General features: G+C 42.7%; 1 protein-coding gene and 1 pseudogene across 4 annotated transcripts; one reads left to right on the top strand and one right to left on the bottom strand.

The window, feature by feature from the left end:
- Positions 1-3,398: 3,398 nt before the first annotated feature.
- Positions 3,399-4,339, bottom strand: LOC132016393 (glyceraldehyde-3-phosphate dehydrogenase-like; annotated as a pseudogene).
- A 73,407-nt stretch (positions 4,340-77,746) lies between these two features.
- ACTN2 (actinin alpha 2) lies at positions 77,747-143,554 on the top strand. Of its 4 annotated transcripts, none has more exons than XM_059397373.1 (21): positions 77,747-78,047; positions 103,458-103,572; positions 104,478-104,597; positions 105,413-105,499; positions 110,576-110,663; positions 112,191-112,269; positions 115,041-115,122; positions 119,555-119,640; positions 121,050-121,142; positions 122,904-123,134; positions 126,095-126,242; positions 127,821-127,971; positions 131,168-131,276; positions 132,164-132,304; positions 133,831-134,013; positions 136,413-136,547; positions 137,471-137,650; positions 138,233-138,379; positions 140,336-140,401; positions 141,187-141,345; positions 142,895-143,554. In XM_059397373.1, exons 1-21 carry the CDS (start codon positions 77,922-77,924, stop codon positions 143,051-143,053), a joined length of 2,685 nt encoding a protein of 894 aa, XP_059253356.1. In that variant the 5' UTR covers positions 77,747-77,921; the 3' UTR covers positions 143,054-143,554. The 4 variants fall into 4 exon arrangements, with proteins under 4 accessions (XP_059253356.1, XP_059253355.1, XP_059253357.1 ...); XM_059397372.1 differs by lacking the exon at positions 119,555-119,640 and adding an exon at positions 118,313-118,398 and having other exon boundaries at positions 77,836-78,047; XM_059397374.1 differs by lacking the exons at positions 77,747-78,047; positions 103,458-103,572; positions 104,478-104,597; ... (1 more) ...; positions 112,191-112,269; positions 119,555-119,640 and adding an exon at positions 118,313-118,398 and having other exon boundaries at positions 110,626-110,663; positions 142,895-143,552.
- Positions 143,555-144,179: the final 625 nt, after the last annotated feature.

Here is a 144,179-nt window from a genome sequence, read left to right as displayed (position 1 = left end):
TAGAGTTAATGCATTCTATATATATTTTTTCCATAAAATTTTGCCTTCATTTCAGCAAAATTACCAATCACGTTATTTCACCCAAATTTTCATAAATTGTGTTCTATTGACAAAAATGATCAAATTAAAAAATAAAATTTTATTCTATTCCAAGTATACAAAAATTGAATATATTTTCATAAAAATATTAATTAAGTAAAAAGCCAATGCATTTTATTTTTCATTTGTTTTCAACAGTTTTCTTTTGCCTTTTTTTTTTTAAAGATTTTATTTATTTATTTGAGAGAGAGAGAGAGAGCACATGTGAGAGAGAGCACAAGCAAAGGGAGTGGCAGAGGGAGAGGGAGAAGCAGGCTCCTGGCTAACCAGGGAGCCCCATGTGGGGCTCAGTCCCAGGACATGACCCAAGCCGAAGGCAGATGCTTAACCAGCTGAGCCACCCAGGCACCTCAACAGTTATCTTTCTTTTAAGAAGGCAAAATATATTATAATTAACGACAAATTTTTAAATAAGATTAAATAAAGTTGAAGTTTTAAATTTTTTGTAAATATTATTACCTTATTAAATATTTTCCCAAGGGACACCTGGGTAGCTCAGTCAGTAAATTAAGTACCTGACTTCAGCTCAGGTCCTGATCTCAGGGTCCTAGGATGGAGCCCCCTCTTGTGCTCCCTGCTCAGTGGGCAGTCTACTTGTGCCTCTCTCTCCCTCTTCCCCCTCCCCTGCTCATCTTCTCTCTTTCTCTCTCTCTCTGTCAAATAAATAAATAATTAAATAGGAAAATTTTTGCACAAAAAATTGTGAGTTGGATATTCAGAAGCTTGTCGTTCAATGTCCCTCTAGTTGCCAATGTATAGAATCTGTATTACCCTTCATTCATGTTACATTTATTTCTACCTTTTTTCAAATTTATGTGTCATATGAATTATTTAATACTGTAAACAGTCTTGAGCTATCATATCCAATTGTTGAGAACATTTTGCTGGTTCATGAGTACATCCAGACCTATGAAGTAGAAAACAAAAGGAAACAACAAGGTACCTTTGGAACTACTTAGAAATAACACTTCATTATGCAAAGTCTGTTATGTTCATGCAGTCTGAGAGGAAGAACGTGACAAGTTAATTACTTTGTCTTTTCTTTCTTGCCTAAGCCCTTTTACATACAAATCTTCCTTACACTCTGACACAGGGTCCAAAAGCAGTACAACTCATAAGTCTTCCCTGCATTCAAACAGGGTTTTCTTTTAGTTGGGGACACAGGACAAAAGACCTGTTTCCCTGACACTTAAACACACAAATCAGAGATTGGATTTTTAGGCTCACAGGTTATGCCACAGCAGGGCTAAAAGGCAGATTTTGAGAGACAGCCTCCCACATTTTTTAAAAAAAAATTTTTATTTACTTATTAGAGAGAGAGAGAGAGACACAATGAGAAAGGGAATACAAGCAGGGGGAGTGGGAGAGGGGCAAACAGTCTGCCCACTGAGCAGGGAGCCCAATGCAGGCCTCAATTCTAGGACCCTAGGATCATGACCTGAGCCGAAGGCAGCCGTTTAATGACTGAGCCACCCAGGCGTCCCAGCCTCCCACATTTTTAAAAAAATTTTATTTATTTATTTGACACACAGAGGAAGAGAGATCACAAGTAGGCAGAATGGCAGACAGAGAGAGAGGGGGAAGCAGGCTCCCTGATGAGCAGAGAGCCCGCTGAGGGGCTTGATCCAGGACCCTAAGATCATGACCTGAGCAGAAGGCAGAGGTTTAACCCCCTGAGCCACCAGGCACCCCACCTCCCACATTTTTAAGCAAATTTTAAAAATGTGTTTGTGATATGTAGGGTGCAGATCTTACCCTGGCCCAAGGGTGGTCTTGAAATCAGGGCTTTCTCATGCTTACTTCTAAATCACTCCTGTGAAGTAACATGCCTGGGGCGTGGTTGACAGTAAATATTTACTGGCTGAACAAATATGTGTAAACTGTCTCTGTTTGTATCTCCTTCCTGTTCAAGAAATGTATATCAAATGTAAGTAAATGAAAGTAGTATTGTTATAAGAATGACTTAAAAATATTCTAAAAGTAATAAAAGGTTATTCAGAAGCTTTCAATTTTTTTTTGTTTGTACATTATTTGCATCATATATCACAACACATGGGACACTATCTACCTGAAAATATATCCATTGGTGACAAATGAAATAAGATGCATGTAATGAGCAATGTCAATTCAGCATGTGAAATTTACACTTTAGTCTAGTGGCAACAAATACATGATTAGTTCAATAAACCGAGAAGTTAAATATTTGTTCTTCATATTTTGTCCCAAACAAGGTTATTACATTATTATTAATTTGAATACTCATGGTCCTGTCACTGGAAATGGCAATTATTTTTCTGGTTATTTTGAAATGCAGTCAAGGAGAACCGGGAAGTTAAAGGGGAAAAAAAAAAAAAAAGGATTTGGCAAGCAATTAGAATAACTACCTGATATAGCTCTAGGAACCAGCAGATGGCACTGAAGCATTTTCCTGACCCCAGAAGGCATTAAACAGTATCCCCAGGAACCGTGAAGCAGCAGCTTTTGAACTTTTTAAATTTGAAAATTGTATAAAATTATATAAACATTGGTTCATGTAATTTTGGATATATTATTAAAGGCAATAAAAGGAAGGCCTTTAAACATATAGAGACCCACAGGATTTGAAAACATTTAGATTTTCGTAGTACATGAGAATTATGCAGTCATCTGTTTAACAAACACACGAAACTGTAAGTATGGGTGTCTTGAATTCCTTTCTCCCACCCCACCACATTCTAAGTTAATTTCCACTGAATGTTTGTTAGGGGGAGATTTTTGTGTTGAATAGGGTCCCAGAGAAGTAGAGAACTGGGCAGTGAAGTAGAGACCTAGGAAAACCAGCAAGGAGAAATTAATAGAAACATAATGACAAAGAGTTACGGGAAAATCAAGGCAAGTTTAGAAGATTGGTATGAAGGGGAAGGATTCAGCTCTCTGTGAGTTGGCTTTGGAGAATTAGGGGGTAGAGAAGAGGTTGGGCGATAAATTGAAGAACAGAGGAGCTCCATGTGTGAGATGGTATTGGATAGGAAGTAACCAGAGAAAAAATTTTTTAGATATTTTCTTTGTGTTACATTTGTATTCTCCTTTCGGTATTCTTCTTTTTTTTGGCTGGGTAAAGTATACTTTATTGATGGTACATGACAAGGTAGGACTCTCTGAGACCTCCCCCCACCTTCTTCAGGGGTCTGGGATGAAAACTGTAGTAGAGGTCAGGAGATTCTCAGCATGTTGGGGATGAGTTGGGGTGAGAACTCTCCAGCAGCTGAGGGCCCCTCTCTTCCTCTTGCTCTCACTGGGGCTGGTGGTCCAGCAGGCTATTACTCCTTGGAGGCCACGTGAAACAGAAGGTCTACCCCCCTGTTGCTGTAGCCAAAGTAATTGTCATACCAGGAAACAAGCTTGACACAGTGGTCACTGAGAGCAATGCCAGCCCCAGCACTGAAGGTGGAAGACTAGGGGGCCCCTCTTGAAGTCACAGGAGACAAGCCTGGTCCTCAATGGAGCTCAGCATGCCCTCAAGGGTACTCTCTGATGCCTGCTTCACCACCTTCTTGATGTCATCGTACATGGCAGCTTTATCCAGGAGGCAGGTCAGATCCACCACTGACAGGTCAGGGGTGGGGATACAAGGACCATGCCAGTGAGCTTCCCATTCAGCTTACAGATGACCTCATCTACCTACTTGGTGTCAGTAGAAGCAGGGACGATGCTCTGGACAGCCCCTTGAACTTCCCAGAGGGAAGTTCGTCTGAGTGTCATCTGAGTGTCAGTGATGGCATGGACTATGGTCATGAGTCCTTCCATGATGCCAAAATTGTCATGGATGACCTTGGCCAGAGGGGCCAAGGAGTTGGTGGTGTAGGAGACATTGCTAACAAAACCTTGAGGGAGTTGTCATACTTCTCATGGTTCATGCCCATCACAAACATGCGGGCATCAGCAGAAGGGGCAGAGATGATGACCCTGTTGGCCCCACCCTTCAAGTGAGGCCCAGCCTTCTCCATGGTGGTGAAAACCACAGTGGACTCCACAAAACACTGAGCACCAGCATCAACTCCATTTGATGTCGGCAAGATCTCACTCCTAGAAGTCGGAGTTGGAGTTTCTGTTGAGGACAAGTTTCCCCGTTCGCAGCCTTGACTGTGCCATTGAACTTGCCATGGGTGGAATCATACTGGAATATGTTGAGGTCGATGAAGGGGTCATTGGTGGTGACAATATCCACTTTTGCCTGAATAAAAAGCAGCCCTGACGACATGGTGTTCAATACAGCCAAATCCGTTTACTCCAACCCTCACCATCGTGTCTCGGGGAGGTGGCTGGCACTGCACCAGAGGATGCCCTTATTTGTTCAATGGAGAGGGGCAGAGAGCCTCCCTTTGGTATTCTTTTTTTTTTTTAAGACTTTATTTATTTATTGGACAGTGAGAGAAAGAGATCACAAGTAGACAGAGAGGCAGGCAGAGAGAGAAGAGGAAGCAGGCTCCCTGCTGAGCAGAGAGCCTGATGCAGGGCTCGATCCCAGGACCCCAAGATCATGACCTGAGCCGAAGGCAGAGGCTTTAACCCACTGAGCCACCCAGGCGCCCCTCCTCCCTTTGGTATTCTAAAAAGACTTCTCTGAAGATTTAAGTTTATTTTCAGTTCTATATGGGAGCTGGACTAATACTTTTTTGTAGTATAACTAGTTTCAAGACTCCATAAACCAGTTTAGTTTAATGTGGGTTATTTAAGTGTTGCAAATAAAGAAGTGAAAATACCATTATTTCCCAGTAATATGATTAAATACATACAGAAGCCAAGGACTCAGTTCTAGAGATACATGGATATAGTATGGAATATAGGAAACTAAATAGGCATGAGTATAAGCACACAGACATACACTACATGCATGTGATGTCCGTAGGTTTTTTTTTTTAAGCTTTTATATATTTGACAGAGTGAGAAATCACAAGTAGGCCAAGAGGCAGGCAGAGAGAGAGAAAAGGGGAAGCAGGAGGCTCCCTGCTGAGCAGAGAGCCAGACGTCGAAGGGCTTGATCCCAGGACTCTGAGATCATGACCTGAGCAGAAGGCAGAGGCCCAACCCACTGAGCCACCCAGGCACCCCTGTCCATAGCTTTTCATCTGTAATTGTAGGAAAGCAAACTGACAAAATAAAGGCCCATTTCCAGTAACAACACACAAACACTAAGTACTTGAGAGAGAAATATATAAGATCTTTGTGAAAAAACAATAAAAACTTCTGAAAAATTAACTCATTTGAGTGAGTAGTAAAGATTGATAGGTATATTACACTCCTGGATAAGAAGACAAATATTATATAAAATGTCTATGTGTCATCTCCAAGTTAATTTACATATATAATTCAGTCTTAAGAAAAATCCCAGAATGGTTTTAAAGATTTGACAAAATGTTTTCCAAATGGATGTAGAAGAATAAGTATAACAGAATACATTTAAAAAACTCTCAGAGGGTGGGGTGCCTGGGTGGCTCAGTGGGTTAAAGCCTCTGCCTTCGGCTCAGGTCATGATCCCAGGGTCCTGGGATCGAGCCCCACATCGGGCTCTCTGCTTAGCAGGGAGCCTGCTTCTTTCTCTCTCTCTCTCTGCCTGCCTCTCTGCCTACTTGTGATCTCTGTCTGTCAAATAAATAAATAAGATCTTTTAAAAAAAAACTTAAAAAAATAAAAATACTCAGAGGGAAATTTAATGGAAAAATATAATAAGGTAGATTAGCATTATCAGGTATTAAAAATATATGACAAAGAAGCTCCAGGTAAAAGAGTATAGCTCTGGGGCAAAAATGAGTAATAGAGCCACAGTACCAATGAGCTAATGCGGAAATGTACCCCAAAATATAGCACAAGGTAAATATCAAAGACAAGGAAGAAAATATTCACTAGAGTTGATGTTAGGGTAGTTAATTTGGGTGGAGTAAAAAAAATCAAAATAGATTTTCACCTCAATCCATACACAAGAATTAATTGCAGAATACCTAAAGAAATCACAGTTCTCAACAGAATGGAGTAATCAGGGACTATAGTAACAATCCCACTGGAAACAACCAAAGCATGGACAAAATGTAAGAAACAATGTTTTGTTTTGTTTTTTTAATTTTTATTTATTTTTCTAAAATTTCTTTCCAGTGTTCCAGAATGCATTGTTTATGAACCACACCCAGTGCTCCATGCAAAACAATGGTTTTTAAAACACTGTGCACCAGGCAACTAAGTTACCAGTGATCTCAGAGAGATGCGATAAAAAAGAAGTGGCCCATTGTTGTCCCAGTGTACCTTCTTGGGAGAGTTTCCTGGCCAGAGACTGAGGATCGGAAACCTGGGAGGTGAAACCCAGGCAGAGCACAGTGGGTTCTCTGAGTTGAAGATGAGAAGCTAAGAGTCTGGGAGAGCAAGGTGCCTAAAGTTTACTGATGAAGAGAGACCCTGCAAGAGAGAGGAGAGAGAAGAGAGAGAGAGAGCTGTGGAGATGTGCAGGGAATCCCCCTTGAGTACTGGTCAGAGTTTGCTAGTTTGCTAAAGATGAAGAAAGAACCATCTGAAGGGATTGAGGGAACACTGCCCACATTCACACAGCACCAAGAATAGAGCCTATTCCTCCCAGTGAGATGAAGGCCTCGTGACTGGGTAGAGTTCACAGGAGAGTCTTGCCTCAGAAGTGGCGTAACTGGAGCAGCTGGCTGGACGTAAGCACTGCCCAGCGCCACCCAACACAGCAAGACATGACAGAGAGAACTGATGGCAAGTGACCTAGCTATATTCCAGAGTAAGACTCAATTATGTCTAAAGGAATACAAAAATATCCACCACCCAACAAGGTATTTTCACAATACCTGGTATTGAAAAAAAAAAAAAAAAAAAAAGATGAGGCCCACAAAAAGGAAGAAAATAGGACACATAATGAAGAAACATCAATTGAAACAGACCCAGAACTCTCATAGACATTGGAATTACCAGACAAAGACAAGCATCAATTATTATAACTATATCCTATATGTTCAAAAAGTTAATAGAGACATAGGGTTTTGTTTTTTTTTTAAACTCACATTGAGCTCTAAGACCAGAAAACTGTGATGTGTAAGATGAAAAATCCACTGAATGGGAGGAATGGCAAAGTAGATGTCAGGGAAGAAAAGGTTAGTAAACTCTAAAGCATAGGAATAGAAACTATGTAAAACAAAATACCCACAGAGAATTGTTTTTTGAAATGAACAAAGTACCACTAGATTATGACACAACATTAAGTGGATGGATTTATTTGCAGTTGGAATCCCCAAAGGCAGGGGCAGACAGAAAAAAAATATTTGAAGAGACAATGGCTGGACATTTCCCAAATTTGATGACAAATGATGAATTCATAGATTCGGGGAGCTCAATAAACACCCACCCAAGAAACAGGAAGAAAAAAACACTAAGTCTTATCATAATCAAAATGCTAAAAATATTATATAAAAACTCGACTAGTAGAAGAAACAGAAAATGGAATTTTTTTTTTTTTTTTAAGATTTTATTTAGAGAGGTAGGCTAAGAGAGGAGGAAGCAGGCTCTCCATGGAGGAGAGAGCCTGATGTGGGGCTCGATCCCAGGACCCTGGGATCATGACCTGAGCTGAAAGAAGAGGCTTTAACCCACTGAGCCACCCAGGTGCCCTGGAATTCCTTATTTAACAACTTGAGGGATGATGTGAGAGAGAACTTCCCAGATGCTTCAGAAAACAATTATTAGAGGGAAAGATCAGCAGATATACTATAAATTCAAATATCTGATGCTTTTTAAAAAAAATTATTTTAAAGATTTATTTTTTTATTTTAGAGAGAGAGAATACACAGAGGGGGTAGATGGGGAGGGGAGGGAGAGGGAGAGAAGCAGACTCCCTGCTGAGCATGGAGCCTGACTCAAGGGCTCCATCCCACGACCCTAAGATCATGACCTGAGCCAAATCAAGAGTCAGGCACTTAACTGACTAAGCCACCCAGGTGCCCTGATGCTTTTCTAAATAATGCATAAACAAAAGACAAGCAACAGAATGAAAAAACAAATATACATAAATATAGAAGATGTTCTTCTACAACAAATGCAGAAGATAAAAGGATAATATTATATATATACGTAACACACAACTCATAATAATAATAAAAACACTAAGATTTCGATGGCTAGGTAGCCAGAAAACATAACCAAAGGATTCGCACACACAAAATCTAACTCAAATTTATGGGAACATATTCAACTTTGTTAGAAAGTAAACAAATGTAGATTAGAATAATGCACCTCATACCTACTAAATTAGCAAAATTTTATGAAAGTAACGTTTATTCCTCAGAAAAGCAGATTTTAATTCATATTTTCTTGCATTACCAATGATACTGAGAAGTGGTGTCACCCTTTCCGAAGTAATTTGGAAATATGCACCAGGAACTCAAAATATGTTCATACTCATTAACTTAGTAATTCCATTTCTGGATGCCTGTTAACAATCCAACATTCCACAGCCATAAACAGACTGTTATCACTTTATCATGTGGGATGGTGGATCTTTAAATGTACAGTTATATATAATGAAATGTAAATTCAGTTCATGTAAGAATGTATTTTAAATATAAACTTTTGAAAACTATACTTTGGTAGTTTTAAACAGAAATAATCAAGATCTTTTTCTGATTTATCTATGCATTCCAACCATTTTTACATGGTATTTTCCATTTAAAATCGGCCTCTAATATTTAAACCTTAACAAGTATAGTCAGCATTTTTCTCCATAAATAACTTTGTATAACTAACTAGAGATAATATACTAACACCTATTTAAACACAGTGAGTATTTGGGGTTTTGCTACTTTAAAGGCTTTTCTCTTGCCTCAGAACAAAGAACATACTTTTTTAAAGAAGACATTTAGTTCGAGAAGTTAGGTTTCTACAACAAAGGGAGTAATGAAATGAATTCACTCTGTTTAATATTCTTATACAGACATTGGGAAATTTTTCATTATGTATCTCAGAGGATCTCTCTGTAAAAGTCAATGTAATTATAACAATTATAGGCTAAAACTATAATTGTAGATGTTAAAGAATCTTAGAATTAAAGGATGACATATTTATATAGAAGGCAGTTGTTTTGATGTTAGGTAAAGGGGAAATGTATTTCCAAAATCAGTCAGGTCAAAATTATTTGAACATTTTGAAGGTTGGAAAGAGGACATTATACCTTTAAAAAATTAATTAAATGAACGCTAACAAAGTCAGTCACATTACACTTCACACATGTTGTTAGTCTTGTCTCTTCATTGAAGGTGCTTTCAAACATTTCAGAAGGTCTCAGAATCTTTAGGGAGCCATGGCTAGTGTACAGGAAGGACAAAGAACACTATAGAAATAACAGAACGAAATCTTTCTCATACCTCCTTCCTATAAGGACCTTGGGATCACTGTGCCACAGACCGGGATCATTAGTAGTTTGTGCATTTGGTGAGTGTCCCTTCTTTGATGATGCTTTGTTGGAACTTATGCCAAGATCACCAATAAAATGAGTTTCCAAGTAATATCAGATTTGCTTTTATGTCATGCAATTCAAGTCACTTCAATTAACATTAGAGTTTCTCTGCAGTATATCCCACCCTTTGATAAATGCTGGAAAGATGACCAATCCAGAGGGTCTGGATTTAGCCAGCAGGAAGCACTAGCAGAGTCCAATAAAGAAGACAGCCTTTTAAAATAGCCTCTACCATTCTGTTTAACAGGCAGGAGACCAGAGATTGAGGGCACAAAAGGGTCAGCTTTCCCTGGAGAGTTCCTTTTCTCAGAAAAGCTGACAATCCAGCTGTATCTTGAAAGGTCGAATAGAGACAAATAAGGGGATGACACGCTTGGGGACAAGTCCTTCTGGGCAAGGGGACCACCCATGAAAAAGCACAGATATGAAAGCCAAGTATTTGGGTAGCTGTCAGTCTAAGTGGAACATGGGTTGTGCTGGAGGGAAAAAGGCAAGGAAGGAGGTGGAATCCAGAGACTGCAGTCAGATATGAGAGACGTTCTGAGACAAATCTGCTCTAAAGGGCAGGGACGTTGTAGGTGGTGACTCTGGACTCCAGTGGAGGTTGGGTCAAAAGGGTCTCCACTGGCTGCGGAGACCCGTATGAGATCACTGCAATAGTTCAGTCCTGGGGTTATGTTAACATTTTAATAATTGTCCCTACAGATGCCATTAAGAAATTGTTTCCTCCATTCTTAGAGTATAATTGACTGGAATTTTATTTATATTTTTAAAGGATTTTTATTTATCTATTGACAGACAGAGATCACAAGTAGGCAGGCAGAGAGAGAGGAAGGGAAACAGGCTCCCTGCTGAGCAGAGAGCCCGATGCAGGGCTCGATCCCAGGACCCTGGGATCATGACCTGAGCTGAAGGCAGAGGCTTTAAACCACTGAGCCACCCAGGTGCCCCTGATTGGAATTCTAAAAGCTGAAAGATTTAAAACTGCACAAGGATTTTATGAAGTAAAAAGGGCTACCGGAAAGGAATCACCAACCAACCAACCAAACAAAAAAACCAATGGTAGGTAATTAAGACCTTAACTTTTACTTACATTTGGAGCTTGGGGAAACTCACTAACTCTAGGAGATGGTTTCTGAATTGCTATAGAAAAGACACTGTAGCTCTTAATGGAACAACTGAGTGCTGCAGCCAGAAGGTCACATCAATCAAACTAACCTTCCCCTGGTAGATTTTCCACTGCTCTGTCATCGTCTTTTTTTTTCCCCCTAGGGCTGAAACTGAAAGTTGTGTTAACGTTAGCATAGAATCTACATGTTTAAGTAGAATTTAGCCAGAAAGAAGACATGAATGGAGAAAGTTTCATCAGTGGAATTATTATCTATAGTTACAGAGTCCCTGCTAAATGCTATATTTTATTTCATTTTAAAGATTTATTTATTTATTTTGAGAAAGAGAGAAATCATGAGCAGGATGGAGGGGGATGGGACAGAGGGAGAGGAAAAAGCAAACTCACTGTTGAGCCTCACTTGGGGCTCGAACCCAGGACCTCGAGACACCCTGACCCAAAGGCAGACATTTAACCTACTGAGTTACCCAGACACCCCCTCCCCACCCCAAATGCTATATTTTAAATACAGAGCTTTTGTCCTTGTTCTGTTACATGCAATACTGAAGGAAGGTTTATGTTTTTAGCCTTTTGTTCTGGGTTTTGTTTATTTTGTTTTGTTTTGTTTTTTCCCTTTTAGTTAAAATTGTTGAAAATAGCCACCTTTGTCTTTCTTTCAGATGAGGTTGATGGAGAGTCCCCTAACTCTAACTAGATGTCCTACCACCTCTGGAATTCTCAGCAGAAACTCTCAGGACTGTGCATTCTACTTTTGCAGAAGGGTCAGAAATGGCCCAGAAAAATCCATTATGAAACCTCACATGTATGTCTTTAGACAAAGCAGTTTTGTTTTCCACATGTAGCATTTTAGAATCCAAATGTCCGTGGAAATCATGAAACCCAGCTCTATATTGTAGCTTAAGAAAATTTCAGCAAGAGCACCTGGGTGGCTCAGTGGGTTAAGCGACTGCCTTTGGCTCAGGTCATGATCCCAGCATCCTGGGATCAAGGCCCACAATTTCATTGGCCACCTGCGTGGGGCCAGGCCCAACCACATGGCCTTTGCCCTTAAAAGCTAGTCTGTGAAGCAGAGAGAGGTAGCCGTCTCTGTAAGAGGCATGGCCCTGAACATTCAGTCTGATTTTTGACGCTTGGTGCCGAATAAAGCTTTGCTTGACTTTCACTTTATATCAGTTTCGCTCCTTTAATCACGGACCCATTATTGGGGGACCTAACAATACTTAAGACACAAAAAGCAAAAAACTTCTAAAGCTTGGCCCTTTATTACAAAAGCAATACATTTTGTTATATTTTGTTATGCAGCTAAGTTAAAGGAAGACACATAAAATCACCCATTATCCTACCCACCTAGAGAGAATCACTTTTAACATTTACACACATAGATGCATATATTTAAAAGAAATCAATTTTGAAAGAGCTACTGTTATTTAAGCTGTTTTCTCCACCCCCTGGAATATTTTTCCATGCTAAAATCTCTGTTTAATAGCTACATAATTTGAGGGTACTCTAATGTATGGGTATCATAATACATTTAAGTACTTTCCAAACATTTAGACTCTGGAAGACATACCATGTGTTTTTAAAAAAATGTATGCAAGAAGGAGTTCTGGATATGTGTAACCCAAGTGAGGCTCATCTGGGACCTTACAATCTATACCTCACCTGGTCCAGAGAGTTGTGGCAACAGTGAGGAGAAGTAGAACCTTTTTCCTCTATAAGGTTTAGCTGTCTTTGGGTGCCAGGGAAGGGAGACAGATAACATCAGGAAACTCCTGTGTGAAACACGAAGGAGAGGCTCCTGGGAAGACCAGGTCCTGCCAAAATGTGTGCCCCCTCTGATGGTAGGTTGACTTTGAATTCTTGAGTATGTTTAGTGTCCCTGGCCCCAACATGTCACAAAGAAACTTACAGCAGACAGACTATAAAGCGGCCCCACAGCTCCTGTACTAGCATTTGTGCCTTTATCCAAATCTTTTCATGTGGTTGAGGCTTGGGGCTTGAGTCTAACCCATGGAACACAGCAAAGGTGAAAAACTTGTATGTGATTCCATTGCATACAACCATAACACCAGTCTCATCAGAAGACTCTCTTTCTTGCTGACTATGAGGAAACAAGTGATTAGGGGGAAGACCCACATGGCAAGGAACTGAAAGCAGCCTCCTGTGGACAGCTAAGAAGAAACTGGGACCCTCAGTCCAACAGCCCACCAAGAACTGAATGTTGAGGGATGCTAGGTGGCCCAGTCAGTTAAGCGTTTGCCTTCGGCTCAGGTCATGCATGATCCCAGGGTCCTGGGATTGAGTCCTGCGTGGAGTTCTCTGCTCAGCAGGGAGCATGTTTCTTTCTCTGGCTCTGCCTGCTTTTGTGCACTCTCTCTCTCTCAGACAAATAAATAAATAAATAAAATCTTTAAAAAAAAAAAAAAAGAACTGAATGTTGCCAACAATCCAATGAGCTTGGATGCAGATCCTTCCCCAGTTCAGTTTGGATGAGTGCCCACCGACCGCCTCAGCTGACCCCTTGATTGCAGGTTTATAAAATGCAGAAGGGGATGACCAGGCTAGCTGTCCCTGGATTCCTGCCCCACAGGAAGTGTGATGTAGTTAATGTATGTTGTTTTGAACCACTAAGTTTGCAGTAACCTTGGTACATATCAATGATGCCCTGAGTCTTCACTTATCCTGAGCCTCTGAAAGTAAGAAGAAAGCGAGAACAGAAGGACTGTGTGATCTACATCACGGTTCACCTGCCTGCTTCACATTGCCAGCCCACAGGAGTAGAGATACCTCAACTTTTATTATACGAAGGATCACTAACTACTTCAGCAATTCAACATAAAATCAGAGTTCTAACGAGTCAACAAAGAAAAATACATTTTATTTAAAAAAAAAAATACTAGCCAGGGGCACCTGGATGGCTCAGTTGGTTAAGTCTTCAACTCTTGATTTGGGCTCAGGTCATGATCTCAGGGTCCTGGGATCAAGCCCTGTGTTGGGCTCCACACTCAGCATGGAATCTGCACTCTCTCTCTCTCTCTCTGAAAGAAGGAAGGAAGGAAGGAAGGAAGGAAGAAAGGGGAAGAAGGAAGATAGACTAGCTAAAAAGAAGTGTATAAGTCAGAACTAACAAAATATGTCTAGCAAGTTGGAGTTGCTGAAGATGACAGACAACACCATGAATTTAAAAAAATAATAATAAAAGAAGTCTCATTTCTATTACTCAGTAGTTAAGACGGACTATTTTTTTTTTACAGATTAGATTTATAAAATCTTCAAAAAATATGAAAAACATATTCAAAATATGAAAAACAATAACTTAAAGTAGTAGAGAATGACCCTGAAGCAGGGTGACACTGGAGAGAAGTTGACTCTTGAATAATGAGCTGTGAGCCAGTAAGATCTCTCAGTGTGATCTCAGCCTTCTTCTCATTTATTAATTGTCTTCTGGAAGTCAGCCAGACTCAGTTGAACCTCTGTGTCTTGGTTTGTCGATGGCCTCCCACATTTTCACCTTTCCCTGAATCTTCTTGTCTCTGTGGACTCAGGATCTCAGTGCCCCAACCCTCCAGCCAGCGAAGCCCCTGGTCTTTAAGTATGGGTCCCAGCCCTTCCCTTCCCATGGTTCTTCCTTCTTTTCCCTCAGGGCTGCATTAAGCTGTTCTTAACAACTCTTAAATTACAACCACCTCACGATCTAAACACACAGTGAACTTGGCATCTGAGCAGCACTATACCAAATTAGTATAGGCCTATGTCATACTGTAGGTCAATGACCTATAAAGCTTACCCATCTTAAACCTATTTGACCTCTTCTCTTATTTCTCTGCTTTTCTCTCTCACCTCCAGCTATTCTTGCCTTTTTGATACTCACTGTTTTTCTTACACAAGAGCTACTTTGACCACAGGATCTTTGCACTTGCTGTTTCCTCTGTCATAAATGTTCCTCCCCCCCCAGGTATCATCTTGACTCTCTTTGTTTTTCTGGTTTTTGCTACAATGTCACCTTTTCAGTGATTCCTTACCTAGAAATCTTGTCTAAAACTATGAACCCACTACCACTGTCATGACACTCCTTCCTCCTTTCCTTAGCACTACTAACATGCTAAAGGTCTTACTTAGCTTGCGTGCTACTCATTTCTCCATCTAAAACATAAGTGCCATGTGTGCATGGGTTGGTGTCTTCTTTTTTCATTTGCTATTTCTGTAGTGTTTGGAACAGTGAAAACACATATCAGGCACTCAATAATTATTTGTTGAATTTCTCAATTTGGCTTAAGGGTGTCATTTTCTCATAGCATAATTTCTTTCACAGATTAGGGGCCTGGCACTAAATTGCAGAGGTATCTTGGGTGATCCATAACCATGGCTGTAATGTTCCAGTTCTCTTCAGCTAGAAATGGTATTTGATCCTAAGTGACTAAGACAGAAGGAAATAGAGTACCTAGGACTGCCCCAATGCACAGGGTGATGAGTTCTAAAGTTCATGTTTAAGTCAATTGTTTGGACACCCTGAACTCTTCTTCAGAATACGATTGGGCACAGCTAGTTAACTGCAAGGAGCCTGAGAAGACAGGAAAGTGCCAGAACTTGGAACCAGATCTGCTACTGGGATGGAGCAAGCTTCTGGAAGGACAGGAACAGGTGCACTGAACTCTGAGGGTATTCAGTGTAGCCAACAAGAGACATTGTCCTTGTTGGTAGCATTAGAGAGGGCCTAGAGGAAATATTGTGACCCCCAGGAGGGGAAGTAGTTTAGCAACTGGCCACCTAGGAGCACTGATACTTAAAAAACAAGTTTATTGAAAAACACAAGACTGTGCAAAAGCAAGCCAAAGAATAGAGAAAATATTTGCGATCGATCTATCGGACAAGTGTTTAATATTTAAGGAACTGAATATTTAAGGAACTGTTTCCAATGGAAAAGAAAGACAACGCAAAAGACTTTAATACTCACTTCAAAAAAGACAACATCTGAATGTCTAATAAACATATAAACACGTTTGCAGCCTGTGGTCGAATTCGGCTGCAGCGAAATCTTACTACACACTGCCAGTAGGGTTAAGCCTAAAAGGACCAGCCATGCCAGGTGTTGGTAGCGATGTGGAACAACTGAAATTCTCTTATGCTGCTGGTGGAAGTGAAAATTGGTACCAATGCTTTGTAAAGTCATTCTTTTGTAATTGCAGAACTCTCAGGTATGATCTCAACAGCTACGTGTGCCCAAAAGGCTTGTCCAAGAATGTTTGCTGCAGCATTATCTGTAATAGCTTACCGTAGGAACAATCTAGATGTTTATCAACTGAAGAAGAGACACATACATTGTGGAATGGTCGTACAATGGAACACCATGAAGAAACAAAAATGAAGAGGTGCCTGGTGGCACAGTCAGTTAAACGCCCAACTCTTGATTTTGGCTCAGGTCATCATCTCAGGGTTGTGGGATTGAGCCCCGCATCAGGCTCCCTGCTCGGCACAGAGTCTGCTTGAGATTCTCCCTGTCCATCTGCCCCTCCTGCTTATACTCTTTCTCTCAAAAAAAAATCTTAAAAAAAAAAAAAAGAAACAAAAATAAATAAGCCACTGTTATACATAGTAATATGACTGATTCTTTTATGAATGTCAAGCAGAAAGGAGCCAGGTTTAAAAAAATACACAGAATTCTAAGTATATGAAGTGCAAAAATAGTCAAAATTAATCTATAATAAAGGAAACAATAGTAATAGTTATCTTTGTGGAGCAGAGCTAGTAACTGAGAAGGATCATGAGGGCTTCTGGGAGAGCAGTAATGTTCTATTTCTTGGTTTGAGTAGTAAGTACTTCTTGTAAAAAAAAGTCTTCAAGCTATACACTATACTTTTCTGTATGTATAATATATCTCAACAAAGTATGTATTTAATTTTTTTAAAAAGAAAGAAAACACAGAACCAGCATTAGGAAACATCTTAGGACATAGCAGGGCCCTAACCCTGGGGACAGGGTGAGGAATTAGAACCTAATATGGATGAGGGGAATTGACAGGAGTTACAGTGCCACAATTCAGGAAAAGAGAAGTAGAGATTTGGAATTATGCAGACAGCTTTTTTTTACCCCTCAAGATTTATTTATTTATTTGAAAGAGAGTGCAGGGGAGTCAGGGGCAGAAGGAGAGGGAGAGAGAGAATCTCGAGCAGACTCTACACTCAGCAAAGAGTCCAAATGTGGGGCGTGATCTCAAGACCCTGAGATTATGACCTGAGCCAAAACCAAGAGTTGGACACTTAACCGACTGTGTCACCCAGGTGCCCCTATGCAGATAGCTTTTAACCCAAAGAGCCTAGGCTCCAGTCCCTGGCATCCCATTTGCCACCTTGGGCCACCTAACTAACCCTTCTGGATCTCAGTTTCTTTATTTGCAATTCAGAAATAATGAAACGCTCTCAAGGTATGCTTGGTACTGAGAACGGGTTTCATACACATTAGCTATTCATAATAATAGCCATTTTCACCTCAATAAGAGCAAGAAAGAGATTTAGTTAGCATACCCGTGACAGAGTTCAAGCTAAAGTTGTCACATTAGGAGCAACGTAGAAACCTATGAATACAAACCAGGGATCAAAGTCAGAGCTGAAACCTGCATCAAAAGGAACTCAGAGGAGTTCCTGAGTCCTCACCAGAGAATCTCAGAATTCTGCAAGGCCTTAGGGGAGGGAATAGGAGGGATGCAGAGGGGAGGCTGGACCTGATGGGGGAGTTGTTTCTATAAATATGGCTACTAACAATTTCTTCCATCTGTGCATGCTCCTCCCATCTGTTTTTCTTCTCCTAGAATCAGTGTTGGTTCTGGGACTTTCTTTGACCAGTAGAGTCAAAAAGCAGTGATGTCGTGCCCGGTAGTTTGCACTTGGCTTTCTTGGAACCCAGCAGCCATACAGCAAGGCAGTCCTGACTATTCTGCTGGAAAGAGAGGCCACGTGGAGAGGCGCTGGGGGATGAAATGCCACATGGAGACAAGGGCTACGTGAAGGAGAATGGTCAGCCCAAGGCCCCAGGCATATGAAAGGAGTCTTCTCTCCAGGAAACTGAGTCTATGAGCTGAATACAGACACATAAGTGAGATTTGGCCAACAACTTGGAGAGCAGAAGAATTTCTCATTCAACCCTCACAATTCTCACAGAATTGTAAGAAATAATAAACAACAGTTGTTTTGAATCATTAGGTTTGGGGCTGTTTTGTCATGCATCAATAGTAACTGCTACAAAAATGAGTACCTGAAAATGGACTGCTGCTGTAACAAAAAACTTAACATTCATGCTGTTGGCTATGGTTTCAGACAGGTGGGGACCATAGGAGTGGTGATAAGACCATGATGGAGGCTGGAAGAGCAATGAAGGAACCACCCTGACAGCTGGAGAAAGGACAGTGTGTGCTACAGAGGGGCAAAATGTACTAAGCTAACACATGTACCTAATGTATTTGTCAAGCTTGCCAAAGAGATTTTCTAGTGGAATGTGGAAAGTGCCAACTGACTTATTTTAACTGTCTGTGATAAAGAAAGGAAAGAGAGAGATGAGCTAAAGAGGGAATGATTCAGTTTCAAGCACAAGTTAGGGGATGTATTTCTGATCCAGGAATTGATGAGTTAGGAGGTGAAACTCTTTCTTATTTTCAACATGTCCAGATGAACAAAATATTCTTTTTTATTTTATTTATTTATTTAGTGAGAGAGCACAAGCAGGCAGAAGGGAATAGAGAGAGAGGGAGAGAATCTTCAAGCAGATTTCCCAATGAGCACAGAGCCCCACACAGGACCCTATCTCATGATCCTGAGATCATGACCTGAGTTGAAATCAAGAGTCAGGTGCTCAAATGACTAAGCCACCCAGGCACCTCCAGAAGATTCTTAAAATAAGAATAGTCTCAAGACAAAGATGAAATCCAGGGTACTGCTAGTTAAGCATGGTCTTAGGATCAAGATAAAGACAAAAATTTCTCTAAGACTCTTTGTTAAAGTCTCATAAAACTATAAGGTGATGCCCACCCACATCCCTTTATTGAGATTTCTGGGTAACTTAAGAACATTACTCCACAGCACCCTGACTTATAGCCCCAAATAGAGAGGAGGTTGTCTTGGAAAGAATTGTGAATGTGGTTTTTGTTTAATGAAATGGATTGTAATTTGATAAATGAGAACCCACAAAGAGTTTAAAATAATTGTACCAGTTTAGACTAAAGGTGACTAAGTTCAAAATGGAATAAGACTTTGGAGCCCCACTTTCTTTGGATGAGATGAAGGCTGAAAGCAGAACCAGCTCAATCACCATGTAAAATGGAAGATGACACAGACGGCAGAATCAAGAGCTCAGAGGATGGAACCAAGAGCAATGGGAAATACAGGATCAGGGAACCATATCGCAGACAGGAGAATGGGGCCATAAATGAAGACCTTCTTGTGCTCTTTCAGTCCTGCAATGGAGTCGAGGGAGCTCATGATACGTGTTTGGATGGATTTCATAATTGCTATGGACCAGTGACTGTTGTGCATCAGAAATAGCAACAATCTCTGTTTCATTATTAGATATTAGATGCAGGGGAGGTAGATAACATATAATCCATGGATATCTAAAGCAAGAGGAGTCATATCTGAAGGGCCTCTTCTACATCCAGATCTGAAGCAAACCACAAGATAGTAGACTTCAAGCTTCGTACCATAATTGGATGAGACTCTGAAGAGTATTAGGGGGGAAGTGAATCATTGTGGCCAGATGGAGGATGATAATGGATGGGTCCTGAAGATTTGTGCCAACAATTTACCCATCCACGTGTGCCACTTATCTCATCAAGAAGTAGAATCTAATTGCCTTCCTTTGATATAGGCAGATGTGGTAGAAATGACATTCTCAGACTTCCAGTCACAAAATTTATGAGGAATTGTAGCTTCTGCTTTCACCCTCGTGGGATCAAGTTGCTAAAGAAGAGATCAGGGTAGACTACTAAATCATGAGAAATCACATGGCGAGTGAAAGACCCAGCCAATCCCCATCCATCCCAGCTTCGTGGCTGAGGTGTATGGTCCCTAACATGTAAGCAGGGAAGCTGTCTTTGTTGTTCTACCTTGAGGCAAGCCCCCAGCTGAGTGCAACTGCATTCATGACCTCAGCCAACATCTCAGAGAGTAGAGTCAAGTTGTCCCCACCAAGCCTTGCCCAACTTACAAAATCATGAGCAAATAAATGGTGAGAGTTGTTGTGAAACACTAAGTTTTAGACACTTGCTGGTGTCTAGGCAGTAAGAGACAGCTGAAATACCTACCACTAGCCAGCACACAGAAGGTAACGAAGTTTGTACATTCCTTACCCCAGTGCATGAGGCTCTAAAAGATCTGTTTCCCTGCCTGCTAGTCTTACTTTTTCTGGTATTACCCCCTGTGTTAGTCAGCTTGGGTTGCCATAATGAATAGCATAGGCTGGGCAGCCTAAACAAACAAAAATATACTCTCTCACAGATCTGGAGACTGGAAGGCCAAGATTAAGGTTCTTGCACGGTTCAGTTTCTGGTGAGGATTCTCTTCCTGCCTTGCAGATGGCCACCTGCTCACTGTGTCCTCACATGGCAGAGACAAAACACACAAGATCTCACATGCTTCTTTTTCTTTTCTTTTAAAAAAAATTTTAAAAAGATTTTATTTATTTATTTGACAGAGAGAGATCACAAGTAGGCAGAGAAGCAGGCAGAGAGAGAGGGGGAAGCAGGCTTCCTGCTGAGCAGAGAGCCCGAGACGGGGCTCGATCCCAGGACCCTGGGATCATGACCTGAGCCGAAGACAGAGGCTTTAACCCACTGAGCCACCCAGGTGCCCCTCACATGTCTCTTCTTATAAGGGCACTGATCCCATCGTGAGGACCCCATTTTCACAACCTCGTATAAACCTAATTAACTCCCAAAGGCCATCTCTAAGTAGCAGCACATTGAGAGTTAGGGCCTCCACAGATGAATTTGGGGGACATAATTCAGTCCACAGAACTCCCTTTTCTCCAGCAACACTAATTTCAGCTTCTCGAACATGACACGCTCATTCTTACCTTGGGCTGTGTAATGGCTGTTCCCTGCCTGGAATGTTCCCAGCTGTTCACCATTGCCTTCCTATGACTCAGTCTTAGAGTAAAAGTTACTAAGATTTCCTCAGAATGGCCTTCTCTGCCCCTCAGTGTAAAGTATGTCTCTCTCTCTCTCATCTGCCTGCTGTATTTCATTCACAGAATTGAAGACCCTCTGAAATGATCGCATTCGTTTATCTCTTTACTTGCTTATTTGCCCATCTCCTACCATGGGATGTCCATGACTATAGGTACCTTATCTGCCACTTGTATGGGGCTTAAGCTTTGGTGTCTAGAGTAGCTTCCAGAATGTGGTAGGTGTAAAGTTGCTTTTGTTTAAAAGTAATCTATAATACACTTCCGTCGTAGAACTGATAAATGATGTGTCATATATTTGACAGTTCGTCAAACACAGCAGTTTACCACACACTAGTTCCTTGGACATTAAAGATGGTTCAGATATGTTCTTTGGCCTTCCAAAAACTTCCTCTGGTGCACACTGTGTGTGGAGGAAGATAAAGCATACACAAAGACTTAAGTATGTGACAAATGCTCTCATAGAGGGTATAGGAGAAGAACAGAAATTCTGGTTAGGGAGCAATATTTTTGCCTGGAGGGAGAGGGAGAATATGGTCATGGAGACTAACAGAGAACATTTTAGTTGTTTCTTGAAGAATGAATAGCAAGTGGGCAGGAGGTAAGAGGAGGAGAACACGTATCAAATGGGTAAGAGGGCAAGGGCAACCACTCCAAACACGAGAAAGAACATGAGCAAAGTTAGAAGTCTAGTGGTAGCTTGAACATGCGGTGGGGGAGAGCAGGAAGAAGGGAAGCCAGATACAGCCAGGGGAGGAAGGTTTTTAGGTTATAAAAGGCACAGGATCATAGTGGGATTTATACTTTATCTTATAGGCATTGTGGAAATAGAGCAAACTGGGCTGTGAGAGAGTCCTAACTTTGGACATCAAGCACTTCTGTCTCTACTGCAAGCCAATATGAGCAGTATATGACAGGAGCAACCTGACAGTAGATTCTAGGCTGTTCTACCACAGTGACTTCTGAGGTTCTGACAGGCTCCTCCAAGAGTGGCATTGGCCTTTAGTAGAAAGAATGGCCCCCATAGGGTATGACCAAGAGAGTATAAATTAGAGAAAACCTTGTTAGTCATTTTCTTTTTTAAAAATATATTAAGCTTAAAGAACATATTTTGAATTTTCTTTTAAGCCTTTTCTCCAAACTTCCAGAAAAGATCTGCTTCTATACGTTATTTTTCTAAAACAGCATGATAAAGATTTGGGATTACACACTCCCCTTCTCCACCACCATCTCATTCCATTATTATAAGTAGCTGTTTGAATTTAATTTTTAATGGAGTCAGTTTAATTATTAAAGCCTTATAAATGAATAACATTAGGTAAAAGTAACACTTGCAGATATTTTAAAAGCTTTAACATATGGAAATAATTCAGTTATGAAACACCAGTATTTTTTCATTAAGTTGAAACATCGAAGTACTTTTTGCCTTGGAGAAATCTTATACTTGATCATGTTCTTAGCAAAATTCATAGGTCTTGTTTTCACTTTTCTGGTAGAGTCAACAGCCAAGGAACTCCCCTCATGTATCTTGGACTCAGTGAATTTCCCAAATTTACATATCCTCCCTCCCCAGATCCAGGATGAGTTGGTGGGCATGGTGTGGAAAACCAACCATTTGGTTGCAGAAAGCCACAAATGTATAAATGGTGAATTAGAGTTTCTTCCTTTTGTCTCTCCCTATAGAATTTGCTGTGGAGTAAGAGAGGATTCTATACTTACCTTACAGAATCATCCATTAAGACATCATCTGTCTGGGATGTCTGGGTGGCTCAGTTGGTTTAGCTACTGCCTTTGACTCAGGTCATGGTCTCAGGGTCCTGGGATTGAGTTCCACAATGGGCTCCTTGCTCAGGGGGGCACCTGTTTCTCCTCCTGTTTGCTGCTCCCCCTGCTTGTGCTCTCTTTCTCTATTTCTTTCTCTGACAAATAAATAAATAAAATAAAAAAGACTTGGTTTTAAAAAAAATCACCCTACTCTAGAGCAGCATTATCTATAATAACCAAATTATGGAAACAGCCCAAGAGTCTATCAGTAGATGAATGGATAAAAAAGAGGTGGTATATATACACAAGGGACTATTACTCAGGCATAAAAAGGATTGAGATCTTCCCATTTGGGGCAAAATGTATGGACCTAAAAGGTATTACACTTATTTCTGTCTGAAATAAGTCAGACAGAAAAAGACAAATACCATATGATTTCACTCATATGTGGAATTTAAGAAAGAAAACAAATGAGCAAAGGGGGAAAAAGAGAGAGAGAGAGAGAGAGAGAATGGCAAACCAAGAAACAAAGTCTTAACTAAAGAGAACAAACTGATGACTACCAGAGGGGAGTGGGGGATGGGGGATGAGGATCAAGGAGTCCATTTGTTGTGATGAGCACTGAGTCATGTGTTAAATCACTATATTGTACACCTGAAACTAATGTTCTGTTGTGTGTTAACTAACTGGAATTTAAATAAAAATTTTTAAAAATCAGGGTGTGTGGGTGGCTCAGTGAGTTAAGCCTCTGCCTTCAGCTCAGGTCATTATCTCAGGGTCCTGGGATTGAGCCCCGAGTCGGGCTCTCTGCTCAGCAGGGAGCCTGCTTCCCCTTCTCTCTCTCTGCCTCTCTGCCTACTTGTGATCTCTGTCTGTCAAATACATAAATAAAACTCTTTAAAAAAATTTTTAAAAATCACCTTACTCACACGTATATGATTTATTCATGAATATTTGTAACCTACTTACTAGAAGGTACAGTAGCCACAACTCTGAGACACTGGGCTGGAGAAATCTATTTTTAAATATGTTGTACAAGTAGAATAAATCTTTATGTGCATGTCCTCTCCTGCTTGTTTGCAATCCTCTTTAGGTCATGTTCCATGTTTGTTACCCTTTGTATATTTGTCTGATTCTAGCACAGTGCCTGGGTCATGGGTGTTAGGTATTTGTTGACCCACAGTGTACAGTCTACTGAACCAAAATGTAAAAGACAACCATCAAAGAGATGTGTTTGGACACATTTGGTCAAAACATCCTCACCCCCTAAATTCACAGACTCTATTCTCTTCCAGAGCATGTTTCCCCCATCGAATACTGATTAAGTTCGCAAGCTTTATTTTATTGTCTCATAACCAGTAGCCTCGCTAGACTAGACGCTTTAAGTTGGGAAGAGCACCCAACTTCAGAACGTTCTCTATCTGTGATGCCATCATAAGCACCTAACCCCCGTACATTTAGGTTGTGTCGTGCTAGCTGTGAACGTCAGCTGAGGTTACCATTTTGCCCAGGCGTTCCGCGTCATCACTTTCCATTCCATCCAGGTTCTAGAGGCTGATTTTAGCTGTGAGCGTCACGGGGCATGGAATGTCTGTGTCACTGGTGCGCAGACCAGGACTGTTTTGCCCCTCCTGTCCAGTGCGCTCCAACGCCAATACCAAGTGTCACGTGCTGTGTGTGTATGTGTGTGATTTAGAAGGCAGTCGATGCAGAGGGCTTTTCCTGGAGTCAATGTTTCAAAAAGAAGGGATGAGCAAAGCAGGTTTGCAGCATTTGGCAACAGATTTGGCCACAGTCTCCACGCAGCTGTGACCCACATCCCATTTTCCCTGGAGTAAGTGGCAGCAGACTAAAAGTTCCCACTCTGAAAAGTAAGAGCCCCAGTGACCCTGCGAATCTTCCTGCAGTCTCACCCAGACTGTCATCCCATCCGTGGTGGCAGGGGCTGTAAGCAGCCCATTTTCCCACCCAGGAACATCGCTTTAGGACAGTCGTTTTCATGTGATTGTCCTTCAGTCCCAGACCCATAAACATAAAGAGGGAAATACAGAAATAGAATCAGAGGGACAAAGAAAGAAAGCTCTGGAACAAAATACTTTGTGAGCGATACATGGACTCTGTGGAATTTCCTTTCAAAATAATCCCCAGGATCATCAGAAATAGGTCCCCGCTGCCCGTTTTGGTGCTGAGCAGTCCCAGGTTGTGTGCCCCTTCTAACTTGAACACCAGGCTGGGCAGGTGGGAGTGCTGAGGGCAGGGGTCCCTTCCAGAGCAGCTGCACCTAAGGCTCTGTGAGCTGAGGTCTGCCAGTCCTCCCTTAGCTGGTTGCCAGGTTTCTGCAGTGTTAGAATAGTAAACAGTTGTTTCTCAGAAACAGAGATAGGGTTATCCACAACCTCGCCTGCTAAATTTAAATTTAATAAAGCTCTTTCCTAACAGCCTAGATCAGTGATTTCCAACCAGGCTGGGGGGTGGGAGGGGTGAGGAGAGATCTGGCTCCACGGGGCGGGGAAGGACCCAGCATTTGCACTTTGAAAAAGCTCCCCGGGGTGATTCTGTATCCGGCCTGTGAACGCTGATGCCTCTTCTGTACACCAGCAGCACACGCCTTGGATGCCAACAGAGAGCCTCTCTAGCTTTTTCTGCTATTTGCCCACAGTGGTCCTGACATTTCAGAATTAACCTCAAAGTACTTAGGAAAGATCACATTGGGAGATAGCCAATGGCCTCCCTCCCCAACATTGGCCCCCCTCCCCAGGGCTGCCCTGTGAACTTTCACACAGTTACAGGGAAGAGCCAAAGAGGATGAACAGTATAAAAAGAATGAGGTGCATATAATTAAATGTTGACAACAGTTGACTGGGAGTCTTAGGTTTAATTCTTGGAGCTGCTAAAGATTTAGAGTGTGAATTTGGATGTCATCAACCATGCCTTCCATAATCCGCATAGAACGGGGCTGGCTGCCTAGACATACATCAAAGGAGCCTGGAGCAAAAGCCTGAAGGTAGAAATGGAAGCATCCTTCCACTTCCATCATTCCACTCCTTGCCACCTCTTTCCTGAGCTCTGTGCCCAGGAGGGACCCTTCCTTCTTGCAGATACTCCTGGGAAGAGGAGAAGCATAGACTTCATTGGTTTGAGTCATGATTGAAAACACTCTATGACTTTGGAAATCCAAATGCATATGAGGGAAACCAAAATGAGCCAGTGTTTTCAAAACTGCTGGTAGTTTTCTGTTTGGTAAGAATTATAAGAAGAATTACAGGGAAGTGAGGAGAAGCCTATTTCTTAGTTCTGATATTAACACTTGAATTGGCTGGCCATTGAGTTATGTAAATAAAAGGCAAAGCTCAAAATTGGAAATGGGAACCAAGGCAGATACTCTTTGTTGACTAACTTGAGGTTTCGTAGTTAATGATCATGTCTGCACTGTACTGGTTCTGAAAGTGATCCTGAGATCCTTTTGGGGAGTCTGTGAGGCAAAAACTCATTTTATAATAGTACTAGGGCAGCATTTGTCTTTGGCACATTCATCTTCTTGCAAGCATACATTCAAGTTTTCTCAGAACTTTATGATGTGAAATAATGAAACAGATTGCAGGAGCAGATAAGAAAATCCACTTGTCTGGTGATGCAACATGGGGGCTTAAGTGGGTAGAAGAAGAATCAATGAAACAAGATGGGATCGGGAGGGAGACAAACCATAAGTGACTCTTAATCTCACAAAACAAACTGAGGGTTGCTGGGGGGAGGGGGGTTGGGAGAAGGGGGTGGGATTATGGACATTGGGGAGGGTATGTGCTTTGGTGAGTGCTGTGAAGTGTGTAAACCTGGTGATTCACAGACCTGTACCCCTGGGGATAAAAATATATGTTTATAAAAAATAAAAAATTTAAAAAAAAAAAGAAAATCCACTTGTCTTCTATTAAGACGCATAACAAAGAGATGTATGAAAATGCAAAGCAATTCTACTGTATCTACTATTTTTTTTGGAACTAGTTACGTCTCATAAAAATTTATCTTTATTCTATATTCATATGCAGAATTGTTATTGTTATTTTATTTTTAAAAAATTTGTGTTTATTATTTTATTTATTTGAGAGAAAGAAAGAGTGGGAAAGAGCACAAGCCAGAGGAGGAGCAGAGGGAGAAGGAGGAACAGGTTTCCCGCTGAGCAGGGACCCCGATATGGGACTCGATCCCAGGCCCCTGGGATCATGACCTGAGCTAAAGGCAGCTGCTTAACCAACTGAGCCACCCAGGCAATCTGTTGAGGTTATTTCAAGGTGAATTAAGCACTGGATGTGGTGCATAAACAATGAACTCTGGAACACTGAAATTAAAAAAATAAATAAAAATAAAAATAAAAGAACTATATATGATTCAACCCCCACCCCAAATAAAGTGAATTAAGAAATACTCTTAAAATTTCTCAATTTCAATCCTGAACATGGAGAATATTAATAGGTCCAAGCTTGATAAAGAGAAGTTCTTTATGATTACTCAATTTTTACGAGAGCATAAAGGGGTCTTGAGGCCAGAAAGTGTGAGAACCCATGCATGTGAGCTCGTGGAAGTGAACAGAGGACAGACTTGGGGCCAGAAGCCACCAGCCGGCTTCTCTGATGGGCCACTCTTTCTGCGCAGTAACTTGTGCCTTGGCACTCCTGCAGAGGAGCTCTGGGAACCAATAGCTGTTTCCAAACTCCATCCCCTTGTCTGCCTCCCACTACAGAAAATGGGGAAAACAAGCAAACAAATAAGCAAGCAGATATTTGCTCTCCTGGCCAACTTTATAACCAGAAGGGTCCATGCATCTTCGTTCTCCCCACTGAGACATAAAAGGAAGTGGGTGGGAGCTGTTTCAGAGAAAGCATTTTTTTCCTTAACAAAAGATACTGGTGAGAGATAAAACCGTGCCAGCATCACCCCTCCCTCTCCTCCTTGTCTTCAATGCCTGGCACTGAAGCAGCCATATTAGACCTGGGAGGGGCCAAGCATGTGGCCTTTTCAGATGGTGGAGTGGGAAAACCAGCTTAGACAGCATCATTGAGCTCCAGGGCCATTCTGCCCTTCTCCATGCCCCAGCCAAACCCCACACCTTCCCACACAACGCTACCTGGAGAACCAAATCTTCCGAGACCAGCGACTTTCAGGCAATAGCTCAGATCAACCTTTCCTGGTCTGAGCCTCAGCTGCTTTTGCACATGAATTTTGCACATGACTCTGGTTCCAAACCCTTAGCCCTTTGTCTCCGATTCAGACTTTTCTGGGTTGGTGTTCATCTCCATTTTCATCTCATGACAGCCTGTGGAATTCAGGGTTCTTTCTACCTTGGGCCTCTGTCTCCCACTTAGTTTAAACAAAAAGTCCCTCGCTTTTAGTCCTTACAACTTACAACTAACTCCTTTGGGATCCAGTCCCCCACAAAGCGGAGGAGCAGGGAATACAGCCACTTTCCGTGAACTGCGACAATCATCCTGAAAGAATCTCGTGTGTGAAAATAATGTCTGAAAACAGGCTATTAGGGATAACTATTGTCTTGATTCCTAGTCTTCGGGGGGTGTCTTAGGGTAGAACTGGACGCCGAGGAACCAGCCTGCCTCATCCTCTTTCTTGTCTCACTCGCATTCTTCACTTCCTCTTGTGCCTTATTATTTTCCTTAAGATGGCTTTAATATTTGCTCTCCATTGCTTCACTGGTATGAAATGTGTGTGTGTGTGTGTGTGTGTGTGTGTGTGTGTGTGAAGAGGAGGGCAGGAATGTGTGTGAGGTGGGAGTGAGAGGTGATACCCACAGTGACTTTCCCCAGACCCCGTTCCTCAAGTGTGGAGAGTCTCCCAATTGACAGAGACCACCCTGGGGCCCAAAACAGACACACTGTATGGGAAGGGATGAGGGATGTAGAAGACGGGCAGCATTTCTTCCTCACATGATAGAATGTGTGTGTGGGGGGGTTCTTCCCGAATCCACACTCATCCTCTTTGTCTCCACTTTCCGTTTCCAATTACCTGATTCTCTCTTTCAGATGCAACTTGTATAATACAAACTCACAATATCCCATGTGATTTTTGAAAAACTTAGTTTCTGACTTTTATTCCTACATGTAGATGTATGCTGAGTAGCCAGACTGGGGCTCCCTTCTAGAGTCTAGACACTGAGACTGTGGACATGCTATTATTAAGTGCTCAATCTCTCTCCCTCTCTCTCTTTCTGTCTCTCTCTCATGGCTTTCCAGAAAGGATGGCTCTTGTTCACTAGATGAGCATACTCAAGAGAAGGGCAAAAGATGGACATCTCCCGTCCATGCAAACTGTTTCAAATACCCTATCTTTGCCAATTCCAGTGACGTACCGAGGGAAGAGAGCCGCCCTTCCATGCGTTTACCCTCCCTTCATCCAGGTGGCTCATCCGTCCACCATTCATGCTTGGTTCCTTTTCCCTGTATGTATACTGGAGACAAGATGGGTTCAAAGCATGGAAGTGAATGGTGCTGACTGGTTTACATGGGAATCTACCATAGGAAGATGGTCCACCCACAGAGCTTTGCCCTCTCTTTCTCACCACCAGCTTCTTTGTGTGGTCATCAGTCAAAATCCCTGAGACCCTGGATGCTTAGTGGAGGCCTGTGTCTAAAGGCTGATTAAGTCATGGCAGCACGGCTCCAAGGAAGGTTATTCAGTTCAGGACAGGACCACCTGACCTGCCAATGATGACTTCTCCTGACTTATTGGCTGCAAAGCATCCTGAGGGAGAGGATCTTTTTTGTAAATTATACAAATTCTCCCTATATACAAGCAATGGGCCCCTGGGTAAGTCCTTCAGAGGAAAAGAAGCACTGAATTTCAGAAGCACTCCACACCCCAGGGTTTGGGGCCTGGCAGGGCCTTCCCAAACTCAGATCTGAGATATATCTTGACCTGAATTAGAACTGTCTTTTGCCTGTAATTTGGTATTGGAGAAAGGAAATAGTACAGAAAAAAAAGAAAACCTTATTGTCAGTGCACCCAATTTAGCTGCCTTGTGGTGTATTTCTTTTCTGTAAATATCTTATCTCCTCAACTAAATTTCAGCCTTCTGTGAAAGAAATTACATTTTTGGTCCTACTGGATCTCCAACATGGAACACCATGTCTATGAGTAAGGCATGACCAATCGGTAGGGTACTTGTCCCTAGCACAACTATTTACAGCCTTCCCCTTCACTTCCAACGTATCCAAGTGTGAACAACAAATTTTCTGGTTGCACCATGAAGAAATGACCATGGATGCAGATGATGGTAGAGAAGCATTCTTTCTTTCTTTCTTTTTAAAGATTTTATTTGTCAGAGAGAGAGGGAAAGAGAGAGACCACAAGCAGGAGGAGCAGCTGACAGAGGGAGAAGCCCGGGCCCCGCCAAACAAAGAGCCCGATGTGGGACTCTATTCCAGGACCCTGGGATCATGACCTGAGCTGAAGGCAGACGCTTAACTGACGAGCCATCCAGGCATCCCGAGAAGCATTCTTCATGCTGCTTATCTGGCTATGCTTTTCACTCTCCCTTCCTTCTGCAATGTTGCTGCCAGATTTTTTTTTAATGTTTGTTTATTAAAACAACAGAACCACACAGTAGTGTTTCTTTCACATAAAAAATGTAGAACTGCAATTTTCATTTCATCTCCAGCAGTATGTTAGGATGAGATAATGATCTCCTGAAAAGCTGTATGCAAAATCTCGTTCTTCTCCTTTTGGCTCCTCAGCTCCCAGAGACAAGGACAGAATCTGGTTGGCACAGAGATGACACGGAACAGATTCAACATTCTTCCGGGAACCTCAGCTAACCCTTTGGGTCAGAATGTAAGAGCATTTTAAAATCAGCAGGTGACACAATGAGACAGCAATTTGGTTACCTGATATTTGAAACATCATTCTAATGAGTTGCGTAAGGAAGACATGTTTCCAGATATCAATTATCCCTGCTATCAAAGACACTAAGAAATTAAAATTTTATTTACTCCCTATGAACCAATGAAGATGTAATTCCTGCAAATCAATGTGATTTTAGGATTTAGAATCTTGTTTCAATTCTTTTGAAAATAGCAGATATAGCCTTGATTTGACTTAAACATGGCTACATTCCTCTGGCTCCCATCTGATAGCACAGATTCATTTTCCGGCTCTCCTAACATATTAAACATTTCCTCTGGGAGAACTGGAAGATAGAATTTGCTTTTATTCTCTCAGGAGCTGTACACAAGCCTGGTCTTTGGTTTTCTCTAATATTCTGTCCAATGGTGGCAACAGGCAATGGGCACATTTGTGAGAATTCTCCCTTTGGCAGGGATGTGGGACATCTCTCCTGTGCACAGAGATCTGTCTTTGGGATTAGAAGCTCTTGCCACCTAAGAACCTTAAATGGAAGAAATATATCCAGTTCTCACTAGGAGGAGACAAAACTCTTACAGGACAAGAGCATTCAGAATTGACCCTGTGGTCAGATTTACCTTTTTGGAGTTTGTATATCTTTGACACAAGTGATGCTGTTAGTGGTCATTATGTTTAGACACTTTTGAAAAGCACAAAACTTCAGAGGTGAATGGTGTGTTCAACTATCCATCTGCTGTAGAATAAGAGCCAACTCTCGGATGGAACCAAAGTAATATCTTGTTGGCTTGGGTAATACATCTTACCCAAGTATAGGCATGCTGATACAGTTTTTAATCCTCTTATGACTTGGTTTGATTAATTTTGATTCTGGCTTCTATTTTTGGTCACCTTCTTCTGGAAAGCATCTTATATTCTCCACAAATATCATGTAGAACCTGCCTCCTGAAGTGGTTCTCCGTCTATGCTCCTGCCCAAACCCTGTTGCTCCACATGCTGAATTTAGGTGTTCTGCTGGAAAATTCAGAGAAGGGTGACTGTTTTTTAACTTTCAGAAAATGGTAATCTAGAAAATAGAATTTTCTCCACTTTAGTTTTTTATAATTTTCTTTAAACTTCAGAACTTGGCAGGGCACCTGGCTGGGTCAGCATGTGACTCTCGATCTTGGAGTTGTGGGTTCGCTCCCCACATTGGGTGTGGAGATTGCTTAAAAATACAATCTTAAGAGAAAAAAAAAAAAAAACTTAAGAACTTGAGTTGACCAAAGGCAAAACGAATAAAGTTTAGTAAATAAATAAAGACAAGAAACTAAGTTGAGAAAGGCTTTTCTGCTTGCCTTTGTTTTGTTCCTATTATTATAATTTTTATATTGTACCTGTTAAATAAAATTGTCTTTCCTTTTAGTCAAATTGCCTTGGTTTTGGTAAGGGAATTGAATATAATAGTAGGTATCAAGGCCTAGCACAGTTCAGCACTCAATAAATGTGTTTTGAATTTTTGATTAATGGGTAAATACATCATGGTCTTCCCAAACAGAATGGCATTCTGCAAAATAGTAGCCTGCCACCTGCAGAAGTTGGCAAGTCACCGACCAACCAGGAGAGATGAAGAGAAGCTAGATAGTTCTTGCCTTTCAAAGAATTGATTAACTTTGGCATGATACAGTAGGTAAAATGCAGCCAGAATTTGGATCTCTGTACTACTATGTAGAGAAAGATAAGTGTCAAGAGAGGTGTTTCTCAATGACCAAATGAGTAATTCTATCTGATTGGAGGTGATCAGGACAGACTCCATGTGGTTCCATAGTTTCATCTGGGCTCTAAGGACTAACGGGATGTTGGTGAATGCAGGTGAGATGTGTGGAGTGAGTCACAGAAGTAAAAGCAACAAGTGGAAAAGCGTCAGCAGATCCAGCAAATCTTGAGATCTGTTTGGTGTGTGTGAGTTGCCGCAAACTGTGGCTCTTCCATGTGAAAGGACTACAGGATAAAAAGGACTAAGGATAAAGGGTTGTGGTGAGTTAGGCCAATGATGGCAACCACAGAAAGCATTGGAATGGAGGAGGTGATGTGTGTGGTGCTGCTCTTTGGGAAGGTGAGTCTGGGTGAGAATGTTTGTTTTCCACGGAAAGTGAGTAGGATCCCACAATCTTCTTGAGAGGAAGTAATGACTTTTTTTTTTTTTTAAGATTTTATTTATTTGAGAGAAAGAGAGACAGAGAGCATGTGTATGAGAGAGAGAAAGAGAGAAAGCATGAGTAGAGGGAGGGGTGGAAGGAGAGGGAGAATCAGACTCCCTGCTGAGCAGGGAGCCTGACTTGGGGTTCCATCCCAAGACCCCAGGATCATGAACTGAGCTAAAGACAGACACTTAACTGACTGAGCCACCCAGGAGCCCTGAGGAAGTAATGATTAACAGTGATTCTATGCTCTTTTGAGTCCTTATTTCACAGCTATACAAAGGTTAATGTGCAATAAATATTAGTCCTTGACAATGAGCTGTTGATGTCACCCCCAAGGAGAAAGTAGTTAAAGACACATCTGTCAAAATCCTTGAGACCCTGGATCCTTACTGGGAGCCTCTGCCTAAGTCATGGCCACACGGCTCCAAGGAGGGCCATTCACCTCAGGGCACCACCAGCTGGCCAGATGCAAAGTGTCATGAGGAAGACGGTCTCTTTTAAAAATGACACAGAAGTCTCCCTGTATACAAGCAATGGGGGCCTGGGCACAAATCCTTCAGAGCAAAAGAAGGTTAACCTAGCTGGTATTTGTAAAGTGTCTTTTCCATGTTCGATAAAGGCTAATTAGTCCCTTCATTTCTAGTTTGCTAATGTCTCATCCTTCCACTCACTCCTCACAACTAGTATCTCAACATTGGCGGGATCACTCCGCTCTCGGTGGGTGTCTTCACATGTCCCCTGGCTACCACCTAGAGCCCAAGAACCTTTCTCAGACAGTCTGATAAAATCTCAGTGTAGGCCATGCTTCTTCCAGTTTCCCTTTCTTTTTGTCTTCCTGGAAAAACGTGTTCAGACTGCATGTTTCTATTGGTTAAATATCAGTTACCCTAGGGAAGCAAAACAAATGGAGTTTGGGCTTTACACTTCCCTACACTGTTGACACGCACAGCTACAGCACTATATAAAACCCTAGTACTATTATCAGCTCTGACCAAAAGGAAAGCATGTCAAGAGGTATGCCAGTGTAGGAAATCCCATCCTAAAAAAAGAAGTGGGTGTCTTCATTTTGCTTCCCTAGCTCTGACTCTGCTAACATTTGGCTTGGTTGTGTCATTGGTTTCACTCAGGCAAGCTTTTAGGGAAGGGCTATAGGATCTCTCCTCTGAGGGGTAAGATCAGGTGGCAGCACAGTCTGAGAGACAGGCTGGGTAGACAGTTCTCTGCATGCTATGATTCAAAGGGTGAAGTCCTCTATTCTAAAAAAATAAAGGTATATTCACATAATAATTTTGCTTTCTCCCTGAAGGGATTCTTCTGTGTGTAGACTTCCTGCTAGATCCTGTTAGTGCATTTCTGCCTAGAGGAGTGAGGAAAGCCCCGTGTGCTGAGTGTGCAGAGAAGAGGGAGCAAATGAACAGGAGAAGCTTTAAGAGCAGAGGGATGACACCGGACCTCACCTCGACCACTTGTGCACAAGCCTGAGGGCTTGCCTGCTAACTTCTGCTAGCTGGATTAGCAGACTGGCAAAATGCTTGCAACTAAAAGAACAATTGCTATTTATTTATGTATTTATGTATTTATTTATTTTAGAGGGAGAGCATGTACAAGTTGCGGGAGGAGCAGAGGGAGAGGTAGACTCCGCACTGAGCAGGGAGCCTGATGCAGGGCTCGATCCCAGAACCCTGGGATCATGACCCGAGCCGAAGGTAGATGCTTAACCGACTGAGCCACCCAGGTGCCCCTAAAAGAAAAATTTCTGAGCAAGCTTGTTTCATACTCTTAGTAGTGGCTTTCCAAAATTACCTTTGTTCATTCATCCAAAGTTTATTTGTAAAACTCACACTGTGAACAAACCCAGCTAAACAAAATTTAGGCGACCCAGTGCAAAATTAAATTACAGAGTTTCTTGTTCAAAAATGAAGAATTTTAAGTGGTTGGTGACAGCAGGACATTAACCCACCATGAGACCCTTCTGAGGGGAGTGGGGAAGCTCATGAGACTGCACAGATACCCAAGAAGTGGCCCAGACAACCTGTAAGCATAATTCGCCAACTGTCTTTTGGCCAGAGTTTTTTCAACTGCCACCAGCTAGTGGTTCTTAGGCGTGAGGTCCCCTGGAGAGCAGCATCAGCAAAATCTGGGAACTTGTTAGCAGTGCCCAATCTTGGGCCCCGATCTGTGTTTTAGCGTAACCTCCAGGTGATTCTGTCTCTGGCACAAGTTTGAGAACCACCGCCATGTGTTGGGTTGCAATGACTGAAATGTTGTATTTTGGAATGGAACCCATCCTGGGGGTCATGTGGCTAACCATCTCATGGTATGAGGAAATTAAGGACAGGGTGAAGGGGAATGAGGCATAGAGTTCACGTGTTTGTCCATGGAGTAATTTATAGAGCACCAAGTGGCCTATTTCATTAATTACTCATAGCCATCTTCCCAGTAAAGCCAGCTCATATCCCAATTTTAAAGATGAGGAAATGGAAATGCCAAAAGTTTTCAATGAGTCGACAAGTGGAGCTGGGATTAAAACCCAGAGCTCTTAAATCCCCTACCCATGGCCTTTAACTTGGTCTTCAGGTAATACGATCCAGCTGACAGGTGAGCTAAGCTGCTCTGCACGCTCCCATGGCATCAAAACCAGTGCAAACCAGCACAGTGTGATCAGCCCAGGAAACACACAGTTCAAAGTGGTGCAGTCTAGTGTAATGACAAAGGCTGCTGGAGGGCTGTGCTGTTTTTGAGAAGCTGGTATTTATGAGACCCAGTGTACAGACTCGTGGATCTCAGCACCACCCCAGAACGGAGGCTTGTGGTTTACTATCCTTGTCGAAGCAGCTAGCCTGAGAGTGGGCTGCAGCCAAAGTCCTCCATACTCGAAGGTTCTTTGGGAGACCTGTAACACACTCTTCTGTATGGTCAGATCTGCCCCTTGCATTCCTGTCATTAAGTCACTTTCAAAGCCTTTTCCCCAGCTTATCATTTTTTCCATTCTTAGGCCAAGGCTATTTGTAGTTTCCCCACCTGTCACCATGTGTGTTAGGCTGCAAAGGGCAAGGGAAGCTTCATTAATAGCATGGTACCAGCTCGAGCTGACTTAGAGGCCCATGCTTTCTCTGAATGTTCCATTTGAGGGACCGTTCTGAATCCTCACAGTTTTTCAGATGCACACTCTCACTTGGATTGGGTAATACATCATGAGCTAGATATATACTAAGTTAGTTTCTTTGAGGGCCTGACTTATTCCCCTTATTTGTAGATGAGGAATCTTACTAATTGCATAATATGCTCATGATTAAAGAAGTTACTGCATGAGTCCAATCAATACAAATGTTACAAAAGGATTGTTGTAGGAAAAATACTTATGGAAAGGAATCAGGAAAACTTGTGGAATAGAAAATAAGAGGAAAACCTAATTTTCAGAGAGCAGTTTAGAGTGTAAAATGAAGAATAGTCAGCAATCCAATAATTAAGTGGGAACATTTGGAAAGTAATAATAATAATAATAATAATAATAAAAACAGATTTCATCATAGACCAAAAGGTACAATGCAAATGTATGAAGTTGCTAGAAGATAGCAAGAGAAAATCCACATGACCTTGGGTTTGATGATAAGTTTTTAAATACAACACCAAAAGTCAACCCGTGGGTGGCGGGGAAGATATAAATAAGACTTCATTCAAATAAAAAAAATTTCTGAGAATGAAAGGACAAACCACAGACTGGGAGAAAATGTTTGCAAAAGGCATATCTGACAAAAGACTGCTATCCAAAGTGTACAAAGAACACTTAAAACTCAACAATAAATGTTTATAGCAGCAATGTCTACAATAGCCAAACTATAGAGAGAGCACAGATGTCTAACAACAGATGAATGGATAAAGAAGACATGGTTTATATATACTATCTATATTTATATCTCTATACATGTGTATATGTATGTATCTATATCTATACATGCAATGGAATATTATGCAACCATCAAAAAATGAAATCTTGCAATGACGTGGCTAGAACTGGAGGGTATTATGCTAAGCAAAATAAGTTAACCAGAGAAAGACAATTATCATATGATGAATTATGATCATATGATCATATGATCTCACTGATATGTGGAATTTAAGAAACAAGGAATAAGATCATAGGGGAAGAGGGGAAAGAATGAAACAAGACAAAACCAGAGAGGGAGACAAACCATAAGAGACTCTTTGTTTTTTTTTAAAGATTTTATTTATTTATTTGACAGAGAGAGATCACACGTAGACAGAGAGGCAGGCAGAGAGAGAGAGTGAAGCAGGCTCCCTGCTGAGCAGAGAGCCCGATGCGGGGCTCGATCCCAGGACCCTGAGATCATGACCTGAGCCAAAGGCAGCGGCTTAACCTACTGAGCCACCCAGGCACTCCCATAAGAGACTCTTAATCTCAGGAAATAAACTGAGGGTTGATGTAGGGTGGGGGTGGGGATGGGGTGGCTGGGTGACAGACATTGGGTTGGGTATGTGTTGTGGTGAATGCTGTGTGTTGTGTAAAACTGATGAATCATGGACCTGTACCCCTGAAACAAATAATACATTATACATCAGTAATTTTAAAAACCCCAACCATAGGAAAAGAAACAACCCAACTTAAAAATGAGCAAAATATCTCGACACCTCAAGGAAGAAAGTATACTTGGCAAATACGCAGGTGAAAAGATGTTTTACATCATATGTCATCATGGAATTGCAAGTTAAAATAATAATGAGATACCACCACATACCTGTTAGCATATCTAAAATCCAAAGCACTGACCACACCAAATGCTGATGAGGATCTGGACCAGGAACTCTCGTTCATTACTGGTGGGAAGGCAAAGTGGTGCAGTCACTCTGGAAGACTTGCAAATCTAAACACACCTTTGGGAGTGTCTTACCGAACTCAACACACTCTTACCATATGATCCAGCAGTGGCATTTGGTATTTACCCAAATGATTTAAAAACTTAGGTCATCATGAAAACTTACTTATGGATATTTTGGGCGGTTTTATTCATATTTGCCAAAACTTGGAGGCGAGTCAGATGTCCTTTGGTTGGTGAATGGATAAAAACATGGTGGTATTACATCCAGGTAATAGAATATTATTTGGTGATAAAAAGAATTGAGCTATCAAGTCATGAGAAGACATGAAGAAATCTTAAATGCATATTGCTTAGTGAAAGAAGCTGATGTGAAAAGGTTGTGTGCTGTATGACTCTGACTGTATGGCATTCTGGAAAAGGCAGAACGATTGAGACAGTATAGAGATCAGGACCTGACAGGGGTTTGCGGAAAGAGAGGGATGAATAGGTGGAGTATGGGGCACTTTTTAAAAGATTTTACTTATTTATTTGACAGAGACAGAGAGCACAAGCAGGGAGAGCAGCAGAGGGAGAGGGAGAAGCAGGTTCCCCGCCAAGCAAGGAGACTGATGCAGGACTCAATCCCAGGACCCTGCGATCATGAACTGAGCAGAAAGCAGAGGCCCAACCATCTGAGCCACCCAGGCGCCCTGTATGGGGCATTTTTAGGGCAGTGAAACTATTCACTATGATACTATGATGGCGAATACATGTCATTATCCATTTGTCACAGTTCATAGAATATAAAATACTAAGTGTGATCTCAAATGTCAATTATGGATTTTAATTAATAATAATGTGTTAATATTGGTGCATCAATGGTAACAAATGAACCACACCAATGCAGAATGTTAATTTCTGGGTATCTGTGAGGAGATATTTGCAAATGACATACCAGGTAAAGAATTCATATCCAAAATATATAAAGAACTGATATGACTTAATATCTAAGACACAAATAATCCAGTTAAAAAATGGGCAGAAGACAAGAACAGACTTTTTTTAAATGAGTTAATTTATTTGACAGAGGGAGAGCATAAGCAGGGGGTGCAGCATAGGGAGAAGGAGAAGCAAGTTCCCACTGAGCACGGAGCCTGATGCAGGGCTCGATCCCAGGACCCTGGGATCATGACCTGAGTGGAAGGCAGATGCTTAACTGAGAGAGCCACCCAGGTACCCCTGAACAGACATTTCTTTAAAGAAGACGTACAGATGGCCGATAGATGCAGGAAAAAAAGCTCAACATCAGTGATCATCAGGAAAATCCAAATCAAAACCACAATGAGATATCACCTCACACCTGTCAGAATGATTAAAATCAAAAACACAAGAAACAAAAAAGTGTTGGTGAGGATGTGGAGAAAGGGGAACCCTCATGTTGTATAAGACTGATGAATCCCTGAATTCTACCTCTGAAATGAATAATATGCTATATATTAGTTGGTTGAATTTAAATACAATAAATTAATTAAAAAATAAAAGATTACAGTAATTAAAAAAGAGAGAGAGAGAGAGAGAAAGAGAAACCCTCATGCACTGTTGGTAGGAATGCAAACCGGTGTAGCCACTCTGGAAAACATTATGGATGTCCCTCAAAAACTTAACAATAGGACTACCCTACAATTCAGTAAAGACCCTACTGGGTATTTACCCAAACAATACAAAAACACAAACTCAAAGGGATACATATAACCATATATTTATTGCAGCAGTATTTACAATAGCCAAGTTGTGGAAGCAGCCCAAGTGTCCACCAATGGATGAGTGGATAATGGAGAGTGGTGTACACACACACACACACACACACACACACACAGGAATATTAGTAATAAAAAGAATGAAATCTTGCCATTTGCAATAATAGGGATAGAGCTAGAGAGTATAATGCTAAGGGAAATAAGTCAGGCAGAGAAAGACAAATACTATATGATTTCATGCGTATGTGGAATTTAAGAAACAAAATAGGAGCAGGGAAAAAGAGAGAGAGAAAGGGATAAACCAAGAAACAGACTCTTAACTACAGGGAACACACTGATGGTCACCAGAGGGGAGGTGGGTGGGGGATGGGAGAAATAGGGGGGGTGGGGGAAATAGGGGGGTGGGGATTAAGGAGTATACTTACCATGTTGAAAATATAAAATAAAATAAAGTGATAAAAACAAACAGAGGCCACCTTATACCAGTTAGAATGGCCAAAATTAGCAAGACAGGAAACAATGTGTGTTGGAGAGGATGTGGAGAAAGGGGAATCCTATTACACTGTTGGTGGGAATGCAAGTTGGTGAAACCACTTTGGAGAACAGTGTGGAGATTCCTCAAGAAATTAAAAATAGAGCTTCACTATGACCATGCAATTGCACTACTGGGTAATCACCCCAAAGATACAGATGTAGTGAAAAGAAGGGCCATCTGTACCCCAATGTTTATAGCAGCAATGGCCATGGTCGCCAAACTGTGGAAAGGACCAAGATGCCCTTCAATGGACAAATGGATAAGGAAGATGTGGTCCATATACACTATGGAGTATTATGCCTCCATCAGAAAGGATGAATACCCAACTTTTGTAGCAACATAGACGGGACTGGAAGAGATTATGCTGAGTGAAATCAGTCAAGCAGAGAGAGTCAATCATCATAGGGTTTCACTTACTTGTGGAGCATAACAAATAACATGGAGGACATGGAGAGGTGGAGAGGAGAAGGGAGTTGAAGGACATTGGAAGGGGAGGTGAACCATGAGAGACTATGGACTCTGAAAAACAATCTGAGGGTTTTGAAGGGATGGGGGATGGGAGGTTGGGGGAGCCAGGTGGTGGGTATTAAAGAGGGCACGTATTGCATGGAGCACTGGGTGTGGTTCAAAAAACAATGAATACTGTTACGCTGAAAATTAAATAAATAAATAAATAAACATGGGGGGAAAAAATAAGGAAAAAAAAAACCCCAAACAAACAAAAAAACCAAACAGGGGCACCTGGGTGGCTCAGTGAGTTGGGCCTTTGCCTTTGGCTCAGTTCATGATCTCAGGATCCTGGAATGGAGCTCCGCATTAGGCTCTCTGGACAGCAGGGAGGCTGCTTCCCCTTCCCCCTCTGCCTAACTCTGCCTGTTTGTGATTTCTCTTTCTCTGTCGAATAAATAAATAAAATCTTTTTTTTTATTTTTTTTAAAACAGATTTTATTTATTTATTTGACAGAGAGATCACAAGTAGGCAGAGAAAGAGGGAGGAAGCAGGCTCCCCGCAGAGCAGAGAGCCCGATATGGGGCTCGATCCCAGGACCCTGAGATCATGACCTGAGCCGAACGCAGAGGCTTAACCCACTGAGCCACCCAGGCAACCCTTAATTTTTTTTAAAAAAAATTTATTTATTTATTCGACAGAGAGAGACCACAAGTAGGCAGAGAGGCAGGCAGAGAGAGAGAGAGAGGGAGGAAGCAGGCTCCCCGCGGAGCAGAGAGCCCAATATGAGGCTCAATCCCAGGACCCTGGGATCATGACCTGAGCCGAAGACAGAGGCTTTAACCCACTGAGCCACCCAGGCGCCCCTAAATAAATAAAATCTAAAAAAATACCCCAAAAAACAAATAATAGAGGTAACCGTTAGTGGCTTAGGTGAGGGAATAGGTGGAAACTCTCTGCACTTTCAGCCCAATTTTTCTGTAAACCTAAAACTGCTCAAAAATAAATCTATTAGCTAAGAAATCATATAAACTTACAGTAGGATAAAGGATTAATGGAGAATAAAGGATCCTACCTCCGCATTTCTTGTTATGTGGAATATGTTTTCCTTATTGTTTAAACAACTTCTAGTTAGATTTTCTATTACTTGCAGCTGCAAGTGTTCTGACATAAAACGGGTTTTCCATTTGTTTTTGGTGGTGGTGTTTTTAGAATCACACACTTACCTCACTCTGTATCTCTTTAATACATACATTGTCAGTGAAGAGGTGAAAAACATTGTACCCTTTTTATGAAGAGAGAAGAGATACATATAGAGTATATAAATGGACACAGAGGGGCTTCTGGGTGGTTTAGTCAGTTAAGTGCTGGCCTCTTGATTTTGGCTCAAGTCATGATCTCAGGATCATGAGATTGAGCCCCATGTCATCGGGGCTCTGAGCTCAGCAGGGAGTCTCCTTGAGATTCTTTCTTTCCATCTCCCTTTGCCCCTCCCCCTCTCCCTTTGCCCCTCTCCCTGTTTGTACTTGTGCGCCTTCTCTCAAATATAATAAAATAAAACAAAATAAAATAAAAACAGATATACAGATTATCTCTTGTATTTCAATATCAATGGAGGAAAAAAGACTAAAAAAGTCTCGGATGAAGGAGTAATAATGAAAAAATTGGTTGAGAAACACTGCTTTCACATAAAAGATGGAAATTTAGATAAGACCATGGTGTACTACAGAGAATATTTGATTTGTGTCAAAAGACCAGCTGCATGACCTTGGTTTAATGTCACCTAAACCAGGTTACCAAAGAGGAGGTGGAAGAAGGGATGGCTGAAATTGGTGAAGAGTAGTAAGAGTATACTTAGGGGGGCACCTGGGTGGCTCAGTGGGTTAAAGCCTCTGCCTTCGGCTCAGGTCATGATCTCAGGGCCCTAGAATCGAGCCCTGCATCGGGCTCTCTTTTCAGCGGGGAGCCTGCTTCCTGCTTTCTCTCTGCCTGCCTCTCTGCCTACTTGGGATCTCTCTCTCTCTGTCAAATAAGTAAATAAAATCTTAAAAAAAAAAAAAAGAGTATACTTAGGTGTATAGAATCGTTCACTCACTTTAGTGTCCTCCTGAAGGTAATATAATGCTATGCCATAATTATACTGAAATCTAAAAATGAAGAAAAATAAATGAGTAAAGTCACCTGAATCACTTGGCTACATTTTCTTTGTCTATAAAATTGGGGGATTGTACTGTTGATCTCTAAAGGTGTTCATGTCCTAATAGTCTGTAATTTTGTATTTCATTCCACAGATATGATATTTTCCAGCATTATAGTGCAAATTAAAAACAGTCATAGAATCAAAAACACCATTTAGCTTTACAGTGAAGGAAACAATATAAAAATAGAATAATGTTGCCTGCAATGGAAGTGACAGCTATTGGTCTTTAATTTTCTAAAAACTTAGAGAGCTTCAGGAGCTCTTCAAGACCATGTCCTAGAAAACCTAAATTGATAAAGTTCTGAAAACCTAATGCAAATGGTCCTAAGGGTGATTCAGGTATGATGGGGGCATTTTTGGCATTTTTGGTTGCCTTTTGCCAGGGTATGTCACAAGTCATCTCTCTCCCCATCTCCATCCTCCACCTCTCCCATCTAAACATACACATATACAGACATAGTCAGGCACACATCAGTTTGCCTCAACTAATATGCCAGCAGACATTGTGTTTTGTAATGGAGGTGGACAGAAGAAGCTGTGGTTCAGGAGGAAGCGTGAGAGAAAAAGGACGGAAAGGACAGACTGGCTGTTTATAGACTCAGGCTGGTGAAGGGGTTTTGAGCGTTAGTATGAAGCCTAGAATTCCGAAGAACCCTTCAGGAACAGAGAGTTGAGGTTCAAGCAGAGCTCAGTGATGTTCCAAGTGAAAAGGGTTGACAAGAAAGCCCATCTCCTGTCTTCTACACAGACCCTGACTGTACCCTGACATCCCAAGTCCTGGAAGCACTGGGGCTCTGGGCTTGGTGCCCTACTATTGGACAATCACCGAAAGCAGCTTCCAGGGCCTTTCCTTGGACAAGTGGCAAGGAAGGTCGGGCCAGCACTGTGGGGAAGGGAAGTAAGCAAATCACTTTGTGAGCCCATGAGGATTACTGCCTAAAACTTTCTAGAAATAAATTGTTGGAAAAAAGTGGGACACTTCCAGGGGCCCTAAGATGGGCTGTTACGCCCATGACGGTGTTGAGCCAATCAATGTGTGGGTTAAAAATGACCTCTATTTTCATCATGTTTAATGGATACAGAGCTCCAATTTGGGAAGATGAAAAAGTTCTGGAGATGGATAGCAGTGATATACTTAATGCCATCGAACTGCACTCTAAAAAAATGGTTAAAATGGTAAATTTAATTTTAAGTTTCCACTCAATAAGAAAAATCCTGAAATGCAAATGGCACATCATCTTGTATTACTACAGTCTTCTTTGTAAATAAAATTAATAAAGCAGAGGTTCGGGGAAGAAAATTGGATTAATACTTCTGGGACTTTCTCATCTGTAAACATGCTCTCCAATTTCCTCTAAGCTCCCTGATTCCAAGCTCCAATACAATTCCACGACTTAATTCAACAAGGATATTTGCAAAGTAAGAAGCAAAAATGAAATGGAAGCTTTTGTGTCCCATTTTATCATTCTGAGTCAGGCTCAGTGGGAGTTGTGTCTCTATGATCTGGAAGAGGTCCTCTAGGAAAAGAGACCCAAATGTGAAGGAGTGTGTTTGTTCCTGGTTCCATTTCCAATATTTTTGCCCTTCCTGGAGAGCACTTTTTAAAAAAAGATTTTATTTATTCATTTATTTGAGAGAGAGCAAGCTCGAGTGGGGAGGAGTAGAGGGGGAGGTAGAGGGAAAAAATCCAAGCAGACTCTATGCTGAGAAGAGCCCATTGTGGGGCTTGATTTCACGACCCTGAGATCACGACCTGAGCTGAAACCAAAAGTCAGATGCTTAACCAGCTGCGCCACCCAGGAGCCCTCTGGGCAGAGCTTCTGGGCCCTCTCACACCCCCAACCCTTCCTCTCACTCTGGGCTGATGTCCTTGCTCCCTTTACTTCACTGGTGACTCCAAGAGCCATCAGAGGTAAATGCCTCCTCCTCCAGGGACCAAGTGCACAAGCCAACCTGCATCTGTGCATGTCTTCTCTCTGGTCTCTCCTTAGCGGAGACCCTGTCCCTTCCATGTGTGCCCGGCACCCTGTCTCCCGAGAGACCCTGCCCTGTTTCCCATTCTTTCCTGGAATCATTGCTCTTCTCCTCCCTCCTGGACTCTTTTCCTCAACATTCAACTTTGCTTTAATGTGTTTTATGTGTTTAATGTGCTTTAATGTGTTCTATTTTTCTACTTCCCTCCCGTTTTTTTCTCACCTCTTTATGGATAAAGTATTTTTCCCCTCAATCCAGTTTTTACCCTTTACTACTCTAGAAGGTATACATTGTTTTCCTACTTTCTACATGCAAATTAAAACACGATATATAAGTTAATGTCTTCTAGGGGCACCTGGGTGGCTCAGTGGATTAAGTGTCAATCTCTTGATTTCAGCTCAGATCATGATCTCACCCTCATGGGACTGAGCCCAGGGATGGGCTCCACACTCCGTGGGGAGTCTGCTTTCTCTCTCCCTCAGCCTCTCCTCTGCCCCACTCAATCTTTCTCTCTCTCAAATAAATAAATAAAAATAAGTTAACAGCTTCTAGAGTTATACAACATCTTTATCTTCCTCCTTGAGGATGCAAGGGACTTAGTCGCTACAGTGCCAAGCACCTGTTTCTGAGTCACACGCTATTGTTGCCATGCCTTTAAGTTTCACCCTGATTTTTTTAAAAAAAGATTTTATTTATTTAACAGAGAGAGACTCACAGAGAGAGAGGGGGAACAGAAGCAGGGTCAGTGGGAGAGGGAGAAGCAGGAAGCTGAGCAGGTAGCCTGATGTGGGCCTGGATCTCAGGACCCTGAGATCATGACCTGAGCTGAAGGCAGATGCTTAACTGACTGAGACACCCAGGTGTCCCTGATTTTCTTTTTTCTGTCGTAAAATATCTGTGACATAAATTATACCATTTTAACCATTTTTAAGTGTACGATTCAGTGGCATTCAATACCTTCACATCCCTTTGCTGCTGTGACTACCATCCATCTGCCAGACCTGACCCACTAAACAATTCACTCATTCCCTTCTCCCCCAGGCCCTGGCCACCACCACTCTATTTTCTCTGTGAATTTGACTGTTCTGGGTACTTCATATAAATGGAATCATACAGTATTTGTTCTCTGTCTCTAACTTATTACACTTAACATAATATCTTCAAGGTAACCTATGTTGTAGTATTTGTCAGAATTTCTTCCCATTTTAAGGATAAATAATATTCTTTTCTTTTTAAGGAGTAATAATAATAAATTATAATATATAAATAACATAATAATATATGATATATATCACATTTTTCTTTTTTTCTCTGATGATAATGGAATTATTATTATTTTTTATTAACATATAATGTGTTATTTGCTTCAGGGGTACAGGTCTGTGAATCATCAGGCTTACACACTTCACAGCACTCACCATAGCACATATTCTCCCCAGTGTTCATCACCCAGCCACCCTACCCCTCCCTGCCCCCACCCCAAGCCAGCCCAGCAACTCTCTGTTTCCTGAGATTAAGAGTCTCTTTTGGTTTGTCTCCCTCCCTGGTCCCATCTTGTTACATTTTTTTCTCTCCCTATTTCCCAAGAACCCACCGCCCTGCTTCTCAAATTCCTCATATCAGAGAGATCATATGATAATTGTTTTTCTCTGACTTATTTCGCTTAGCATAATACCCTCTAGTTCCATCCACATTGTTGCATATGGCAAAATTTGGCTGCTTTGATGGCTGCATAGTATTCTATTGTATATATACACCACATCTTTTTTATCCATTCATCTGCTGATGGACATTTAGTTCTTTACATAGTTTGGCTATTGTGGACATTGCTGCCATAAACATTTGGGTGCACGTGTCCCTTCGGATCACTACATTTGTATCTTTAGGGTAAATACCCAGTAGTGCGATTGCTAGGTTGGAGGATAGCTCTATTTCCAACTTTTTGAGGCACCTCCTTACTGTTTTCCAGAGTGGCTGCACCAGCTTGCATTCCCGCCAACAGTGTAGGAGGGTTCCCCTTTCTCCGCATCCTCACCAACATCTGTTGTTTCCTGACTTGTTCATTTTAGTCATCCTGACTGGTGTGAGGTGGTATCTCACTGTGGTTTTAATTTGTAATTCCCAGATGCTGAGTGATGTAGAGCACTTTTCATGTGTCCGTTGGGCATTTGGATGTCTTCTTTGCAGAAATGTCTGTTCATGTCTTCTGCCCATTTCTTGATTGGATTATTTGTTCTTTGGGTATCAAGTTTGATAAGTTCTATATAGATTTAGGATACTAGCCCTTTATCTGATATGTCATTTGCAAGTATCTTCTCCCATTCTGTTGGTTGTCTTTTGGTTTTGTTGACTGTTTCCTTTGCTGTGCAAAAGCTTTTGATCTTTTTTTAAAAAAAGATTTTATTTTATTTATTTGACAGAGAGAAAGATCACAAGTAGGCAGAGAGGCAGGCAGAGAGAGAGGGGGAAGCAGGCTCCCTGCTGAAAAGAGAGCCTGATTCAGGCTTGATCCCAGGATCCAGAGATCATGACCTGAGCCGAAGGCAGAGGCTTAACCCAGTGAGCCACCCAGGTGGCCCAAGCTTTTGATCTTGAAGTCCCAATAGTTCATTTTTGCCTTTGCTTCCCTTGCCTTTGGTGGTGTGTCTAGGAAGAAATTGCTGCAGCTGAGGTTGAAGAGTTTCCTGCCTGTGTTCTCCTCAAGTATTTTGATGGATTCCTGTTGCACACTGAGGTCTTTCAACCATTTTGAGTCTATTTTTGTATGTGGTGTAAGGAAATGGTCAAGTTTCATTCTTCTGCATGTGGCTGTCCAATTTTCCCAACACCATTTGTTAAAGAGACTTTCTTTTTTCTATTGGACATTCTTTCCTGCTTTGTCAAAGATTAGTTGGCCATACAGTCGAGGGTCCATTTCTGGGCTCTTTATTCTGTTCCATTGATCTATGTGTCTGTTTTTGTGCCATTACCATACTGTCTTGATGATGACAGCTTTATAAGATAGTTTGAAGTCTGGAATTGTGATGCCACCAGCTTTGGCTTTCTTTTGCAATATTCCTCTGGCTATTTGGGGTCTTTTCTGGTTCCATATAAATTTTAGGATTATTTCTTCCATTTCCTTGGAAAAAATTGATGGTATTATGGTGAGGATTGCATTAAATGTGTAGATTGCTTTCGGTAGCATAGACATTTTCACAATATTTGTTCTTTCAATACATGAGCATGGAAAGTTTTCCATTTCTTTGTGTCTTCCTCCATTTCTTTCATGAGTATTTTATACCTTTCTGAGTACAGATTCTTTGCCTCTTTGATTAGGTTTGTTCCTAGGTATCTGATGGTTTTGGGTGCAATTGTAAATGGGATCAACTTCTTAATTTCTCTTTCTTCTGTCTTGCTGTCAGTGTATAGAAATGCAACTGCTTTCTGTGCATTGATTTTATATCCTGACACTTTACTGAATTCCTGTATGAGTTCTAGCAGTTTTGGAGTGGAGTCTTTTGGGTTTTCCACATAAAGTATCAAGTCATCTGCAAAGAGTGAGATTTTGACTTCTTCTTTGCTGATGTGGATGCCTTTTATTTCTTTTTGTTGTCTGCTGAGGCTAGGACTTCTAGTACTATATTGAACAACAGTGGTGATAGTGGACAGCCCTGCTGTGTTCCTGACCTTAGTGGAAAAGCTCTCAGTTTTTCCCCATTGAGGATGATATTAGCTGTGGCTTTTTCATAGATGGCTTTGATGATATTGAGGTATGTACCCTCTATCCCAACACTATGAAGACTTTTGATCAAGAAAGGATGCTTTACATTGTCAAATGCTCTTCAGCATCTATTGAAAGTATCATATGGTTCTTGTTCTTTCTTTTATTGATGTATTGTATTACATGATTGATTTGCAGATGTTGAACCAACCTTGCAGCCCAGGAATAAATCCTACTTGGTCGTAGTGAATAATTCTTTTAATGTACTGTTGGATCCTATTGGCTAGTATTATGGTGAGAATTTTTGCATCCATGTTCATCTAAGATATTGGTCTGTAATTATCCTTTTTGATGGGGGTCTTTGTCTGGTTTTGGCATCAAAGTAATGCTGGACTCATAAAATGAGTTTGGAGTTTTCCTTCCATTTCTGTTTTTTTGGAACAGTTTCAGGAGAATTGATATTAATTCTTCTTTAAATGTTTGGTAGAATTCCCCTGGGAAGCCATCTGGCCCTGGGCTCTTGTTTGTTGGGAGATTTTTGATGACTGCTTCAATCTCCTTACTGGTTATGGTTCTGTTCAGGTTTTCTATTTCTTGCTGGTTAAATTTTGGTAGTTTATATGTCTCTAGGAGTTCATCCATTTATTCCAGATTGTCAAATTTGCTGGTGTATAGTTGCTCATAATATGTTCTTATAATTGTATTTCTTTGGTGTTGGTTGCGATCTCTCCTCTTTCATTTATGATTTTATTAATTTGGGTCCTTTCTCTTTTCTTTTTGATAAGTCTGGTCAGGTTTTTATCAATCTTATTAATTCTTTCAAAGAACCAGCTCCTAGTTTCGTTGATTTGGTCTACTGTTATTTCAGTTTCTATTTTATTGATTTCTGCTTTGATCTTTATTATTTCTCCTCTCCTGCTGGGTTTAGGCTTTCTTTGCTGTTCTTTCTCCAGCTCCTTTAGGTGTAGGGTTAGGGTGTACTTGAGATCTTTCTTGTTTCTTGAGAAAGGCTTATATTGCTACATGCATTCTTCTTAGGACCACCTTTGCTGTGTCCCAAAGATTTTGAACAGTTGTGTTCTCATTTTCATTTGCTTCCATGAGTTTTTTTTCCCAATTCTTCTTTAATTTCCTGGTTGACCCATTTATTCTTTAGTAGGATGCTCTTTAGCCTCCATGTACTTGAGTTTTTCCAACTTTACTCTTGTGATTGAGTCCTAGTTTCAAAGTACTGTGGTCTGAAAATATGAAGGGAGTGATCCCAATCTTTTGGTCCTGGTTGAGACCTGATTTGTGATGCAGGATGTGATCTGTTCTGGAGAATGTTCCATGTGCAGTAGAGAAGAATGGGTATTCTGTTGCTTTGGGATGGAATGTTCTGAATATACCTGTGATGTCCATCTGGTCCAGTGTGTCATTTAAAACTATTATTTCCTTGTTGTTCTTTTGCCTAAATGATCTTTCCATTTCAGTGAGGGGGGCATTAAAGTCCCCTATTATTATCATGTTATTTTTGCTGTATGAATTTAGTGCCATTGTATTGCCTGTAAGGTGACTGTTTCTGTTCCTTTCTGGTCTGTTACTTTTAGGCTCTCTCTTTGTTTAGAGGACCCTTTCAATATTTCTTGTATGTCTGGTTTGGTGTTTGGAAATTCTTTTAGTTTTTGTTTGTCCTAGAAGCTTTTTATCTCTCCTTCTATTTTCAGTGACAGCCTAGCTGCATATAGTATTCTTGGCTGCATATTTTTCTTGTTTAGCACTCTCTATATATAATGCCAGTCCTTTCTGGCCTGCCAGGTCTCTACGGATAGGTCTGCTGCCAATAGAATATTTCTACCATTCTATGTTATAGACCTCTGTCCTGAGCTGCTTTCAGGATTTTTTTTTTTTTGTCACTGAGACTTGTAAGTTTTACTATTGGATGATGGGGAGTGGACCTATTTTTATTGATTTTGAGGGGGATTCTCTGCTCCTCCTGAATTTTGATGCTTGTTCCCTTCACCAAATTAGATAAATTCTCTGCTATAATTTGTTCCAATATACCTTCTGCCCTCCTCTCTCTTTCTTCTTCTTCTTCTGGGATCCCAATTATTCTAATACTGTTTCATCTTATGGTATCACTTATCTCTTGATTTCTCCCCTCATGGTCCAGTTGTTGTTTGTCTCCCTTTTGCTCAGCTTCTTTATTCTCCATCATTTGGTCTTCTATGTCACGAATTCTCTCTTCTGCCTCATTTATTCTAGCAGGAAGAGCCTCCATTTTTTATTGCACCTTATTAGTAGCTTTTTAAATTTCAACTTGGCTAGACTTTAGTTCTTTTATTTCTCCAGAAAGGGATTTTATAGTATCTTTCATGCTTTTTTCGAGCCTGGCTAGCTCCTTGATAATCTTCATTCTGAACTCTAGATCTGACATCTTACTAATATCCATATTGATTAGGTCCTTAGCAGTCAATACTGCCTTGTTCTTTTTTTTTTTTTGAGGTGAGTTTTTCCATCTTGTCATTTTATCCAGATACAAATAGATGAATGAGAGAACAAAATACTAAAAGGGTAGCAACAATTCCAGAAAAATATACACTAATGAAATTGGAAAAGTCTCAAAACCCATGGGGGGAGAGAAGAAAGGAGAAAAATTAAAAAATATATATGTATATATGTACATATACATACATACATATATACACACACACGTATATTACACTGGCTAATAGAATAGAGCCACACACTTGATTTTGGGTGTGTTTTGGTCTGTTAAAAGAACTGCCTCCCAAAATTTTAAAGAAAGAAAAACTTATGTATGTATACAAAAATAAGGGTAAACACAATGAAGGGATGGAATACGACTATTAAGATGAAAATTTCAAAAGATTCTAAAAAAGGAATTGAAGTAACTTGGTTGAAAAACGAAAAATAAAGGAAAGAATGTGATCAGACTGGAGACTAGAAAAAACCACATGCTGGATTTTGGGTATATTTTGTTCTGTTAGAAGAAACTGTATCCCAAAATTTTAAAGAAAGAGAAGTCTATATGTATACACAAAAATAAGGCTAAATACAATGAAGGGATAGAATATGACTATAACAATGAAAATTTAAAAAGATTTTTAAAAATGTATTGATAAGATAAAATAGTTAAAAGATGTTAAAATAGGAAAGAGGAAAAATTTTTAAAAATAGAGTAAGAAAAAAATAAAATTTAAAAAATTTAACTTTGAAAGACTAAGGAATCACAGGAAAAAGGAGATGAATTCTATGTGTTGCTTTCCCCTACCTCTGGAATTCCACAATTCGCATTTGTCCATGAAGTTGGTCTTCAATAGATGTTCTTGCTGATCTTCTGGGGGAGGGGTCTGTGGCAGTGATTCTCAAATGTCTTTGCCCAAGGTGAAATTGCACCGCCCTTGCCAGGGGCCAGGGTAAGTACTCTGCTCGGGTTCACTCTTGGGAGCTTTTGTTCCCTGAACGCTTTCTGTAGAACTCTGGAGGACAGGAATGAAAATGGCGGCCTCCCAATGCTCTGGCCTGGAGGAGCCGAGAGCTCGGCGCCCCACTCCTCAATGCACCCTCGGAGAAAAGCAGTCAATCTCTCCCATCTCCCTGGTCTCTGGCTGCGCTCCGTGCTCACCAGGCTTGTGACCAAGCATTTTTGCCTCTGGCACAAGGCCCCTTTTAGAGTCTCCAAACCCAGCAGATTCCTGCTGCGCTCCTGTACCACTCCTCCCAGAGAACAAAGGTGAGTCTCCCTGGGTCCCTGCTTGAAGACCAGTGACCCGACTGTGCTTCAGATCATGGTTTAAGGTAACCCCGAGTGGAGAGCTCACTCCTCAGCTCCATCTCTGTAGCCAGCTTCCCTGCTGTGATACCTGGGAGCTCTGCCATCTTCAGACACCCCCAGTCTTTCTGTGATTCTGAGGGACCTGAGACCTCACTGTTCCTGTGAGGGCTACACCTCCCCTTCCCCTTAGCCTCTGGAATGATGTTCCCCCAGGAGCAGATTTCTAAAAGTTCCAACTTTGTTCTCTGCTGATCCAACTTTTGCCAAAAGCGGACCCTCCCCCCAAGGTCTATCTTCCCAAATATTGTCTCAGATTCATTTCTCCTCAGGTCCTACCTTGTAGAAAGGGGTTGCTTCCTATAATTGCTGCTCTTCTTCTCTTCGATATCTTGTTGAGTTTGTAGGTGTTTAGAATGGTTTGATAACTATTTTGCTGAACTCCTGGGACCCAATGATATTAGGTCTCCTACTCCCCTGCCATCTTGGTCCTCCCTATATCACATTTTTCCTATCCATTCATCTGTAAATGGACACCTGAGTTGTTTCCATCTCTTGGCTATTGTGAATAATGCTGCTATAAACATAGGTATAATAAATACCTCTGAGTCCCTGCTTTCAATTATTTTGGGTATATACCAAATAATGTGGTAGTTCTATGTTGCTGGATGTTATGGTAATTCTATTTTTAATCTTTTGAAGAACGACCATGCAGCTGCACCATTTTATACTTCCATCAACAGTGCCCCGGGGTTCCAACTTCTCCACATTCTTGCCAACACTTGTTATCTTCTGTGGGTGGTTTGTTTGGTTCTTGGCTTTGGAGGCTTTTGTTTGTTTTTGCTTTTTTTTTTTTTTTGCTTTGTTTTTGTTTCTGTTTTGTATAGTAGCTGCCCTAATGGGTAAAGGGTGATAGATTTGGTTTCTTTTTAATCAACACGACATTTCCACATTTAAATTTTGTAAAATGTCAATAATGGGAAAATATGTTCAATATGGAAGTCCCCATTTCTGTCTGGAATTTTTTCAGAAACATGGCTGTGTGTTCACACAAATAGTCCAAGTGCTCTGGCACTGATTTCTCTTGTGACATTGGGGCTTTGTAACATCAAATGATTTGGGGGTTATAAAGGGAAAATGAGATAGTGTCCCAGTTATGTTTGTGCTTTTTTTAGGGCAGAGGTTGGCAAATGTTTTCTGTGAAGGTCTGGATAGTAAATATTTTTAGGTTTTGTTGGTTATGTATGGTCTCTGTTGCAGCTACTCAATTTACTGTACTTACAATAATATAATTATTATTATAATTTATACAGATATTCCATTGTATTTTTTAACCTCAAGACATTATTATTTTTGTTTTGTAGTTTTTTTTTCTTTTTTAAACTTTCTTTTGTCTGTCTATATCTGAAAGGAGGAGGGGCAGAGGAAGAGGAAGAGAATCTTAAACTTCAATGTGGGCTCAATCTCGTGAACTTGAGATTTTTACTTGAGCCAAAATCAGGAGTTGGACAATTACCCAACTGAGCCACCCAGGTGCCCCTCATAGTTTTTTGGAAGATTACCTGCGTATTTGTCATGTTTTGGGGTGTGCTTTCTTGTTTCTCAGACTTTTGACTGAGTTTCCTTTCCTTGAGTCTGAAGCACATTCTTTAGAATATCCTTCAGTGAGGGTCTATTGATGACAAATTATCTCAGAATTTTACTTTCCCTAAAATGTTTTTAATTTACTTTAGTTACTCAAAGCCAGTTTTGTTGAATATGATTTATGTTGATGGTAATTTTCTTATAATACTGTAAAGTGTTATGGGTTCAACACTTTATCATACTTTTCTCCTGTCTTCTGCTGTTGCTGTTGAGAAGTCATTGGAACCCAATTGTTGATTGTTTGTGGTAGTCCATCTGGGTTTTCTAGTTGACTTCTCTCTCTCTCTTTTTTTAAAAGATTTTATTTATTTATTTGAGAGAGAGTGATGAAAGAGGGAGATAAGGAAAGCACACAAGCAGGGGCAAAGAAAGAAGCAGACTCCCCTGCTGAGTAGGGAGCCTGATGCAGGGTTTGATCCCTGGACCCTGGGTTCATGACCTGAAATAAAGGCAGATGCTTAACCGACTAAGCCACCCATGCGCCCTCTAACTGACTTCTCTTAAGGTGTCTTTTTCTTTGGTGATCTAAGGTCTATGTGTCTATGTATGAATTCATTTCTTTTATCTCATTTGAGGATCAATAAATTTCCAGAATCTGTTCAGGGGGATCTTTTATCAATTGGGACAATCTTACATAATTATTTCTTTGAATATTGCCTCTTTCCCGTTCTCTATGTTGTCCTCCTATAAATCCTACTGATAATACTTAGACTGCTTCACACTTTCCTCCATATTTTTAAAACTTTCTTTTATATTTTCTAGCCATTTCTCTCTGTGCCACCTTCCAGATTTTTTTCCACATTGATCTCTGATTATTTATTTTCTTTTCAAAATATCTATATTCATTTTCTCTTTCTTCCATAGCAAAATATAACAATTTAGTGGCTTTGAACAATAAAAATTTATTATTTCACCAATCCATAGGTGAGAAATCCATTGAGCTTGGCTGTTTTTCTCCGCCCATCTCTCAGAAGACTGAAATCAGGGTGTCAGCTGGACTGTGTTCCTTTCTGTAGACTCTATGGTAGATTCTGTTTCCAGCTTATTTACATTATTGGTAGAACTGAACTCCCTATGGCTGTAGGACTGAGAGTCCCACTTTCTTGCTGGTTGGTATTTAGGGATTGTTCTCAGCTTCTAGAAACTTCCTTTAGTCCTTGGTTTATGGTGCCTTTCTTCTGTCTTCAAAGCTAACAACTTTGGGTCGAGTCTCTTTGACACTCCTAACATCTTCCTTGCCTCTCTCCTGCTGCATCTCTCTCTGACCTCAGCTGGGAAATGCTTTTTACTGTTAAAGGTTCATGATTACATGGAGCCACACAGAGAATCCAGAATAATCTCATCTCAACATCCTTAACCTTAATTACATTTGCAAAATTCCTTTTGCCATATACCATAACATATTCACAGGTTCTAAGGATTAGGAAAAGAAATATTTTGGGGGAGGATATTATTTGGCTTACCGTAGTATATTTCTAGCTGTATCTAACCTGTTGTTAAATTACTTTGGATTTTAATTTCCAATTGTTATATGGTTTTTTAAAAAAGTTCTAATTTATTTCATTATTTTCAAATAGTCTTGTTTTTATAGACCTTGTATCTTCCTCATGTTTTTAATTATCTTTTATTTCTTTAAACATATCAAACATATTTTGTTTTGTATCCTGACTTTGACAATTCCAGAACCTGAAATGTTAGGGAGTCTAATTTTGATACCTTTTAAAAAATTTTTATGTGTAAAATTCTTTCTTCTGCCTTAATTCCTTACATATTTTGTGTATTTTGAACATGAGCTCACATCTTTGTGAAGTTAACTGTTGGGAATTTTTTGACACCAGTGTTTAAGGTGTGTGATCCTGTGGACAATAGGTGGGTTTCCTTCTACGTCGTGGCTGTGGACACTAGCCATTGATGACCACTTTTTGGTTTGGTTTTTATTTAAAAACTTTACTAAACCATAATTAATTTATAATAATGTATACAAAATGTGATAAATTTGCATATACATGTACCTGAAAACTATCACCACCATTAAAAAAATGAATTTCTCTATCACCTCCCAAAGTTTCCTGGTGCCTCTTCGTAATATCTTATAAATATCTGCCCTTCTCCACCCCCCAGAAAAACACCAATCTGCTCCCTGTCACCATAGTCTGCATTTTCTAGAACTTTAAATAGATGGAATCATGCAGCATTTAGTCTTTATTGCCTGGCTTCCTTCACTTGACATAATTATTTTGAGATTTAGTCATACTATTTTGTGCAAATCATGTGTTCACCCCTTTTCTACTGAAAAACATTTTTTTGTAGGTATATTTGTTTCCTGGGACTTCTGTAACACTGAAGCCACTAAATGTCTTTAAACCACAGAAATTTATTCTCTCACAGTTCTGGAGGCTCAAAGACTGAAATCCAGGGAGACAACTCTTGCCAGGCTCTAGAGGTGAAATTATCCCTTGCCTTTTCCAGCTCCTGGGGCTGTCTACATTCCTTTCCTTGTGACCACATCACTGCAGTCTCTGCCTGTGTGGTCACATGGCTTGTTCCTCTTCTGGTTCCCTTCTCTGCATGTCTCTTGTATTAGGTCACTTATGATGGTATTTAAGGCTCATCTGAATAATCCAGGCTTATCTCTTTACCTCAGGATCCTTAAAGTAATCTTATACAAAGACCTTTTCTCTAAATAAGGTAAAGGTCCATCCAGGCGTCAGGATGTCTTTGGGGGGCAATTTTTCAGTATAGATATACCACAAGTATTTTATCCCTTCACCTAGTGATGGACATTTAAGTTTACTTTCAGTTTTTATCTATTACAAATATGGAAATTCATGTATAAATCTTCATATGGACATATGCTTTCATATCTCTTGAGTAGATATCTAAGAGTGGATTGATTGGAACATATGGTAGGTATATATTTAACTTTTTAGAAACTGTCAAACTATTTTCCATCAGCAGTGTCTAAGTTCCAGTTTTTCCACATCCTGTCCAACACTTGGTATATTAAGTCTTTTTTTAATTTAAGCCATTCAAATAAGTATGTAATGTTATCTTGTTGAAGTTACACATCTTTTTCTGTCCTTATCTGCCACCTCCATATTTTTCATTGATGATGTGTCTTTCAAATATATTGCCTACTTTTCAATTGGATTGGCCATTTCCTTATTGAGTTTTGGGACATCTTTACATCTTATTGAGTCTGGGGACATCTAGATATAGTGATTTCACTAAATACGATCCATAAATATTTTCTGTCAGACTGCAGTTTGTCTTTTTATTCCTTTAACAGCATCATCTGAAAGGCAGAATTTCGGACTTTTGATGAAACCCAGTTTATCCATTTTTTTCCTTTTGTGGGCAATGCTTTTGGTATTATATCTAAGAACACTTTGTCTAACCGAAGGGCTGATTATAGGTTCTGTGTTTTACATTTAGGTCTACAATCCACTTTGAGTTAATATTTATGTGTGATGTAAGGTATGGACCCAAGTTTACTTTCTCATATTGTTTATTTTTAAACTCTCCTTTGGTTATTTTTCATATGATTATTTGATTGTTCTAGCACCATTTTTTGACAAGGCTATCCTTTCTCCATTGCATACTTTTGCAACTTTGTCAAAAATCAGTTGCTTTTATATATGTGGGTCTATTTTTGGAACTTTCTACCATGTCCCTTTGATCTATTTGTCTGTCATTATGTCAACACTACATTGTTTTGTTTACTAGAACTTTACGAAAATTCTCAAAATTAGGTCACGCTCTCTAACTTTGTTCTTCTTCAAATTTGTTTTGGCCATTATAGGTTCTTTATGTAATTTTTGAAATCACTTTTTCAACTTTGACAAAAAATCTGCTATGATTTTTTTATGAATCTATAAATCATTTTAGGGAGAAAGTACAGCTTAACAATATTGAGTTTTCTGACCTGTGAGCACAGTATATCACTCCTTTAATTTAGGTCTTCTTAAATAAACTTTTATAATTTTCAGTGTATAGGTCTTAACATAACTTTTGTCAGATTCATCCTTCAGTAGTTTATAGTTTTGATGTTATCTTTAAATTACATTTTGTAATTGTTCATTGATGGTATATAGGCATATAATAGATTTCATCAATTGTTACCTAAATTGATGATGGGGGGGAATGCAGTTGTTCATAATATTCTTTTATTGTTGTTAGATAACATAAAATATATGTATTCATCTCTTCCTCTGGGTTCCTGGCACAGAGCTCCTGAAGGCCTTGCAATTTCCTAAGTAGTAAGAACACTAGAAGCATAGCTTATTCTAATATTTGTATTTAACCCCATTCTTGACACAAGCCTTTTAAAACTCTTATAAATTCCTAAGTGGCAAGAGCACTAGGAACATCTGTTGTCCTAATGAGACAACTCTGGGTGGGCTCCTAGATCGGGGCTGGTCACCAGAAAGACCAAGACACGATTAGAAGTTTATAATTTCAGTCTCACAATTTCAGTCCCTCCAGAGAGAGAAGGGGGATTAGAAATAGAATTAATAATTAATCATGCTTATGTGTGGAAGCCTCCATAAAATCCCAGTAGTACAGGGTTTGGAGAGCGTCTATATTTAAGCACATCCACATGGTGGTGGTGGTGAGGGGGTGATATACATGGGGAATAGAAGCTCCTGTGCTTGGAATCCTCCCAGACGTCCCCTATGTATGTATCTCTTCATCTGGCTTTTCATGTGTATCCTTTATTACATCCTTTAATAAACTGGTAAACCCAAGTGTTTCCCTGAGTTCTGTGAGCCAATCTACCATATTAGTCAAATCCAGAGAGGGGGGTCACTGAAACCTCCAATCTACAGCTGGTTGTTCAGAAGCACAGGTGATTACCCAGACTTGCAACTGGCTTCTGAAGTGTGTGTGTGGGATGGGGGCAGTCTTGTGGGACTGAGACCTTAGTCAGTGGGATCTGATACTATCTCCAAGTAGATAGCGTTGGCATTGAGTTCAATTCAGCTGGTGTTGGAGACTTGCTTTTTGTTAAGGAAAACTGCCACACAATTGGTGACCAGAAAGGTTAAAAGTGAAGTGTTTTGTGTGAGAGGTAAAGAAACACACAGGAAAGAAAGACACAGTAGGGAAAATCTGAATTTTTCTTTACACAGAGAGAAAAAAACTTTTAAAACTTTAAAAAATTTTTCTTTTTGATTCTTTTTCTAATTTTTGCAGAATCTGGTATTTGAGACTCAGAAAACAGATGTGAAAATGGTGATATTCTGGTTACTTTGTTTTTGTGAGTAATAAAGTCCTTTATCTCTGACCCAGTGGTCTCATGTCTTCTGCCAGCATGAAACTGAACCAGGCTAGATTATTAACTAGCAATACGGTGAAAATCTGAGATTCTTTAGTTCCTGACATCCATCCTTTACTTTTCACCTTTTGTGATTTCACATTGAAAGTGAATTTCCTCCATCTTAACAAAAGGAAAAGGCAACTTATGAAATGGGAGATAATATTTCTAAATCATGTAACTGATAGGGGATCAATATACACAATATATAAAGAATTCATCAACTCAAAAGCCAAGAAAACATTTTGTGGAGATTTCTTAAGAAATTAAAAATAGAGCCTCCCTATGACCCTGCAATTGCACTACTGGGTATTTAGCCCAGAGATATAGATGTAGTGAAAAGAAGGGCCATTTGTACCCCAATGTTCATAGCAGCAATGGCCACAGATGCCAAACTGTGGAAAGAACCAAGATGCCCTTCAATGGACGAATGGATAAAGAAGATATGGTCCGTATATACAATGGGATATTATGCCTCCATCAGAAAGGATGAATACCCAACTTTTGTATCAACATGGATGGGACTGGAAGAGATTATGCTGAGTCAAGTAAGTCAAGCATAGAGGGTCAGTTATCATATGGTTTTGCTTATTTGTGGAGCATAAGGAATAACACAGAGGACATGGGGAGATGGAGAGGAGAAGGGAGTTGGGGGAAATTGGAGGGGGGAGATGAACCATGAGAGACTGTGGGCTCTGAGGAACTAACTGAGGGTTTTGGAGGGGAGATGGTGGGAGGTTGGGTAAGCCTGGTAGTAGGTATTGTGGAGGGCATGTATTGCATGGAGCACTGGATGTGGTGCATAAACAATGAATTCTGGAACACTGAAAAGAAATTTTAAAAATAAATATATTTTTTTAAATGAGCAGAGGAGACATTTTTCCAAAGATATACAGATGGCCACTGTGGAAAGGTGCTCAACATCACTTACCATCAGAGAAATGCAAATTAAAAACCACAGCAATGGTGGCGCCTGGGTGGCTCAGTGGGTTAAGCCGCTACCTTTGGCTCAGGTCATGAACTCAGAGTCCTGGGATCGAGCCCCACATTGGGCTCTCTGCTCAGCAGGGAGCCTGCTTCCTCCTCTCTCTCTCTGCCTGCCTCTCTGCCTGCTTGTGATCTCTCTCTGTCAAATAAATAAATAAAATCTTTAAAAAAAAATAAAATAAAAAAATAAAAATAAATAAAAATAAAAACCACAGCAAGATGTCACCCCACAGCAGCCAGAATGACCACTATGAGGAGGACAAGAAACAAGTGTTGGCAAGAATGTGGAGAAAAGAGAACATTGTGCACTCTTGGTAGGAATATAAATTGGTGTATCCACTATAGAAAACAGTATGAGGATCCTCAAAAAATTAAAAATAGAACTACCCTATGAGCCAGTAATTCATTTGCTGATTGTATGGCCCTTTAGGGTTTCAACTTTTTGAGGAGGAGTCTTGCATTTGACTTTGTCTACTGAGTGTACATTAGCCTTTGTCTTCGGTGCTTCCTGCATGCCCATGAAATCCCATTTTTTTCTTCCCTTTTTAGCAAAAGCCCTTAGGATGCGATTTGCCTTTAGATGTTAGTACCACTTCTCATAGCTCCTACTTTCAACTAGTTTTGCTTTCTGGACATGTCTTACCTTATCGCCAGTTCACAAAGATGTTTTAAAATATTTCATCCAGTCCTCTAATTAATTTATTTTATTGAACTTCTCTCAATCTCCAGCCCCCATCAGAAAAATTTTGACATTTCCCAGAGGGGAGAATGATGTGGATGGAAGAGACCTTCCCATTGTCTCATAAACTTCACTATGCAGGTAATGCTTTCTCTGCACACAAAACCCATCCTATCAACTTCTCATAAGTACCTCGTTTCTATACTCATTGGAGTCAGGATTATCCCTTTTTTTAAAAAGTGGCTTCTCTATGATGCTAAACATTCACAAAGTTTTTTCCTGCATATCTTATATTCTTTGTTCTTTATAATACTCCAATACTCCTGGAGAAGTATGCAAGATATAACCCTAAGGAAGCTGAAGCGTGGAGAATAAAGTGTCCAGCATCACACAATGCTGGCCTTGCATATAAATTCTCAAGCTCTGGGCGCCTGGGTGGCTCAGTTGTTAATCATCTGCCTTTGGCTCAGGTCATGATCTGAGGGTCCTGGAATCAAGTTCCGCATCAGGCTCCTTGCTCAGCAGGGAGCCTGCCGCTCCCCCTGCTTGTGTTCTCTCTCTGAGAAATAAATAAATGAAATATTTACAAAAAATAAAATTAAAAAAATAAATTCTCAAGCCCTGGCAACGTGAGATGTGAGTTTTTTCCTTACAGGAAGAAACTTCTTCATGTCCACCTCCAGTTTATTTATTTATTTTTAGTTTAAACACATTCAATGGTTGATAAGATTAAAGGGTTTATGATTGAAACTGTAGCCCAGAATGATCACACTCATTGCTTCTCGATCTTTATTGTGCATACACACCAGTGGTACATCCTGTTAAAATGCAGATTATGATTTGAGAGGTCCCATCTGCCTAGGGTTGGGCCTGAGGCGTCCCCAGGTGAGATGCAGCTGTGGGTCTACAAAGGACAGACCACGCTGAGTAGCAGGGGCTCGGCAATGTTTGCAAGAGAACAAGAAATTATACAGTGCAAGAGGCAGGAGAGTGTGGTTTAAAGTGTCCTGGACTAGCGACCAGGTAACTTCGCTTCTGATCTTAAAAGAAACACTTGTCTGGTGCGCCTGCATGGCTCAGTCAGTTAAGCATCAGCTTTTGGCTCAGGTCATGATCCCAGGTCCTGGGATCAAGTCCTGCCTTGGCTTCCTGCTCAGTGGGGAGTCTGCTTCTCTTTCTGCCCCTCCCCCTGCTTGTGTGCTCGCGCGCTCTCTCTCTCTCTCGCTCTCTCTCTGTTTCTCTCTTCAAATAAATAAATAACATCTTTAAAATAAAATAAAATACTAAAAAAAATAAAATAAAATAAAATACTAAACCAATAAAACTAATCAACCCACAAAGGAGTACCTGCAGCATGCTAGAGTTTGAAGTGACCAGAGACTTTATAACCCAGCCTTTTCATTTTCTGTATGTATTGAAATCTAGCTCTGAGAGGTAACTCAAGCTGCCCAAGGCCTTATCGCCGAACGGACCTTAGGTCAGCCTGATCTAATACAAGCTTTTTCCTGCCACAGCCCCCTGCCTCTCCAGACCACAGTGATGGTTAGAACAGGGGCAGGCCTCTGAATCTTTCAGCCTCAGTATCCTTATCTGTGAAGCATGCGAGCTAGACATGATCTCCAGATTCCACTGTCTCTGATACTCTCAAAGCTGTATCTCCTTTACTTCCTATATTGCAAGAAAAGGAGAAGAAGCAGGTCCCCTCCTCCTGCAGAACTTTAGACCGAAGGTAGTTAAGCCAAGCACAAAGTGGTGCTAAAAATAAAACTTCAAGTGGAAATGTACTCTTCCTGCTCTTGGAAGCGAGTTTCTGATTCTAAGACTCCGTCGAGTGAGGAAATTGCTTTGCCTTTAGCCTCATAATGTTGTCTTATTGTCAGCTGAGTAGCCTTAAGGAGTACATTACAGGGGGGACTCAGAACTTGGCTTACTTTCTGTGACGGAAAAAACAACAGAAACTCATCCTCCTATCCCTTATTATACCCTAGTCTCCTGGGATGAACCTTTAATAGCTCCTCAGTTGTGGTCTTCCTACATCTCCTCTGCTGTTGACTTTTAATTTTGTTCAGACTCTCAGGCGCCATTATGAGGGATCAAGAAAGAGGCACAGTGTAATGGGTTTTTAAAAAGATGCACTGAAGATTTCTTTTTGCTAAAGGAAGTAAAAATTCCTAGGGATATTATGATTTTTCCAGAAAGCAAGCATATTTGTATGAATGCTCCAAAAGAAGAAACCACGTTGCTCAGCACCATATACACAATACAGAAAAAGACAAAAGAAGAGGAAAATTTCAGGCTTTCCGCCAGAGAGACAACAAGTCTTTTGGTATGTTCAGTAGACTCATATATCCTGATGAAATTCAAACTAACAGTAACTATTCTGAATCTCTGCTAATGAAAGTTGGTCCTACCAATAGGCTTTGTCCTGATCATGGAACCTCACCTAGGCCAACACGCTCGAGCAGGACATTATCCATAAGCTACCCGTGCCAAAGTGATGCTTCTCAAATCTTCTTTCCTTGGATCTCTCTCCTGTGCTCCAGATCACAGGTTGGCTCTGACTTTTGGACATGAGAAAATGACCTCACCATGTTCTCCCCTCCTTCACCAGACCCACTACTGCTCTTCCTCTGTGGTCTCGTGAGCTAGTGCACGCACCACTGACCAAGTCAGGGACCAAGAGGAAGCCTACATTCCTCTCTTCCTCTGCCTCTGTTGAATCCATGAAAATATCTTCTGCTTTCCAAATGTCTTCAAGAGCCATCCCGATTGTCACTGTCTTAGCCACCATATCCTTTGTTGCTGGAATGATCTTTCTAACATGGTGATCCAATGACAAGCCCCTGAGTAAGTTCTCTGGTAGCTTCTCCTGACTGAGAGAACAAATCTTCATTGTGCAGCATGGTATAGAAGGCTCCTCTTCAGTTTTGCACCAGCTCATGGGCCCACATAACCCATCCTGCCACCTGACATTAGACGCTCATGCTCAGGGCTCTCTGGCAGGCCTCTCTGCCTTTGCAAGTGTTCCTTCTTCCTAAACACCAACCTCAGCTTCTGTGCCTGGGAAACTCCTGCTTACCTTTCACATCTCAGGTCAACCCCTACCTCCGAAAAGTCAGCCTTGTCTCACCTGAGCAGACTAGAGTCCTGTCTTCCTCTACACCAACACATTTGTACATATTTCCATTACAGCTTTTGAATTATTTGCTGTAGCCCTTCACTTGGATGATACTCTCCCCTTTAGTCTGTGAGCTCCTTGGAAGACAGACATTTGCTTTCTTCTTGATGTCACCAGCACCTACTATGGTCCATGGTCCTTGGTACTTAGGACATGCTCAAAAAAAATTTGCTCAGTAAAGATGTGAATTTTTTTTTTACCTACATTGTCCAAATTGTTTGGCTAAGGTAGAGCCAACTCAGAGATAATTATAGAAATTCTTCTCTTGTTATACTGGAGAATTCCTAAATTGCAGTGGCCCACGGAGCTGGGACATTCAAGAACAGGAGTTGAACCTACTTTCCCAACCGCATGTTTGGTAAATTCTTTGGTCTTGCGTTTCCTTATGCTCTCTTGGGGAGAATCACTAGACTAAATTCAATAATTGTATTAGAGGATATTTGATTAACCTGGATCAGAATTAACCAGCTAAAATGGGATAGACTGAGAGAAGACTCTGATAGAAGCAGTAAAACACAGTGGCTAAGAAGTTTGACATCAGAGAACCTGGTTCAGTCAGTTAAGCATTGGCCTTCTGTTCAGGTCATGACCCCTGAGTCCTGGGATTGAGTCCCACATTGGGCCCTCTGCTCAGCAGGGAGTCTGCTTCTCCCTCTGCCCTTCACCCCATTTATGGTCTTTCTTGTTCTCTCTCTTTCTCACAAATAAATAAAATCTTCAAAAAAAAAAGTTTGAAATCAGATGGATATAGGTTGAATCCTAACTTCAGTATTTACTACTTGTGGGCTGATTTACTCATTGATTTGACAATAGATCTTTTTAATGGTCTGCTATGTGCCAGAGACTGTTCTACATTCCAGGAATAATGAGCTCTGGTATTAGTGATACACTTTGCACATGCCTAGTACATGCCTACATCTACATTCTGCATGCCCTCGACATGCGGTAGAAGTTATTGTTAGAATCCATCTCAGTTCTGGCATCTAAAATTCAAACATTGACACCCTAAGGGGCCAAAAATATGTCAATATGGTATTTAATGTAGCATGAAAGAGTTTTTGAGGAATTATTCCAGCCACCACCCAAGTTCCCTCAATATTACAAAATATGGAAAAGTCTTGGCCTACCTCTCTTGCTTCCTCCTCATTCCCTTCTAAGACTGTGCTCTGCCCTTTATCTAACATCCTACATCCCACCCACCTGAGTGTTTTCATTATACAAATTCAAATTACATCAAACTCCCTAGAACCAAAACTCAAATTCACCAAGTCCATCTTGAACATTGCCTGAATAAAATAATTGGCACAAATGGATGTTTGTGAATGGTCAATCAACCCTCCCAACCCCCATGAGTGTTCGAGAATGCTCTCCTGGGGCTAACCTGGATTGAATGGATCCTGAAGGGCAAGTCTGGCAGGGAGAAGGTCTTCTCCTAGAGATCTGAATTTGTCAAAATGGACAATAGGGAGAGTGGAGTCAGATGGAAGATAGGGAGTTCAAAGCATCGCCCAAATAAGGGCAAGGGACTGAGGCAGATTGCTAAGAGATAGAGTAACAGTCTAGGTTGGGGGGTAGGTAGCCATGAACTTGAGACGAGAACCTGGTGTACTGAGAGAACAGGAGGAGACCTCCAGGAGCACTTGAGACAGGGTTGCCGCTGCCCAGGTGCATTCTGGGCTGTGATGTGAAGGTAATCTCTAGAAAAAAATCTACATCCTACATGAAGAGTCTATCCATCTAAATGGCCTCCCAGTTAGGGGAGTATTTGGGACATACATTTTTGAGCAGATGGACTTCCAGTATTCCTTGCCCTCTGAAATTCCAGGAGGGCATATATCCTTCTCCTCTCTACCCTTTCCACATACACACAAAGACTAATGGTCAAGAGGTTAAATAAACATCGAGACAGTACTGCCTTTAGGAAGAATGATCTACATGAAAAACATAGGAAGATATGCAAGATCCGGTGTTAATGGTCTTAACAAAAAAGAAGTTGCATATCAGTTTATGTAGCTTAAAAAAGAATACTCATGTGAATATCATACAGAACTCTGAAAGGATCCACAACAATCTGTCGACACCAATTTTCTGTAGGGTTAGGGAAAAGCATTACATTTATAAATGTACATTTATAAAAAACAAACAAATTGAAGTACCCTGAGGCCTTATGAATATCTGTATCCGCACACCACCCACGAGTCCTTGTTCAGTTCCCTGAGGGACTCTGAACCTTGGGCAACTCAAGAACACTGTAAACACCATCCATAGAAAAAGAGGATGTGGGTTGGTGCACGAACCAATGTTGAACATGGCAAGGTTTCCTGTTGTCTTAATTCTGTTCTTAACAATAAATAACAATAAATGGAATGGATTTTTATCTCTTGCAATTTTACCCACACCGCTTTTGGGTTCTGTGAAAAAGACCTAGGTGTCTTAACTGACGGCAAGTTCAATAGAAACCCACTGTAGGCGGACAAAACATCAAACGCAAAGTTAAGCAGGACTAATGGATGTGCTGTTCCCTTCTTGGTGATGTATTATCCTCTGAGCTGGTGAGAGTACAGCTGGAGTAATAAAAGCTATCATTTATTATAAATGTAACATCTACTCATTGTAAAAAAACAGTACAAAACTATGAGAAATTAATAGTTGAAGTACCAGCAACTTTCCACCCCCCCTTACCTGTTCCCTGTGGTTCGCTAATGGGAACAGTTTGGAGTGTTTTCTTCTAAACGCAAAACATTTTATAGACGTGTAATTTTCTTCCACAAAGAAATCACTTTTGAAAATCGCTTTTCAGTTCTAAATCACAGACATCAAAATTTAGAGTTCCTTTATCTGCTGCCTACACGGGGACATTTGTCCATGTCTTTAGGGTCAGTCCACAAAAACACAATTTCTGGGTCAAAGGGTGCATTTACAATTTTTGATAAGTAGTAACAAATCCTTTCCAAAAAGGTGGCACGGAAGCCCATAGGCTTTCGAAGCCTATACCTGCATACAGGCACATACAGGCAGGGGTGTGTTCAGAAAAAAATGAAGAACCTAATATGAAATAGCTGTTGAATACATGGGTTTTGTAATAATCTGCTTCATGTTTGTTGTGTGACCTTGGACGTGTTATTCATCCTCTTCAAATCTCACTCTCTTCATTCGTAAAATGGGAATCGTAGCTCTTCCCTCCTGGGAAGATGTACAGATTTAAATGAGATAGTTTACGTAATAAGATTGCTGCAGAGTTTATCTTATAAAGAGCCCTTAATAGATACTACTAATCAGGAAAAATCTGGAAAACAATCTATAATCATGAGATAATAGAAACAAATTTTCTGTGTATTGCTGATTGTCTTAAAATATTTGGAAGCTGATTATGTGGGATCAGATTAAATGTCTTCTCTGGAGCTCCAGAAGACAGATTGAGTTACTGATGGGTAGAGGCTACCTCACTTTTTCAAAAAATAAGGTGAGTTCAGGGGCTAACAGATTATTTGGTTTGGTGAGACTTACTTAAGAAAAAAAGAACACAAAACTGAACTTAAAATTCTGTACAACGTTTTCGAAAGGGTCATATAAGCGAAGATCTCTGAAATGTAGGATTCAGTGAATCTACCTCCAAGCAAGTCACTTTTGAGGTAATATTTCATTTAGGAGTCGAAAATTATCTTCTGGGTCATCCCAGCCATCCCACAGCTCTAGAAATAATGCAAGTAAGCAAGTTAATAAACAGTTTTTATGATGTTCTTCAGTTGATTCCTATACTAGGAATACTAGGAATTCCTATACTAGGAAGGTAGACTAGCTGATACCTAATAGATCTGAAATTCCTCAGTTTCCATGAATCTAAAAGTTGTTAAGACATTTCAAAATGGGGGCGCCTGGGTGGCTCAGTGGATTAAAGCCTCTGCCTTCAGCTCAGGTCATGATCCCAGGGTCCTGGGATCGAGCCCCACATCGGGCTCTCTGCTCTGCAGGGAGCCTGCTTCCTCCTCTCTCCTCTCTCTCTCTGCCTGCCTCTCTGCCTACTTGTGATCTCTGTCTGTCAAATTAAAAAATAAAAATCTTTAAAAAAAAAAAGAAAGACATATCAAAATGTCCTCAATATACATATTCAGAGAAAGAACAAGTAATTCACAGTGTTAGTTATTATCTTACACAATCAATATAAAATCAATTTAAGGATGTCTGGGTGGTTCAGTCAGTTGAGGATCCACCTCTTGGTTTTGGCTCAGGTCATGATCTCAAGGTCATGGGATTGAGCTCCATGTTGGGCTCCATGCTCAGTGGGGAGTCTTGCGATTTTCTCTCTCCCTCTGCCCCTCTGGCTCCTACTCTCTCTCTCTCTCTATGTCTCTCTGTCTCAAATAAATAAATAAATAAATAAATAAATCTTTTAAAATAATTTAAGTTTCTTTGGGGAGCATGGATTGTGTGATTATAGTGCAGCAGGAAAATGGAAAGGCGGCTAGAAGAGCCCAAGAAAAGATGATAGGATGGCTTTAATATTAATACAGTGGAAGGAGGAAGCCAGCAGGGAAGCAAACAGTCAAGGTCTGAATATCTTTGGCAAGGTTATATGGATTCTTTCGCATGTCAAGGACATTTGGAGATGGGAGAGAGACTGACACTTGAGCCATGGGATTTTTCTTTAGCTTGAGGTGAGAGAAAGGCTGGGTGTGGGTTCGGGCAGTTGACCTCAAAGAAGGCCTGAGCAGGGGCCAGTAAGAATGGAACCAGGCCCTCTAAATGGGGCTCTGTCACTGTTCAGTTGATATCAAAAGGTCCCCTAATCGCCTAGTAATGCTTAGCAACAGTCCTGGGTTCAACTTCTGGTTTTACCAACTATTCATCATACCATCCTGGGCAAATCACTTAATTTCTCTAAGCCACGGATTTCTCTTGTGTGAATGAGGATGATTACACTTACTTCAGACATACGGTCTTTGTGAAATTTAATTAGTTAGCACTCAAAACATCCTCTGTAGTTTCTGGTACAAAGCAATTAAATGTGTTGACTCTATTTTTTAGTTTCTTAAACATTATGGATACCTACCAGTTACTTTTTTTTATCGTATCAGGTGGAATTGGTATTCCAAACTATATAAGATAAGACTTCTGAGAGTATATAATCCAGTAAAATTATATATTATTATTTATGATTCAAGGCGGTATTTGTTAGTTATATATCTAACAGTTACCTAGAATGCAGAAGTGAGTCATTTTGGGCTGTAGTTAGCAGGAGTTGTTTTAGAGGAAAGGCATTTTATTTTATTTTTTTTTAAGATTGTATTAATTTGAGAGAAAAGAAGAAGAGTATGAGCAGGGGGAGAGGCAAAAGGAGAAGCAGACTCCCTGTTGAGTGGGGAGCCTGACTCAGGGCTCGATCCCAGGACCCTGACTTCACGACCTGAGCCAAAGTCAGATGTTTAACTGACTCAGCCACCCAGGGGACCCTGGAGGAAAAGGCACATTAGATGGGCCTCCAAACACAGGCCAGTATTAAATTCAAAATTTGTAAGGTATTGAAAGAACTACCATCAACAGATACCAAACCATTACAGACTGTTGAGGCAACAGAGAAACACACAGTTAGGTTTTAAAGCAAGTTTATTGAAATATAATTGGCATTAGATGAACTATGCATATTTAAAATACACAATTTGTTACATTTTGATATATGTGTACACCCATGACACAATCATTGCAGTCTAGGTGATGAACACGTTGAGCACCCAGAAAGTGTTCTTATACCCCTTGGTAATCTTCCTTCCCACCCTAGCTTGTGTTTTCTAGAAGTTTATATAAATAGGCAAAGACTCTTTTATAGGCTCTTTTGTGTCCGCTTTTTACATTCAGCATAATCATTTTAAGAGAGTTCTTTTCTTTTTATGGCTGAATAGTATTCTATGTACAAATTTACCACAATGTTTATCCATTTTCCCATGGATGCACATTGGGGCTAGTTCCAGTTTGGGGTTACTGCAAATAAAGCTGCTATGAACATTTGTGTCCAAGCATTGGAATGGACACATGCTTTCCCTTCTCTTGGAAAAAAAAACACCTTCAGTGGAATGGCTGAGTCATATGTAGGCATATGGTTAACTTTTTAAGAAACTGCCAAACTGTTTTCCAAAGTGGTTGTAACATTTGATATTCCCACCAACAGTGTATGAGAATTCAAATTTCTTCATGTCCCTGCCAGCACTTGACATGTTCAGACTTCTTAATTTTGGATAATTTTATAGGTGGGTAGTGGTATCTCATCATGGTTTTAATTTTCATCTTTCTAATGACCACTGAAGCTGGGCATCTGTCCATGCCCTTAGTTGCCATTAATCTATCCTAGTCGACGAATTATCTGCTCAAGGCTTTTGTCTGTCTTTCCACTGATTTGCTCATTTTCTTACTTTTGCACAGAATTTTTAATATACTTTTGGATATAAGCTTGTGGTTGGATATGTGATTTGTAAATGCTTTTGCTATTTTTCCACAATCCTGAGTTCAATTTGCTAATATTTTGTTGAGGAGTTTTGCATCTGTGTTAACTAGGAAAATTGGTCTGTAATTTTCTTTCTATCTTTTTTCTTTTCTTGTTTTGTTTTGCCTGGATTTGGTACTGAGGTAATGCTGGCTTCATAAGATGAACTGGGTAATGTTCCTTCCTCTTCCATTTTCTGGAAGAGATTGTGAAGGATTGGAGCTATTTCTTTTTTAAATCTTGTTAGAATTTTCTAAAAAAGTCAGTTGGGCCTGGAGATTTCTGAATACAATATATTGTATTGCATCTTATATCCCATGATACAAGATCTTGTATCCCATGACACTGATTAATTCAGTTCTTAGTCTAATAGCTTTTTTGAAAAACCCACTGAATTTTCTACATAAATGATCATTGGGAATAAACAGTCTATTTTACCTCTTCTTTTCCAATCTGGATGAGTATGTTGTTTCCTGACTGATTGCCCTGGTTGGATTACCAGTGCAATGTTGAATAGAAGTTGTGATAGCAGGCATAATTGTTTTGTTCTTGATTTGTTTCTGATTTTAGGGTGGAAAACATTCAATTTTTTTAACAGTAAGTATGATGTTAGCTATGGTTGTTTTGATTTTTTGTTTTTGGCTTTCGATGCCCTTTACTGGGTTCAGGAGGCTCCTTTATAATTCATTTTACTAAGAGTTTTATTGGTAATGGATGTTGGACTTTGTCAAATGTTTTTTCATATCTATTGAGGTTTCTCTCTTTGAGTCTGCTAAGATGGTGAATTAAACTGATCCATTTTTGAATTAAATATAGGAAATACCAGTGGTGCAGTCAGTTCAGCATCTGCCTTTGGCTCAGGTCATGATCTTAGGGTCCTAAGATAGAGGCCCTCTTCCGGGCCCCTGCTCAGTGGGGAATCTGCTTCTCCCTATTTCTCTGCCCTTTTCCTCCACTTGTGTGCTCTCTCTCTCAAATAAACAAATAAAATCCTTAAAAAAAATACCCCATATAATCCAGCAATTCCATTTCTGGGTATTTATTTTAAGAAAATGAAAATGCTGATTTTAAAAGATATATGCACCCTTGTGTTCACTGCAATAGTCAACCTTTGTTGTGTCCATTGATAGATAAATGGATAAAGATGTGAAATGTATATTGTATATATATTATATATATATATATATATATAGAGAGAGAGAGAGAGAGAGAGAGAGAATATATATTTGTTGTATATATATAATGGAATATTATGCAACCATAAAAAAGATGCAGTCTTGCCATTCATGACAACATGGATGGACCTAGTGGGTATCAGGCTATGTGAAATAAGTCAGACAGAGAAAGACAAATACCATATAATTTTACTTACACATGGAATCTAAAATCAAAACAGAATAGAGACAGAGTCATAAATATAAAAAGCAAACTGATGGTTTCCTGAACATAAGGGGATGGGTTTAGGTAAAATAGGTGAAGGGGATTAAGAGGTATAAACTTCGGTTTTCTTTTTTTAATGTATTTTATTTTACTTATTTATTTATTTGAAAGACTTATTTTATTATTTTTTTGAAAGAGAGAACAATTGGGAGGAGGGGCAGAAGGAGAGAGGGAGAATTCCAAGAAGACTATGTGCTGAGCATGGAACTGGAGGTGAGGCTCTCACCACCCTGAGCTCGTGATCTGAGCTGAAACCGAGAGGTGGAGTCAACTGCCTGAGCCACCCAGGCATCTCAGGTTTTTTTAAAAAATAGACTCCATGCCAACGTGGGACCTGAACTCATGACCCCACGATCAAGGATTGCATGCTCCATTGACTGAGCTATCCAGGTGTCCCCAAACTTCAGTTTTAAAATAAATAAGTCAAAGGATGTAAAGGATAGCACAGGGAATATAGTCAGTAATATTGCAATTACTTTGTATGTTTGACACATGGTCAACTACACTTACAGTGGTGAACAGTTCATCATGTATGTGTTGTACACCTGAAACTAATATACTATAGCATGTTGACTGTCCTTTGGTTAAAAAATAAATAAATAAAAATGGAGAAATTTGAATATTTAAGCTGATCCTGGATTTTCTGGAATAAATTCTACTTCATCATCATGGATCCAATTTGCTAAAATTTTTTGAGCATTTTTGCATTTATTTTCATGAGAGATATTGATCTGTAGCTTTCTTGTGATGTTTTTATCTATCTTTGGTATCAGACTAATACTGGTCTTATAGCACAAATAGGAAAGCAGGCCCTTCTCGTCAATTTCCTAGTTGTGCCTAATTGGTATTATTTCTTTCTTAAATGTTTGATAAAATTTACCACAGAAGGCAAGATGGCCCTAAGAGATTTTATGTGTGTTGGAGGTAGGGTGGGTGGCAGAAGTTTTAAACTACCAATTGAGTTTTTTTTTAATAGATATAAGGCTATTCAGAATTTTTATGCCTTCTTGACTGAGCTTTAATAGTGTATGTCATTAAAGGAATTTGTTGATTTCCTCTAAGCTTTTGAATTTATTGGCATATAGTTGTTTGTAATATTCACCTATTATTCTTTTTTTTAAAGATTTTATTTATTTATTTGACAGACAGAGATCACAAGTAGGCAGAGAGGCAGGCAGAGAGAGAGTGGAGGAAGCAGGCTCCCTGCTGAGCAGAGAGCCTGAAGCGGGACTTGATCCCAGGACCCTGAGATCATGACCTGAGCTGAAGGCAGAGGCTTTAACCCACTGAGCCACCCAGACACCCTCACCTATTATTCTTTTAATAGCTCTAAAATCTGTAATGAGATCACCTCTTTTATTCCTGATGTTGATAACTTCTGTGTGTGTGTGTGTGTGTGTGTGTGTTTTAAGAATGAGTGTGGCTTTAAATGTATCAATTTAATTGATCTCTTTAGAGAGAGTTTTGGTGTAGGCTTCCTGATTTTATTAATTTTTCTCTATTGGGTTTCTGTTTTACATATTTTCTTGATTTCTACTTTGATCTTTATTATTTCCTTCTTTGGCTTACTTCGGGTTTACTCTGCTTTTTTTTTTTTTTTTTCAAGGTAGAAGCTTGAGGTCATTAATGTAAGATTGTTCTTTTTTGATACAGACACTTAATGCTATAAATTTTCCCTTAAGTATTGTTTCAGTGATACCCCACAACTTCTGATCTATTGTGTTGTCATTTTTATTCAGTTAAAATGCTAGTTTCCCCTTTTAATTTCTCCTTTGATTTTGGGGTTACCTAGATGTTACTGAATTTCTAAATATGTGGGGATTTTCTAGAGATCCTTTGGTTACTGATTTCTTTTTGTTTTTTTTTTAAAGATTTTATTTATTTATTTGACAGAGAGAAATCACAAGTAGATGGAGAGGCAGGCAGAGAGAGAGAGAGAGAGGGAAGCAGGCTCCCTGCCCAGCAGAGAGCCCGATGCGGGACTCGATCCCAGGACCCTGAGATCATGACCTGAGCCGAAGGCAGCGGCTTAACCCACTGAGCCACCCAGGTGCCCTGGTTACTGATTTCTAATTTAATTCTATTGTGGTCTGAAACCATACTTTGTAAGACTTGTATCCTTTTAACTTTATCGAGAGTTGGTTTATGGCCCTAGAATCTATCTTGTTGCTCCAGGTGGTTTTCTATAATCCCCCAGTTTCACAAGAGTGATGCCCATAATCGAAGCCTTCTCATATAGAGGGTTTCATGAGAGAGGAACACTGAACTTGGGAATTCATGACTTTAATAGCAAGCAGCAGCAACACTGCTCTTTGTTTAAGGATAGACATTACTTCATCCATCAAGGTTGCTCATTACAAATAGAATCTTGAGCAATGGCCCAGGTAAATTGCTGCCAGAGTCCTACAATTTTGGGGTACTGGCAAGAATATATAGGCATCCTCAGGACCCATGGTGAATCACCCCTCCAACGATATCACTGACGCTCTTTTCATTCTTTTGGGATTATTTTTTTCTGTCTGTATTTTAGACAGTTTCTATTTCTATGCTTTCAAATTCACTAATCTTTTCTTCTGCAATATCTAATCTGCACTTAATCCCATGCAGTGTATTCTTCATCTCAGGTACGATAGTTTTAATCTCTAAAAGTTTCATTCAAGTCTTAAAAAAAAAATCTACCGTTTGTTTCTGTTTAACTTTCGTGACTTTATGATTTGCTAACTTGGGTTAGAGCAATGCTCATTCTAGGAGTAACCTAGGAGTAATTAATTCCACACTGCTGAAGCAAGACCTTCCCAAGTAGTCTACTCACTGCTCTGCAGACTATGAGGTGTTTTTTTTTCTTTTTCTTTTTTTTTTTTTTTGCAGTCCTGCAGTTGGCTCAGACACCCACGTGGCCCTGTGTGACGGCTGTGTGCTGTTCCCCTACTCCCCTACTCCTTTCAGATGCTGTCTCCCTCATCTTGGGTAATTTCCTAACAATCATGCTCTGCTCTGAGCTCTGCCAAATATTCAGTGGGACACTGAAGGTATCCAGAGCTCGCTCTCTGTGGGTGTTCCCCCCTCTGATACCCTGTCCTGTGAACACTAGCTGTACTTCTGCCCATGCTCAGCCTCATCTTCTCAACTCTGGGAGTCCCCTAGATCCTACCTCAGTGTTCTGGCCTACAGAAGCCTCTCAAGGCTATAAACTGAAGCCATTTGAGGACTCTCCCCATTTATTTCCCATCTCTTCGGATTCCTATACTTCACTGTCTCATGTCCAGTGTCTTGAAAACAACTGTTTCATATACTTTGTCTTTTTAAAATTTTTTCAGAAGAGGTGATCCCAGGCCTCAAATACTCCATCTGAACCAAAAGTAGAAGTCTCCTTATTAATATCTTGACTTAAGCTATTATTTCTTCAAATATTTTTTTCTGTCCTCCCACTTCAGGAACTCCAATTACACAGATAGTAGGTGGCTTAAAGTTTTCCCACACTTCACTGATTATCTGCTTATTTCTTAAAAGTCTTTTCCTCTCTGGGTTTCATATTGGATTGTTTCTATTGCTATGTTTTCAAGCTCATTCATCTTTTATGTGATGTTTACCCCATAATTAAAGCTGTTCAGCATATTTTAAGTTTTTAATTTTAATTTTTTTCCCATTTGGTGTATTTTTAAGCTCAGATAGTATACTTTTCATCTCTAGATATTCAATTTAGGTCTTTTAAAAAATCTTCCATAACTCTACTTAATGTGTTAAATTTTTCCTCTAACTATTTGATTATATGGAATATAGTTATAATTATTTTAAATGTTCTTTCCTACTTATGTGTCAATTCTGGGTCAGTTTTGCATGATATCTTGACTATGGATCTTTCCACATCTGGTAATCTTTGATAAGTGCCAGAAATTGCAAATTTTACTTTAGTTTAAGTGTTGAATGTTTTTGTATTCCTATAGACATTTTTTAAAAAAATGGTTTATTTATTTATTTGAGAGATAGTGGGTGGGACAGAGGGAAGGAGAGAGAGAATCCCAAGCAGATACCTCGCTGAGCATGGAGTCAGATGTGGGGCTCGATCTCGCCCTGCAACAATGACCTGAGCCAAAATCAAGAGTCAGACACGTAACCCACTGAGCCAATGATATAACCACTGAGCCAATGATATAATTGAGTGATATAATTTAGTTTAGGCATAATGTCCCCCTACCTCTGAATACTCCATCTGATGCTCTGTGAATGATGAAGTTTTTCACTCTGGCTAATGGAAACAGGAACTATTCCAGGCCCCGTAGGGGTTCCAAAGAACATTCCTTCTAGTTCTTTTGGGTGGTTGTTCCCTTGGCTTCAGGTACTTTTTTCCCCATGCATTCATTGATCAGGCTAGAGGGGCAGTCTCTGAAAATCCAGCGTTCTCTCTCTTTGCAGCTCTCTCCTCTTCTGTAATTGGCCTTGCAAACTCTAGCTGCCTTGTCTCTCTGAACTTCCTTTAGGGAGACCACTGAGCTATGCCTGGGTTCCCCCTTTATGGATTGCATCTTAGAAACTTTCTCCAGGCAATAAACTAGGACAATCATAGTACTCATGTTGTTTATTTCTTTTCATCATCATCCTTCTTTGCCTGATGACCAACATCTTGAAAATTTTTGTTTCCTATATATTTGTTCCCCAGGTTCCGGTTTTTTCAGGAAGGAAGGTAAATCTGTTTCCTTTTATTTCACCTCATCTGCTACCTGAAGTCCCCACAATTAATTCTGAAGACTAAGATTCACAGTTTTTTAAAATTGTTGATACAGTTCCTAATAGTTAAAGTTTAGTGATAAACTTTTTCAGAGAGTATGATTTTAATACAAAATATAAATTTAAAATCTTAAATTTAATTCACGTAAATGAGCTCAATCACTATTTCCAAGAGTGCTTATTCTTTCAACAAATATTTGAACACCTCATTTGTAGTAGACATCCTTCTAGTTGCTGGGAGTTACAGCTATGAACAGACAAAATCCCTGCTCTCATGGAGCTCACGTTCTAGTGGGTATGTTTTTAAAAATGTGAATGCAGAGCGTATGCTAATTTGTCAACGTCTTTTTGCAAAAAGCTCAAAAGAATAAAACTAAGTGATGTCAGAATTCTAAGGAACAATGATAAATCTAGGCATAGTGTCGCTTGAAACATGTCAACAAATTGAAAGCTCTTGAACCACAAACAGTTGTATAGCATCTGTGGGCAACTTTTACTCAATTTGGACTTAAACTTCAGGAGGCAAGTGCCCTGCCTAGCAGTTTGCCTCTGAATTCCCCCGTGCCTAGCAGTGTCTGGATTACAGTAGGCACTTAATCCATAAAGTGATGAAAAGATTTCAACCTACCGGTCGCTGAGGACCACGCTTTGGTTCCTTCCAGGCATAACTGATAGGGAACAGCTAAGCAGAACCAGAGGGATGGAAATGCTTATGCGCAACGTATCGCGGCGAGATGGAAGTGTAACATGAGGTTGGCTGCTTGTCCACCATTGTCAGTTCTTTTAAATTTATGACTGGCAGGTGAGAGCTGACACTTGCCGCCTTTGATTTGGTTCCTGACGTTTTAATACGGTTGATCCAAGTCTCTTGCCTTGATTTCCCTAGGTGGGGGAGGGGAGGACAAGAAGGGATTCTGTATCTTTCAAACTTTACTTTTCAGGGGTTTAAGTGCATGTTATCTATAGAAATATGTGGAAAATTGAATATGCAAATGATATATGGAAAACTTGGATGCGTCGCAGGTGGAGGCCGCCCCTGGACCGCATACATCCATTCCTCCCACCCCCTCCCGCCGCCACCCCAACCCCGCAATCGACTCAGGTGCCGGCAAGCCAAGCCGGGGGTAAGTGGGAGGCGTGGGCTGGCGCCAGCGGGCTCAGCTCACCACCAAAGAGGTTTGCTGCAGCGGCGCGAGCGTGGACCCCCAGCCACCCCGCGCCCCAGCCCTGGCCCCAGCCCCCTCGCACGTGCTCCGAGCGTCGGGACGGAGGCGGGCGGAGGGCGGGGCGGGGGCGCGGCCCGGCAGCCACGTGACCGGCGGCGCGGGTATTAAGCCGCTCGGCAGCTGCTCGCCGCCTGAGCTGGTGCTTCGCCCGCGACCCAGCGTCTAGGCGTGCCGCCCCGAGAGGAGCCGCGCGAAGGTCACCCCGCGCCCGCCAGTCTGCCGCCTGCGCCTCCGCCGAGCTCCGCGCGCCCCGCCGGCCCCGCCGCTTCTCCGCCCGCCATCCCGTCAGTCCATCAGTCCGTCCGAGCCCCGCGCGCCCCGCCGCAGCCCCGGCTCCCCGAGCGCCATGAACCAGATAGAACCCGGCGTGCAGTACAACTACGTCTATGACGATGACGAGTACATGATCCAGGAGGAGGAGTGGGACCGCGACCTGCTCCTCGACCCCGCCTGGGAGAAGCAGCAGAGGAAGGTCAGCAAGGGGCCCGTGTCCGCCGCCTGAGGGCTCGGCCCCGGTGTCTGTGTGTCCCAGCCCCCGCGGGCTCGCCGACTGCGGGCACTAGCGAGAGGGCGCGTGGTGGAGGTGTCGTGTTGTCCTGTGTCATCGTAGTCAGGGTGCCCCGTTAGGAAGGAGAACACTTCCAGGGACAGGCACGAAATTGGGCGTCCAGTCTGTACGCGCGCGCGCGCGTGCGTGTGCGTGTGTGCGCGCGTGTGTAAGTAACGTAAGAGTCACAGAACGAAAAATGTTAAAAGAGGAACAGTGCTGTGTACGTGTGAATCTGCTTTAATCAGCGTTAGATCAGAATCTGAAAGACTCTCTCGGGTAGCTCCTCACGCCATGAGTCTGTGACCTTGGCCACGGGAGTTATACTTTACCTGCACCACTGTTTCCGTTTGCCTCTCGCCCCTCCCCAAATAAAAGATGTCAGGGGAACATCAGTGTCATTGGGATTTCCACAGGGCTCCCCAAAGAGGAATTGCAAATCATTTTTTAGGTGTTTTGGGCTCCTAAGAGAGAGATGCTGTAGGAACACCAGACACACACCAATAAAGTAATAATTATTTCACACTCTATTTATGGTTCATGGAGGTAAGCACCCAGAGATGAGGGAGTCAGCCAGCTCTGAAAGCTCCTTGCCCTTCTTGGTAGGCGCTCTGGGGGCCCAATGGAATATTCCATTATTTCAAGGTTTCTTCTTGATCCCCTTGGCTAGAACAAGTAGGGGATGCTCACCAGGAGGCTAAATCCCACCTCCTGTTTGACTGGGCACAGAGCCTGGCGGACGTGCCAGCCCAGACCTGCTAACCCAGCTTTATGATGACAGTGTCAGGACAAAAGTGAGGTGCCCTATACTTCCCCCACTTTTTTTCTGGGATGTGGGGCAAAGTGGAATTCCCTGCTAAAGACCTGCTTTTAAGTGAATAAGGTCTGCCCACCATATGTGTGCATGGGAAATGCTCTCCTAGCTGCCCCTGTGAGTGGGTGTGCTGTATGACACCGTAAATTAGCATATGACTGTGGGGCGACACATACATCCCATCCTTCTGTCCCCATGAACGGCCTTGGCTGCGAGGATCTCTCCCTATTTGGATAATTACCAAATACTGAAGCATTATTTTTACATCAAGATCTCTCTTTTGTCATCCACTCTCTCTGGTCAAATACCATTTACTATTATTATTCTAAAGCTCTCATTTGGGTACATTTCCCTCTCTACCTTAGTTTCCTAAGAGTTCCACCATCCCCACCTTCTTGGAAACAAGAGGACAAAAGTGATAAATAGAAGTTGAGTCTACAAGGGAAAATAACATTTCAGACCTCCTGCTGTTTTTAAAATGACATCGTGAGAGAAACACATGGCGTGAGGATTGTTAATATGTCGTCTGGGTCAGTGATGCATTATCAGTCAGCAAGAAGTTAAAGTGAGTTTAACTTTCAGCATTAGTGTTTTTCTCTAAAAGATTTTCCCACAGTTTTGATTACTACATTTTTCACTTTTTTTTTTTTTTAAACTCCTAAGCCTTCCTTTCAAAGGTTGCCTTTTTTTCTTATGAGACACAGTAAAGTAGCTAACACATTGGACAGGTATTCTGACCATCATTTTTAGGACTAACGGTCTAATCACAGTGTTTCTGTTATTTTTGTTTTTGTTTTTTCTTACAGTACAATATCAGGATAGAGCTAATGTTAGTTTCTAAAAGTTACATTGACATCTATCTCCTCTTAATTTTTTTATCATGTTCACAATATTTTTAAATAGAATTCCTGTATGAATATATCATTATAATTGTATAGCACTTGACATATTTTATTAAAAAGTATATATACTTCCCAATCCCAGTTCAAAAGAATGCTAGAAAGTTTAAAGTGAGAATTCACTTTTTTTTCATCTCAGGATAGATTGAGTGTTGTAGATGCTGGGGGGGAAAACCCCCACTGCCATAGGACACAGATCTGAATAGATCTAAAACATACTGTGTTTCTACTTTTGGTATAGCACCTACTCAAGTCAATAAAATAATATTGAACTGTGAGTTCAGAGTAAGAGCAGTGAGTGGCCTCTATTTATGTCCTATGAGACACACTGTTGGAACAGGGCAAGGATAAAATACCATTGTTTCTATTGTGGGCTACCTTCTCCACACTCCGTTTCAGTGATATGCTGGGTATGAGATCTGTCAACAGATGTTGGTAACACATGATGACGTCCGTAGCGTTTTAATGGATGTGGTGCCTAATTATATCCACAGTTCAGAGAGTCTCATAGGCTGTGGTAATCCTTGCTTTCTGGTGTGGAATTCCTTGCTACAGAAGGACTTAGTGAAAGTATAGTGCTTTTTTTTTTCCTTTTTCTTAGATGATTTTTAAAAAATTTGGCAAAATCCATGTAAGAAAAAATGTACCATCTTAATCACTTTTAAGTGTGCCGTTCTTTAAGGTTAAGGAATGCATGTTGCTGTGTTATGCGGCCAATCTCCAGAACTTTTTCCATGATGGAAAACTGAACTCTGTATACCCATTAGAGAGTAACTTTACATTCTCCCCTCTCCCCAGCCCCTGGCAACCGCCCTGCTACTTTCCATCTCTATGAATGTGACTCCTCTAGAGATCTCACGTACGTGAAATCCTCCTGTATTTGTCCTTTTGTGGCTGGCTTATTTCACTTAGCATAATATTTTCAGGGTCCATCCATGTTATGGCATGGGTCAGTATTTTCCTTCTGTTTTAAGGCTGAATGATATTCCACTCTATGTACATACCACTTACTTATCTGTTTATCTGAAGATGGACACTTGGGTTGCTTTTGTCAATGGTGAATAATGCTGGTGTAAATATGTGCGTACCAGTATCTTCTCGTGACCTTGCTTTCAATTTTCTTGGTTTTATACTCAGAAATGAAATTTCTGGTTCCTGTGATAATTCCATTTTCAATTTCTTGAGGAAACTTCATGCTTTTTTCCAAAAGGAGGCAATTCAGAAGACATTGATTTTAGCATTAAGTATGCGTACAGGGATTTCAGAGTGCTCCCCTTCTCTTTCAGGGATGTTTAGTAAACAGGGATGGGGATATTTATATTCATGTAAATGAGGCTGTCTTCAGTGGACTTTTGAAACTTCTCGAGCTTTGGTATTTAGAAGAAAGCTCCTCTTGGAACCAAGGAACATATTCAACCTTCAGTTCGACTGAAGCCTAATCAGGAGGTGACTTGTCAGAACAGCAATGCTGACTATGTGTGCTATCTCTGTAAGCACGGGGTGCTGTCCTTCACCGCTCTGGGAGGCTAGTACAGGCCTTTTAAGGAAGTAAATGACTGTGTGTTTTGTGACATGAGGGGTCCTTACACCCTTAACTTGTATATGGCTGGATGATCAATACACTTTTTTACCAGCTTTGGGGAGAATAAGTGAGTGGTTCATATATTTCCCCATTTGGAGTTCTCCCCAGTTTTAGTCAGTCCTAGAGAAGGTCAAGTTCTTCTGCATAGTCAGAACCTACATGGATTGATTCACCACTCATCTCAGAGTACCTCCTGTTCACCCGGTCACCCAGGCTAAAATGTCGCCGGGTTGGGTCAGGCAGCATCCAAAGACATGTGTGGGAGCAGCTGCCCACAGGGTCCAGGTTAATTAGAGAGCCAGGGAACCTGAGGTTGCCCCGCCCAGTGTTCCACGGCGAGTACCTGCCGAGGAAGGGAGCAAAGTGAAGTGTCTTCTCCCCTGCACCAGGAAATCTGCCTTTGCGTGAACTTTTCTCGGGAGAGAAAGCGGTACGTGTTTCAACAAGGTGAACAGTTACTAAAAAGCGGGTGACCATTTCCAGGTTCGTGAAACCTAGAGGGCTCTTAGCCCTCACTGGTACTCTCTGACCGTTGTCAAGTCCCTAAGCCTTCACGTGTCCATGTATCTAGAAAATAAAGGTAAGCGATACCTTTCTTACCTCATTGTGTTTCTCAGGATCGAACGGTTAAACTAGTTTATGTGGAAGGGGGTCCATAAACTCTAAATGTTCAGATGTTATTATCCTCACGCAGCAAGTATTTTTATTAACAGTAGTGAGCTCTACACCTGGACTGGGGAGGGATGATGAGGCATAGACTTGTGGCTTAGTGACTTTGATGTACTGTTTCGTGTGTGTGGTCAAATAGACTTTCCATAGAATTTACTATTGTCACCATTCTTAGGTGTATGATTCAGTGACATGAACACATTCACAGTATCATGCTATCACGCATCCGTCTCCTGAATTTTCCCATTGCCTCAAACTGAAACTCCATGTGCATTAAATCACCAGCTTCCCTTCATCCTGATGTATTGTAAAGAGAGGATTTACACTGCTGGACTCTTGGAGGGAAATAATACATGGCTTAATATTAATTGTTGTGTACAGAACAGAAATTATAGGTCAAATCAGGAAAGCTATTGTGGGTGGGGACAATGAGAAGTAGCTTTGGGAGCGAGTAGGACTCGGGCCAGACCTTAATTTCAGTAGTAACTAAACATTAGCTGAGTAGAGAGGAGACGAAAATCGTATTCCTGGCTGGAGAAATGGAGTGAAGCGACTGTTGTGTTTCTTGGGGGTAGGGAGGTGCGTGAATAAGTGGGATGTCATCAGAATAAGTGTTCACATCACTCTTTCATGAAAGCACCCGCCCTCCCCTCTTCCCTAGCCCCTCTTCGCTACCCTCTGAAAAAGGGGTGAGAGGACAAGCTCAGAGAGGGAGAGTCTAAAGGGTGGGCAGGCTGGGACACCAGGCTCCATGTTCTTGCAGGTGTCTGCTGCTTGCGATGTGCTTGAGGGAGAAAGAGAAGGAGACGGGCTTGGCTGAAGCTCATGATGGAGACTGGGATGCAGAGAGAGGGCCCAGGTTACAGTGGACTGGGACGCAGGATGAGGGCGGAGCCCTGCAGGTGTTGGAGCTCCAGAAGTCTGTGCTTAAAGAAGCAGACTGTTTGCATGAAGAATCAGATGCGTGAGGACTTGAGTCCGGGAGACCCAGGCAGGAGCCCAAGATAGGACCCACTGGGCAGAGTGGTGAGGATTAGAACCAGGGGCTGGTAGGAACAATGGCGAGGAAGGCATCAATTTGAGACAGGAGGGATTATAAAAGTATTAAATGGCCCCATGCTATTCCACGGCAGGCTGCTCATAAATCCAGTTAAGCAGACATGATCCCACCATGAGAGCTCCTGGACTGGAGACTCAAGACAGCAATATTGACGAGAAATGAGCAAACTGATGAGGAGAGTCTATTCACCGGCCAGGAGAGAGAAAGCTGCACATTTACAGGATGTCTGTCATCCAGCGCAGGGGAACAGGGAGGGGGGTGTGTCCCTGTGGCCACGGCTGGAAGGGAGGGCGGGAGTTCCAAGGGGACTTTGATGTCCGGGGAAGGATGTTGGCAGGTAGGCATGGACAGACAGAATCTAGTATGAGCCCCAAGTAGCCTCTGCCCCCAGAGGGACTGTTGTTCTAAGTGCACTTGGGTTGCTGTAGATGATCACACATGCATGGGCCGTGAGGCAGAAGAGTCACTCTTTGTCTTTGGACCCTCCCCAAGGTACTGGGTACCCTCCAGCCAAGGGCACCGTGGTAGAAAGTTGAACTCCAAAGATTCTCCAAGAGTGGGAGGACGCATATAATTCTTAGCTGGGAAACTTAATGAACTCGGCTTCAGAAAGCTGTCAGCACACGCCGCCGTCAGTTGCTGCAGCTGGGAGACACCTACAGAAAAGGCGCAGGACCCGAGTGGGTGGGGGAGCCGCCATGATGAGCAGAGGAGTTGGTACGGAATACGTTGGAGGACAGTCAGAATTGTACTGCTGTTTCCCTGGGAACGGTACTGATTCTTCCAGAAAGAACAGAAAGCAGAGATTAGGGGGAACGTTTGCTAACTGCTGTGCTAGACAAATTCCAAAGGCAGGAAAATCTTGAGTGCAAGGAATTGGTCTTTCTAAAGCAGTCTGGAACATTTTTTATGCGAACAACGTATTTGAGCGCAGGCAGGCATGCGGGGTGGGTGGGTGGGTGGTGGTGCCACACGCACCCCTCCTCCTCCCCACAGTTTTCCATGCCAGAAACCGGAAGATGCTTTGACCTGCAACCCTACTGAAGAGCAAAATGTAGTGGGGCATAGGCATGGCCATTCATTCTTTTATTTGACATTTATAATGGGCCTGCTAGGGACCAGGAATAGAGAATTGAGTTGAGCTTAGGCCTTAAGGAGCTTATAGTCAGGTTCAAGAGACAGAAAGGTCATTGCAAAGTACAGAGAGGGCCACCCAGTTCAACTAGGCTGGTGAAGAAAAGGAGAGAATGTTTCCAAAATGCTCCTCTCATGTGCTTTGCCATCATGATACTGGAGACATCTTCCTCCTTGGCACTCAAATGGGATCCTGGGACTTACTCTTGGTGCCTTCCTCTCTCCCAGCTCTGGTGGAGCTCACCTGCCAAAGTTCTCTGGACCCTGCCCCTTCATTCCATCATGTGCTTTAAGGTCCTCAGAGTTTCTGTGTTTCCTGCCTGGGTTAGGGTGGTGGCCACCTACTTTGTCACCCTTCCATGGCTTATGCTTCTCTTCGGGCTTTCCTCCGTGATACTGGCAGGAGTGGTCTTTATGGAGCACAAGCCTACTCATGGTATTTCCTGCTTGAAGTCCCTCTGGTTCTTTATTGCCTTCAACAGGGAGTTCAGACCTCCCACAGTGCTCTGGGAGGCCAGGTCTGAGCTAAGCTTTGTCTGCTATTCCATTTCCCACCCCAGCAGGATCAAGGTCCAATCCCACAGAGTGGCCCTCACCATGTTTGATTCACCCCTTTGACTTATACCCAGCCCAACCTCCTCCACCCATTCTGAAGTCCCTCCTGCAAGAGGCCAGCCTTCTAGGACATGGTCCCCTGGTGCCATCATGATCTCTCTAAGGAGAGGACTACGAGCAGACGCTCTTCTCTGGTTCCCCAGGCCCAGCCCCACGCCTGCTCAGACTCTGTATTCATTTTTGGAATGAGAAAATTATGAGCCCTATTTCTGAAAAGTGTTTAGCACAATTAAAAATTTTAAATGTAACAATAAAGAAACTTTTTTTACAGTCTTTAGAACTCCTTGAGCTATATATGTATTAACTCCAATTCATGCCTGTTCCGTAGTGGTTTTAAAAAAAGTATTTTTCTCAAGTCCTCAAAATGAATGGAGTTATCTGACTTAATTCTTAATTCTAAGACTGAGCCTTCAAAGGCAAATTGCTTAATTTTAAAAAATTGGAATTTACAGATTTCTGAAATAAAAATTCATTCATGCAAATTTATTTAAATTATAACATGTCAACTATATTAATGAGCAGAATTTCTGGCCAGCTAAATTTGATTTGAAATGACCATTTTTTCTCAGATTGAGAATCTTAACCCACTTAATAAAGAGAAATTACATTAATGATGCATATAAGTAAATTTAAATGTGTGATTCTTATATACAAAATATGGTAAAACAAATTTTTTTGGAAAACATGTTGCACTTCATAGTAGCGGAATTAGAAAATAAAGAATAGATATTCATGGTGATTCGGGAGAGTGTGTGTGTTCCTGGAAAGGAGTTGACCTGAGTGCCAAGTCCAAAACTGAGAAGTTAGTGTGACTTTGAGTTATTTTCATTTGTTTTTGCTAGGAGGTAGAAGTGTTAGTTATAATCCCTAGGAATAATTACAGATTGAAAATAGACTCTTAGTAGTGGTATCTGTGACAGCCTTTTCACTAAAAGGCATGCAATCTTGGGGGAGGGGAACCCTCCTTCTTTAGTAATTTTGAGGACCAGATGGACAAGTATGTGAATATGAGCTCATTTGGAGGAAATGAGAACCACATTTAGTATGAACCTGTGATTGAGTCTTTATGTAGACAATTTTAATTGAGATTGGCAAATCAAGAAATCCTACCTTTTAGAGCCATAAAGAGTTTTTATTTCATGATCATCAAATAGGATGTGAAAATAATTATTTAGAAGTTAGGTAATGTCATTGGTCTTTATTAGAATTTTGAAAAATTTTATTTTATGTTGACCCACATGAAACTCTTTGACACTGACCATTTTCACCTCCAAAAATGGTACTTTCTTACATTTAACCCCATAAAACTATGGTACTACTATGTCCCACTATGTCTGAGATCCTTGACCAGTACCAATACAGTATCCAGACCAAAAAACTAAATTCTAACCATTTCTAGCCTTATCTCTAACACCTTTGGTGTTCATTGAGGAAAGTAAGTGGGGGGATTGTTGGGTTTTAAAATGTGAGGTTTGGATTGAGGGCTTGCTATCCAGTGGAACTATCAAGGAGAAAGGTCAAGCTGGAGGTTCAGGCATAGGCAGTGGTTGAAACTTTGGGGAGGGGAACATGGAGGAAGATCTCAGAGAAGAGGACTTCTGCAGGAAGTAGTGATATGACCTGCCCATGGACGCATTGCTTCTCTACGTGAAGATGTGCTTGCCTCAGACGACTTGGAACCACTCGAACTGTCGAGATGGCTTTGATTTTCTTCCTGGAGAAATCTCACCGTAGTATTCCCCTGGAACTTTGCCAGTCTGAGTCTGGCATTTGAATCAGGTAACTGCTGAAAGAGAAACCCAGGGATTTGGCGACATAGGATGGGATATCTTTGAGCCGTTGAGATAAGTTACACTTTCAAAGGAAGTGAAAAGCTGTGAGAAATTATTAATGGTGATTTGCTCAGGTCTAGGGCATAAAACCCTTCTGCGGTTGAAAGGGCCAATGATGGGCTTTCTTGAGGAAGACTATATTGGAAATTTTTGAGAATTACTAAAAACAGTAGAATTTGTTTCATCTTAAACTAAATGTAGAATTTAACTCCAAAATAGGTTTCCCTTTTTTCCCCCTATATTATCATTTAAAAAATTAAGGAAATGAAACAAATTATTGCTGTCATTTAGATGTCTTGTTTTAAGGTTTTTAGAAAACATTACTGGTATTTTGGGTGTGGGAGAGCATCGGTCATGCAGATGATGGAAGACATATACAGAATTGTAATCATTTTAAAGATGACCCTCAGAGGATAGTATTTTTCTATTTTGAGACAAACAAATTTTTCAGTGGCAGCAGGGGTGAGAGTGGGATTGGGCTGGGGTATGGGGAGAGAGACATTAGTTGGAAAAATGCAAGTCATGCATTTTATATCTTACACACCGTGTAATTTCTATTCGATTACTGGAATTTTACGAAATGGGAGGTGGCTGATTATTTCATTGCATATTTTGATCTCTTTTGTTAAATTCTGAGACAGAAGGATACTTAAAAAAAATTTTTTTTGGTGTAACACCAAAACAAAAAGAATTCCAACAAGACAGTAAAAGTGATATTTTCATATGTGAATTTTTGCTAATGGATTACGAAAAGAGAGGGGGTGGGGATTTGGCGCGTTATTCTTAGTATTCCAAACTATTCACTGTAACGGGGCAGAGCAACTAATTTATTGAGAATTACCAGGCACTGTTTTAACCAAAGGTACTATTTTATTCACTCTTCACAACAGTCTTGAGAGCTGAATGTTATTACCCACCTTTTTCAGCCAGGGAATTTAAGTCTTTTGTCCAAGAGCTGTTGCGGGTGGGGAAAGGTGGCTGGAGCAGAATTCCAAAGTATGAAAATACGGCTCTGTCTCTCAATGGGAACTTTGTAAAATGTGCCAGTGGTAATATTCTATTGCATCCTCTGGTCCACAAGTGGCAGAGCTGAAATTTGAGCCAAGTTGCTTATCTTTGAAGGTTGCACTTTTAACTCAGGAACACTTTGTGGGTTTTTGTTGTTGTTGCTGCTTTCTGCCCAAACTTAACATATTACCTACAACTTGGATCTGAAGCGTGGGATTTAGTATTCCTATTTTCTCACTTACCCCTCACTGACTGCTGTCGTAGAAGGGTGTGTGCCTGTGAATTTCTCATTCCTAAATGGGTACAATTGGGGCATCTGATAAAATGAGAGAACTAAATTTTGAGACACGGGGAACACTGTCACTCAGAGGTTTTCTCTAGGTCAAGCTATATGGCATTTGGGGTGTTCAACAGAAATGCCACAGGAGGAGGAAAGAGACCACAGGAAAAGCCAACTAAACCTCTAAACAGAGTTTAGTAGGACATTCCATTAGGGGTGTAGCTTTGGAATTTTAACTGCTGGTCTGGTTGACTCAGTTCCAAAAGAATCCAGAGTTCATTCAGGATGCCTAAATTCTTGAGTCAGCTCCCTGTTGGAACCAGCAAATGGGACTCCAAGAGGCATGAACACAGATGAGATTCGGATAGGCATGATGTCTTAGTGGACAGCAGCTCTCTCTAAGATTTGGCGTCCACAGAGATTCAGCCACTGATGTGGCCGTACCAAGGATTCCCTTTACTTTACATTAAAAAAAAAAAAAAAAAATCCCACTTTTCTGTTCTATAACTTCCTAGTATGGAAAGTTTCAAACATACACAGGAACCGAGAGACAATAGAACACAGTGAATCCTTCTGAACCCAGCTGGCCAAGGAAAACCTGTTTCATGGACAGGGAATGTCTGATTCTACCCCCTCCCAGCTTTATTGAGGTATAATTGACAAATAATAAATTGTATATATTTCAACTGTACAGAATGTTTTGATATGTGAGTATACCGTGAAATGGCCACCAAAGTTGTCCACTTCTAAGAGGAAAAACAAAGTTTTTATGTTCAACAAGTGATTTATTCCATAAACACAACTTTGAAAGAAAGCAGCATGAAGTACAACTTCGAAGGAGGCTGGTTGTCTCCTTCCCCTCTCGGAGCTCCTCTCTTTTCACCTAAAATCCTATACTTCTGCTACCCCTCTGGCCATCTGGGCCTCCTCCCTCCTCTGCCCTACCTGTATACCTCCCCTTACCCCCAAAATCTCCTAAGGATTTCTCATATTCTTAACATTATAATCATCTGTTCCTAAAAACGGAAGGTTCCCAACACCTGCCTTTCCGGATATCACCTGTGTTTTAGTGGTGACCTTTCTAGGACCATCACCCCCGTCATCGGGGTGGATTTCAGGCTGTCCACGAGAAGAGGATGGAAGTGTGCGAAGCACTTTGGGTGGAGGCAAAGCCTCTTCTCATCCTGTGAAAATGGGAATGGTTCAATGCTAGGAGTTTGTGGCCACGTATGAAGTCACTACTGATAGGTTTTGTGCCATGTGTAGGCAGTATTCTCTCCTGCTGCAGACTGATCTGACCAAGTGACCCTGTAACCTCTTTCAGGGTTATCCGTCTAGTTCTCTCTCCATTCCTACGACCACCGCTGTTGCCACTTGGGACAGAGAGCTTGGATTTGAGACAGGAGGTGGGAAAAATGTCTGAGGATGCTGAATTTGATACTCGTACATCTTCATTCCTCCACCACCCCCAGAGTACAGCCGGAGGAAGGAGAGAACAGACATTTAAAGGGTTCTTGGGGAAAGGTTATTTTTAGGGGCGGTCTTGCCAAGACTGGTTCCGGGGATTTTATTTAGACACAGATTGGGCCCCTGCCTGCTTACATGTGTCCATTTCTAGGGTGGTCCTTGGGGTGATGGGGGGAAGCCGGATGCACACTGCAGCTCCAGGCCACCTCATTCCTTGCAAAAATTCCATTTTATTTTATTTATCTTGTATTTCCCCCACCAGCTTTGTTGAGATATAATTGTCATACAACATTGTGTAAATTTAAGGCGTGCCCTGTGTTCCTTTCTCAGCACCTCTGTTCTTCGTGAAAGGATATGAGGACATGGAGTTAGAGGTAGGGACCTTGCATCCAGGTTGGCCCAGGATGGTCCCACTTGTGGCTGGAAATTAGAAACCACCTCTCTTTCGACTCTCAGAAGTCATGCAGTTGAGACAGTAACTCAGTGGTCACTCTGTTCCAAGGACATACCCATGGTGACCTCAGAGAATGGTAAAATAATGTTGAGACCCAAATAATTTATATATAAGATAGTAATGCCTTTTCTCAGAGTACTTGCCTATTTCTGATCTTTAACAAATGCAGATATTGGTGAAGTGAGATTTCTTATAGTTTGGCAGCTTTAAATGCCAGAGTCTAGTAATGTCTGAGTGTTTTAATTCCCTAATCCTTTAGGAGACCAAGCCCTGCAGAGAGCTGTGGGAGTGAGCCCTGTGTGTGGAGGGACATCGGGCCACTGACCCCACCGGTGGACCAGGTTCCCCTCTGAAATGCATGCCGTCCTATGCTTTTGTTACTTGATATGCTATCTGTATGCTTTTATAAATACTGTATAGACGTCTCCTTAAGACAGTTTAGTATTACTATGTGCTGTGCTTCAAGGATGTTTGTTTTGCACATCTGAAAAACGAAAGGTAAACATTATTTAAATATGCAGACCAGTCACCAAAGTCAAATCTCTGGCTTTGTTCTTCAGGCAGGTTGTCTTTTCTAAAATACATACACACACACACACACACACACACACACACACACACACATATATATAATGTTCAGGCCCTTGGGAATCTGGTGATAAGTATATTTACTGTGTGATAAATTCATGTTTACTGTCAAGACTGCCCTTGTTTTAGACACTGGTGGGGCTATCCCTGTCAGAGTCCTTTAAGGGCTCGGTAAGGAAGCAGGAAAAAGGCTGTCAGAAATACCTGGCGTGTGACTGTGGGTTCTATTGCTGTAACTGGTAACTGGATATTACAGACTCCAAAGGATTTCTATTCTGCCATCCTAGAACTTGGACGGTGTGTACCTTCTCCATTAGGGTTTTGAAATGCGATGTCGAAATAGGGATTTTAATGGGAAACTTTAAAAAATCCTGAAGCAGCACTTAATTGATTAACTTCAGAAGTCTAGGGTGGCTTAATTATATCCAATGTAAGTAGTTTTTCTTTTTTCAGGGAGAAAGGTGGAGGATTAAATGAAATAAAACTTGCTAACATAGTTACAGATAACCCCCAAGACCAAAGAGTGGGCTAACAAATTGTATATACTTGCCTGAGTCACTTTTTAGATTTTATTTATTTATTTGTTAGACAGAGAGAGAGATTACAAGGAGGCAGAGAGGGAGGCAGTGGGGGGTGGTTGGTTGCTCGGGAAGCAGGCTTCCTGCTGAGCAGAGAGCCCGATGTGAGGCTCGATCCCAGGACCCTAGGATCATGACCTGAGCCAAAGGCAGAGGCTTTGACATACTGAGCCACCCAGGCGCCCCTGAGTCACTTTTTTAAGATACATCTCGCATCAGGCATACACATTTCCTGTAGAAAATACAGATAAGAAATTTTTAAAAGTCACAGTCTAGAGAAAACTCGCATTCACATTTGGCCATATTGCCTCCTAGAGCACTTTATGCTATAGTATGGAAGCATATGTTGATGAATTTTATGCTATAATATGTAATTATCTGAAATGTCTCAGGATATGAGGACTTCATTCTGTACTTTTGTGACTGCGCTCCAACCAACACGAGCCCTAGGGACGAACTTTCTGAAGGAGGAAATCCCAGCCTGGTTCCCTCCAGTGTGGCGTGAGCAAGAACTTTGGGAATGCCCAGTTTCCCTGTTTTTGCCCCTTCTGTTAACCAAAGCTTTTCCCATATGAAGAGGAAACCTGTAGATGTACCTGACAGGGTCTGTTCCCGATTTAGAACTGTGCTCTGGTCCAAAATACCAACGCAGAGAATGTGGTGAATTACAGGGAGCTGCTGCATTCTAAATGAATGCTTGAATCCCTCTGTGTAGGCAGCCATTTATTTGGGTCCCTGAAAATAGTAACAGTATGGTGAACTTGAATTAAAGAATATTTATTTTGCCGTTCGTGTCGTACAAGCTGCTTCCCCAGTTGCCGGGACGGGCCCAGGAGGGAAACGTCAGTTTGCTTTTCTAAAGAAAAGCTTGAATCCCTCCTCAAGCAGAGAATCCTGAATGTATAATCAGTGTTGCTATTGCTTAAAACCAAGCCACAGTCGGGTCTGCCGTGTCACAGAGCCACCTCTCGTTCATAATTATCCGGGCTCCAAGGGAACAAGTTATTTTGGGAAGCATAGCTCAGGATCAATCATATGTAAGGCTGTTTGTTGGGGAGCCAAATGCTTGCTTACCAGAAAGTCCTCAAAGGAATTCTCCACGTAGCTCGTGCCAGCGTGGGGGAGGCAGGTGTGATCCCAAAGAACTCCCCACTGGTGCCTAAGTCAGGCTCAGGGCCTGCAGACTGCTCTCAGCTTGGATGACCGAGCACCCAGAGCTTCCCCATGGTTCTTTGAGCTTACCGCCTTTTTCTTTCTTTCTTTTTTTTTTTTTTTTAAACATTTTAGAGCAAAATGACTGAGACTTTGAAGATATTTGATTTGGTTAATTTAACATATGCTGCCAAGCCCAAAAATAGTTTGGGAAGAATCTGCATATTTCTAACCTCTTCCCGCCCCCCTCTCCCACCCTGCATTTAACAGTTAAAATGGAGAGTTCCATCAAGATCCTTTGCTAACTGTCCTTTAGAAGAGGGAATACTAGAGTTTTTTTTTTTTTTTTAACAAAAAGTTTTTAAAATAAGTTCTACAAATTTTTATGTAAAAATTTTGTTTCAAGAATTTTTTTAAAAAAGATGTCTCCATTTATTTGAGAGGGGGAGAGAAAGAGAGAGCTGCATGAGTCGGGGGAGGGGCAGAGGGAGAGGTTCTTTAAGCAGACTTCCCGCTGAGCACAGAGCCCCTTGGCTAGATCCCACCACCCATGAAATCACGACCTGAACGGAGACCAAGAGTCAGATGTCCAACCGACAGAGCCACCCAGGCGCCCCTGTTTTAAGAATTTTAAAACACCCCTTGGAATGAAAGTAGAGGGGGCTTGAGTTGCAACTAACACTGAGAATCTCAGCCGATCAGAGAAGGGTTTGATGTCCTTGCTGTGTTGCTCCACACGCCTTGCTGATAATAGAGACAAAGAAATGAGTAATTGCGGCTAAGAAGTAAGAATCAGGAGCGTGAGTAATACGAACTCCTGTAAGTGGTAATAAAATGTTTGTGGGAAATTTTCTTGAGCAGGGAGGAAATTAACAGATGGAAATACTTTCTCTTCTCGATAAATGTAAGATCTTTATGAAACAGAGAAGAGTGCTAAATAATTCAGCCCAAATCCAATATTATATTTATGGTGATGCATATAAGAGGGAACATGGGGACACGTATTAGACTTTAAATGGAGGCTTTGACATAGAAAAGGAATCCAGTAAGCCGAGACTTACAACAGTTGTCATCTTCACAGGATGGGGGAAGCATACTGTAACTTAAGATCAGCAAATGATAAACTTCAGTTAGTTCCTGTATCATTCTTGTGTGTCAGTTACTATCTGTCTTCTCTGAAATCAGTAACATTCAGGTCGGAGTAATGGATACTTTAGCATATTCAAATGTTGACCTCTCTTTAGAAAAAAGATCCTAATAAAGTATTAAAAGGCAATTCTGGACATGAAGGTAAAAATCATGACTCTCACACAAATAGTCACATGCTTAAAGATGTTGTTTAACTGACTAGCGAAGAACAAACTGGAGAGGGGTTTCAAGCAGTTAAAAAAAAAAAAAAAAAATCCAGGGTGCCTGGGTGGCTCAGTGGGTTAAGCCTCTGCCTTCGGCTCAGGTCATGATCTCAGAGTCCTGGGATGGAGTCCCGCATCGGGCTCTCTGCTCAGCAGGGAGCCTGCTTCCTCCTCTCTCTCTCTCTCTCTCTGCCTGCCTCTATGCCTACTTGTGATCTCTCTCTGTCAAATAAATAAATAAAATCTTTAAAAAAAAAAATCCAAAGAATCGGCACATTTATAGATTAGCAATAATGAAACGAATGTCCTTCTGGGAGGAGGAATTGTCCCTGTCCCTGACAGAATGCATTTCTTGTCTGTAGGCAAGAATTACTTGCACTGTTCTTTATCTATGACTTACGAGTCTTGGAACAGCACAGAAGGCATGCTGTAGACAATGAACAGGTTTCCCATCGAAGCCCGGGATTTTGCTTATATTTATATAACTGTTGTGACACCTTTCCCGATTCCCTAGCTTTAATCTCTGTCCTTTCTGAAAGGTGTGGAGGACATTGATTCCACATTACCAAAGAGGCCATTCCTCAAGCCAGACTCAGTCGGGGCAAGATTTGGCTTTGTTAAAAAACCTGAAAAGCATTTGTTTTTTTTTCTCCTGTGAGAGAGTCTGAAGAGCTTTTAGCGCCTTTCTTCATGTGTTCTTTACAGCCCAGGACCTAAATGGTAGTTGGTCTTAGCCTGGTGACTGATGCCTAAAATTCAGGGTTCAGAATTCCCGATGAAAACCAGATATGGATAGAACTATTGTTTCAAGTGCTGGAGAGCCATCTTTAACCTATCCACTTAAAGAATCATCCATTAGCCTGGTTCTATTTTTAGATGCCCTCAGTCGTGAGGTTGTCTTTTATTTTTCACAAGGATTTTTTTTTTTTTTTTGGCAAGATTACAGAGTGTATTTTAACATTTAAGGATTCTATAGTTAAGTCTGACATGATAATAATTTTTAAAAACCTGGAACTTGAGCAGATACAGATTTTTTTTAAGCAGATACAGATTTTTTAACTCCTCAGTCTTTTTTATATTTTCAGTCAAAAAAAAAAAAATCTGTTATCTTCTTTACTCTGTCCCAGAAAGTCTGACAAATTGGATCCTAGTCAACAAAGAGTTATTGAGCGCCACTGTGTGCCAGGCACTGTCCGGAGCAAAGCAAAGACCCCTGGTTCCTTCTGTGTCACTTACACCAGCATGTTTGAAGTGTGCAGGTGGCATCACCCACCAGGTCTTTCTGAAGGCACTCTTTTTTCCCACTTTCCTACCAAGTCCTTCAAGGACTCCATGGGTGACAGCTCCCCTTCAGTTGTTCCTGGGATGGCCTGCCCTGCAATTTGAGACTGTGAGGTGTCCTAACTTTGGGTAGGAAGAAACACTGAGCCCTGCTTGCTGAGGGAACTTGTTGGGCGTGAATCAACAGAAGAGGGATGCGTCTTTTTTTCACCTCTTCCTTGGTCTCGGAATAATTAAGTTGGTATTTGTGAGTATCCCTAGAAGTTAAGTGAAAAGCAGCATTTTAGGGGTGCCTCAGAGGCTCAGTTGGTTAAGCGTCTGACTCTTGATTTCAGCTCAGATCACAGTCTCAGGGTCTTGGGATCAAGCCCAGCGTCTGGCTCTGTGTTCTGAATGGAGTTGGCTTGTCCCTCACTCTCTACTCCTCCCCTAACTCTCTCAGTCTCTCTCTCTGGCTCTCAAATAAATAAATAAATAAATAAAATTTTCTAAAATTGAATTTTGGTACTGTTGAGGTTCCAACTTATTCATGACCATTTGAAGTATTGAAAATTTGAAATGGGTACTAGTTCTCTCTCTGTGAATTACAGGTATGCTGGCTGGATGCTGGGTTCTTTGGGTGACGGAAAGGTGACCAAGACAGGATCAGAGGCTACTGCGGTCATTTCAGCTTTTTGATTTCGTTTGCTTGCAGGCAAACGAAAGCCCAAGAAACCAGTCATGGGCTTGCCATTTGCAGTGGAATGTACTGGGATTTGCTTTTTTACAAGTTAATTTTGAAGCTCTTTATACTTAGTGTATTTTGAACCGAGTTAGCCCTTTATACTAATGGTCTCATGCAAATAAATTCTTTTTAAAAAATGCAGGGACAAAATACATTTCTATGGGCGAAAACTAATGCTCTGAACACTTTGTTCCTTGAGGAAGTCACAGTTCACTACTGATGCTCTTTGTTCTGTGAACAGTGGTGTGAAGTGCTTGGGGAGAATCAGGATTCGTGGATTTCAGACCTTCTTGTCTCCTCTTTCTGTCTGTGCCCTGCCACGGTTTATGAAATGTGCATGTTTATGCTTGATTATTGGAGGTGGAATATTCTTTTGCTCAAGGAGCCTTAAGTCGTGACTGTAGACTATGTGTTTTTTTTCTATGCAATGGTTTAATTCCCTTTTAATTTAAACCCCAAAGCACTTCCAGTTTCTTTGAATTGCCACCACCAACTGCTGTTCTTTTGTGATTCTGTCGCATCTGTATTGTGAAGTAGTTGGCTTTCTCTTTCATTTATCAGACATCGCGGTCAGCCAGTTGGGATAGGTACACAGTGCATTCCTTGGGGCAAGCGACAAGTCACAGGAAAGAGGGGCTGACTTGGCCACACTGGGCCCTCAGCGGGTCACAGAGCCAGGACTCAGATTTTAGGGCGGCTGTGTTTCAGGGTCACAGAGCCAGGATTCAGATTTTAGGGCGGCTGTGTTTCAGGGGGTGCTACACTGAGCCGTCACCTGCCATGGGATCTAGCAGGATCCTGGAGACTTGGCAGAGATTTGTGGGCAGAGAACAAAAGGGCTGCCCACTGTGTACTTAGATGCCTGCTTACGCAACTCATGAGAGCATGAGGCCTCCAGAAGGGCTTCCAAGACATCTTACCATTGGTTGTAACACATGTAGGATCCTTAGAGTGGACATTTACGTGCTTCCATACTTCTCTCTCTCTGGTTGATTTTTTAAAATGTCGTGTGAGGAGTTGAAAGGTATACTAGGGCACTTGGCAGCCTTGAAGATGTGGAATATTTTTCCAGATCAGAAGATTAGGTTGAGCAGTCCTCACTGGAGAGTGGCTTCTGGGTCCAGAGACCTTGCTGAAAGATTTTATAAGATAGCTGTGTGCCTGAATATTTAAATTTAAGGCCATGCTGCTATGGCCTCGTTGTATGAATCACCCAGTGCGTGTCCTCACCTGGTGCGTGGACCAGGGTCTCTTGGTTGAGGGGACTGGGATTGTGAAGCTTTGTAGTGAAACAGAAAGTTCTGCTTCTGCCAGCTGTGTGGGACAGAACTTTCTGTCCTCCCTGTGCAGAGAACTCCCTGCTCTATGTGACGGCCATGTCTCCTTTTTATTTTTATTTTTATTTTAAGATTTTATTTATTCATTTGACAGAGATCACAAGTAGGCAGTGAGGCAGCAGAGAGAGAGGAAGGGAAGCAGGCTCCCTGCTGAGCAGTGAAGCCCCCTTCGGGACTCCATCCCAGGACCCTGGGATCATGACCTGAGCTAAAGGCAGAGGCTTTAACCTACTGAGCCACCCAGGCATTCCTGTTTGGTTTTTTTTTTTAAGATTTTATTTATTCATTTGACAGAGAGTGACACAGTGAGAGAGGGAACACAAGCAGGGGGGGTGAGAGAGGGAGAAACAGGCTCCCTACCACGCAGGGAGCCTAATTCGGGGCTTGATCCCAGGACCCTGAGATCATGAACTGAGCTGAAGGCAGACGCTTAACACCTGAGCCACCCAGGTGCCCCGAGTGTCTCCTTTTTATACACTAAAGCCGAAATCACATTTACTTCCCAGGAACAGCTCTGACCTCCTCTTCTGCCTTAACCAGAGAGTTTATAAATGGGTGCAGCTTTCTAGATGCTCCCTACCTCCTTACTTTCCAAATGTTTAATTAAAAAAAAACAAACAAAAACCAGGAAAGTGATTAGAAGGAATCTTGTTGAATTGGGAGTCTATGAGGTGGAAAATAACATATCCTTAAAAGTGATTATTGTAAATAGAAAAACAAATGGAGCCTTTTTAGACAATCAACTTTAAACCATAGACTGGCTTCCGTTAGTTGTACGTGAGAGAGCGTTCTGAAACAACGTGATAGGTGGTGTTGGCCGGTCAGCTTCTATAGTTCTTCTCCTCCTGATAACCTTTTGAACTGTTTATCATAGAGTTGATGATAACAATTATTATCCCCCGCCCTTTTTTTTCTGTAGCTGGGAAAGTGTCAGGACACGAAGGACAAATAATTTCATGGTATCAGAGTCAGAAATAGAATCTGAGTTCTGAGCCACGACTGCAGGCTGGACCAGGCTCGGCCTCCCCCTTTCCTGGGGCCCACTCATCCCTCCCCAAAGGATTCAGGCCAGGATCGACGTGGTGAGCCTCCCAATGCCTTTACTGACCAACGAAAGCAAGCTCAAAATCATGGAACACTTTGACAGTGCCCCGAACTGTTTTGGACCTGACAGATAATGCTGTGTTATCATTGGTGGGCTTGAAAGCTGAGAGCTGCTTCAGACCTTCCTACCCCGCAAGCTTCATGCTGTGGGCTGTGCCCGAATGTCCTAGCCCTCAGCATGCCCCGTTCTGTTCCGTTCAGGGAAACCCCACAAACTTTTCCGAGTATCCATTTCAGGAAATGGAATCTGAAATTCGTATTTCATGTTATTATTATCAGAGCAAAAGCTAGTTTAAAAAGTATAAAGGGAGTTTATAGATGTTGTCTTGCCATATTTTTGGTTTGAAGAAAATAGAATACTAAGTTGAACAATTAGTCTTAGAGGAGACCAGGCCTAGAAATCTTATCGCTGAAAGAATTAATAATTATCTGATAGCATGAAACCAACTTGTGTCCAGACAACTGTGTCAGACTCAAGATTGATGTTTTTATTTTTTTCTTTTTCTGGGTAATAATCCTCTCCAGGTAGAGATATGAACTTGTGTTATGTAAATAACCTCAGTTACTAATCATTTTGATTAAAAGACCTTTTCTCCCTTTTGTCTGTGGAAAAGTCTGCAGTGTAGGCTGTTAGGTCTATAGGGTTAATTAACTTAAAAAGAAACCATATGCAAATGTATATCATTCAGTAGCACAGGCTTATCTCAACATGTTAGTAAAGACACAGTACTTCTTCTTCCTTTTTTTTTTTTTGCCCTTAAGCACGCACAGAGAATTTAACTTTGAGAAAGACAATAGGCTTACCGTTCTTGTGGACTAGGGACTTTGCTAGTAAGTTCTTCAGGAAAGAAGATGGCCTCACCTTCCAGTGAACAGGACTAACACTTAGTTAAGTGTTAGTCCATAACAGGACTAACTAATTAAGTTAACTTAATTAGATAATCCTGGGAAACTCCTTCTACTGCTATTGTTCTCAACCACCATGTTTTGGGTGTTGAGGAATGTTTTCTGGGCCACTAGATTAGAGAATATAATAGAGAAGGGACTGAGCATAGTTGAGTGTCCTTTAGACTTCCTGCATGAAAACATAATACTATAAGCCTAAAAACCATGAAAACACGGCCTTAAAGGTTAAGGGTTAAACTCTTAATCTCTGGGCCCTTCTCCTTTGTACCCTGTTGCTTACAGAGATTTTGGTGCCATGGCCACGTTGGGTCTATATGAGCTTGGAGACCAGTCTGCTCCTGCAGGACCAGCCATCGGGGCCAGTGTCTCCCGGGTTGTGATTCCTTATGTTTCAGGAAGAGATGCTGATATTTGCTCCTGTTGTTTGGGGAATATACGCGTGGAGACAGTGCCTTCCACTGCCTTTCCATCTTTTCTACATGTGTCTTGAACATCCTTTCCCTTCGTTTTCTTGTGAGCTTCTTTGGAAGGTGGTAAGAGCTACAAATATCAGCCTTTCTCTTCTGGAGATACAGATCTTCTTTAACTGACATTGGAGTTATATCTGGATAACCCCATGGTAAGTTAAAAATATCTTAAGTCAGAAACACATTGGCTCCATGTAACCTACCAAACGTCATAGTCCAGCCCAGCCGCCCTTAACCGTACTCAGAACACTGATGTTAGGCTACAGTTGGGCAAGAGCATCTAACACAAAGCCTGTTTCATAATAAAGTGTTGATGGTCCCGTGATTGAATACTGTACCCAAAGTGAAAAACAGAAGGGCTTTGTATGGGTGCAGAATGTTGGTAAGTTTGTAAGTTGTTGACCCTCATGATCCCATAGCTGCTTGGGAGCTGCTGCCCTGCCCAGCATCACAAGAGAGGATCGTACCACACAGCTTAGCTTGGGAAAATACCCAGATTCAGAATTCCAAGTATGGTTCCTCCTGACTAGGAATGGCTTTCACACCACTGTGAGGTCAAAAACTTGTAAGTCCAACTGTCATAAGTCAGGAACATCGGTAGATGGGTCTGTGGTGTCCCATCTTGGTTCTCTTTGTATGGCTCTCAAAGGTTTTTTTTTTTTTTTTTAATGTGCCTGTTTTTGAGCTTCAGAAGCATTGGGTCTTATCACTAGGTGCAGAAGAGCAGGAAATGAGCTGTTCTCCAGAAGAGAGGTAGAGGAAGCAGGAGAGGAGGTTGGAGGACCTCACGTGACTGAGCAGCTTCTGGGTTGAGCCACGGCCTGTGGACACCGTGGCCTCTCTCCTTGGTGGGCATGGCTAGTTCATAGAGCACCATTTCTCTTAGAAGTCCTAAGTAGTTTGGTTTGATCCAAGGAGCCTGGCTCTAAAACCATGTGGACCTACCTCCTGGCCACACTAGTCCTCCAAGATTGAGTTCCCACGTTGCTGTCAAGTATCAAGGCTAGCCACAGAGAAGCCTTCAGGTAAATGTGTGGGGTCTTGCCTTTGCTGTTGTGGCTTTGTCTCCTGCATAATTAGCAGGCTTTTCACAGAAACCCAGGATGACTGGAAATGCCTAAGAACAGTCTCTATAGGCTATGGTAATTAAAACTGTAGATAGACTGAAAATTAAACATTCTAATAAAGCTTAAAATTCCTTTTCAGAGCTCACCGGCTTCTTTGCAAAGCCATTATACCAGCGCTGTCGGGGTCCTTTTCACATGGAATTTGGTAGTTACCTTAACCTTTATTGGCTCTTAGAAGGGCTCATTAAAGATAGGGACACTTCATTAAACTTACCTAAATAAATTGACCTTTTAGATTAAATTCATTTTCTGGATTTGCACAAAGGGATAATTACCTATGGTAAATTACCTTCATTGTGAGTATACCTATAAAAAGGTAGTATCAAACAGACTTCACCAGTGTTTCATCATGGGGGCAGGAAGCTTGCAGCTTTGGGATTATATTCAGAAGTGTTTCTGACACTTTTATTATGAAGGGATTTAAGTGACACGGTGACAAGATAAGGAAATTGGCACCAGCAGTAGTTGCTCATTTTTAAATTCAAATCTAAATAAAGGCAACTCTCTAAATATTTTACATCATTCTATTTTTCTGTCAATTCCATTTTAAAAAATCACAACCTGTTTTCTTGTGCCTTTCCCAAAAGTTTAGGTCTGTGATTAGTCTCAGCATTGTCAGTTTAAAAAAAAAAATGCAAAACACAAACACATTTAAAGTCGTTTTGGTTGCTGGAAACGGGCCTAGGATGTGTTTTACTGATAGATAACTGTCTAGAAACAACCAAAATGTCCATCCACAGGGAGCTAGTTACACACAGCACAGTATATGTACTATGGTGGAATACTATGCAGCCATCAGAAGGAATGATCTATGTGGAATGGAAAGAGCTCTAGGTTATAATTTTTATGTGGGTTAAAAAAAAGAATCCAGGTGCAGGACAATGTCTATATTCTGATATGGGTTAAAGGACAAAAAAAAAAAAAAAAAAGGAGTGTGTATCTGTGTACTTACATAGGTATCAAAGATCCTTGAAGAGGGGCGCCTGGGTGGCTCAGTGGGTTAAGCCGCTGCCTTCGGCTCAGGTCATGATCTCAGGGTGCTGGGATCGAGTCCCGCATCGGGCTCTCTGCTTGGCAGGGAGCCTGCTTCCCTCTCTCTCTCTCTCTGCCTGCCTCTCCATCTACTTGTGATTTCTCTCTGTCAAATAAATAAATAAAATCTTTAAAAAAAAAAAAAAAAGATCCTTGAAGAGACACATGCAAAACCGTCCTCTGGAGAATGGAACTGGGTACCTGGGAATGGGAAGAGAGGGACGCTTTTCACTTTATCCCCTTTTTGTGGCACTTGAATCTTGAGCCAGGGAAATGTATCGCCTATTCAAAATAAATTGATAAAATTGATATTGAGATTAAAAAAAAAAAAGTTAGACTCTTCCTAACAATCTTGGCTTCAAACACCAAAGTTTGGTTCTCTAGAACAGTGCTATCCCATTGAACTTTCTGTATTGCTGGAATGCTCGGTCTGCTCACCATCCAGCTCACTAACCCCCAGCTACAGGTGGCTTTTGAGTACTTGAAAAGTAGCTTATGCAACTGAGGAACTAAGATTTTTAATTTCCTTTCATTTTAGTTAGTTTATACCTAAATAGCCACCCATGGCTAGGGGCTACCATGTCGACTAGAGGTAGATCTAGAGCATATGGTTTCAAGTATCTCTTCTGTTTTAAGTTGACTGAAGTTTAGTGGTGTTTTAGGAGAAATAATTATTCCTTTAGGCTCTCAGGGTGAAATGAATTATTGTAAGTCCAAGAAAATGCCTACATTCTCTTTCTGCCCTTATACTTAATGCTGTCGCATCTTTGTTGAAATAAGTGACTATTGGATTTGAAAATTTTCTGTTACCCAGGAAAATCATTTTTATAGAAAGAGTATCTTTTTGTGGTCTTGCACGGAACCCACCTATTTTTTAGGGATTCATTTTCTCCTCTGTCACACAGACCCTGTTTGCATGTCTCCGCACAGAGTAACATGCTGGGCACTTTGTTCTGGAGCCCCACAGCTGTTGCAACCCAAGGGGACATTTGCATTCTTAGCCAGCAGCTGCTGCGCAAGCCCTTCTAAAATGGTTTTGGCAGGAAATAGTGCACAAGTGGAAACCAAGTTAAGAGCAGCTTGAAAAATAAACAGAAGGACTTTGGATGCCTCTTGATATACAGCCCACCTTTCCACTGAAGACTGTCTTCATGATTTGTTAACATGACCAGACTGGGAGCCCTTCCATGGCTGGGCTCTATCTAACTGCTTTGAAGTCCGGGGTCTAGACCAGGGCCTGGCATATGCCAGGAGGAGGTCCTTATTACTGTTATTATTATCCTTATTTTTAATGATTGACTATACTGCAAATTTGTTTAATTGATTTAGTTACTAGCTTAACACTGTTGCGCATTCAGGATAAACTAAGATGTAGCTAATGAGTGGTTTGGGGGCCCTCCTCTCCTCTCCTCTCTGTGACACAATACCGCCCACCCTCCGCTCCGAAGTAAGCCATTATGAACATTATTTAAACATTCTTTATTCATCCATTCTACAAGCAAGGTTATTTTTGTTGTGTGCAGGGAGTAAGCATGCTCTCATTTAGTCCGTATCTCCTACGAAATAGGTTTTCAGAAGGTCAGGACATAGGTGTGAACATGGTACCTTTTTAAGCTGAAGGCATAAATCCCTCAGGCTGGTATATCAAATAAATGATTTTTTTTTTTTTTTTTTTTTTTTTTTTTTTGTCCCTAAAGGGGAAATTACCATAGGCCTCAAGTCATCCTTTCCATAAAATTCTGTGTGCTTGCCCTAGAAGGCCCCGGGAGCTCCAGTCTCGAGTGTGCAAGAAGTTGAGTGTTGGCCACATGGGGTGGAGGGTTACCCCGATGGGGCTGGGGCCGTGTCAAGCAGTGCTTGGTTCTCGTTGCAGACTTTCACTGCCTGGTGTAATTCCCACCTAAGGAAGGCCGGCACCCAGATTGAGAACATTGAGGAAGACTTCAGGAATGGCCTTAAGCTCATGCTGCTTTTGGAAGTCATCTCAGGTTGGTCTTGGACGTATAGGTGTCCTGCTACACCCCGCACGTCCGTGTGTGGGCTCTGGATACGCATCTATTTAGAAACAACTGCCTCAGATGTGCCCTTTGACCTGGCTGGGCCAGAACACAGTATTATTGGCAGAGAACACCTTTCCGAAGAGCAATCTGCCTGGAGTTATTTTTCTGCTCTGAAAAAGGAGTAAATTCTGTTTAAAATTGACCTATTAAAATAATGTTTGCACCACGCACCTTGAAACAGAAAAAGAAAAGGAAAAAAATGACATTTATGCGACTCCCCATGGTGCTGCCCTCTCTGCTCTAAGCCCAGCAGGTGCCTCTCCCAGACATGGTCTTCCATGCAGAAAGCCAGGATACATGTTGCCATAAGTCTGAAAACATGAGCTCAAATCCCAGAGGGGTTATGTTTTGCTCTGAATTTGAGTTGGCTGGTTTAGACTTTGGATGAGAGATGGGATCACCCTTGAAGAAGTGGGACTAGAAGGGCGGTGGCGAGTGTGCCCCAATCCATATATCTTCATAATCGGGTATCTTCCTTGAGCCCTGGCAGCCAGTGCTGTGATTTGGACCAGGCTCTCCCGATTTCCTCTAATAGTCAGCAACTCCAGAGGCTCCTGGGCTACCAACCAGCTTTTCTCTAGACTCCTTTGTAAGTTTGGCTGGTAGACCAAACCGGACTCTCCCAGGCAGATCTGAAAAGCATATGGCTCTGCTCTGGTCTATTGGTCTTAAAAGTTTTTTTGGTTTGTGGTTTACAAAAACCAGAGACCCATCAGAAACAGTCACATACCTATTTCCATTTAAGGAAGCATGGACTCTGAATTTTGGTGTCTCGATTCCGTGTCAAGGGGTTACTTTCTCTGTGTCTACGCTATTCTTTCTTCATCCGACAGGGGAAAGGCTGCCCAAACCTGACCGAGGAAAAATGCGGTTCCACAAAATTGCTAATGTCAACAAAGCCTTGGATTACATAGCCAGCAAAGGCGTGAAACTGGTGTCCATCGGGGCTGAAGGTAAATGAGGGGTGATAGGAATGACCCGGCTTGCCACATTGACTTCCCAGTGGAAGGTGGGTCGGCCTGCCGCTGGGCCAATTCCTCCTGGCACTTATGGTGCTTGCCTCCTTACGGTGTCAGGCTGTGTGCTAAGGTCTGGGGTACAGAGATGAGAGGAAAAGGTAGCATGAATGGCAGACCAGGCTCTAGGATTATTTGTATAGAATAGAGTCAAATATAATGCTGTCTTCTTCAGCCTGATTATTGGGATGGGAAAGAGCTTAACCTTCCCCGTGACTCTTATGAAGAACTAATTAGTAGGAGGGAAGTGATCTCTTCTTTCTTGGGGAGATTGGGAGCCCCAGTAAGTTCGGCAGGAACTGAGACGACTTGGCTTCTTATGTTTATTTTACAGCTGAGTACCATGACCTTGCCCCACCTGGGGCGCCCTGAAGGATCAGGGTGAAGATGAGCCCAGGTTCTCTGAAACTGACTACTCAGAACCTTGGCCCCTCTAGTCTTTGGGCTTTGGAAACTCTCGGGTTGTTTTCAGTGATTATGCATTTACAAGATATATGCTTATTATTAACTCAGAATTCATTTAAACCAGAGACATTTGGTTATGAATACTGTATAACTGCAACACATAAAAACATGAACTGGTCCTTCTATTATATATATATATATATATATATATATTATTTTTTTTTTTTTTTTTTTTTCCAATAGCTCTAAAGTCAAAACTTATGGGAAACATACAAGCTATAGGAAAAATGTATGCACTGATGATGTCATCTTTATGCGAATTTGTTGTTGTTGTTTCTTTCCTAAAGAAATTGTGGATGGCAACGTGAAGATGACGCTGGGTATGATCTGGACCATCATCCTTCGCTTTGCTATTCAGGATATTTCAGTTGAAGGTAAAAGACGCGGCTGAAAATCTGATTGTATTAGGATACTCGGAGTCATTCGTAGATTGAATTTCTAAAGTAGAATTTAAATAAGACCTTGTAAAATTGAACAGTCATTTCCATGATTTCATGGAAGATACGGGAGTTGGGTTTTCACAGGTTTTATATTTGTATGGGAAGGACCCCAGCAATACTGTTTCATTCATGGGGGTGGAATCATTTTGGAAAAGATGAGCACATGTTCAGAACAGAAGTCGCTTTTTAAAATGAGCATTTTGGGGGCTTTTAATTGCTTATTATATTCATAGGTTCCCAACTCTAACAGTTCTGTGGACTTGCAGTTGCAAAAAATCAATCAGTTGAAATCTGAGTTCATTCATTCACCCTCCGTCCCTGCTTTCGTTCTCTGTCTCTGTGTCGGTCTCTACAGCTTTCTGTCTTTCTGTTAACAAAATCTCCATTGTTATTGTATCTTTGGGCCTAACAACTGTTCCATCACTATAATAGAACCATCGTCCTTGGCACTGCCACAGAAGATGAAAATCTTTAGTCTTTTTCGCCCACTGTACTCCTAAATATTTTGATGAATTCAGCACTGTTGAAAAGTGTCAAGTTGACATTCTTAAAATTAGAACTTTGCCTATTTAGCCCTCAAATCACAAAATGTGTAGCTGCAGAACCTACCTAAAGGTGGTCTGGATCGTCCAACCATTGTCAACCTCTTGTACCTTTGTCACCCAACAGGTACCCAGGAACCTGAATGGTGAGGGTGGGGACATTGTAGTTCTGCCCAGGACAGAGGACCCTCTGATGCGGGTCTTTTTAGGTGATCTTAGTTACTATTCAACCATCAAATGTCAAAAACCAGTGATTTACTGCCTGTTGCGCCAGATGGCATGAAGTCTACAGCACTTACCCTTAAGGAATTTCTGACCACTTAGATTACTCCCTTCTGGCATGGAAGCCCCATTTGTGTCATCTAAAAATCCAACTGTGGGGCACCTGGGTGGCTCAGTCAGTGGGCGTCTGCCTTCAGCTGGGTCATGATCCCAGGGATTCAGCCCCACTTTGGGCTCCCTGCTCAGCTGGAAGCCTGCTTCTCATGCTCCTACTCCCCCTGTTGTGTTCCTTCTCTTGCTGTCTCTTTCTCTCTCTCTGGCATATAAATAAATAAAACATATTAAAAAAAATAAAAATCCAAGTGAGATATAATGATATTAAAATCTCAATAATTCAGGCTCAGAATTTATAAAGTCTGAATTTGAAAACTTTCCTACAATGTGCTTTTTTAAAGATACATTCATTTCTTTCCAGTGAAAATAATAAGATGCTTCTTCTAAGTTATTGCTTTATTAAAAAAACAGTAATTTATAATAATTTTACCAATTTCATGTACTTCCAAATTTAAATATTTAAACAGCTGAGCTCACCTTAAAAAAATACTACTTTTAAAAAGCTTATTCACATAGTTGCTTTTGCTAGTCTAGCGAATCCTTTTCCCACAAATATTACAGAGGTTATTACAGGGTTTTTTCTGATGGGTTACACATATCAAATTAGTGATAGTTTAATTTAGATTTCTATTTCAAATGTAGCTATGAGTGGTATCCATTATTCATTTTCCCTAGAGTGATTGTTGATGTGTCCAAAATAAGATGTCACAGTATTTTGTGACGTTATCACAATAAAAAGATATATTAACCTGCTTTTCAAAAGACTAAGAAGTTAAACATTCAAAAGTAGGAATATGGTTAGCAAAGTCCCTAGATCTCTTCCAAGTAGATGTTTTTCAGGAGGTAGTTGGCTGACTTACATTTTTGTTTTCTTTATTGTTTCACTTTTTTGGAGTCATTTATCAACAATCTCACTTAATTTCTGGAGGTCTCTGGAAAGATGATCTTAGTTTGTTTTCATGATGTGTAGCATGTGCAAAAAGTCATTGTTATTATGATTGAATTCTTTGAGGAGCCAGTGTCCTTTGGAAGAATGATGGATTTCTTCGAGGAAATAAAATGAGAGATGAACACACCTGCTAATGAGGGCGGTCCCGTTGTACGTGGATGGGGTTTGCTTGGTGCATCTCTCATGTTTTGTGATGGAATGATAAATGGCAGTACCTGCTTATAATGTGCTTTTCATATCAACGATTCTGCATGTGCCAAAAGGCCATGTTTCAGATTTAAGCTCTCCTTGCTGGGAGTGGGGTATACCGCTGCCAGGGACATAATAGACCTGGCTAGGAAAACCTGACAATGGTGTTGGGGTGGGAGAGAGTCCTTTTTGATTAGGCTAGCCAATGAAATAAGGAGAAAATGTTGACATTCATTGCATAAGAGTGTTCAGACATATTCAGACATAAATTAGGTAAAACTCCATGAAATTAGGCAGATTTAAACTTTATGAGATTCTGTTGATCTGCTTTACCTCTCTTTGCCTTTCTAGCCTAAATTTCACTTAAACTTTCTAAAATACAGTGCATTATTTCCTCCTGATGTACTTTTTCCTTTTTTAAAAAATATTTTATTTATTTGACAGAAAGAGACCTAGTGCGAGGGGGAACACAGCAGGAGGAGTGGGAGGAGGAGAATCAGGCTTCCTGCTGAGCAGGGAGCCATATACAGGGCTTGAACCCAGGGCCCTGGGATCATAACCTGAGCCGAAGGCATATGCTTAATGAATGAGCCACTCCGATGCCCCAGTGTACTTTTTCTTTTTCTTTTTTTCTTTTTTTTTTTATATATTTTTTAAAGATTTTATTTATTTATTTGACAGAGAGAGATCACAAGTAGATGGAGAGGCAGGCAGAGAGAGAGAGAGAGAGAGAAGCAGGCTCCCCGTTGAGCAGAGAGCCCGATGCGGGACTTGATCCCAGGACCCTGAGATCATGACCCGAGCCAAAGGCAGCAGCTTAACCCACTGAGCCACCCAGGTGCCCCCCCAGTGTACTTTTTCTTATTAGTAACCTCGGTTGGGACCCAAAGGCAGGCAGTGTGGACTTCCATTTTTCAACATTTTTACCAGTTAATATTTGAATAAAGTCTTAGAACGTTCAGTTGCTTTTCTTAATAAAATTTTCTGGAGAAGAGACATGAATAGGAGTGATTCAAGTGATTCCTTTAGCAAGTGAAATTTTGGGAGTGTGTTTATTTCAGCTGGTTTATGGGTCATGGGAAAGTCTGAACGAGAATGGGCAATTAGGGTAAATAATTATAGAACACTTTTTACAGAAAAAAAAAAATCAACTTGAAGTCCTTAATAAAATGGAAGGCCAGGGCCCAATGTTAGTTAAGAGTCCACATGTTTATAGGGATTTTCTAAATTGTTAGCACTTAAATACAGGCAGAATCCTAGATTTGGGGGAACAGTTTTGAGGAGATGTTTGGATGCAGGTAATTTTGGGCCCTCCAAGAAGAAGCTGGTGCCAGAAGGGTATTAGACACAGTCTTAGCCGTCTTGAGCTGCGATAACAGAAGACCATAGACCAGGTGGCCTGACCAAAAGACATTTATTTTCTCATGGTTCTAGAGGGTGGAAATCCAAGATCAGGCTGCCAGCATGGTCTGTTTTTGCTAAAGACCTTCATTTTGGCTTGTAAATGGCCACTTTCTTGCTACATCCTTCATGGCAGAGGGAGAGGAAGATCTCTCTTCTCAGAAGGGCTCTACTCCCATCCTGGGAGCACCACCCTCATGATCTCATCTAACCTTAATTGCCTCCCAAAGGCTCCATCTTTAAATAAGGTCAGGGCTTTAACATAGGAATTTGGGGAGGGGGGTGTGCCTAGGTGGCTCAGTTGGTTAAGCAACTTCCTGTGGGTCAGTTTATGATCCTGGAGTCCTGGGATCAAGTCCTGCATTGGACTCCCTGCTCAGCAGGGAGTCTGCTTCTCCCTCTGAGCCTCCCCGACTCATACTCTTTCTCTCTCATTCCCTCTCTCTCTCTTTCTCTCAAATAAATAAATAAGTAAAATATTTTTCAAAAAAATACATAGGAATTTGAGGGTGGGGGAACACAAACATTCAGTCCAGAACAGACATGCCAGAGATTTTTGGTGGGGGGGGGGTTGGGAAATGCCTATGAAGAACCAGAAATGGCCAAGAGAGAGGCGTCCAGGGCACCTGGTCAACACCCGTGCTGGCGAAGGGAAGGGAGGTCTGCCGGGAGAAGGGTCTGATGGGGAGCCCTTCAGCCTTGGCTCTCAGAGGAGCTGCACCCACACAGGAATGGCTGGCTCCAGCGCCTCTCCCTCCATCAGTCCTGGGCAGAGCGGCCTGAGGAGGAAAGGCCGCTGGGGAATGTGAGGTTCAGAACTGGGACCTCAGTGGCCTGCCTTGTGCTACCATGGGGGGCCTGCCATTGTTTTTACTTCATCAGAACTCAAGTGGCCAAACCTGAAACGTACTAATAAAAGACTTTTGGTATTATACAAATCAGCGGGTAAGGGAATAAATCTGAGGCACGGTGGTCTCTGTGCATCCCATTGACCCAAGATGATAAAAGAATTAAATGACAGGTTAGTGAAGTCATAGTCTAGGGCATTGTAGTAATTTTTAAGTGAAACTTGAAAATTTTTATTATCAATTTATTTATTTTTTAAAAAGATTTTATTTATTTATTTGACAGACAGAGATCACAAGTAGGCAGACAGGCAGGCAGAGAGAGAGGAGGAAGCAGGCCCCCCACTGAGCAGAAAGCCTGATGCAGGGCTTGATCCCAGGACCCTGAGATCATGATCCGAGCCGAAGGCAGAGGCTTAACCCACTGAGCCACCCAGGTGTGCCCCAGAAACTTGAAAGTTTTTAAACGAAACCTTAAAAACAATTCTTTGCCGGTATCCCCGCTGTCTGATTTTGTGTTTATGATGTCGTAGCTTGTGGTTGCCCCCGTGCTGGCCTTTTCAAGTCCCTTTGGTGTCCTCAGCAGTCTGTCCCCAGGAGCAAGGTCCCAGCAGAGATCACAAGAAGAGATGATGCATTTGGTAGTCTCCAACCCCTGCCCCGGGAGGTCTCTTATCAAGCCTGGGAGTTGGGTGCCTTAAGTACTGAGTATTTACAGGTGGACACTGTTTCTTGGCTGTCATTACAGAAACCTCTGCCAAAGAAGGTCTGCTGCTTTGGTGTCAAAGGAAAACCGCTCCTTATAGAAACGTGAACATTCAGAACTTCCACACCAGGTGAGCAAGGAAGGCACTGGGCTTCTTAGATTCTCCTGGAGTCCTGGGAGGGCCGTGGTTATGTCTGCTAGTATCTCCCAGCTCCTGTCTGAGGCACGTTTTACGTCTGCCGTGGACCCAAGGCTGTAGCATCTCTGATACTTAAGATCCCTCTGGGGAACCCATCCAGTGGCTTTGAGGGGCTGGTAAAACAGCATGGTACTGCTCAGCCCCCGAATGGGCCTTCGCTATTTGGGGGCTGTGGGCATGCGTCTCACCGTGACCTTCACCTGCTGCTGTCAGGAGGCGGCAGGGGAGGCGGCAGGTGTGGCTTCTCAGCAGGGACACCGAGGCAGAGTCTGCGTGTCATCCTGCCGTACTGTCCATACCCCAGCGCCTCTCTCTGTGCTGCAGAGAAAGTCACTTCCTCGGCCAAGTTTGTGCGCTGGGGATCGAGAGGAGGAGGAAACTTGTATTTGTAAAATGACAGGAACGTGCATGAATGGCGTCTAAATTTAATCTCAGAGCATGGGTTTATCACTTGCCCCAGTGTTCCTCCTCACGCACGTCTTCTGAGAGTAGAAGGGCTGTATTTTCACCCTCGGTTTCGTGGGTTACTCAGGAATAGGAATAGGTCCTCAGCCACCGTGGATTATCAGGGAAACGAAGGGCAAGCAGGAGCCGCAAGGGAAAATGGGGGAGGTTCTCCTGGTGGACAAATACCATAGAGTATCTACCAAGTGTCAGGCACTGAGCCAGGCCTTCAGTGTGCAAAGGTGGGAAAGAGGACTTCTCTGTCCCTACAGCACGCTGTCTTGAGGACAAGAGGAGCCCCAAAGGAGAAGGCAGGTGTGGAAGTCCGCTTGCCACTCATTGACCTTCTCGCCTTTCCTCCTTTGCCCAAGACTGGGTCAAGCACTTCAGCTCTGTAGCCCCCTGAAGTTTCTTTCTTCCCCTGACCTTTTGGGGAGCAGAACTCCCACTCCCAGCCCTCAGTGAACTTCTAGTCGCCTCTGGCAAGCTCAAAATCGGGGGTTGTCTAGAGAACAGTTTGTGTGAGCGTCTCTGGGGAGACAGACCAGGAGTGCGGGTTCCTCCTTGCTGAGTCCCTCGGGTGCTACCGTGTCTTTGCCTTTTTGAAAACATGTGAAGGACTTTATGAAGACAGAGGAGTCCCTGGGAGCTCATAGTGACTTTCAGGTGTACTAAGGATCTTGAGGGGGATGTATGTCCTGGACATTTAAGGGTAGATGTCCTTGTGTGTGGTTTCTGGGCAGACCCTTCAGGAGGGTCCTTGTGGGAGATGGGGAGGAGGGATGGGGACAGGAGGGTGCTGACCAGGGAGGAGGGCAGGGTGAGAAGAGGGTGTCGCTGGTTCTCCCATGCCAGAGCCGAGACTGGGCCAGCAGATAGGGAGGAGTCTCAGGGCAAGGGTTGGTGTGACAGAAGGACAGGAGGGACCACTTGGAGGATTACGTCTGTCCAAGACGTAAGCTGCTGCTTTCTCTGCATTAACATGTGTTCCTGTTCTTCCTGACCATGGTGCAGCTGGAAGGATGGCCTTGGACTCTGTGCGCTCATCCACAGACATCGGCCTGACCTCATTGACTACTCAAAGCTTAACAAGGTCATTCTGGGGGCCTGGCATGCCACATCCTCTCTGTCCCTCAGCATGTCACCCTGAAAGTGAGCACGTCAGCACTGAACTCACACAAACACGCAGCTTACCGCCAGCTGAGTCTCCCAGCTCGCCTGGCACGTGGTGCAGACGGGAAAGGCAGCCAGGAAAATACTTTAATTACTAATACTAAATAGGTTGGGACAAGACCCAAAGCCAAGTCACCCTTTTGGCCCAAATTAAGATACATTTGTCGATTTGGCTTGAATTACCCTGAAGGTTTTTATTTATGCTTCTTAGCGATTTTACATTCCCAGATTGTAAATATGAAAAGGGAAGATATATGGGCTTTTTCTGGCGGAGGGGAAAGAAAAGTTCAAGTACTCGAAGCCTTCTTTTTAAATTCTCTTTACCCTTTTCTGAAGGATTTAAATGCAGACATCTTTACTCAGAACTGATTAACTTACTTCTCACATGAGGGACATTTTACCATTATCTTGCGATTGAGAGAATATATTAGTTGTAGTTTTAGAAAAGAGCGTTTGAGCCTGATGGCCCAGTCTGAAGAGCATGTGACTTTTGATCTTGGGGTTGTGAATTCAAGCCCCAGAGAGGCAGGCAGAGAGAGAGAGGGAAGCAGGCTCCCTGCTGAGCAGAGAGCCCGATGCGGGACTTGATCCCAGGACCCTGAGATCATGACCTGAGTTGAAGGCAGAGACTCGCCCACTGAGCCACCCGGGCTCCCTTAAAAACATTTTTTTTTTTTTTTTAAAGAAAAGGGAATTTGTTATTGATTTTGGTTTTGGTCTCTTTAGAAAATTTAGTGCTACATTTGAATTTTCTCTTTAAGCTTAAGCTTTAGTGTACTTAAGTTTCAAATATTCTCAGAACTCTTTCTTCAGAAACGTAGTTTAAAAATGTAATCTGTGATGGAAGAAAGAAGTCCATGCCCCTCCTAAACCTTGTGGCAGACAGTCTGTGCTCTCAGGATTTAGGACTAAAGGCACTGCCTGCCCAGAAAACATTGCCGCATGTGGTGGTTAGGGCCCTGGTCCTTCTGGTTGCTGGTGTGCACAGGGGGCTGCTCCCTTGAGTGGCTGTGTCATGGTGTGGAATCCGTCCCTGCATGCCGCCCTCCCCTGTGTGCCATGCATGGTCATTGCAAGAAGTCCCTTTGGCTCCCTTTTCCGTTGTTATTACTTGCTCCTTGCCTGTCTGCTGGCCGGCTTCCGGTGACTGCCGGGGAGCTCGTGGAGAATTGACTTGTAGGGAAAGGTGAATCCCACAGTTCCGGAACACAAGGTTGCCAGAGATCCTCAACTTTTCAAAGCCCATATTCTCTTATTCTGGACTTACTTTAAAACGCTTCAAACACGAAGATGGTGTCTGTTTTCTCAGTGAGTCTCTGTCTCATTTGCAAAATGAAGGGATTGTTCTAGATCGAACTAGTTTTGTTAGCACGTTAGAATGACCGATTTTTATTACCTATGGTCAACAGACTTGTGGTAATTGGCTGTCAAAGATGAGCGAGAAATGATTGTAATGAGCACTAGCAGTTAATATTTACATAGCTCTCGATTAGGCTGTGTTATAAATAAATATATTGTTATATATGTATGTATGTACTCATGTGCATATGACATATGTGTATATCACACATATTAAATATGTATATTAGTACATGTTCTAATGTGTATGTTATATATACATATTATTTTGTGTATGTTACATATACATGCATATTCCTTCTGTCTTCGCTGTGCACAGTAAAATATAACGTACTGATGAAGTACGTACCGTTATCATCCCACCTTTACGGACGAACGAAGTATGGAGTTCAGCAATCTGCCCAAGGTCACATGGCCAGTAGCTGAGCCAAGAAAATATTTCACTGCCACATTTTATCTCTCTCAGTATAAATGAGATAGTGTTCACAAAGTGTCAGAATCAATCTATTTTTAAGGCTGAAATTTTTCTTATACATTTAAAACAAAAGGGAAGATTTTACTCAGCAATTTGGCTTTGTAAACACATGCATAAACTATGCAGGTAAGGCTCGCATTACGATAGGTCTTCTTTTAGGGGTTCCTGGGTGGCTCAGAGGGTAAGCCCCTGCCTTCAGCTCAGGTCATGATCTTAGGGTCCTGGGATCAAGCCCCACATTGGGTTCTCTGCTCAGCAGGGAGCCTGCTTCCTCCTCTCCATCTGCCTGCCTCTCTGCCTACTTGTGATCTCTCTTTCTCTGTTAGATAAATAAATAAAATCTTTTAAAAAAAGAAAAAAGAAGGGGCGCCTGGGTGGCTCAGTGGGTTAGGCCACTGCCTTCGGCTCAGGTCATGATCTCAGGGTCCTGGGATCGAGTCCCACGTCGGGCTCTCTGCTCAGCGGGGAGCCTGCTTCCTCCTCTCTCTCTCTCTCTCTCTCTGCCTGCCTCTCTGCCTACTTGTGATCTCTCTGTCAAATAAATAAATAAAATCTTAAAAAAAAAAAAAAGAAAAAAGTTTTAACGATATAGGGCTTCTTTTGTTGGAATGATTATGTGCTTTGTTAAAACATTTTGTGAGTTGAAGTGTGCATGCACTGTGTGGGGTTCATATCATTTTTGGTATTTCTCTAAATATTTGACATGATTGGAAAAAGATAAGAAGGGAAATTACTTACACTGTAATGGTTATGTGCATGGAAAGGTCTCCTCCTAGAAATGAGGTGTGTCAAACACATTACTCATAACTCCTATTCGAAAGATACTTTCAAACACTGGTTGTGCGTTTTTCATGCAGGATGACCCAATAGGAAATATCAACCTGGCCATGGAAATTGCAGAGAAGCACCTGGATATTCCTAAAATGCTGGATGCTGAAGGTGAGAGGAAAGTTGTGTTTTATTGACTTGCAGAAAGTCTGTGGCCTAGTCGTGCCATGGCTGTGACTAGGGATTTATAAGACTTCATAGCCAGATTACATCTGACGTACTTAGGAATCTGAAGACATTTCTGTCATTGGCCACAGGAGTGTGAAGAGCATTTCATTTGTAGCATGTTCATGAATTCTTTTTAAAAATCCTGCTCAAGGGGCACCTGGGTGGCTCAGTAGATTAAAACCTCTGCCTTTGGCTCAGGTCATGATCCCAGGGTCCTGGGATTGAGTCCCACATCGGGCTCTCTGCTCAGCAGGAAGCCTGCTTCCCCCCCCCCCTCTCTCTACCTGCCTCTCTGCCTACTTGTGATCTCTGTCTGTCAAATAAATAAATAAAATCTTTAAAAAAAAAAAAAATCCTGCTCAAAACCCTGCCAGCAAAACTATAGTAGGAGAATTCGGTAAAAAAGTTCAGTTTTGGCAAAGAAACGGAATACTTGGGTTTGTGATCTGCAAACAAAAACTATTTTTATTTTTGTAACAACACACTGTTATTTTTCTTACCACATGGAGACGAGCTTAGCAAATAAATCTTCTTGGGAAGTGCTCAGGACTCCACAAGGGAAAACATCCTTCCTTCCAACCAGAAGGTAGAGAATCGAAACAGAGAATACGGAGCGTTCAGCCGTCCGCATACCTCTCAAACTTCCATGTTTCATTTTGGGTCTGAATTAAATTTAGTTTAGTTAGATCTGCGGGAACATCTAAGCATTTTGCTGCTGGGCAACCCTCATGCTGGGGACTGGTTTCAAATAACTTGTGTGCCCTCTGTATGAGACAGACTCGTGTGGGTCGCTCTGTGGCACACCGCTGTAGAAAGCACAGATAGTGGAGACCATCCGTTCATTTCGCTTGTTCGTGAGTCATTTACCACTCAGCAGACATAGACTGAGTGCCTGCCGCGGGCTAGGTACCTTGGGAGGGAATGAGATGTACCAGGCAGGGTCCTGCCGTCAAGGAACTTAGGTTACTGCATTTGTGGTTAATACTATGATTCCCTCACGGTCCATTTCTTCCCCTAATTGGGATTACTGGGGAAAAGCAAAGAACTTGATTATCGCCCATTGTCAGTCTTCTGTTCCTCCTTATTGCTGGTGATTGTATTATAAATTATCATAAACTCATTGGCTTGAAGACACAGGAATTTATTCTCGTATGATTCTGGAGGCTGTAAGTCTGAAACCAAGCTGTTGGCAGGGCCATGCTTCATTCAGAGCCCGTAGAGGAGGTTCCTTCCTTGTCTCTTCCAGCTTCAGAAAGCCCCATGTGTTCCTTGGCTTTGGGTGGCCTTGCTCTCCCCCTCTCTGTCTCTACATCTCTTTCTTTTTTTCTTGTAAGGACATCAGTGATGTTAGATGAAGGATCCTTCCTCTCTCAGCAGGACCTTTTAACTTGATTCTGTCTACAAAGGCCTTCTTGCGAATGAGGTCATGGTCACCGGTATCAGGGTGGCGGTTAGGACCCCAACATATCCTTTTGAGGGATACAGTGAAGCTCATAACAGGGACCTTCAAAGTAGGATTCTGATTTTACCCATTCATTAATTTAAACATTTTAACAAACACCATTATTGGGCATTAACACTTAAATACACTCCTCCGAATTGATTGATGGTTTTCAAAAACTCTATAAAGGGAGAGAGTCAATAAAATAATGGAGGAATTGGGGCACCTGGGTGGCTCAGTGGGTTAAGCCTCTGCCATCAGCTCAGGTCATGATCCCAGGGTCCTGGGATCGAGCCCCACATCGGGCTCTCTGCTCAGCAAGGAGTCTGCTTCCTCCTCTCTCTGTCTGCCTCTCTGCCTGCTTGTGATCTCTCTCTGTCAAATAAATGAATAAAATCTTTAAAGAAAAAATGGAAGAGCAGCATAGAATAAATAGTTCCTTTTCCTTTATGTCTGTCTGTCCTCTCTAAACTAAGTTTACATTTGTGTGGCATCTTCTTTTAACTTTCCATAGAGTAAATAACTACCTAGAGTTTATCCACTCGAATTAATAGCTAGGATACTAAAGAGAGGAGAAGACAGACATTTAGTAAATTAATACCTCCCTAATACACTGCGGTTGAGGGTGAGTTCAGGGTCACCATCATTATTCCTCTGGCCTGCTGACATGCGTCTTAGTTGATTTTTTTCCTTAGCCTCTGAGTCCTGCTCTGGGCATGTGTCCATCCTGTGACTCCTTCCAGGCTGTTGAGATGTGCTGGTACTCCTTCATTTTCTCCTCCCTTGTGCCTTTTTTGTCTAATTCCTTTTAAATGGTTCAGAAAAATGCTTACATACTATATTAATTTCTGTGTAATTTCTCACAGGAATTTTCTGGCAGTCGTGAACTTGACGGACTTGGGTGTGGGGCTTACTGTGACAGGACTACCCAGCAGGTCCCCCCACGTGTGACCCTCTTTATCCTCGCTTCCCCTGCCCTTGGGACTTAATCACCACCGCAGCGTTGTGTTAGCATGACCTTACTTCGGCCACATCGCGAGCTGGCTGCCTCCTGTCAGAACGCTTGTCCTTCTGGCGCAACCTTGCCTTCCCGCCTGCTGTCATTGTGTTGGGGCCTGAACCCTCAGTGGGGATTTTTGACTGGCTCCTTGGACCACTCTCCTGTGAACTGTTATCTGTAGTAAACACTGTAGAAAGTTGTCCCCCTCTTAACCGTCTGCTGTGCTTTTAAAAGATTCTGAACGTTGTTTCTCTGTTTTCCTCCACAAACCTTTCCTTGAGGTGAGCACCAGGCTTAAGTTCCTGGGTGTGTAGGTTCGGTGTGGACTCACAGAAGGTTATCTCTGTTGACCCCCTCTGTGTGTGCAGCGGGAGAAAGTCCCAGGGAATGTCCTGTCGTGTGCATCCCGTGGGCTTCCGGAGCTCTGATTCTGGACGTGGATGTGACCTCCTTGCCCGTTTAGGGACCTTCTCCGCTACCATCTCCTTCTCTTTGGCAGTTCTCAGAAGGACACAGAGAGTAGTGACTTTGTAGGTCTGACTTCTTTGACTGGAGCCAAAGTTTTAATCGCCTGAGTGTGGGAGGGGTGCGGGGTGGGGAGATTCATTGCTTTGACTTCTCCAAGGCAGCACTTGGCCGAAGCCTGCGAGTGCTAGAACATCCGGGCAGTTAACCTTCTTTTCTCCACACAGATTTAGTATATACTGCCAGACCTGATGAGAGAGCCATAATGACTTATGTTTCCTGTTACTATCATGCTTTTGCTGGTGCACAGAAGGTGAGGATGTAAAACATGAATCACCACTCACCCTTCACCTTCTGTGTCTTAATTTTTTTTTCCAATTGTTTTTCTCTTTCCCCCTCTCCTCTGAGTAAGGAGACCTGTCTGGTTCTGAGGAGACAGTCATTTGTCTTTTTTAGTCTAGTTTTCTTTGAATCTTACTTTCTGTCCATGCAGTAGTATGCCGTTCATGTTTGTTTTCCAGAAGATTCCATGACGTGACACAACCCCCACATCCTTTCTGGGCATGCCCTCTGAAAACCCGATGGCTAGGTTTTGCCCTTAGGGAAGTACAAGGTCTCTTTTTAACTGTGTTTTATCCAGTGACCGAACTGAGTTTAAAGTTAAAAAGCAATTCAGCAAACAGTGTTGTCGCCAAGGTGGAAGGAGAAAGGTTGCGTGTTCACACGGTCCTGTTTTCTCTTCCTGTTGGTGGTTTCGGCAGCTACTACAGACCGTAGCAAGAGTCACAATAAGTACAAGCCGTGTCTGTCCTTCTCTTTAGAGGTTTTGTTACCTTGGTGATTTCTGTAAATGGCAAGGTAAGTAGGCACAGAATGGGTTAAAAAGCACGTCCTCTCCAGTGACTCTTGTCCCCCCCGCCCCCCAGGAGCCAAGCCACGGAGCTGACAGTTAGGAAGGTGGGGTGGGGAAGGGGCAGGAGAGAGGGGCCCTGGGGCTCTGCCAGCGTTCCCAGCATCTTGCAAGGTGACATGGGTGGCCCAGAGCACCAGTGGCAGGTGGCCTGATGTAGTCAACAGACGAGTGGACGTGGGCCTCACGAGTCATTAGGACGTGATAACGAGCCCGGATACATAGCATGCAGTCCCTGTATTTGTGCGTTGACCGCACTTTTAGAAGCTCATCATGGGGTGGGGGGTGCAGAAAGCCCTCAGACCAATTATTAAAAAAAAAAAAAAAAAAAAAACAGAAACCAAACGAGAGAACCTGCTGGCTCAAGTCATTCAAGCCCTTGTGTTCACAAACCACGCCTGGGCCCGAGAGCCCTCCCGAGCTTTAGGACCGGGGGCCCCAGACACACCCAGAAAACGGATCGGTGGAGAGCGGTCTGTTCTTCCCTCTGTTCCCCCTGGTTTCTGCTCTTCATCTGTATGTGTGTTTGTTTTCTGTGTTATTTCTTCCCTCCCTTCAGACATTGTGAACACTCCCAAACCCGATGAAAGAGCTATCATGACTTACGTTTCCTGCTTCTACCACGCGTTTGCGGGCGCGGAGCAGGTACTCAGCCCGTGCCGCCCGGGGCACCGGTTTTAGCTGTGTGTGCGTGTGTGTGCGTGTGCGTTTCTGGGTGTGTGTCCGTGCGCTTCACATCTTACCTCGGAATTTTCCTGAGTGTGTTGTGATGACCTAATACGCCCAGTTCCAAACTGTGACTCCTTCGTGTTTCTTAACAACTTTAACTTTAGACAGTTCCTGAAGTGTTGTTGTTGTTGCTGTTTAAATCCTTCCTTCCTTCTAAGATACTGCTTTGATTTCATTAGTTAATTGTGGGAAGCACTGGTGCTTTAGGAAAAAAATGCCTGGAAAATGGCACCACGGTCATTGAACAGTGACAGGGAGGTTGGGCAAGGACAGATGAGCACCTTCTCAGGGCCCCTTGTTCTACTCTGCCTAGAAACTGCCTTCACCATTCAGTGATTTGTTCTAACATCTTTCAAAACTAATCTTAATTTAATGGAAACAGTGAAAGGATAATGATGTTAAAACCTCAGAAAAATTCACATTTCTTAAGACACACGTTGTGGGCAAATGGCCCTCAGCTTTCTCCTTACTCAACTGTCTCTTGCCCCTTCACATAATCTACTTGGAGAAAACAGATGGACTGGCAGGGGTGGGGGGAAGACACAGGATGTGTCATTTCTGTGATTCCTCTATGCCTGTCACCAGCAAATGACACTAACTGCAATTGGGGCTTTAGAGGCCAGGCTTTGAGACGGGCTGGGGGCCAGGAGGAGCTGTTTGCTCTTCTTAATTCATCATGGGGTCGTGGTTCAGGGCACTTTGCCACTTCTGGCCCAAGTTCTCCTCCACAAAATGACGACCGAGAATTCTATATACCTCTGTGACTTCTCATGGAGGTCACACAAATCTTAAAGCAAGTTTAGCTCTGTGGAAGGATCCCTTCTAGCAAGTTCTGTGTATTCATTTCAAGACAAGAGGGCTTCAGCGAACTTGGTGCAGTGACAAGATATATTCAGGACCCAGTTTTTTGGTTCGTTTTTTTTTTTTTGTTTTGTTTTGATTTCCAAAGTTCTCTAGAGAGTTCTGACCCCATAGTCACAAGGTCAGTAGAATGCTCAGGTGGACAATCAGGGACGGGGGATTTTGGCTTCCTTGACCTGTTTATTTCTGTCACTAACTTGCTTGATGTTTTACGAAGCTTGTGTTTTAGACTAATGGTATCTCCCCATTATTCCCCACAGTACATTCAGCCTGCCGTGTAAGTCTGTGTAAAAAAGGTGTGAAATGACTCCTAGTGTTCAACAGCCATACCCTCAGTCTTCCTCCACCCTAACCTTGAATCAGCACGCCATCTCCTCGTCTCCTCTCCTGCCCCACCACGTTCCATTTTGTGCATGCGCGTCCCTGTCCACAGAGCTGTCCTGTTCACCTATTGTGTTTTACAGGCTGAGACAGCGGCTAACAGGATATGTAAGGTTCTTGCTGTGAATCAAGAGAATGAGAGGCTGATGGAAGAATATGAGAGGCTAGCGAGTGAGGTAAAGGAAGTGGGTGCCCGGCAGTCCTGTCCATTCCCACCCAGAGGGAGAGGCACGGAGGGGGACACACTGGCTGTCAGTGTTTTCTTTCTTTGCATTTTTCATCTCGGACAGAATCAAAGTGGGAAAACACAGTTGATCTCAGAGCTTGCCTGTCTCGTAGCGACATACTGATTGGCACAAAAGTCATCGTGATGGGCTCCCCAACCGCCCCAAAGCGTAGAGGTAGTTTGCATGTTTGCAGACGTGGGATGTGATTCCGCACTCAGCTCTGCACCTCCAGGGTCAGGCGCCCCCAGGGGACACTGCATTACTTTTTTTTTTTTCTCCTGCTTCATTGGTTACTGACCTCACCTAGCGTGTGCCCTCCATTCCTCAGAAGCCCTGCTCCATGCTGCAGCTAAGCGTCCTGGGAACTGGTCCAGCCCATTGGGAGACACGACTCAGTCTTGAGTGCGTGTCTTATGAATGTCTAGAGGGAAATGTAGGGAAGACAGAGCTCCCTGTCCAACGCGTTTGAGCACAAATGTCCAGGATGCCTTCCTCAGCTCTTCAGCCAGATTCTTGGTTAAAAGAGCGCTTTTCACGTTGCTCTTCTTTTTGTTCTGATTAGAGCCTAAAAAGCAACCAAGCAGTCTCGTCACTGCTGCTGCGTTGCTTCCCCAGTACAAGGGCTGGGCTGAGTGAAGGGCACAGCCACACCCTCTCTGGGCTGAATTCAGTTTCAGTGACACATGTCAGTGACCAAATGGTCTTTGCTCTGACTCGGTTCAGCTGATATTTGGTCTGTCCTGGGAAAAGCGTCAGGATACTTGGAATAAATCTTCCAAAGGACTGGTTATTAGTAATCCAATCTGATGATATTGAGTTTATGTTTTCATACCCCTGCTGTGGGAAAATTCAATTTGGCAGCATAGTTTAACCCAGGGACCAACATCAGGATAGAAGCACAACCAGGACCAAAGGACAGACGCCTAGTACTTCTGTCCTTCCTTTTCTTCCCTGGTCCTTCATTTATCCTCCTCAAACCCTTCAACTCTGGGCGTATCACCATTGTAGTGAATTTTTATTCTTAAGTGCTCTAATTTTCCAAGTAATCATGAGTGTCCATTTTTAGTGGCTTTTCAACGTGACCGTGATTTGAGACAAGGGAGCATATATAATACATTCTTAGGAATTCACTACTGTTTTCAATTCTGTCACGTGGATTTCCTCAAAAGCTAGATGATAAATTCAAATATACTTTGGCATTGAGTCAGTCCCAGATTTGCAATACAGCTTCCCGGTCAGTAGACTCATGAGATTTGAGCTTATTTGAAATATAATTACATTTTCAGTTAAACCCGATTCTTTGCTGAGTTTCCATCTCATGTCAGGTTTTTGTTTTTCATCTGAAAGCTCCATCCGGCATTTGTTTGCTAATGTCTGGTCCCCGAGTTTCCTGTAACTGTCACATTCTTGTGGAACATGACTCGTGCTGCCTTTCAGTTTTTGACCTGTGTGTGGGACCGTGGGGGTGCTCACCAGTGGCCGTGGGGTGGGGTCCAGGGGACACGGAAATTTTCATTCATGCCCCAGCACATGTGCATAGAGATGCCTTTTTATCCTCTTCCCTCAGTCCAGAGTATTCTATTCATACTCTGTCATCTTAGGAATATTAGGTGGCATCCATTCCAACTGTCGGGTGCTTCTGTTTTTCACCTGGGGGTGGGGGGACGGGTTGCTGGCCTCTTCAGCGGCATTTATGTCTTTTGGGGGCAGCTGTTGGAGTGGATCCGCCGCACGATCCCCTGGCTGGAGAACCGGACCCCGGAGAAGACCATGCAGGCCATGCAGAAGAAGCTGGAGGACTTCCGGGACTATCGGCGCAAGCACAAGCCACCCAAGGTGCAGGAGAAGTGCCAGCTGGAGATCAACTTCAACACGCTGCAGACCAAGCTGCGGATCAGCAACCGGCCCGCCTTCATGCCCTCCGAGGGCAAGATGGTGTCGGTGAGTGCCCGCCCCCAGGCCCGACGGTTTCCAAAGCCTCTTCCCTGACAGGCCGCTCGACGGTTCCCAAAGCCTCTTCCCTGACGGGCCGCCCAGAAGGCCACACTGACTTCTCCAGCTCCTTCCAGCGCATGGATAGGATGAGGGCCCCGTTAGCACATCAGTTGGGATGTTTTCTCCCCACCAGCTGCTCCTGGTGTGGTGCCCTGCCGAGAGTGGCCCTTACCGCCTCCTCTGCCCTCCCGCAACTGTCATCATGTGCCCTCTCTTACCGGTCACCTGTGCAGGGCCTGGTGTGACAGGGGTCTCCCTCCCCGCAAGGCAGGCTCCCCTTCTCTCCAGGCTCACTTGCGCAAACCTTGCCACCTTGTCTGCCTACTTGCAGTGTGTGGTCCTGGCCCTCGGCTGCCCTTCGCAGCGGAACATCCAGAAGGAGTCCCGGTGGCAGCCCTTGCCAGCTGCTCACTGCTCCTTTATTCCTTGTACTCTTCACCCTGCGGCCTGGCTTGTCCCCTCTGGAGACCGTTCCTGTTTGGCTCTGGGGGAGGGGTGTGTGTGTGGTGGCATTTTGGCTGTCACTTTCATTTCCATATTCTCTGCTGCTTGAACCCCGTTAAGGATGCTGTTTGCTAGAAACTCTTTCTACTCTCGACCATGCCGTTTTCTTGCGACCCCACGGACTCCTTCCCTCTGCTGCCCACCCCCACCCCAGTGCGTTGGAGGACCTCTCCCAAGTGTGGTGCCGACCCTCTTCTGCACCCCGTGCTCCCAGGGGATCTCCCCCAGGCCAGTGCCTCCCCAGCCCTGCGTCTCCAGCTCCGACTTCTGCCCGAGTCCCAGGTTCGCGTAGCCTCAGGGACGTCTCGGAGCCTTTCAGACCCTACCTGTCCCTGAGCCCCGCTGTGGCATGCTTGTCTTAGCAAATGGCATTGCCACGCCCAAGTTACGGACGCCCCAAGCCCAGGTAGTATCCACATTCTTCCTTTCCATCACCTTCTTGCCTGCGGTGCCTCAGCGGTCCTGGTGGCTCTGCATCCAGCTTCTGTCTTCACTCTGAGCCCTGCTGTCTACCTGCACGCGTCGCTGTCTGCTGAGCCACCCCCTCTCTCTCCCTCCCTTCCTCCCTCCTTCTCTCCCTCTTCCCTTGGGCCCCACCATGTCCCCCTCCCTGGCCCCTAAAGTTCCCTCTCTCCACAGCAGTAGCTGGGCTCTTTTTTTTTTTTTTTTTTAAAGATTTTATTTATTTACTTGACAGACAGAGAGCACAAGTAGACAGAGAGGCAGGCAGAGAGAGAGAGTAGGAAGCAGGCTCCCTGCTGAGCAGAGAGCCCGACGTGGGGCTTGATCCCAGGACCCTGAGATCATGACCTGAGCCGAAGGCAGAGGCTTTAACCCACTGAGCCACCCAGGCGCCCCAAGCTGGGCTCTTTTTAAAACAAAAACCAGTGTGTCTCCCCTTCTCAAAACCCTCTCATGACTTTCCAGAGTATTTAGACTAAGATCCAGATTCATGAACCCGGCCTAGAGGATCCCGTGTGATCTGACCCCCTCCGTCCCCTGCAGATGGTCTCTGCTGCTGCGTCCTCACCCCCACGTGGCCTCACCTGCCTGGGGTCCTGCTCCCCACCCACGGGGCCAGCCCCCCTCAGTCCTTAGCGCTCACTCCCGCCTCCTCATGTAACTGGGTTTTTGTGTCACTGAGGTAACTTGGCTCAGATGTGTCTTCTCCAAGTGACCTACCTGAAGGAACCCCCCCCGCGGGGCTCCTAGCCTCACCTGACCCCGTTTTGTCTTTACCTCACAGCCAACCACTGTCTGTGGTGACCTTGTTTCATTACAGTTGACCCTCAAACAACACGAATTTGACCTGCACAGGTCCACTTACATGTGGACTTTCTTCAGTAAATACAGGACAGTGCTATAAGCGTATTTTCCTTTTGATTTTTTTGATCGCATTTTGTTTAGAATAAGAATACGGTATATAACACATAGGACATACAGCATATGTGTTAGTTAACTGTCTACATTACCGGTGAGGCCTCTGGTTAACAGTGGGCTGTTAGTAGTTAAGTTTTGGGGGAGTCAAAGTTTGTACACTGATTTTGATCTGTGTGGGAGGTTGGCGCTCCTAACCCCTGTGTTCTTCAAGGTCAACTGACCTTGTTTCTTTTCTCCCCCGCCATTCGTGCAAGTTCTCAGGGGCAGGGAATCTTAAAGGTATCATCTATTCTTCTATCTATAAAAGTCTCTTGCTGTCATCCAGGAATTGGTTGTTGATGGCAGGCTGGTTGGATGGTTGATTTGAATTGAGTCACTTAGAGGTGTCATCTTTAAAAAATTAAAGCCTCTAAGCCTTTGTGCACATCTGGAGAAGTATCAGGCATTTATTGACTGATGAGAAAAACCATATTAGTTTTAAAAAGGCCCTGGCAATAAGTAAGACCTTTCTTTTCTTTTTTAAAGAAATGTATTAGGGTATATGGAGAGCAGATTTAATATTATTTTTCCTGTTTTTTTTTTTTTTAATTATGTTATGTTAGTCACCATACAGTACATTGTTAGCTTTCGATGGAGTGCTCCATGATTCATTGTTTGCATAGAACACCCAGTGCTCCATGCAAAATGTGCCTCCTTAATACCCATCGCTGGGCTACCCTGTCCCCCCATCCCCTCCCCTCTGAAACCCTCAGATTGTTTCCCACATTTCCATAGTCTCTCATGGTTTGTCTCCCCCTCTGATTTCTTCCCATTCAGTTTTCCCTTCCTTCCCCTAATGTCCTCCCTGCTAAGACCTTCCAGAGCCAAAACAGTGGAGTGGTTATTTGGGGGCAGGGTGAGGGGAAAGCAAGGAGATGAAAACACAAAAGAAAACCTGTCAGACTCCTGGCAAAGGGGATTTTTAGAAAAGCGGGAGGCCGGAGGTAACAAACCTGCTTTTGCGTGTGCTTGAACGCCCCCAGGACATTGCCGGCGCCTGGCAGAGGCTGGAGCAGGCAGAGAAGGGCTACGAGGAGTGGCTGCTGAATGAGATTCGGAGGCTGGAGCGTGTGGAGCACCTGGCGGAGAAGTTCAGGCAGAAGGCGTCCACGCACGAAACGTGGGCTTACGGCAAGTGTGCTGGCCTGGGGTTGGGTTCCGAGAACATCAAGGCTGAGCCGTGGACAGAGCCACAGTGTGCAGCCTCCACACGCCCCCGTCAGTGAACCTGTGGGCACAGGTGTCCCCGCCCCTCTCCACGTGCTGCAGTCCCAGTCCTAAATGTCTTCAGGAGGTGGGTGGGGAGACTTCTTTTCCAGTGGAGCAGATAATGTGCTTTTTCACAAAACGGCACCCGAAACGCATTCTTCCCACACTTACTTACATAAGTCCTGGCCTCCCCCTGTCTTTCCCCACTCTTGTTCCCTTCGATCCGCAAGTATCTGTTTATTCCCTGTCGGTCAGACAGCCCAGGCCCAGAGGCTAGGTTCTGCCACTAGAATGTTTAATGTTAAACGCCACGAAGCAACAGAATTTCCCATGTAGAAAATCTGCTTGGAAGGAGGAATGCAAGGGATCGTTTTCTACAGTCTTAGCCACCTTATTTCACTCAGGTTTATCTATTTCTCTCAGATATGCAAACATATCTCTTTCCAAAGCTATGATACTATGATCCTGTATCTATATTTTTATTTTTTATTTTTTGCCTGCCTGCTCTTTGCTGAGGTAGAGGAACATAACATTCTCCCCACCACATCATCTGTTTTGAGGAAGGTCAGGGAGGTTCCCCTCATCCTTTGGTTCCTTTTTGCTTTGGTGGTGTTTGATCGTCGATGTTGTCCAGTGAGAGGGCAAGAGGCACGGGTCTGCAGCCACGCAGGTTGGAGGCCCAACTCTGACACTTCCCAGCTAAGAATTTTGTATGAGCTCCTCATGTGTCAGTGCCCCAGTGTCCTCTTCAAAGGGGGACACCAGGAACACCTCTCACATAGGCTTTGCATGAGGATGTAATGAGTTCACAGTATAAAGCACTTAAATCCATATCTGGCACAAAGGAAGTGCTCTGTGTTGTTGTTAAATGTACGAACACTTGCTTTCCATTTCCAGCTTCATAAAATTAAATTCTGAAAGGTCATCAACCAGGAAGAAATGTGAGTCCATTTATAATCACAGCAGTTGCTTGATTCAGAAATATTTGTGGGGAAATAGGTGGAGGTTCAGAGAGAGAAACTTCTAGTATGGTCAGGAAAGAAACCACAGGCTATATTTAACCACAGAAAATACTTTCCAGAAAAAAGATATTTGGAGTCAAGGTTGAACTGAGGGCAGCCTAGGAGAGTCCAAGTGTCTTGTCTAACTATCCCAGGTAATTCTTGTGAACTAATAATTACTAACTTAACTAAGCATCACACTGGAAAATCAGGTACTTATTACTTGGGATTATGAGGAGTGCAAATCTGTTATTTAGCCTGGACTCAATGTACTTCTCCCCTCCCCCCGGCCATGTGTAGACACGAGCTTTTAGAACACAGAGGGACTTGGGCAATGTTAGCATAGTTAGAGCCTGGAAACCCTTGACACCTGTGCCACTGTGTCTTTTCCCCTTCTCTTGGTTCTTGGGAATCAGAAGCATCAGCAAGAACTTTGCAGGTGCCAGGAAGCTGATGTGGGACATCAGAATATTCATACTCCCTTCTGCAACCCTTGCAGGCAAAGAGCAGATCTTGCTGCAGAAGGACTACGAGTCAGCGTCTCTCACCGAGGTCCGGGCCCTGCTGCGGAAACATGAGGCCTTCGAGAGCGACCTGGCCGCCCACCAGGACCGGGTGGAGCAGATAGCAGCCATCGCACAGGAGCTCAAGTAGGTGCTGTCTGCTGTCCACAGGCGCTGTTGCTCCCATGTGGCTGCCTGGCTTTACCCGACAAGCCCCCGGACCATGGATACAGTGCAAGGATTCCCCTGGAGAGCTTCCCCAGAGCATTTCTAGGCAGGGCAAGGCTGGCCTGTACTCAGTTTAGGAAGAACCAAGCTGGAGGCCTCTGTATTTCCAAGCAGCTCAACAGACAGACGTCAGCTTTGCTTCTCTGGATGGGCTAGAATTCCCCGGGCCCTCCCATCCACCAGCACACCCCAGCCCCACCCCAGGCAGCTTGCTTCCAAGAGGGTTAGAAATGAGCATGGAGGGCTGGGGTCCAGCTTGGAAAGGCTGCCTCTCCCAGGTCGGGGTACAGAACATCCACACACCAAACAGAAATGCCTGCCTTACCTCCCAGGAGGGCATTCCACAGCCCTGCTTTTTCTGTGTCATCTGATATGTGCAGTTTCTTTTGCATGCTCTCTGTTTTATGGGAGGGAACAGCATGGATAGAGTCCAGGCTGGTGTAAGCCCCAGGGGGCGTTCTCAGGGCCCACTTGTCGCGGGTACACCCTCTGGCTCTGACCCACATCCGGGGAGACACCTCCCTGCAGTTTCTCGAAGCCTTTTTTCGAGACCCTTGCCCCCTTTGGATAAGTACCGATTTCATTCCCAACTCCCTTCCCTGTCATTGTAATCACAGATATACCTGCAGAAGTTTCGGAGCCTGAAATCACATAAGGATAACTGTCCCAGAATAATTTTTAGAAACACAAACATTTACTTTCCTATGTTAGATTTTCAGACTTCCACGTTGCTCACTTTTGGGTAGAGCAAACTCATGGACTAACAGATACGGCCTCTTTTAAGACTATCCTATTCGTTTTTTAGTCTTGGTAAATATTAGCCTTGGTAAATAAACCCTTAATCATTTGTGATCTTCATAATCCAATTTGTACCCCAGATTTGTGGTCTTTACAAGAGCATGCTTCTTGAATGTTGGGGGTGTGACTGCTTGTTAGCAGCTGCAATTAAAGTAAGGGATAAACTAAACTCAAGCTATTTAATGCTCTATAACCAGTGAATAGTTCGGAATGGCTTTAAGTGTTGTCCGTAAAATTTAAGGAGTAGTTTTGTGGTATCTTCCTGGAATATCCGGTGTCCGTTCTTCACACCATCCAAAGAGCCACCACATACAAAACTTAAATCTGTGTTCATCTCAATGTATTCCTTCCTTGTTTTTTTACAAAATAATAAAATAATAAAAAAATAAATCAGTGCTCGTGCGGCTTGCCAAGTGCGGAAAACCCAGTATGCCCAGTTCCACAAACCTTCACTCCTTGAGAGCAGCTATTTTTAGAACTCTCTGTGTAAACTTTGTATGAATTAGAGAAATGAGAAATGGATGTACCCCCTAAAGGCAATGATGGGGAAGGGAGGGTTGTGGTCTCCATCATGGGTCCATAGAAGGACCCCAGGTGGTGGCTTTTATTCTTTTTTTTTTTTTTAAAGATTTTATGTATTTATTTGACAGAGAGAGATCACAAGTAGGCAGAGAGGCAGGCAGAGAGAAAGGGGGAAGCAGGCTCCCTGCTGAGCAGAGAGCCTGATGGGCTCGATCCCAGGACCCTGGGATCATGACCTGAGCCGAAGGCAGAGGCTTAACCCACTGAGCCACCCAGGCACCCATTTTTTTTTTTTTTTAAGATTTTATTGGTGGTTTTTAATCCTTGAAGTCTTTATTCTCCATGATATTTGCATTTTGAAGAGCCATAGCCTTTTCACTTTGTATTCAAGGCTGCTTGAGTTGTTGGTATGTTTTGTTTCAGGGGGTGGGGGGTGTTATACCAAGGAGCTTAAGAAACTAACAGCGGCTCAGTCACATGAAGGGTTCTGTGCACATGGAAAGCTGCTTGTAAGCTGGACAGGCTTTACCCTCTGCACAAACCCTCAGCTCAGGACCACAGAGTGCGTCCTTTGTTCAGTAGCAGAAGCAATAACATTTAGGACCTGAGAAGTTAGTATTATTTAAGAGGAAAAGAAAAGCACCTGGTAAATAACCATTGCCTTAATTCAAAGTCAATGGAAGAAGTAAATGAGCACCAGCCTCAGGGGAATGGATTTGGTAGGATGGGTGGGAGGGAGTTTCCTTAAATTTGCCTTGTCTCTCTGGACTGTGTGTGAAGTCTCTCCTGAAGGTGTCTTTAAAGGTCTGTGAGCCTCTCGCTTTCGTCTTAACTTTTTGTCCCCAGAGATGAGAAGTGAACCTTCTAGCTGGGAATTTGTTTGAGTGCCAAGTTCACCTTACAAAGATCCCATTAGGATGCATAGACCGGACTTGAGGGGAAAGACGGTTTGCTTCGTAAGATAACATGTTGTTCTTGGCGTCATACCAGTGGCATTAGACAAGTCAGAAGTTCTGTCCAGAAGAGGAAGGGCTCTGGTCTGCTAGTTTTTCAAGATTCCTGCAGAGCTAGATGCCGCCACAGTGTCCCTTCTGGACCTGGCTCTCCACCCCAGCCCTGAAGCCCAGTGCCCTTCGAGGGGAGCCAAGGACATGATGGGGTGCAAGCTGATACCTCTCTCCCCCTTGACTCACTTTGCTGTTCCAGTAGCTGTGGCTTTGGGCGGCCCACAGGCCTGTCCTCCAGGTCAGATGGTTGGCTTTGTTTACAGGTACACTGACACTTAAAAATAATACTCTTGGGGGGCGCCTGGGTGGCTCAGTGGATTAAGCCGCTGCCTTCGGCTTGGGTCATGATCTCAGTGTCCTGGGATCGAGCCTCGCATTGGGCCCTCTGCTCAGCAGGGAGCCTGCTTCCCCTCTGTCTCTGCCTGCCTCTCTGCCTACTTGTGATCTCTCTCTCTGTCAAATAAAATAAACTAAAAAAAATAATAAAATTAAAAAATAATAATAATAATAATACTCTTGGGCCGGGCCATAATGAAATCAGCTTGGGGCACAGAGAAGACAGGATTTTTGACTGTATAGAAAACCGTTGGACCAGCAAGAGTTTTATTCATTCTTCCTGGAATCTGTCAAAGATCAATGATCATGTTTGCAATGGTGACAGTTAACAAAACCCTGAAATATTCTGCCACTTTTTCCTCAGATCTTAAAAACGAAAAAGTCTGTTTGAGCCCATGTCCATTTTCCTCATAACATCAAGGAAAGTTCATCTTTGTTTTCACTCCCCGCAGCGAACTAGACTATCATGACGCCGTGAACGTCAACGATCGTTGCCAGAAAATCTGTGACCAGTGGGACAGACTGGGAACGCTTACTCAGAAGAGGAGGGAGGCCCTGGAGGTGAAGCCTGGTGACCTGACTTCCCGTCAGCCACCTGTTGACATAAGATCTTTTCACAGAGGCTCTTGAATTAGAGTTCCCTGCTTTTTTGTGGCATGTTGTGTCTAAAGCAAAACAGGTTGTCTCATGAGAGGAGCCACCACAGAGAATATGAAAAATAAGAGAAAGTGGGAGATGTGAAGTGGGTAGCTTTGTCCCATAATTTATCCACAGAGCAGGGAAGCGTATTTTTTTTTCAGTGAAGCGTACTTTTGAATTTAAAAAAAAAAAAAAAGAGGAATCCAGAGGTAGTAAGATGATGGTACAAACCCATTTTGTATCAGGTGGTGATTACAGGACTCAAAACCATGCCCAGAGAGACTGGGAGGATCTCTGTGTTAGATCCTGAAGTAGGATTTGAGAACGTTAAGCTGTAGTTCCTCTGTCTTCACTTAGGTCAGTGACATCTGGGAAAGGTGTGAGGTGTGTTGCCCAGAAGAGGAGGACAGTGTGTTGAGTGTTGTTACCTAGCATGTTTGGGGAATCAGAGCTGACCTTAAGGGTCCTATGTCAGTCGGAAGCCAGTGACTACATCCCCCCTATGGAGTCTCAGTTTTCAGAAAAGTAGCACAGAGCAGAGTACTCTCCTTTGAAAACAGGCCTATTCTGGATGTTATTAATTTTTTTTTTTTTTTTTTTTAATTCAGAATCCACTTCAGGGACCTGTAGGGCTCAGCCTAATCACGGAACACTGGCTAATCTTTTGTATACACATGCTGATGATGAGTGCATTGTGATTAACAAAATGTTAGATAACAGTTGTTTGTTCTGGAACCTGTGTTGCCATCTTTGGAGAGAACTTTTTGTATTTATCCGTGATAATGCTTCTCTGTTTAACTTCTCTCCAGAGAACTGAGAAATTGCTAGAAACCATTGATCAGCTTCACCTGGAGTTTGCCAAGCGAGCGGCTCCTTTCAACAATTGGATGGAGGGCGCCATGGAGGACCTGCAGGACATGTTCATTGTCCACAGCATTGAGGAAATCCAGGTACCTGAAGCCCCAGCCCCATGCCCGTACTGCGCTCGAGAGGAAGTGTCATTTTAAAAACGTGGAATTCTTTTGTTTTGCTTCTTACTAAGAAAAATGTAGCTAGGCAGCCCAAATAACCCTTGGACCCTTAGCTTAAAAATGTGTGCACGAGGCTTGGCGGCGATGGAAAAATTAACATCATCTGACAATGGTGAAGACATCTAAAAGGGCCTGTTCTTTAAAAAATTCTGTGGAGTCCTTGAGCAACATTGACATTTATGCCCTTGGATGGTATTTGTAGAAAGGTGTGAGTTTATTGGCTGTTGAGATAAGGACCTTGCAAATACTTGCATATTACTGTTTGTTGAGATCTATATAGTTTTGCTGGGCCAAAAACATAAGAAACCACAAAGCAGCACCTCCTATTTCCCGTAACACCAGAATGCTCTGCTTCTGATTTCTTCCAGAACTTCAAAGTTGTGAGTAAGACTTCTGTAAGGAGTCACGTTAGGGAGGAGAGTTCCTCTCAAAGAGCCAGCACCTAGTCTACTGAGAGGCCAGTGTACAATGAATTTGATGTACAGTGGAATATTCAGGGAAAATACTTCTAAATTCTTCTTTCTGTAAAATAGGTAAATCATCAGAAAGAATCCAAATATGAAGGAAGGCTGAAGGTTGGAATTTGAACCCACACCTCCCTGCCAAGGAACATTCTGGAAGGGTTTACACCTGGGTGTAGGGAGAAAGAAATTACTTTGTTGAACATTGCATGTTTTTGTGTGTGCGTTCTTAAGCAGAGGTTAGCAACCTAAAATCATTTATTTTTGGAATGAGTGAGACTTCTAAGTTTGCTGTGGAAGCCATACCTAATGCATGATATAGTTTCTTCCTTGGGTGTAAGGTCAGTCTCTCTATAGCAGCCAATCTCTTGCAGTGACTATAGTGACTGTTAGCTAGGCACTGGAAAGTAGTTTGCCAGGCATCTACCTAGACCAGAACCAAGGGGCTCCTGCCTTACACATTAGGGCCAAAGGATAGGTTTGATAAATGGAGGTTTTTAAAGCCGTAGGGGGAAAGAGTTGGTTTTCATGGCCTTCTCCTTTTGAGAAGTAGGGATGTATTTCCTGGTGGTCTTTAAGTATAAAGGCAGGAAACGGTAGTTTCTTTTGTTGGACTACAAAGGTAAGAGGTTAGAAAGGGCAGCTGAGTTCTGTTTGTCAGTGGAGAGTAAAACACAGACAGTAGTTGGGGATCAAAAATTATGAAAGCAAACTTTTTTTTTTTTAAAGGAAACAGTTACTTTTTTTTTTTTTGAAGACTTTGGATTCATAGCCATTAATTAGTCATCATGGTTATCTTTTTTTCCATTTCCAAGGAACCTGACTTTTGTGCACCAAACCACTTTCTGAAAACATCCAGAATTTGTTTTCCCCGCACAGATTCCTGCCCTTATAGAAGGCATACACACATGTGCAGAAGGGAACACCAAAACCTGTAGCATCCACACGACAGTAAAGTTCCCTCCACTTCTGTCTCTGGGTTAGAGTCTGATCACTGCTCACGAGCAGTTCAAGGCCACGCTGCCAGAGGCGGACGGCGAGCGGCAGTCCATCATGGCCATCCAGAACGAGGTGGAAAAGGTGATCCAGAGCTACAACATCAGAATCAGCTCCAGCAACCCCTACAGCACTGTCACCATGGACGAGCTCCGGGCCAAGTGGGACAAGGTGGGTGACCGAGGCGGGCGTTCCCGGAGCCAAGGCGGAGGGCGGGCATAAATACTTGGGGGAACGAGAGTGACTGAGCTGAACGACAATCAGGGTTTCCCCGGCTTTCACAGTGTTGGAACCAGGCACACCTCTCATGGAGCAGATAGAAGGGAGCTCTGAGGTGTGGTACAACACGAGAGACTTTCATGGGCCGAGGGGAGTGGGAGCGAGGAAGTCAGACTAGGCAAACAAATCTGGTTGGTTATTGCGAGGTTGCTTTCCTTCAGGGGGTAGCAGGCATCTGTCTGGCAGATTATCTCAATGTGCTCATTGGGCCACTGACTGTTGATTCTGCTCCTGGGCAAACAGGAGCTGGAACTGAGTCTCGGATAGGTGACATGGGACTTAACCTGAGCGACTCCATTGCGAGAGTGTTGTCTTGTTTTTAACAGATGAAATATGTTAGACTCTTAAGTGCCACTAGGCAGCCTCTGATCTGTAAGGAGAGAAAGTAGACGGACATTTGGGTGGCTCGGATGGCTTGGACGGTTAAGCAGCTGCCTTTGGCTCAGGTCATGATCTCAGGGTCCAGGGATCGAGTCCGACATCGGGCTTCTTGCTAAGCAGAGAGCCTGCTTCTCCCTCTTTTTGCCCCTCTCCTCTTTCCCTCTCTCTCTGACAAGTAAATAAAATCTTAAAAAAAAAAAAAAAAAGGTAGAAATATTTTTCCTTAAGGAAGATCTTATAAAATGTTGGCAAAATCAGTATAGGTTATGAGACTAATACCATAAGGGAAACTATTTTTAAAACCCCTACTGAAAATTTGGTGCACTCAAGCCTGTCTATAGTACGTACTCCATTAAACAGTTTTTAGAATATGGGATAAGACACTTTCCAAATGTGTGTTAATTTTAAATGCAGAAAAATTGCCTGGAAAACGGGGGAACTCAAGGACTCCTGCTGACGTGCTGCGTTTTAGATTTTGGGAAACTGTCCACAGATTTAATTATAGTCCACATGGGATCATTTAAGAGTTTTTGTCTCGTCCTTAAGAAAAAATTTATCCTCATGGTTTGAATTCGAGTACAGTTATCTCCAAATGCTACTACAGAGTCCCTCAAAGTCAGTCCACCAAGTGGATCTGAGGTGGCTTGCTGTGAAAACACACGAGCAACAATTGTTCAGTTATCAACAGTGCAGAAGGGGAGAAGACCAGGTCTGGGGAGGAGAGAGGATTTCTGAGAGATGGGACCGACGGACTGCATTTGAGCTTCAGACGTAGCTCAGGCCTTCTGACAACCATCGTGGAAACGAACATGTTGAGCTAAGTCTTCCTCCTGAAGAATAGGAAATTAGGTCCTTTCTTAAAATGGGACAAACATTTCTCCCAGCATGAAGTTGAACAGCAAAGTGGGCATGTGGATTTTTGTGAAAGGGACATTATGAACAATGACGTCTGTAGGAGCAGTTTTGCAGAAAATGCAAAAAAGAGGTCTGAAATAGTTCCTTTGTCTGTGGATTCAAAGGGAACTCAGGCAGGGCATGAAACTGTAAATCACAGGGTACAAATGGAATGAGAGAGGTGTAGGCTGGTGCAACGCTGTCCTGTGATCGCACATTAGATAAGAGTTGAACTCACGAACCTAAGCAGGGATCCTTAACTTTTTTGTGTCTTGGATCCTTCCGGCAGTCTGGGGGAGCCTGTGGGTCCCTTCAGATAAATGTATTAGTAAATTCCTAAAGACGTTTAAGGTGGCAACAGAAACAAATGATGTCAAAATATAGCCATTAAAATGTTTTTTAAAAGCTGCTGTATGGTAATGGCTGTGCTCCTGCACGGACACATTTTAAACCAGGGCCTAGCAGCAGATCTGGTCATTTCGAAGCAGGGATGAGTGTGCGTGCTATTTTGAGAGGCAGGCAATAACTCCTGTTACATGAGACTGTCTGTGATTTTTTACTGTGATCAAGACGCAGCACGGCTAAATATGACTATGGATTTGCTGCCCACATTCATAATCGAAGGAAATGCTAACTTTCAGTTAGAGAGCATGAAAATAAAGATGTCAGCTCTCCCTCACTCAGGTTCACAAATCCTCTGCGCTTTGGACTGGGCCCCTGAAACACCTCCCCAACCCCTCCACCCCACCCCACTCTTGGCTGCAGGGACCTCCTTGTCTTTAATGCAGGCACACTCTGCCTTTCCACTGCATGGCTGCCAGGACTAGACCCAGCTCTCCCTCAGTTCCTATAGTAGGGGCGCTCGGTCTCCCTACTTCCCCTTTCCCCCCCCCCCCCTATGTCCCCCCCCCCCCCCGCCCCCCCGCCCTGCACTTTGGACCATAGGCACAAATCTTGGTCACACCCCTACAGGATGCAGGCTGGCCCCTAATCCCTGTGCCCTTGGTCCCTGACAGGTGAAGCAGCTTGTGCCCATCAGGGATCAGTCCCTGCAGGAGGAGCTGGCCCGCCAACATGCCAATGAGCGTCTGCGGCGCCAGTTTGCCGCACAGGCCAACGCCATTGGGCCGTGGATCCAGAACAAGATGGAGGTAGGATGGTGCCTTTCCAAAGAGCTTCTTGCAGCCCTTGAAATGAGCCCCTGTGTTGACCTAACAGTGACCCCTCTTCTGCTTCTCTGCTTGTTGCCCCGCTCAGTGCTATGGGGGCCCTTGATGTAGCACCGGGCTTTACTCCTTTGGGTCCCTGAGCTCGTGTAGCCTGCAGACCTCGGTGCAGTGTGAGGGGGCCCCACTGAAAAGGGCGATGAGGCCGCTCTTGCTGCCATCTGTTCATTTGGACATTAAAAAGGATGTTGGAGCTCTTTCTTGGTGTTTAGTCTCTGTGGGACCTAGATTCTAAACCCTCCGTCCCTAAGGAGGACGTGGGAAGAGTCACAAATCTTTTGCATTTTCAGAACATTTAAGGAAAAGTGATCTTGGAATGGTACTGATTTGGGGGTTCATTTTATCACTAAGAACAGCCAAGAGATACCTGTTGCCCTTCATGTGTTTCTCCCAACCTCCCTTTTGGTGATACAATATTAGCTTCCTCCTTAAAGGGAAAAGCTGTAGGAATATGAAATTCTTTTGACCTTCCAGTGGTCTTCAATCTGTCTGGCAGCTTCTCTCCTGCAGAACATCCCCCAGCCTCCTCCAGAACAGGGCAGCTGGGACCCAGGGAGCTTCCCTCTGCAGCCGAAGAAGAAATGACTCTTCTCTTATCCCTCTTCTTGCTTTGCTGTTTTGGATCTCCGTTGATTCCCACCTCCCCCCAACCACCTAGATGAACTAGAGCTAGAACTGCTGTCCCGCCATGGGACTGCTGTTTCCCACCACCCTGGAGAAAATCGGGGGACTCTAGGGGCTGTCGCATGCGGTCGTGGCTTCGGCAGCTCACCCATGGATCCTGACTCGCACACGGCGGGCCCCAGAGGCCGGCTCACTGGTTTGCCTCCCTCTGCTTGCCCCGTCAGGAGATTGCCCGCAGCTCCGTCCAGATCACGGGGGCCCTGGAAGACCAGATGAACCAGCTGAAGCAGTACGAGCACAACATCATCAACTATAAGAACAACATCGACAAGCTGGAGGGAGACCATCAGCTCATCCAGGAGGCACTGGTCTTTGACAACAAGCACACTAACTACACCATGGAGGTACACGGGCTTGGGGCTTTGCTTCCCGCTGTGACCGTGTCACCACCTCTTGGGGTGCTTCCCCATGGAAGTGGGGGATCTTCAAGCCTTCCCTGTGCCTCTATGTGGAAAAGCTCCGTGAACTGTTTCAGGAGCTATGGAAGGGTTGGTTTTCACCATCCTCGTCCTCGTTAGCATGACGGTGAAGTCATTGCACTACTTGGAGAGTAACTGAAGGTTCCTGGTTCTACCAGTCTGGCCCCGTTTGCTCCCCTGGGAGCCGGCAGGTGTAACCCTGGGCCCATCCTGCTAGTTGGTAAATGGAAATCTATTTTGAGTGACAGATAGACTCTCCATTGTGCATTTTATTTAGAAAGTGCCACTTGCCACTGTTAGAATCCCGCTCTCACTTCTGAGCGCTTCCCACTACAAAATCTTAGGAAGAGTAAAAAATTAGAATGAGAAAAGTACAGATAATAATAGAGTTGGGTAAGCCCTACTTACCTCCCTCTGGGTCTAAGCCCTCTGGTTAGGAAAACCAGGAGGGCAAGATGGACAGGACAGAAGAACCCAGAGCTGACCATTTCCTTTTTCTTCTGGTAGCACATTCGTGTCGGGTGGGAGGTGCTGCTGACGACCATCGCCAGAACCATCAATGAGGTGGAGACCCAGATCCTGACGAGAGACGCAAAGGGCATCACTCAGGAGCAGATGAATGAGTTCAGGGCCTCCTTCAACCACTTCGACCGGGTACGTCTCCCCCGACTTGCTCGGAAGGCAGCACTGGGGATGTGAAAATGCACTGGAAATCCTATTTATGATCTTAGTGCAAGTCTTACTGCCCTGTAAACGTTACAGGGAAACAGGATGATGAACGCCAAGGGAAACCACCAGCAAAAACACAGTGCTAGGCTCTGATGTTGCGCCTGGGGACTTGAGCTGGAGGTTCGCAGGTGGCTTTCTGCAGGTGGCCGGTGGGTGGTGGCTTTGTAGTCGATGGCAAAGCCAGAAGGAAAAGTCTGTCCCAGATGCAGTGTGGTCGTTGGACTTAGATCTTTTCTAAAGATTTAAATATGAAACCCTGAGGTACATTTCCCAAGTATTTAGGTGAAACCTCCAATGAAAACTTAACGTACTCTTTTGACATACAAAACCCATTTTTTAAAATTAATAAAATGGACTCATGACAGGTTTTAAGGAAAATGCACCAACAGAACGATGATGACCGTTTTCGTGATAAGGGCATATAAAAAGGTGCTGCTTTTAAAATACTTCCTGGGATTTTGATTTGAATCATATTGAGTAAAACCAATCCTTATACAAAAATTCCCAGTTTGCATATCATATGGCTAAAAGTGACGTCTAAGGCCACATATCATTTGCTAAAGATCCTTAGAAAAGGGTTTTTCATTACTCTGTATGGGACAGGTGTATATGGTTTATAGTCCTCAGTAAACGGTTCTCAAAATGCCTCTGGGCAGGGAGCCCAGGTGGTTCTGTGGGTTGAGTGCCTACTCTCAGTTTCAGCTCACGTCATGATCTCAGGTCGTGAGATCGAGCCCCGTGTCAGGCTTGCGCTGGGCATGGAGCCTGCTTGAGATTCTCTGCCCCTCCTCACTGGCCCCCACAATCTAAAAAACAAGTCTCTGGACTGTGCAGCCAGGTTCAGACCTGATAGAGTTCAGACTATAGACCTCTGATGGGGGCACAGCTATTTGAATCCAAGACAGTGAGATCGTAGAGGAGGACAACGCAGAACCTGCCAAGTTAAAAAAAAAAAATGCATTTAAATATTAAGCAGTATATGTTTGGGGGGGGGGTAATGAAGTGTGCTTGAGGTCGTGGAGACAGGTGTCAGGGATGCGGATACATTTCGGGTCATCTTCTATTGAATAGTGAGGGTATGAATGGCGGAGGGCACAGCAGACATGCCCTGAGGGGCTCTTACTGGAGCTTCTAGAGTGGAGACCTCCCACGACGGTGGCCATTGGCTGCCTTAGCGAGGTGGACCCGAGGGTCAGAGGCGGGGAGAGGAAGTGACCAGAGGGTCTTAGCACAGCATGCACGTCCCTAACGTCTAGGGTTTTGTGTGATGCCTCAGTTTCTGGAGAGTTGGGGTTGTCATTTGTTCTGACGTGGCCTTTTCTCAGCTGTGGTAGCTGTCATCTGTACGGGCTTCCTACTTGCTCCTCTGGGCAGACCCTTGTGGCGTTTATGGGGAGAGGCTGTGATGCCTAGAGGGGTCACACGATCCTGGCCCACGGGCCTGGGAGTGCTTATGGGGTCCCTGGGCCTGAGTTCTAGGAGCTGTTGTTAAGGGGGACCTCCACAAGTGAGGACCCCTTGGGGCCACGAGAGCATGATGATTTCTCGGAGCACTTGGGGCTATGTCGTACGTGGCAGTAGTTGGTTCCCGACTGGGTCATTCTCACGGCTCTGGGTGGTTTTTTCCTGTGGTTGTCGTGAATGTGTAGTCTCCTATCACTTTTGCCTGGTGGTTATCCCCTGACTCCTCCTTCCTTTCTAAGAAGCTATTTTGTAATATCCTTGTGTTGGTTCCATCCCCTTAGAAGTCGGGGGTGGCCTTTCCCATCTCCTCGGCAAGGCTCCACGGGGCCTTTCTCTTACCGGATTCTGTCCTGTTCGCTTCACTTGTTTGCTTTGTCCCTAATTTTCTGAGTCTCCGTTCTTTGTATTTGTCGGCAGAGGAAGAACGGCCTGATGGATCACGAGGATTTCAGAGCCTGCTTGATTTCCATGGGTTATGATTTGGTAAGACAGAAGTTAACATTTTACAAGGATTGTAAAATGTTTTTTGAGTTTGGACTTACGTTACGGGAAATGACTAGCTTAGCGTGTGATCGCACATTTGGGATCGGTTCACTTTCATTGTATAGGGTGATCTTTCTGAAGGTTTGCTTGCTGCTGTATAAAAATCATTTCACAGAACCAGAACATATATTGTTATTCGTAATCAGTCAGATTTTTATTTTTCCTAGTGAAGGAAGGAAACATGAACTTTTTAAGACAACTTTATTGCAAACTGTAGTTCCCTCATAAAAGTGTGAACACCTCAATGACTTTTGGTAGCCTGATGAATTTCAAAGTTCTTTTCCCTCTTACTCTAATGTGTATTTGAACATGAGCTGCTTTGATTCTTTTCAGACCCTTAAAATAAAAATTACGAGGGCCGTATTCTGAACTGCCTTCTACTTAGCAGTTGGTTGTGGTCGGAGGAAAGGCCCAGCTCCCTTGCTCTCTTAGTTCTCCTCCAGAAGTCCGTTCAGGCCTGAGGGCTACAAGGACAGAGAGAGGAAGGAATTCGGACATTTGAGAGCTTCTGGCTTGACATTACAGCAACTTGTAACATCATTTGATGGCAGTAAACTTAAGTTACTCCGCTGGGGAATCTGTTCCAAAGACTGAAGGGAAATGCAGGGAGTGTTTGAGTGTTCAAACCATGAGGAATTTGCATGTCAGGAGTGAAAGGACGGGGAATGGCACTGTTGAGGATTGTGTCCCGTTAAAGTACCTGTTTCTTTGCAACCTCGCCTCAGGGTGAAGCTGAATTTGCACGCATCATGACCCTGGTGGATCCCAACGGACAAGGCACCGTCACCTTCCAGTCCTTCATCGACTTCATGACAAGAGAGACGGCCGACACTGACACGGCGGAGCAGGTCATTGCCTCCTTCCGGATCCTGGCTTCTGATAAGGTGTGCAGTGACAGATCTCCTTCTCCCATCCAAGTACTAACCAGGCCCAACCCTGCTTAGCTTCCGAGATCAGACGAGATTGGGCGCGTTCAGGGTGGTATGGCCGAGACGACAGATCTCCTTCTGCTTTTGTGGGAGCTCATGGCATTGTTCTAGTAAAGCAGGAAACAGCGTTGCCAAGTAAAAACCACTTCGATATTAGTGTGTTTTGAACCACGTCAGCATCGAATTCAGAAAATGCAAGTCAACCTAACAGTGGCCCCCACAGAACAGAGAAAACATAGACATTCTGTTCCCAGCATTTGTGTGGGCCTCTCAGGGAGTTTGACAGAAGGAACCCAGTGCATATTTTATAGAGTTTTTTTGTGTATGTTTCACTGGGTAAACTCCATTTTACATTCTGGGCCAGGAGATAAGACTCAGAAAGAAGAAACTGCACAATTCAGATACTATGAAACTGGGAACCTTTTCTTAAGGATCGGTGACCCTGACTTTGAGCCCAACCCTGGAGGCTAAGTTAAATATAGCCATTCAGTCCTTTAAACTATTGGCAAGCTTTGCATTACCTGTAGCCTAGAAATTAAGTAGGAGTTTAACAGCAAGTTCAGAATTTTTGACTCTCATTCCCCGAACAATAACAATATCTTAGTAGGTATAAATTAAGTGTGGAATAGGTTTCTTTTACTCTGTGTTCTGGCTGAGAGGGAGGAAGAATTTAGCATGTGAAAACATCAGCAGAGCCATGTTTATTACCTTATCACATCAGACAAGATAAACTATCCTGACAACAGTAACGTTTGTTTTAAAATTAATCCCGTGTCCTGAGGATGGGGGTAGAGGGAGAGAGCCCACCGGATCAGGAGGTAATAAATCAAAGCTCACCTAACTCACCCATACCCCCAAAAACCGTACTGTAAGTTAAGCATATTTGCTATTTATTTATTTTGCCTCTTACTTAGCCAGTCTGTTTTATTAAAATTAGCCTGTTTCCTTTTGGACATTTGACCTTTAAGAAAATACATACATCCCATTATTAAATGTTGATTTTATTTTGCTTTAGAGAGAGGTTTTCTCCAGTGGCAAAATTAGCTTTTTAATAAACTGAGTAGAAAAACGACTCCATTTTCTAAACACATGTATTGTATACATTAAAAAAAAAAAAAGTTGATCATGTGAACTATCCCCACATTCTCATCAGCATATGGTATAAACCAACCATCCCTTTATCTTTCCAGTACGATTCTTAGGTCATAGTGTTTTTTACTTGCATGGTGGCTCAGTTTGAGAAGTACAGATGCTGGTCCTCCCTCTGCCTTTATGAAGCCCATTAAATGTCCTGCCGGCTCCAAGAGCAATCACCTTGCAGCTTGGCTCTTAGCAGGGAAATGCAGCCTTGTGTGGGTCCTCGGCTCCCGGGCCCATTGGACTCCCGGCGTTTCCCCCTTTATTTAGACTAAACAAACGCAAGCCGTGTGTAAGTATGAAAACCACGTCTATTCCCACGTGTCCTGCAGTTGAGCTTACAAATCCTTGTGTGTGTCTTTCTCAGCCGTACATCCTGGCGGAGGAGCTGCGCCGAGAGCTGCCCCCGGATCAGGCCCAGTACTGCATCAAGAGGATGCCCGCCTACTCAGGCCCGGGCAGCGTGCCGGGCGCCCTGGATTACACCGCCTTCTCCTCCGCCCTGTACGGGGAGAGCGATCTGTGATGCCGGGGCTCTGTATCCACTGATCCCCTCAGAACGCAATAAAAGCTGAAGTCACAGTTGGTTTCCTGGAACCTTTGACAAGCGTTATTAAGTTAAGAGAGAGAGAAAAAATAGTTGGCACCTGCATGGTTTACCAGCAGTGTGACGCGGCCGCAACGAAGTTTCTCCGGTTGTTGCACGGGGTCGTGTGTTTCATAAGTAGGTTTCTCTGGTTTGGGATTTGTAGGTGAGTACACTAAGATAAGCAGGTTTTCGTTTGTTTCTTTGATGAAACAGCGGATTACTCAGGTAGTGTGAAATTAGGAGGCTCTAGGGATGGAAGAAAAGTATTTAAAAAAGGGAAATTGCAAAATACCCAAGATTCAAGAATAGGGGGAAAAAAATCGCTAATTTGCTAAACATTTGATACTTTAAAAATATTCTTCATGTTTGATATGTTGATGTGATTATCCCTAGCATGCTATCTTGGGATATTAGGGTTTTACTTTCTTGCTTATCCAAAAATTAGGTATATTTAAATTTAGTATTGTCCAGGGAATAAAAACCAAGTGCCCAAAAGGTCTTTAGTCCTGGAAACTCTTTAAGTGGAGATGAGTGAATGAATGAATGAATGAATGAATGAGTCAGCTGTCTATCATTTAGGATTATGTAGTCATTAGTGGGTTTCAATGCCTTATTTATCCTCCAGAGTAGGGACCTCCTCAGGAAATAGGAAAGCCAGCTTCATTGCCAGTGAGGAACATAAAAGCACTAGATAAAATCAGTTTTTTAGGATTGTTTATTGATTTCAGGTCTTTGTGTTTTCTCTAGAGCTTGTTAGCTCAGGTTCTCCGTTATCAAGTGCTCTGTTTTCATATAAACAAGTGTCTGTAGTGGCAGTTCTGAGAAGGGTCAGGTCAGAAACTGGGACCCTTATAGTTCTCCAGGAAGACCTTCTTCCTGCCTGTGGTTTGTGACCTGGTAAGGAGAAGGAGTTCATAGGAAACAGTAGGAAAGGCTTAATTCTCAGCAGAGGCAGAGGTAAGTTCTTTCCTAATTCATTTCCTAACTCATTTCATGCAGTAGGACTTACTAGACGGTTTTGTTAGCATGTGGGGTGTGTTCGTGGCTGTGACTGGCTGTGAAC

This window comes from Mustela nigripes, chromosome 4 (assembly GCF_022355385.1).
Source record: "Mustela nigripes isolate SB6536 chromosome 4, MUSNIG.SB6536, whole genome shotgun sequence".
Classification (NCBI taxonomy): Eukaryota; Metazoa; Chordata; class Mammalia; order Carnivora; family Mustelidae; genus Mustela; species Mustela nigripes.
Note: the sequence above shows the minus strand (reverse complement) of the source record. Positions and strands in the feature narration are given on the sequence as shown.

What these genes read in the sequence shown, in the direction of transcription:
- ACTN2 (XM_059397373.1), top strand. Translation starts at nt 77,922, where the DNA reads ATGAACCAGATAGAACCCGGCGTGCAGTACAACTACGTCTATGACGAT. An exon ending in GCACGAAACGTGGGCTTACG is followed by an intron (nt 126,243 to 127,820) that starts GCAAGTGTGCTG and finishes CAACCCTTGCAG; the next exon opens with GCAAAGAGCAGATCTTGCTG. An exon ending in GGATCCAGAACAAGATGGAG is followed by an intron (nt 136,548 to 137,470) that starts GTAGGATGGTGC and finishes TTGCCCCGTCAG; the next exon opens with GAGATTGCCCGCAGCTCCGT.